Source organism: Zingiber officinale, chromosome 9B (genome assembly GCF_018446385.1).
Source record: "Zingiber officinale cultivar Zhangliang chromosome 9B, Zo_v1.1, whole genome shotgun sequence".
NCBI lineage: Eukaryota > Viridiplantae > Streptophyta > Magnoliopsida > Zingiberales > Zingiberaceae > Zingiber > Zingiber officinale.
In genome coordinates, this window is record NC_056003.1 from 4,595,453 (window position 1) to 4,738,495 (window position 143,043).

The 143,043-nt window shown below is 42.4% G+C and overlaps 8 protein-coding genes across 14 annotated transcripts; 5 read left to right on the top strand and 3 right to left on the bottom strand.

The window, feature by feature from the left end:
- Nucleotides 1-4,545: 4,545 nt before the first annotated feature.
- On the top strand, nucleotides 4,546-14,333 carry LOC122023900 (nuclear matrix constituent protein 1-like). 2 transcript variants are annotated; one of them, XM_042582321.1, is made up of 8 exons: nucleotides 4,547-5,222; nucleotides 6,725-6,934; nucleotides 8,814-9,067; nucleotides 9,175-9,445; nucleotides 9,530-9,613; nucleotides 10,560-12,688; nucleotides 13,206-13,446; nucleotides 13,742-14,333. In XM_042582321.1, the coding sequence occupies exons 1-8, from the start codon at nucleotides 4,902-4,904 to the stop codon at nucleotides 14,039-14,041; spliced, it is 3,810 nt and encodes a 1,269-aa protein (XP_042438255.1). In that variant the 5' UTR covers nucleotides 4,547-4,901; the 3' UTR covers nucleotides 14,042-14,333. The 2 variants fall into 2 exon arrangements, with proteins under 2 accessions (XP_042438256.1, XP_042438255.1); XM_042582322.1 differs by lacking the exon at nucleotides 13,742-14,333 and having other exon boundaries at nucleotides 4,546-5,222; nucleotides 13,217-13,282.
- A 1,351-nt stretch (nucleotides 14,334-15,684) lies between these two features.
- LOC122024866 (piriformospora indica-insensitive protein 2-like) lies at nucleotides 15,685-17,563 on the top strand. Its single transcript, XM_042583588.1, has 2 exons — nucleotides 15,685-16,152; nucleotides 16,216-17,563. The coding sequence occupies exons 1-2, from the start codon at nucleotides 15,952-15,954 to the stop codon at nucleotides 17,371-17,373; spliced, it is 1,359 nt and encodes a 452-aa protein (XP_042439522.1). The 5' UTR covers nucleotides 15,685-15,951; the 3' UTR covers nucleotides 17,374-17,563.
- A 1,091-nt stretch (nucleotides 17,564-18,654) lies between these two features.
- Nucleotides 18,655-54,618, bottom strand: LOC122022729 (WD repeat-containing protein 36-like). Of its 5 annotated transcripts, none has more exons than XM_042580806.1 (19): nucleotides 54,310-54,617; nucleotides 53,342-53,369; nucleotides 42,247-42,347; nucleotides 41,117-41,320; nucleotides 40,775-41,018; nucleotides 38,823-38,998; nucleotides 27,000-27,082; nucleotides 26,735-26,807; nucleotides 26,179-26,244; nucleotides 26,009-26,051; nucleotides 24,626-24,765; nucleotides 24,254-24,466; nucleotides 23,021-23,105; nucleotides 22,657-22,951; nucleotides 21,849-22,107; nucleotides 21,507-21,717; nucleotides 20,533-20,750; nucleotides 19,940-20,091; nucleotides 18,655-19,041 (listed from the first exon to the last, which is right to left on the bottom strand). In XM_042580806.1, the coding sequence occupies exons 1-18, from the start codon at nucleotides 54,433-54,435 to the stop codon at nucleotides 19,942-19,944; spliced, it is 2,715 nt and encodes a 904-aa protein (XP_042436740.1). In that variant the 5' UTR covers nucleotides 54,436-54,617; the 3' UTR covers nucleotides 18,655-19,041; nucleotides 19,940-19,941. The 5 variants fall into 5 exon arrangements, with proteins under 5 accessions (XP_042436740.1, XP_042436739.1, XP_042436738.1 ...); XM_042580805.1 differs by having other exon boundaries at nucleotides 19,935-20,091; XM_042580804.1 differs by having other exon boundaries at nucleotides 18,655-19,171; nucleotides 19,935-20,091.
- Nucleotides 54,619-55,481: 863 nt separating this feature from the next.
- Nucleotides 55,482-56,664, top strand: LOC122024020 (protein MOTHER of FT and TFL1 homolog 1-like). The gene is made up of 4 exons (XM_042582516.1): nucleotides 55,482-55,732; nucleotides 55,841-55,902; nucleotides 55,985-56,025; nucleotides 56,198-56,664. Exons 1-4 carry the CDS (start codon nucleotides 55,538-55,540, stop codon nucleotides 56,416-56,418), a joined length of 519 nt encoding a protein of 172 aa, XP_042438450.1. The 5' UTR covers nucleotides 55,482-55,537; the 3' UTR covers nucleotides 56,419-56,664.
- A 3,599-nt stretch (nucleotides 56,665-60,263) lies between these two features.
- On the top strand, nucleotides 60,264-70,352 carry LOC122022674 (heat shock 70 kDa protein 17-like). The gene is made up of 14 exons (XM_042580725.1): nucleotides 60,264-61,287; nucleotides 61,728-61,960; nucleotides 62,747-62,906; nucleotides 63,634-63,879; nucleotides 63,990-64,126; nucleotides 64,258-64,594; nucleotides 64,711-64,872; nucleotides 65,861-65,935; nucleotides 66,021-66,121; nucleotides 66,210-66,279; nucleotides 68,057-68,113; nucleotides 68,221-68,282; nucleotides 69,599-69,671; nucleotides 69,754-70,352. Exons 1-14 carry the CDS (start codon nucleotides 60,517-60,519, stop codon nucleotides 69,952-69,954), a joined length of 2,685 nt encoding a protein of 894 aa, XP_042436659.1. The 5' UTR covers nucleotides 60,264-60,516; the 3' UTR covers nucleotides 69,955-70,352.
- Nucleotides 70,353-95,322: 24,970 nt separating this feature from the next.
- On the top strand, nucleotides 95,323-98,751 carry LOC122024127 (GTP-binding protein BRASSINAZOLE INSENSITIVE PALE GREEN 2, chloroplastic-like). Of its 2 annotated transcripts, none has more exons than XM_042582677.1 (3): nucleotides 95,323-96,823; nucleotides 97,554-97,721; nucleotides 97,912-98,751. In XM_042582677.1, exons 1-3 carry the CDS (start codon nucleotides 95,402-95,404, stop codon nucleotides 98,248-98,250), a joined length of 1,929 nt encoding a protein of 642 aa, XP_042438611.1. In that variant the 5' UTR covers nucleotides 95,323-95,401; the 3' UTR covers nucleotides 98,251-98,751. The 2 variants fall into 2 exon arrangements, with proteins under 2 accessions (XP_042438611.1, XP_042438612.1); XM_042582678.1 differs by having other exon boundaries at nucleotides 97,964-98,101.
- A 690-nt stretch (nucleotides 98,752-99,441) lies between these two features.
- On the bottom strand, nucleotides 99,442-99,980 carry LOC122024695. The gene has a single exon (XM_042583368.1). The coding sequence runs from the start codon at nucleotides 99,917-99,919 to the stop codon at nucleotides 99,575-99,577; it is 345 nt and encodes a 114-aa protein (XP_042439302.1). The 5' UTR covers nucleotides 99,920-99,980; the 3' UTR covers nucleotides 99,442-99,574.
- A 37,369-nt stretch (nucleotides 99,981-137,349) lies between these two features.
- Nucleotides 137,350-139,899, bottom strand: LOC122025180 (zinc finger MYM-type protein 1-like). The gene has a single exon (XM_042583953.1). It carries the CDS (start codon nucleotides 139,897-139,899, stop codon nucleotides 137,350-137,352), a length of 2,550 nt encoding a protein of 849 aa, XP_042439887.1.
- Between the last annotated feature and the right edge of the window lie 3,144 nt (nucleotides 139,900-143,043).

Below are 143,043 nucleotides of genomic sequence, written 5' to 3' on the forward strand. Positions count from 1 at the left end.
CTAGGGGGAGCCTTGAACTATGCATTTTTCACATTTTTATCCTAATTTCAAATTTTTTAAATCCTAATTTTTCATAATATTTATATTTTTACACTTAGTAAAATTCTTTCATATTTTTCGACTTTTAAAAATGTTCAAAATTATTTTTGAAACATCTTTTTATGTTTAAATTTAAAAAAAAAAATTTAAGTTTTTTTTACAAAATTCTTATTTTTCAGACTTTTAAATTTTTTATCTTTGCAAAATTCAGGTAAAATATTTTTCTGAAAACTTTTAAGGTGTTAATATTTTCAAACATTTGAACCAAAACATTTTACTTACTTATTTGCTTTTAGAAATTCTAACTTAGTAAATTTTTGCTATTTTTCAAGTTACCTGTTTAACTTAGGAAAATTATTTTTTTCAAAATTATTTTAACTTAGTAAAAATTTTCAATTTTTTTTAGCTTTTTAACTTGGTTAAAAATATTTTTGAATATCATAATTATTTTTTTTCATTTCAAGTAATTTTTGAACACTTAGTTAAAATTGTTATACATTTCAACCCTACTGGTATGTTGGTCTTCCCCTATTTTTGATGTGTGTCAAAGGGGGAGAGATAATGAATTCAGGGGGAGTTGTTTAACTCAGGGGGAGTATTAAAAGTTAAAAGTTAAATTGCTTGACTATTTAATTGTTGATTGTTGGATATTTTTAATTTAACTTTGAACTTTGGTTGCCAAACATCAAAAAGTGGAAGATTGTTGGTACAAGTTGCACAAGAATCAAACTTAAGTTTTGATGTTGTCAAAGGTTCAAGTTAAGTCTTGTTATGATCTAACAAGTTGACTGAGTGTGCATGATGTTTACTCAACCGTGAAAGACCTAGTTGGAGGCTAGGCAGGAGAAATCTTAGCAGATCGTGGAACCCAGGTGCAAGTCCAAGTAGGTCGAGGAGACCCGAAGCTTGGCAGTGTGATCGAGAGGTCTGGAGGACCGAAGATCAAGAGAAAAGTCTTGGGGAGCCGATCAAGGCTGAGTGAAAAGTCCAAACTAGATCTGGAGGATCAAAGTTTGGCAGGTAGGTTGAGGTAAATAAACTGGAGGAGCGACAGTGAGGTCGGGTTCCCGAAGGGAACAATCTTAGGTCGCTGATCCAACTGAAGAAACCGGGAAGATTTCCAAGTTGAGATCAAGACAAGTCTACTGTCTTTCATATTACTCTTGCTTTATAATATTACTGTTCTAACATTTGTTTTGCAAGAGATGTTTTTGTCTTAATACTGTTTTGCAGGTCCGGCTGAATCGGTCGATCGAACAGTAGTATCGGTCGACCGAACCAGGCAAAATTAGAACAACATTCAGATTAGACCAGAACAGATCAGAGTCTGATCAAAGTTTGATCGGTCGACCGAACAGTAAGATCGGTCGACCGATCCATGGTGACTCAGCACTGGACAACTCATTAGTACCGATCAGCAGGAAAAGGAAAAAGCCTGATCGGTCGACCGAACCGGAGGACCGGTCGACTGATCAAATCAGCATTAAATACAGCATTAAAAGAAGATCTCAGCTAATTGTGACGAACAGGGAAAATATCCTGTTCGGTCGATCGAAAGGCATGATCGGTCGACCGAACCCTTAAAGAGCATTGATTGTCGGAGATCGAGCAAGCATCAGAATCCAGCCAGGAAGGAAGGGAGCAGGTTCGGTCGACCGAACGCCCAAGGCACCTATAAAATGAGGCTCGAAATCTGAGGCCACAACAACTCTTCTGATCATCTAAAAAGCTCTTCTTCGCGTACGAATTGTGCTACACATCTTCAATAGCTCAGCAAGTCACTCCGTTCGGAAGTATCGACCAAGCTATATCCTACGTATACGATTGTCAGTATATTTATTTTCATATTGCACTTAAATTAAAATAAGATAGTAGGAGTGTTACTATCTTATTTCATTGTACTTGTACGATCTGCTTCTTTCCGAAAATTTCGGAAATAAGGGTTTTAGTGCTTTGCCCATCGGTGCGATCGAGGACCGCGGGCCTTCGAGTAGGAGTCGAGCTAGGCTCCGAACGAAGTAAACGACTTTGTCTCTTTTCTTATTTCCGCTGCACGATTCTGATTTAAAAAGTAAAAGAAAAGTTTTAAAAGAAGCGATATTCACCCCCCTCTGTCGCTCACATCTGATCTATCAATTGGTTCATTTCCAAAGGTTGTTTTATCTTAATAGAGTTAGAAGATGTGATATTAATTCTCATTTGTTGCATCGTGGGAGTTATTGGATTAGAGTATACAAATTGCCAACGAACGTACCAGAACAGATAACTTCCCTATTTATCTTGATAACACCTTTGCTATCATAAATAGATAGAATATCCATCCTTGTATTGTTTAGAAACTGAAATCAAGTTCTTTCTAAAACTTGGTATGTAAAGACAATTTATTAAAACCAATATTTTATTTCTATAAAATCTCCCACTGCAACAGCTGTTACTTCTGTAGCATTACCCATGTAAACAGTGATTTCTCCTTTGTGTAGTTGTCGGGTTTCCTGAAACCCTGCAATGATTTGCAGACATTATCAGTGGTTATCATATCTACACGCTAGGTACCGGTAGATAACACCATTAATCATGTTCCAACTACTAGAGAATAAGATATACCTATATTGTTCTCTTCCTATGAGGACAGTCCTGCTTACAAATGTTCAGACTGCTTGCAAATGAAGCACTTGCCTTTCGGCTTCTTCATTCCTGCTTTTAGTCCAGTACATATAGATCATACAGTCTTGCCTGTCAGCCTGATTCTAGTGTCCGAAGAGTTCCTTGAGATTATACATCATGTCTTGGCTAATAGGCATGGTCTGATGCTGATGTTGCAGCACATTTGATATAAAAGTCAAATGTAACTCCGCGTCATCTCATCTGTCTTGACCCATTTCCTATGATGCTCAGTCTCCTCTTCACTAGAATCGTTATTAGGCACATTAGAGCAGACATCTAATAGTACAAACTAATAACTTTCAGCAGTTAGGACAATGACAAGATTTCTTTTCCAATCTATGTAGTTGAGACTAGTAAATTTGTTCTCTAAAAATTTTCATGGGACCGAATCAATCACCAGAGATAATAAATGAATCTACACTCTCCTTTAATTATATATAAAATACCTAATTAATTTTTATTAATAATACTTAATTAATTTTTTTTAACTAAGATAAATTCAAATTTTGATGAATCGAATTTATCGATATTTTAATCTATTAGACCAAACTGTTTCTTCTCCTTTTACTCTTTTCCCAAATAAAAAAAGACAAACAATTGTACGTGTTAATAAAAAAGAACTTTAATAAAAAAAAAAAGAAAGAAAGAAGAGCTACCCTGTGGCACGCTTCGTGCGATTTGATACGGTGTGGATCAAAATTAGTATTAGATCGATCCAGGGATCGATTTAATCCCGCTTTGTTTTTTCGCGCCCGTTGAATCGATCCACTGATCGATCCAACGGGATTCAACCCCGCTTGTTTTCTAGTGCCCATCGTGCCAGTCGCGCCCTCCCACCGCCGACGGCCTCCAGCCGCCTGCTCCCGAACTTTACTATAACCGGAGGGGAAGGTGAATCCAAGGGGTTCCGACATCCAGCGGGGCTGAAGCCCCCGCTTTGTCTTCTCACCCTTACTGGATCGATCCACTGATCGATCCAGTAAGGCTGAAGCCCCGTTTCATTTTTTTCACGCCTGCTAGATCGATCTAATGGGGATGAATCAATGGATAGATCAATCCATCGCACCGATCCGCATGAATATGTGTCGCAGGATAATATTAAACCCAAAATGAGTATTCAATAGCTAGAAATTATATTTTATTTTTCATAATCGATTATTTGATAATCGCACGCTAAAACATATGCGAGACAAAGTAACAATTACGAGCTCACCTTTCTATGCGACAATCATTTCCTTTCCTCTCACAGAAAAGAATCCTATCCACCCACGTTGCGACAGCGTGTCATTTCTTAGCGTCCGCATATTCCCTTGCCCGCAGATGACAGCAGCGCACGATACCGGTAAAATTACTAAAATCTCCTCACTCTCTTTAAATCAGCCGAGTAATTGCCATGGGTATTCTCGTCTTATCGGCCAAGATAATTATGGGTTCTCGGGCGTCTTCTTAAAATGGCCAAACCTCCTTTATCTTTTAATAAAATAAATAAATAGTTATTTATTTATTTATTTATCAACTGTAATCATGGATTTCCAGATATAAAATGCTCTTTGTCAATTTAAAGCTCAACTTAATAGCATATGATAATTTTTATTTAATCATAATTATTCAATTTTCAAATTCCAAACAAACGTACGTATTTTACATATAAGTAAACTATACGATCGTGTGCAGGAAAATGTTGAATGCTTTACTAGAAATTATGGTCAGAAAAATGTTCCCAGAAAGGGAAAGAATTTCACGTCAAGATAAAAAAAAATATTACGGAGGGGCAATTTCGTCAACAACGAAAAGAGGACGCACTAAGTCCCCGGAGAGAAAATAATTGGAAAAGATAATCGAAATTGGTCCACTCGATCCCTCTGTTTCCAATTCTAGGGTTTTCTCCGTGCCTCCCTTTTTCGTCCGTTCCCTCCCTGCAATTTCCTCCACTAATTGTTGTTGTTCACCTTCAATTCAGGGCTCCGAAGTTCCTTTCGCGATCCAGTTCGTCTCCCTCGTTCGCTCGAGTGAGGAATTCCTCTTCGCCTGAAGGTTCCGCAGTTACTCTTTGCCTTCTGGGCGTCAGAAGCCGTTTTTGTTTTCCCTTCTTGTGTTCAGTTTGTGGATTAGGGCTTTTGGTTCCCACTCCTGGGGGGAACTGAAGACCCTTCTAGGGTTTAGGCTCGGGAAGCTTTGATGAAGAAAGAGTATTCGTGATGTTCACTCCACAGAAGAAAGGGTGGTCGCTATCACCTAGTATTCGAGACTTCAATGAAAATGGATTGGACTCGCCGTCCAACCCTCAGGGGCGCGTCGGTGGCCCATCGTCCCTGAAAGGGAAGGGGAAGAGCGTGGTAGAGGAGCCACGGCCACCTCAGGCTTTGCTGGTTGAGAATGGAGGGGATACCATCGGAGGATGGGGTGCGGAGGTGGAAGCTTGGCGGCATTTTAGGGATGCAGGGTTGCTGGATGAGTCGGTGCTGCAGAGGAAGGACAGGGAAGCTCTTATTCAGAGGATTAACGAGCTAGAAAAGGAGGTTATTGATGCCATTTATTTATTTTTTCTCTAGTTAGAATTTTGATTTCACCATGATTGGTAGTTCTAGTTATGCTTACCTGGCGTTGCAGACATGCACAGTCTTATTCTGACTAAGTAAAGCATGATTTAGAATTAGATTACTCAAGTGGCCTTCAATCTACTGATATATATTTTTTCATGTTAATGTAGAGCAAAGATATTAGCATAGAAGCAAACCCAATCCAACCAAAATAGCTGGTCACTAGAGCGGGCAGCCACTGCCCACTTTAACAATTTGGCGATGTGAACAAAGTTGCTTCAATTATCCACCTTCCATTGTAACCTATTTAGGATAAATTCCAGGACACTCGCCTAATAAAACTTGAAACGACCACACACTTATAGTGAGCTAGGACAACTAAACTTCCTTTGATACTGTGTTAAGGCTTGAGAGAGACCTACTTCACCCAAAATAGGTAGCCATTTAAGATTTTCTCTTAAAGAAGCAGAACAATCAAACACACAAATTAGCAGTGTGGATCTAAGTAATCTCAACAGTGTCAGTAAAATGTAGTTACTTCTGAAGGGCAAACTGTTTAAAACATACAATTAGTAAAGAAATGCAATCTACACTTTCAGGATATCATGCTGTCTGAATCTGCAGAATATTACTTGTTTGGATTTTAAGTTTCAGGTTTAGTCATTGTCTATGAACATGGGCGACCTATGGTTCCATGTTTATCTTTGACATTATGCTGAGAAATTGTGTTATTATCTTGGTTCATCTGCAGGCACTGCTTTCAAGCTTACGATCATATACAATAAGACATATTGCCTAGTTTTGTCCAAAGTGTTGACAACCTTCTTAATGTTTGCATAGATGCCAATTGGAAATATATGCTTTAGTCTTATGCAGTGTCAAGTGAAAGATTATTTTTTTCTTCTTCCAAATGATCATCTTCTGGCCTACCTTATTTGAATTAAACAAGCCAAAATGAATCATCCTTTAAGAGGAATGTTTAGGAGTCTGTGTCATTTCCTCTTTCATTCATATGTCAGTTCCTCCAACTTTCTGTCTCTTTTACTGTTACCTTGGTCTTGCACACAAAGGAGAAGCACACTGAATATATGTTGATCCAGAGTAGAGTCTTGGATTGATAACCAATTGTAAGATAGATTTGTCATATTTATATCAAGAGCTAACTATTCCTTTCAATATTATATTATAAATTGAGGTTTTTGTATCTGGAGATTTTCTTTTGGATTCACATATCTTCACTAGTTATTAATATTTCTGCCGTACTGGGATTATAGTTGTTTTCTTGCCATATTATTCTGAATAAAATTAGAAATGAACTACTGTTCAGAAATTTTTCTTTTGCATATTATTCATTATCTGATTGATTTCCCTTTTCTTTTGTCAAATATGGAAAGTCCCATATTTCTTAGATACAATGTTGTCCCTGTTTATATGTCATCAGTACTAATTAACTACTTTGTCGTATGATGTTTTTTATGCAGCTTCACGAGTATCAGTATAATCTTGGTCTTTTACTAATCGAGAAGAAAGATTCGATCGCTAAATATGAAGAAGTTAGGCAGGCTTTGGCAGAAGCTGGGGAGATTCTAAAGAGGGAAAAAGCTGCCCATTTGATTGTGGTCTCTGAATATGAAAAGCGGGAAGAGAAGTGGCAGAAGGACTTGGGGATTGAGAAGCAGAAAGTTGCAGTTGTATGAGAGTAACTTTAACTTTTTTCTTTATAAATGATTTAGGTTAAATTATTTTGTTCGACATCAAGTTTTAAGGTAAACATGCCAAGTAACTAAACCCATTTGTAAATGCGGTTCTTATGTCTTTTTTGGAAAGCTACTATTTCTTGTTTATATTCATCAACAATTATGTTCCATGTGCTGTCATGCATAATGTTCACCTTGAACCAATTAGATCAATTAAGAGTTAGGCTGCAATTCGTCAAATTACAATGCAAATTCATCTTGATGTCTGGCTTTTGTCATTTCCCCCCTCCAGAATAGGCACATCACAACCAACAACAACAACCACCAAGCCTTTTCCCACTAGGTGGGGAGAATAGGCACATGAACCACTTTAAATATTTAAAAGACACTTTAAATTGGTGACACGGAGAAAATAAGATGCTTCTTATAATGCTCTTGTTGTATGTAATCTTTCATTCATTTTCATCCAAAATTTGGAATCCAAGACACCAATTGAAATATTTAGAAAGCTTCTTAAAAAAGCCTTTTCTTCTGTCATACTCTCTGCTTATATGTCTTTCTAGTTTCTATGGAAGTTTCAATGCTAGGTGCTTGAAAGACAACACTTGAATCTGTCTAATGTGCAAACACACTTCTCTTCTAATGTGGTACTCCTAGTTCACTAGTTGCAAAAGTGCTACTTGATTGGATTCATCTTAGTTTTGAATTACTAAGGAACTTTGTTTCTTGGTAACTAATTATATGGTCTTTGGTTATCTTATTATTCTATGCTTGGGAAATTTCTTCCTAATACCATGATGTTTGCCATGGTCTTGTAATTTAATATATCTCTGACTATATATTAAATTATCTGTTTTTCTGTGCTTGCATTACAGAGTTTGAACTCATTAGATGCAACTTGATTCCTTCTAGAGCTCCAAAATCAAGATTGATTCATGTCTTCTTAGGTGGCTGTGAAATTTATAGGGAAGGATGCATTGAGTTTTAGAGGTTGAAACCAATGATTAATGAGCTTGAGTCAAGGATCAAGAGGAGAAGCAGGAGGTCCCATATATAGTGCATACTGTAGAGTGATGATTTTGCTGGCCAGGCAGTAGAGCAGCTGGTTCTTGGAGATTTTGGAAGGACGGTAGTGGCTGTTGTCTTGAGGAGACATGGTAGGTACCAGTCAAGGATCAAGAGCAGTATGAGGAATAGTGTATACTGTATAATGATGCCTTTGCTTGTCAGGTAGTAGAGCAGCTAGTTGTTGAAGAATGTAAGAGTTGTCTTGAGGGGACATAGCAGGCGTATGAGCTTCTTGTATTCCAAAAATTTTCAGTGAGGTCGATGGGTGAAGGCAGGTGATTGAGTCGCTGTATCGACTTATCTTAGAGTGAGAAACCAAGTGAAATTAGATATTTGCTTAAAAAAGAAAATGATCGGTTTAGGTTGTATATCATGGGTTGAGCTGCCTGATTGTTTTCATGTATGGCTTGTGTTCGATATAGGCATGTTGTTACCTTGCATTCTAGATTATCAACTAAATGAGCAGCAGCAGATTATGATGGTTGTGTGGGACACTGTGCTCTTATAGATACATTGATAATCATGTCTGATTTTTCCTAACAATTTTGTCATATTTATCTCACATTCCTTTGGATCTTGGATATGTGTCTGATATCTAAGTTCACTTCATTTCTGAATTCAATTTGATGAATGTTTATTCAATCTTTAAAGTCAGGCCACTTTGTCATCCGCATGCCATATCCCTTTTTCTCTGTTCTATTTTATCCATGTAATTGTGATAGTTTAAACAAATAAAATACAGAAAACTTTTACAGTTTGCATCTTGTTCTTTTCTTTTTTGACAATTGAATGGTTTTGTATGTAGCTCGAAAAGGATTTGCGAGATGTAGGTTCTGAAATTGCAGAAGTCAAGTTTACATCTGAGAAAAAGTTAGCTGAGGCTCAAGCCTTAGAGGCTGGTTTGGAGGAAAAATACCTGGAAATTGAAGCGAAGGCTCATGCTGCTGATGCTAAGCTAGCAGAAGCAAGCCGCAGAAGTTCTGAGTTAGATAGAAAATTGGATGATCTCCAGTCTCAAAAGAGAAAACTTGAGAAGGAGTATCTATCTTTAACATCCGAGTAAGTCTATCCCTTTTTTATCCCATTCTTATTCTGATTTAGTTGACCATACCTTGAGTTTGTAAGTTTATCTAAGTACAAGTTCTTATTCTTTCATTATCTTCTAGGCAAAAGGCACATGAGAAGGACCTAACAAAACAAAGGGAAGATTTTTTTATTTGGGAGAGAAAGCTGCAAGATAGTCAGAAGCGGCTTGTTGATGGGCAGAGACTTCTGAATGAAAGAGAGGATAAGGCAAGTGAGTTAGATAAAATGCTTAAAAGGAAACAAAGAGAGATTGAAGATGCAGAAAAAGTGATTGAGGCATCAAAAAAATCCTTGAAATTGGAAGAAGATGATATTAGTATAAGACTCAGTGCTTTGGCTTCTAAGGAGAAGGTATATGATTCTTTAGCATTACTTTTGGTTTACTTCGTATATCATGTACTTGAATGATTCTAATTTTCAATTTTTTTATTGCAGGAAGCAGAGATCAAGTTTGAGAGTGTAGAGAAGAAGGAGCGGGAATTATTTTTGAGAGAAGAAAAGCTAAATGCTAGGGAAAAGGTGATTTTTAAATTATTGGGTTAATCTTGGAATGTTATTCATGCATATTTAGTTTTCTTGTCTATTATATTTAGGCTAAGATATTTTACCCGAAAGCATTGTCTTAAGAATTTTACCCAAGATTGAAAGTTCATAGAAAATTATGATATTGTGGATTTGCTTTTGAATAGTTTAGCTAAATAATCTCCAAATGAAACAAGTGCTTGCAGACTGTTATTGATCATAATTAAATTTATTGCTCAGTGTCTTTGCTGTTTATGTAATTGCACTTCCATTTCACGTTGACATGTGATTACCCAATCATTAGTTTCTTAGTTAAGTCAAACTACCTGAATTTATGAGTTTTTCAGCATGATTGGAACCTAAATAGTAATAATCCTTGGCCCTCTGCTTCTCAGATTTTAGTACATTTTATGTGCAATATTTTTGCATGCCATTAAATCCTGTAAACATGCTGTTTTTTACTGGTTTGTCCGAGGATCAATGGAGGACTATATTGCTCAACATGATTCAACATACCCCATATCTTTTTATAAATATAATAATTACAAAGTTGGATGGTCTAGGTGTACTGGTCACTATGGATTATTTGTATATTGCTCTTGTGATGTTGGTTGTGCTTGGCATCTCTCCAATTGATTTTAAGTTGAAATTTTGTCTTCCTCCTGCCATCTTAATTGTTTTGTGTCAGATTTTTTTTTTTTTTATAAACGGCATTTGCATATTGCAGAATATTTTTCATGCATGATACACTGCCTACTCTGGGGGTTATTCCATTGTATTGACATCTGTCAAAATTGGCTTATATGTGCCAGTTTAACAGCTACTTTGTACTTGTTGGAATATTCATCCTTCGTTTATGATGAATTATTGAAGTGAAAGTTCCATCTCTTCTTTTAATAGGATCTCATTACCCTCTTTACAATTCTCATTTCTGTTTATGCAGGTGGAGATTCAGAAGCTTCTTGATGATCACAATGCTTTGTTGGATTCCGAGAGACAGAAATTTGAGTTAGAAATGGAGAAAAGAAGAAAAGCTTTTGATGAAGAGACAAAAATCAAGGTAATCGAATTGGAAGAAAAGAATAAGGAAATTGGCCACAAAGAGGAGAAAATTACAGAAAGAGAGAACCTCTTGGAAGTTAGAGCGCTGAAACTACAGGAAATGGAAAAAGATATTGACTCCAAATCACAAGTTCTGAAAAAGTGGGAGGAATCTATTAAGGCTGCCGAGATAAAATTGGAGAAAGAAAACCACCAGCTAAAGAGTGATAGGCAGGAACTGCTCAAGTCTGTATCTGAAGTTGAATCCATGAAGATGGCAATAGAAGCTGAGAAGGTGCAAATTATCAAAGAGGAGGAGCATCTTAAACTTACCAGACAAGAAAGAGAAGAACATAACCTGTTTCAGTTGAAACTGAAGCAAGAGTTTGAAAATTACAAGATAATGAAGGATTCATTAGATAGACAAAAAGAGGATTTAAGACACCAAAGAGAGAAATTTGAAAAAGAATGGGAGTTGTTGGATGACAAACAATTAGCACTAGAATTTGACGTAAAGAAGGTTGATGAAGATAGAGAAAAGTTTGAAAAATGGCGAATTGATGAGGAGGAAAGGATTACGAATGAGGCACAGGAAGAGAGAATTAGCATGGAGGATAAATGGGAAGACTTCAGGATGAAGAAAGAAATTTTTGAAAAAACAATGGAACGTGAGAAGTTGGATGTGCATGAAATGCTAGAGTGTGAACGTGCTGCTATGAGTCGGGATCTTGAGCTTCGCAAACTTGAATTTGAAAATGAAATGGATAAAACGAAGGAGGCTATGGAGAAGGATTTGCAAGATAGAGAGAGCGAATTTCAGAGAAAGAAGGCTAGTGAGTTAAATGAAGTAAAATCTCTCAGTAGTGCTAATGAATTAAAATCTAGAATCTTGAAAGTGGACCAAGAACAATTGGAAAAGGAGAAAGACTATCTGTCTGCTTGCAGAAAGAAATTTGAAAATGACCAACTTGATATTCAGAAGGACATCGATGCTCTTCATTCACTCAACATGGAAATGAAGGAACAAAGGGAGCACTTTGTCAAGGAGAGGGAGAATTTTCTAGCTATGGCTCAACAATGTAAGATATGCAAAAATTGTGGTTTTCAAATTCATGACGTGGATCTTCTCTGCCTGCAAGATACTGGTGTTATTCAATTACCAAGATTGATTTCTGAAGATAACTTGAAACACAAGAATTCTGAAACTACACCGCAAGCGATGTCTCCATCAATGACACCACGAGGTGGTTTATCATGGCTGCAAAAATGTTCTAGATTGTTTAATTTCTCCCCTACAAGAAAAATTGAAAATGTGGAAGATCAGGGAAAGAGTTCTTTGTCACTCGGTTCAAGACTTGATAATGAAGTTTTGAAGGGCGGAACTAATGATGAATCTGCACCACCACAAGGAATTGCTACCCATCCTTTCATCAGCCATAGATCTGAAGCATGTAGCGAAATCAAGCTGAATGAAGAGTCAAAAGGGTTAGATGGATCTGTAGATGAGGCAGAACCTCCAGTTGTAGTTGTGGATAGCTCAGCTGATATTGATGGTATCCAAACAGATATTTTTGATAAGGAGGTGGTTGCTGGGCAGGCTGTTCAGACTGAAACTCAATATGATAAAGAAAAAATATCTGTATTTTTGGGAAATGATTCCCAGCCCAAAGCAGCAGAAATCACAACATCTCAAAGTACCCAGAGTAAACCTAAAAAGATACGGAGAACACGGACAGTGAAAAGAGTTGTTGAAGAAGCAAAAGATTTCCTCGGGAAAACTTCTAACAAGAAGAATGAGTTGACAAATGGGCAAAGTCTTTCTTCAGATTTCCAGGAGGTTAATGATCATAATTTAGTTAATGTGGGGAAAAAGCGTAGTATTTCTCATGTGTCCATTCCTAGTGAACAAGATGTGGACAGTGAAACTCCTGAGATCAGTTCACTTGGAGTACATCGTAAAAGGAGACAAATAGCTGCTCCTCAAACTCAGGCAGTCGGAGAAAAGCGATATAATTTCAGACGCTCCACCATGTAAGTTGATTTTTTAAGGACCTATTTGTTATCCCAAAGCGTAACTGAACTAGAACATAGTGTTATGGCATTAAATGGTTGGGTTGCTGTTATAGATTAATTCCTAGCTTTAACACGCTTACAAGCTAAGGGGGTATAAGTGAGGTTTCTGTAATTATCTTGACGAATTTTTTTGGTTTCCAACTTTGCTCATTCTTCAAGGATCTAGCATCCAAGTTCATTTACTATTTGGGCTGGAGGAAACTTTAAGGAGAAACTTCATATTCTATTTTCAGTTAGTGTCATTTCTGTAGGCACAAACAAAGTCATATTCCTTCGAGATGCTGAGGCTTCTTGACTTCTTTTGCCCAGATTTTTACCCTTGGGACATCATTTCTCCCATTTGCCATTGTTATGGTTTCCTTTCGTACATATAATCTCTCCTTTCTATTGGGAACTTGACAAGCTGTCTTTTATATTAACATAAAAGTATTAACCGCATGATAAAAGCCAGGTTGAGTGATCTTTTACTTTTCAGTGCTACTGCAGCTTCAGCAGCTCAACCAGTAGCTGATCAAACCAAAGGGCGTGCGATTGGAAGCTACCAAGTCTCAGGAAATGAAAAGCTGAAGAGCAATGGAGATGGAGAAGGAACTTCCAAACTAAGGCTAGAAACTGGGCCTGAATCAAGTTTAGTTGAGGGTGCAAAGTCAATAGAAGTGCAGAAGACAGCTGCACAAAATATTGCGGAAGTTCAGATCTCCCAGAAACTTGTTCGGGTAAGTCTCTCTCTCTCTCTCTCTCTCGGGATGTTGATACGCATGAATATTTAATTCACTACACAAAATTCTTGTAGTTCTGATTTCAGAAAGGGTATGCACCTGTACCTGAAGGCTACTACTTTTGGTCATCCTAACAATGGCAAGCATTAATGTCTGCCTAAAAAAGTCTGCTTGAATCCGTTAAAAAACATCTTGTTTCGAGTTGTTTTAATGGGATAGCATTAATGATTTAGTACATTTTTGATTGTGTGATTGAGATATTTACTTGGACAAATACTGTACTCCTTGACAGCAAGAGATGGAGATCCATGATGCTGATACTGAGAAATTTGTTGAAACAAGTGAGCAGACTGATGAAGATAGAGGGCGAGAGATGGAGATCCATGATGATGATGAAGAGAAATCTATTGAACCAAGTGAGCAAAATGGTGAAGATAGGGTAATGGCACATGAAGCAGCAGCATTAGTTACAGAACCAAATACCCCTGTTGGCGGATGGAGTGAAGATGGGGACAGTGACGAGGATGAAGAAGATTCAGAAAAACTCAATGCTTCAATTGGTAAAAAGCTCTGGACATTCTTCACGTCATGAAGTTGCTACTTTTCTTCTATTAACCCCAAGATTTCAAGACTTCATGTGGGTTTTTAGTATGTGTCTGCGTAAATTCATCTTTCGTTTAGTTGTGTTGATGTGCATTAGTAATGTAAGTCTCGTGTATCATTATTTTTTTTCCCACTTTAGTCTCAGTAGTTATTGGTGATGCTCAATAACAGTTCAGAATGATGTATGGATCTTTCATGCTTTGGACTGGAAAACATGATCTAAGTCTAGTCGATTCCTGGAACAAAGGAATGCTGTTCGTGGCACCTTGTACCATTCATTACTTTTTCCTTATTGTGCGTAACAAGTGGGACTCAATTGCTATAACATCCTTGTTGACCGATCTTTTACCTTATCAATTGTTGAGTTATTGCAACACATCAAAGGCACCTTATAGATATGAGAAGCTGCCAAAAATGTTAGAGGTTGCACGGCAGTGCTTGGCAGTGTCTTGCTGGCTCTTTCAAATGACGGTGTGTGTTGTGTTTGTGTTAGGTTGATATAGGTGGTCCTTGCTCTGTTACCTTCTCCCGTAGCCATGGATGCCCACAGGGAAAATTTCGGCAGTGTGCACACACAAACCACTTCTTTCTATTAAATTGGAAACGACTTTAAGACTGGTCGCTCTGCTCAGTAGTTGCTACTTCCTTTATAGAATATTGTCCAGTAGCTTCGATGGAAAACCCCATGTCCCCATGGCATGATTTAAGATCCCAAGAGAACTGGTGAGACCTTCTTGCTACTTGCTCTATGGCAACCACTTAAATTAAAAGCGTGAAGTAGGATTAGGCTACAGCAGACAGTAGATGCGAGGGCCGATAAAGTCCTCAGTCATTCATTATGGCCGTCCTACGGCTGGAAACATCGCTTTCTGTACCTTTGTCATCACCAGACCTCTCTCGTAGCAACAGAACCCGAGGGCGGTTGGGAACGGGAACACGCTGCTGCTTAACTGCTTTCCTCTCCATTCCTGCTGCTGCTTCTTGGCATTGTTTAAGCTTTTTCAGCTCGATTCCAGTCTGAGCTTTTCAGGCTGGAGAGCAAAATCAGTTCCACTACGACTCAATGATCTCCATTAGCTCTTCGCATTGCCTAAAGGTCATTTGGATCAAATTGAGACCAAAATATGGCATTATAAATACAAGGGAGAAAAGAAGCACGAACAGTACTGGAATGCGGAAGCAGCATAGCATAGGGACTGTCATACTGGAATCCAGCATTATTGATAGATGTGAGAAAAGAAGAGCCAAATGGATAGGATAGGCTTCCTTCTGCATGCATAACAAGCACGCAGACGCAGCAGGAAGATGCACGTAAAGAACATGGTCCCTCCATTTAGTTTTCTTTGATTTTTGTGAATCGAATCTCACCGATCGTATCGCTCAGTAAAGTCCAATTTATTCATAGAAAAAGAAAAAGAGCTCGTGACGATCGAGTTTAGCCGAGCCTTAATACTTCCAATAGGTTTTTCCACTTTCCACAGTGCTCTCTCTCCACCATGGAAAAGGCTGAGCTATCTGAACTAGCAACAGATCGAAGTACAATTCTCACAGGATCTTCCTTCGTTATATTTTACGGCCATGCAAGACGCACCCATCCTTTCTCTCTTTTTCCCTTTTGCTCCCATTTCCCATCATTACACAAAATTAACAAGCTCCAATTAATGCCATCCTTGGATATTGTTTGTCCTCGGCCAGGAACCTTGTCCTCTTTCATAATTTCTGCTCGGCAAAAGCTTTCGACAGACACCGCCATCTTCTCACATTTTTTTTCTTAGTTCATCGAATTCTGTCGTTGCCACTTCGCCTCCGAAACAGGGGAGTTCGGAGTTGTCATCCAGGGGCGCCAGCAGGATTCTCACACTGCAAAATTTCCAAGATTTCTGTAGAGGAGTAGTGGGGATGCGGAAGATCACTTCTTTATCGTTTCTTCTCCTCGTAAATCTCCTTCTCCAGCGTGCGTCGGCCGAAACAGAGAGCTCCGTCGCTCCAATGGACAAGGCGGAGAAGGAAGCACTGTACTCGGTGATCCAAGACTTGGTGGGCGTACGGTGGAACGGCTCGGATCTTTACCCTGATCCCTGTGGATGGACTCAGATACAGGTTCGTCAAATCGTCGGATGCCCTTAGCTTTTTAAAGATCTCAAATCTCGATTTTAAGTGCAGGGAGTTTCATGCGACCTGTTTGATGGGCTGTGGTACGTCACTTCCTTGAACGTCGGGCCAATTCTCGACAATTCCCTCGAGTGTTCGTCCGATGCCAAGTTCAATCCAAAGCTGTTCCATCTCCAGCATCTCAAGAGCCTCTCCGTCTCTGACTGCTTCTCCTCTCGCCGCCGACCGCTCACCATTCCATCAAGCAACTGGGAGAGACTAGCTCCGACCTTGGAGAGCCTAGAGCTCCGGTCGAATCGCGGACTCGCCGGCCAAATTCCGGCCAATTTGGGTCAGCTCGGCAACCTCAACTCCCTAGTTCTGGCGGATAACGCATTGACCGGCGAGCTGCCGGTGGCACTCGCCGGCTTGGTTCATCTGAAGAGGCTGATGCTCTCCCTGAATAAGTTCTCAGGCCGAGTTCCTGCTCCTCTGTTCGCCGGCATGGCGCAGCTCTTGATCTTGGACCTCAGCGGCAATTACTTGACAGGTCCTCTGCCTTCCTCCCTCGCCAATCTCAGTTCCCTCCTGAAGCTTGACCTCAGCAACAACCAGTTCCAGGGAAGCCTTCCACCGGAGCTTCGAAAGTTGACGCGCCTCTCCCTACTAGACCTCAGGAACAACTCCTTATCCGGCGAACTGCCGAGATTAGAGTCGCTTCAGGATTTGCTCCTGGCTTACAATCCGTGGGGAGGAAACCTCTTGGAATTCGAGTGGGCGAACTTGCAGAACCTCTCCACTTTGTATCTATCTCACATGGGCTTGCGCGGCGCAATCCCAGACGCCATTACAAGCCTGAAGAGATTGAGGTACCTCGCGCTGGACGGGAACCAGCTCAGTGGCGGCGTCTCTGCTAAATTCTCACATCTGCCTTATCTCACTGCGCTGTACCTCAACGGCAACAACTTGAGCGGGCAGCTGGAGTTCCCCGGAGGATTCTACGAGAGGATGGGGAAGAGATTCGCCTCCTGGAACAATCCAAACCTGTGTTACAGTACGGCTTTGGCCATCGCCTCAGGGATCAATGCACCTTGCGGCGTGCCACGATGCGAGCGAGATCAACAACACTCAACTGAAGAGTTCAAATCCAATCAAGTGACAGAGAATGGCAGTCCGGAGGAGCATTCTGCGTTATGGCGGGGAATCATCATTTTGGTCGTGTTGTTGTAGAATTGTGAAGAAGCAGGGTGGTGGATTAGTCATATGGGTTTAGCTAATTTTTCTGGGGAAAACTGATGAGTCTGATAAATCTGTTGGAAGATTTGTTTGATATATAGCCTTTTTTTTTTTTACCTTGTGTCAGAAGTGTTGATTAACAGAAGATGCTAGCTATCAGAAGCCTATAGCTGCTGTCAATTAACTAGGGACAGGCAACGACAGAAGGTGCAGAAGGCTCTCTATTTGAGGTGGATGTTCGCTTCTTTAAATTGTCTTTAAAGAGATGCATTGTAGTTAGTTGCCCGTCTATAAGTAGCCTTGTGACGGGTAAAACTTACTGGAAGATAATCTTCTTGCATAGTTACATTAAGGAAGATGAGCAATCGTCTTGTAGATGTAAGATCAGTCAGTGACAATGATTGGATGAAGCCAACTCTAAGGTATAGACGGTGGTAAAAAGATGAATACGCTCGCCTTCAAAGTCCCTGTCAATCTGTCCTAGAGTCAATATGGAGGAGGTAAATCATGGACGACTACTAACCTTGGAAATAATGACTAGCACATAAGAAAGACATTTACTTCGACTATATTAGAGATATATATCAAATGTTGGATGATTGATATGCGTTTAATATTATCTAGCATCAGTTGTCTAACTTGTATTCATGATCAGAGTATTTTCTTTTCTTGCGAGAGGCAAAATACTTTCTTGTAATGCTGAAATGGTAGGTTGATCAAACATCTTGTTTGAGCAACTTTCTTCTGAAATGTAATTCCAAAAGGGTAGCCTATATATTGAAAAATACCTAGTCAAATTAACCATCTTTACATCTTGTAATGCTGAAGTTGAAAGTTTGACAAGAGCAACAATAGGCAACATGTTTTAGTTGATTAGGCAAGCTTAGGTTAGTTTTTAGTGATTTATTCTTTTCTAAATGACATTTTGGACATGGGAAGCACAATAGAGATATTTTGAATAATCTTTGTATGTTGGTTTTATTAACATTCATAAATTATTGGTAGATATAAGTGGTAGAGAAGATCTATATTGATAATATAGTATTCAAAGCGATTAAATAATAATTTCATCTATAACTATATCTTATAAATACTTAAGAATTAGTAATTGTTTTCCAAAGAATTTCCAAAAGGCCCCCAAAATAAGATCGAATGCTTCTATCACTACTAATTAGCAATATCAAAAATGATGATGGTCGTTTCCAAAATAAAAAATAGTGACAATTACTTCATTATAGATTGATATGTTGAACAAAAAATGTTACAACAAGTGCAAAACTAGGAATCAGTCTTGACAAATCATATAAAGTACTCAGCTAATTTTACAACTTAATAATACACAATTCCCAACGACACAAGGGGAAAAGGAAACAAGTTAAATCCTAAAACCACTAACGTTTGGAATAATTTAACTTGCTACAAGATGAGACAAACCGGTGAGACAACCTGGAAGATCATGCAGATGATCCTCTGAATCGAGTGTCGTATGCCACCATTTGAATCATACAAGAACGTCCCCGTTCTATAAAAAAAATTTGGAGGGGAAAGAAGAGTCTCTGCATGAAAAAAGGTGGCAATATTTGAGAAAATTGCCAAGTAGTTCAACCAGTGAGCTTCTGCATGAAAATTGCCAAGGTGACCCTCCAGATGTATTTGAGCAATCTGTAATTTATGGCAAAAGAATGCCAGATAAAACTTAGTTTCCTTGGAGAATACACGGATAACTTGGTGATCTTTGATGTAGATTACATATAAACAAGGAATGAATTTGGCGACGGATTGCATATCTAAGCTGCAATAACAAATACTTCATAAAAAAGTATGTAAGCAGTAAGTGCTCTGAGCAAATAAGAAGCCAACCTGACCTTTACTTCTAAAAACAATTAAATGAGCAAACAAATAATGAGAACATTTTAGGACAGGTGAGCCCATTTTTTGTTTGACGCTACATGAAGCATGCCTATCGATAAAGAACCATTCACTTGAGGCAAGTTAAATGACAATTATATTAGGCCTATTTTGTTTTTGAAAATAGAGTGCACCAAATGCTACAAAAGGTAAACAATAAAAAAAATAGATGTAGCTGAAAATAACTTTCCCTGGTCAAATATAAACAACACACTGAGAACTACAGGCTGTTTTCATGTTTCTTTATTTTATTTCCCTGTTACCTCTTTGTTAGTCGTGCCGCTTTTAATTTGAAACCAGAACAATTTCATGTATGCATATTCCCTTCTCTTCAACAAACAATTAACAACAAAACAGATTCTTTTTATAAATTTCATGAATGAACATCCCTTTCGCTTCAATAAACAATTAACAATAAAACAAATTAGTAAAAAGATGAGAATCAGAATAATCTGCATACAACACATGAGCATTAGTTCAAAAGAAAAGAAAATTTGAAGCAAGTCATTATGGCTTAAGCATAATGTCATATCATTGGGCTTTAACAATTAAGCTACTTCTACTAGACAATGTTTGGGCATGGATAATTTGATCAAACTAAATTTATCAGCAAAAAGAATCAGAATCAGCATAAGAAGACAAGGAACCTGACAATCAGAACTGCGAATTGCTCAGAAATGTAACCATGCATCTAGCACTCTGAAACATTTTGTCTATCCTCTGCCAGACTGTGCTTTGAACTTCAAGAAGCCTTTTTGCTTTTTCTTGAAGCAGTGAATGATGCCGCAGTGTTTCACCATGAATCTGGTTGGCAGAATCAAATATCATTTCTATAAATACATAATATATAAATTTGCCAGAAGTTAAGATTAAATCATCAACCCACATTGGCTGTTAAAATGATAATTAAGAAGATTTTGTTTATTAAAAAAACAGAATTATCATTGTTCCAGCATGTGGAGAACGCATGCCTATTCTCCCTTAAATATAAATGAAAAAATCACGTAGGACTTGAAAGGATAGTGAATAGTTATCTTATTACACCAGAAAATGTTTGTAAAATCTACATTAATGCGCATACATACACAAGTGGAAATAGTGTGGCTGATGATTTGAATTATGAAGTTTTAGCATCAAAAATCATGTCTGACGCTTCCGATTCTTTAAGACAAAACGTTTCAGTAAAATACCATTTTCACAATTAGTCCTAAAATGTAAAAAGTCATGGCTCAGATAAATGTGTACCTTCAAAAACAATTTTATAACAGCTTGAATCAACTCAAAGTTATTCCTGGAAGAAAGCTCATGAATTAAATAGTCAAGTAGTATTCCAATAGACTGAAGTTCTGGTTGTCGCTGATCTAGTTTTTCCAAATTATCCTCATCTACAATCTGCAAAATACGGAGTTCCAAATCCAAATCTGATGGAGATAAACCTTTAATGTAATCTGTGAATGCTGAAACTGTAACAGGAGAGAATTGAAAAGCTCAAGGATACATTCAAATATCGAGATATATAGATCACAATGAAAAAAAAAATCAATGATTAATACTAGTGTCAAGAAATAATGTTTTGGTAAGAGATGGGAGCTGGAGTTCTAAAAAGCTTGGAGAAAATTTGATACTTATACACATTCATTTTTTCCAACCAACTTTTGATTTCTTACCTGTCATTTTCATATGAGCATATTCTGAAAATAAAAATGACTATCTAATTCAAAAAAATCTCAAATGATGAATCAAAAAGAACAAAAACAATATCAGCATGAAGAATTTGTATATAAGTGTATTACATAGACACAAAGTAGCACTCTAGATGAAAATGATGTTATCAGAGCTCATTAAAGCAAAAGCATCCATGTCAATAGATATGATATAGCCACTAGAGTGAAATTTTAGTAAACACGAGGAAGGAATAGCCTCTGCCAAATGAAAATAGATAAGGTATATACAGAATCAGAAGTAAATGGTAAGTCCATAACTATAGTCTAAAGATCCGAGTTATGTGAGAAGCAAGAATAGGTTTCAAGAAATGAAATGGCCTTGAGATAGCCATTTACTTGAACCAATGCACAAGTATGGTAAATCTTGCCACAGTAAACTACACAAACAAAAACAAACAAAACATTAAACTTGATAGTTTTGGGTTCAGGTGCCATTTTGGAGAAAAGTGATTTTAATTAAAAACATCATTAGTGCATATAAATGGAAGAGCTTACAATTTTTTGTCTCCGCACAAGAATTCAGTAAAAGGATAAAGTGTGAAGATAGGGGCATCCCCTTCTTGTTTTTCATGTTTTCTTTATCTTTTCCTGCGGTGCCTTCACTGTTGGGCTCAAATAATATCTGTCCAGAGAGAGTAGGAACTGAGGGTAAAAAGAAAGGGGCTTTTTCTGGTTTTTTTGGTGGCTCGATTGGCTTGTTGCGAACCTGAAGTTAAGAGAGACATTCATTATTCTGACAACAAACATTAAACCAGCCACAGGTTACGACAATGAGACATTGGATAGATAAACAAGGCAATCCAATTCAAAGAAAATCAATATAAAGAGCATACTGACCTTAATAATATCCAGATTAGTCAGACTTTGCCATTGACTTCTAGGGAGCAATGAAAGAGTAATGAGATTAGGCATCTGTTTATCCAGTTGAGGAATAGTATAGGCATTATGAATTGCATCAACATTTTCAGCACTAAGAGTTTCTTCTTTGTTGGCACCTCCATTTGAGGCAACAGTTGGCATTTCAACACTCCTTACTTGACTTCCAAGTGCATAAGAATCCATCTTTGACACTCCAGAGAACATAGCTTGATTAACCCTGATAGATCAAAGGCATGTTAAGACTATAAGAAAAAAAAAGTTTCAACCAGTAGCTTACTGCAGAAACAGTTCCACTAATATTTATCTTTTTTTTTCTGGGAAACTTGTAGGAAAACAAGAATAACCAGGAGTTATTCTTGAAAACCAAATAATAACGCAGACTAACACGAAGAGTCTCTTTGAAGATGTCTGATTTATAAATAAAAAACTAAAAAGAAAGAGAACATGCTGCATGATACACATGTAAGAGTCAGCATTAAAACTCAACATTAAAGGAACAAAAAGAATGCAGGTGTGGCATCTCTCCATTCAAAATGGATATGGTAAAGCAGCAGCAAAATTTTCGGAATTGTAAAACTAAACAAGTTTAGTGCAGTTCAAGGTGACAACAAATCTGAATTTTGCTGAACATAACTAGCTCAAATTAAACATACAAGAAATTAAAGTACAAAGGAGCAACTTTTTCATTCTCATTCGAAGTTTGAAGTGGCAGGCCTAATTTTTTTACATATTCATGTGAGTAAACATAGACCAACTGATAACTTACCAAAGGTATATTCCATTCTGATCAACATGAGAAGTAACCAAAACATCCATTAAAGGAGACAGAGACAATGCTGTTATTGGAATACCAACAGATATTGCATCTATTTGTTTTGCTAATATGACATCCCAAACTCGTAGAGTTCCATCCATGCTCGAAGATAACAGCCATTTTCCATCGTCACTAAAGCACAAATCAGTTATGCGATCATTATGACCTTCAAACTTCCGAACCATCCTCAATGCCACAACATCATATAGCCGGATAACCATATCCTCCGCTACAGTTGCCAAAAGACCTAAAAGCGAAATCAAGAATTACATCAGCTCATACCCTGCAGCACTAACAGAATATAACAGAGTATTACCATTTGTTCGGTGGTACACCAACTTAATTATATGTTTTCCAACATTCCAACTGGATTGTAGCTCACGCCCTTTGAAATCCCATACCTATGGAACATAGAAGATCTTTAAAAAGTCAAGCATACAATTTAAAATTCAAAGTATACACTATAAAAAGAAGCTAAGGCACAGAGCTTTTTGACATTGTTCACCTGAAGCAGGTTTGGGATTCAACATTCCAAGAATTTCAGGCATTAGATTAGTGTATCCTTATGTTATGAACAAATTAAGGAATGCACGCCAGAAAGCACTACCATATTGCATGAAATCTGTTATAATGTGTTAGTCATGTCTTAGGAATCTTTTTAAGATGCACCAACGAATGCCTAGGGTACTTTTAACCTGGACCAATTGGTATGCAATTATACAATATGAACTGGATAGAGAAAAAAAAAAAGTGGTGTATTCTTCCATTACCAAATATATCATTCTCCTTCTTTAAAGCAGGTTTAAAAAAAGAAAGAAAAAGAAAACTTCAAGAGGGATGTTAATGTGTTGAGGCCAAAAATAATACAGCATCTTGGTCTTACAGCTCTGTAAATGCAAATGCAGCTAGAAACATCTAAGACAAGGATTAACTCAAATAGGAAACTAGTGGTATACACCTGAAAAATGCACCAAGGAAGTTTTACTGTGTGGTCATATGTAGATGTGCGGAAAACTTAATACTTGCCCAAACACTTCTTGCACAAATATTGAGTAAAAGACCACATGCCACTAAAATCTCTCTTTTTATTGGATTTTTTAGAACTGTGAAACATGCAGATCCCTAGCAGATATCCAACAGAAGCATTATTTATACCAATTCAGGTCAAGTATGACTGGTTACCAAAAAAAAAAAGATCATGTAGTAAAAAATAGTACTTGTCCAGTATTGTTTTGAATATTATGGTTTGTTCTCATAGGAAGTCTCAATCACATTGCATCATAATGCCAAATAACATCAACCAAATCACATTAATATTAGGTCCATCAAAGAAGAGATGGTTGATGGAGTCTGCTGTATGATAATTTCAAGTTTGAAAATGGTAATTTCATTGGTGGATGGTGCAAAACAGTTCAAAATATAATATCTAGTGTTTATTGTACCCAAAAAAGATATTCTCAACTCTCATATACTAGACTTTTGACCGAAATACAAACACACTAAACTCTTGGATCAAAATACATGCACACTAGACTCTTTCAATATATACCTTGATGTCACCATTATATCCTGCACTGATCATTGAGCTGTTAGTAGCATCACAAGCAATTCCAACCACTTCTCCATCATGTGCATACTGTCTTGATTCTGAAATATCAACATAAGTGCCTCGGCTGATGCCTGATTGGAGGTTAAACCGTTCAATCCAGCCACCATTAGTGCCCAAGATCGCAAAATTACCACATGCACTTATTGCACAAGCCTGCTAGATAAGAAAGATATAATTAGATGACTTATCAGAAACACCACAAATTTCTATAGAGAGATATTACTGGAACCAGTTAGGAGGAAAATGTATCATCAATATTTAAAATTACAAAGTGAATAAAGCAAAGTAATTGACACGCTTCAAAGAATATGCCTTAATCGGAGTTTGGATATCTGCTGACGGTGATAGAATATGTTCGCCGATGACAAAGTTCTGAAGCCGCCAAACATAAGCCTGTGGTGTATCCATATGACAAGTAACAACATTGCACCAATCACGTTCACGAATCTCAGCTGAAATATGCAGAAATGAATGTAATTAAAATATAATAAAAATAAAATGCATACATAAGAGGCTTGCAAGATGTAAATACACTTGGTCACCATTATTATTAGATATTTAGATGTGAAATGTAGTGACTATTTGTGGACAAATCAATAGCAGAAAAGAAAGCTATTAGTTAGCCAAATCATCAGAAACGAAGGATTCACTATATTTTGTTGTAGAGTTCTTTATAATTTCTCTCCTTTCTCTACTGTTCACTTGACCTGATGGCCGAATAAATTCCTGTCTAAAAGTTCACATTTTTCTTACTCATGTTGAAAATCATCATGTGAGCATAAATAAGCTTCCAAGAATATTTAACGTGCCAGCTATGAGATATGCTCATTAAGTCAACTTGTTATAATAATATTCTTCAAGTATCATTCAAGTTATATCTGAAATCACAATCACAAAATCTGATGACAGCATTCAAAAATGCTTATAATGGAATAAATTTTCTAACCTAAATATATGGTTTGAAACAATTAAATATGTTGATCAACAGAATAAGTTTCTAAGAGTTGATTGCGCAGATAAAGTAAAAAAATCCGAATATTTTGTGTTCCCAATCTTGCCAGTGGATAGTTTTCTAGGTCAGAAATATTATTGCTTAACTTGGTCAATATTAATGATGCTACCTAAATGGAAGCATAAGAATCAACGAGGGCCAAGATATATGAAAAAGACAGCTGATATAGTTTCATTATGAATCCACTAACCAGACTTTTAGTACCTATCTATGTTTTCACCAACAGAAGAAAAAAAATTAATTAAGGACTAAGGTCTTGTGGCTGATCAAAAATCAGAAAAAAAGTAGTAGTGCAAGACATTTATAGAACATGGCTCGAATACATGAGAATCCTTGTTTTTTTTTTCATGAATAAGATCTACATCAAGAATAGGGTCTCTATCAAGCAGGACTAAGAGCAAACTTTGTCAATCTATATAATGTCTTTAGTAGAAATAACAATAAAAGGAAAATTTTCTTTTAAAAAAAGGGTCAAATATTTCCAAAAGAAATCTATGGCCAACGGCCGTGAGTAATTAAAATATCCAGCATTCTAAGTAAAAAACGATTCGATGTCAGATCAAGATGAATTGTTTCCCATAAGAGACTCAAGGAAACACACTTTAGTCAGACATCCACATGGATATTATGAGGAAAATATAGTCCGAACTCATGGAACTCATATGTTGAGAAATGATTCATACCAAAGTCGAATGTGATAACAGGCTTCAATTTGATTTCTTCCTCCTGATAAATAGAAAGATGTAAGGGTAAAGGGATTGGTAGGTACACGTTCATGCTCATTACAAGTTTAAAAATGCAAAACTTCGATATACAATATGTTTGACATTAGATGCAAGATTATTAACAGTACCCGTGTCCTTAACTTCTTAGCTCTTTTAGTTACATGACGTTGAGAAAGCTCCCTACTTTGTTGCTCCTGTTAAACAAATAAGGCATATTTATTAAATAGAATATAGTAAACTATAAAACCTTGTCGTCAAATTCCTCAAGAAGCAGGACTAACAGAACATATGCTCTTCTTTAAAAAGGAATAACTTATTCTATAAAAAACAGTTAATCTAGAAAGATACGGTTTTCAATAATGTTCAAGGAAATCACAGCAGGAAGATACCTAGCAATAGAAAACTCCATTTAATATAAATACCAACTCATAGGGACGATTCAGAAAGCAACAACTTTGTCACTCAAAAATATACAAACAGATGGAATCAAGAAGGGAGAACAGGGAAAGTTGTAAACATGAACAAAGTCATGAATAATTAGTCAATTCATTGAATATTAATAGAAATTAAATGGCGAAAACTGACATAAGGTTACACTCTTATAGATCAAGCCCAAAGATATAGCTGCGTGTAGAATGATGGGAAAATAAAAAACCTAAAACTAGGTGAAAGAAGGCAACAAACCTGAATAATTGAGAAAAGACGGAAAGCCCGATCTTGACCTGCAGATAAGATATACCTCCCATTTCCATAAAATCTGTCAAAGTTAGAAACTTCTTAGATTGTTCGAGTCAACCATAATTGAAAGCCAGATGATACAATCTATTCCATCATTTCACATCTACGTAACCTAACATTCTGAAGGAAATTAATCAATGTCAACAAGACAGTAAAAGAATAGATTAGAATGTAGACAAAACAGAGGATGTTTTGAAAATTTTATGTTCACCTTATACATAAAGGTGGAGCACTATGACCACTCCGAAAGCGTAAGAGACGAGCATCTCCATCAGTTGTATCAAAAATCCACATCTATCAAGAACAGTACAGAAGTTATATTAATTAAATGAAGGTACCTAAATACTTCTAAAGCATTCAAGGTAAAACTATGATATTAAAGAAACTCAGCAAGATAATGATGAATTTGATTCTACAACAATAAGATTCTTATATGTAAATCTAAAATGAGATAGAGTCAATGGTATAAATAATAATTTATCAATGATGAAACATAACCTAACAGCTCGGAAGACAAAAAAATCATATCAAAGTTGAATATCAAATGCAAGAAAATGCAAGGTAACAAGAGATCAAAACTTTAAACAAGTGATAATCAGTATGATCAGAGAAAAGCATGACTCAAGAGTAAAAAAAATTGAGCTATTGGAAGGTATAAATTTAGTTTCAGCAAATAATTTTAAGCAAAAAATTGCACAAAACCAACAAATGACTGAAAGCCAACATTTGGAGCCCCTTTGAATCCAACATGAATTTTCAAGTATGCTTCAAATAAGGCTCAGCTGGAAGGAAATACATGCAATAGAAACAATGGAGATAATAAAATACAACCCAACTTAGATTCAGCTCCTTATTGAAATATAAACTGCAGATTTCATTACATCATCAATCTGATTCAGACAAAGGGAAACAGAATGACATGAGGTTAAAGACAACCAAAACTGGCAGAGACCACCAGCTAAACGAAACTATAACTTCATCATGGTCCACCAACTATATTGGCCATTTGCAGTCCTTTCAATTTCTGATCCGAATCTGTAACTAATCACTATATTGAACAACAGGATGTGCAAAACATTGCTTAGATTTGGACAGTCACTAGAGTGGGAACAGAAGATGTAATGAGAAATCAATAAAATAGACTGAGTTCTTTGGAGAAATGAGGAGGAAGAGGAGAAAGAGAAATGCATTGATTTTCTTGTTGCCTCTGGGTTCATCTCATTTTATCATCAGACAATCTAAGCCTGTATCTGCCTTTACATCATAAGTGAACCAGCTTGTACATGATTTCAGATGAAACATGCTTTTGACTGTGAGCAGCAATCAAGAAAAGAAAGCAGACTATAGGCACTACAATATAAAGTTGACATATAACATAAGGTTCCTAAAAGAAAAAGAAGAAGATACTGAAAAGAGCATCTCTTGTATCAAACAAAGGTAGTGTAAGAAGTATTGAGAGAATATATTTTTCATTAAGCAAGAATAATAATACAAGCTGTATTTATATACATCGTAAAGAGATAGAAATAAAAAGGAAACATATACATAAAAATATACAAAAGATTTATGCATAATATATTCCAAGATATCCTAATAGGCCCCCTCAAGATGATGGGTTCCTAAAGACACCAATCTTGGAACAGAGTGTTGGAGCAGCAGGGCCGGCAAGAGGGGGATGAATTGCCTGCAATCAAAGAGTATACCCTCCTCAAAGAACTTTAACTCAAAATAAAAGCAACAAGAGTATTTAAATTAAGTAACAGAAACAAAAAGAGAGACGACTCAGCTATTTGACTTGGCTACAACCGAGACGGTTGTTAATCCAAGGTGATTGGAAAACGCACTAGAAATGTCTCCTTCTCTGAAGGCGGAGAAGCCTTTTACACTTTGAGAGCACAGAAGTTGCTAAGAATGAAAGTACAGAGTTTCTTTTCGTTGATCCTGAATAGTTGTTCGAGACCCCTTTATATAGGGGTTCCAAGACTTATCCAGTTCACCTGATCTTCAGGATCAGGATTTGACTCGAGAGGGATCGGTCGATCGATCCCCAGGTTCGGTTGACCGAACCTGCGTACTTGACCAGCCTTCCGTCTAGATGCAGTCTGTGTGGATCGAGCCTGCGTTCGGTCGACCGATCCCATTGTTCGGTCGACCGATCAACCAACGGTCTCTACTCGATCTAACCCGATCAAATTGCTTGACCAAGTCTCTGATTATCTTCGGTGATCAGAAGGTTCGGTTGACCGATCACTTCACCAGCGGCTGACTGCTTGTCGTGGCTTCTGACGTGTCACCAATAGTTGGCCTTCTGATGGTAGGAGTTCGGTCGACCGATAAGAGCGTTCGGTCGACCGATAAGAGCGTTCGGTCGACCGATAAGAGCGTTCGGTCGACCGAACACTTGCCAAGTCAACGTCCCGGTTGACTTGCTCTGGTTCTGCTCACTTGGGTGATTGCGGCCAACTGGAATAGGGCTCACCCGAACCCAATTCCCGACCTTCTCCTCGAGCAGTCTTTCGTCCCGGCTTTACGTCCCTCGAACGCCGCGCACGTTCTTCTCGTCCACCGGTGTACTCTTCCGTAGCTCTCTCGTCCTTCGGACGCACCGAGCCCGTCGGCTCACTTCCCGTACCGTCCTTCTCGCTAGCTGCGTCTTCCGCTCGACTTCCTACGCTCCTAAGCTCCTGCACACTTAGACACAGGGATCAGACAAACAGGACCTAACCTAAACTTGGTTGATCACATCAAACAACCACGGGGTCCAACAATCTCCCCTTTTTTGATGTGCATCAACCCAAGTTTAAGTTAGGGTAAAAACAAATAAATAGTAATTTTAAGAAAATTACTAAATTAACATTTTAAGCACAAAAATTACAAAAAAAATATAAATAAAAAATTTAATTTTCCTAACTCTCCCTAAACTTGTTACTTAACTCTCCCCCTTTAATCACAGCAAAAACGGGAAAAAAAATTTCTAAGTCAAACAATGATTTTCCAAGGAAATGTTTAAAAACTTTTCAAAGTATTATATAATTTAAATTTTAATTCTTTTATCAGAAAGTTAATTAAACATTTTATTTCGATATTTCGGCTTCCAAGTCGTGGCGAGGCACTAGACCTTCTTGGTTATTGGAGCAACAACCACTTCCTTAGATAAAGCTTCATAAAGAAATTTTAAACATTTAATCTCTTTTCTGACAGCCTTAATAACAATTTTAATTTAGCACAGATTTTGGAACCCAATAGAGGTTCCTTCCTACATGATTAATCAAAAATCTGAGGGGGTACATAAGTTTTAGGAATTTTCCTAAGTTGACCTTGATGCTTTTTAATATACCAGTTTAATTTACCAAAAATTCTTAATTTAGATTTTTGAAGGACATTTGAACATGCAGCAGATTTCAACTTTTCAATTTGCATTTTTAAATGATCATTTTCTGATTTTAAATTATCTAGCAATTTACTTAAATCAGCGTTCTCATTTTCTAAGTTAAGTAAATCTTTAGAAAGAGATTTAATAAACTTAAAGGACTCCTTGAGAGTTAGATTACGTACCTCACTTACCTGTATATCCGTAGCTCCCCCTTCATCACAGCTTTCTTCTTCTGATGTTCCTCCCCCTTCATCTATGCTCATTTTTGAGCTCGACTCTTCTTCCAGCTGATGGTTAGCCATTAGCGCTAGCCCCGAGAATTCTTCGACGTCTGATTCGGAGGATGAGTCTGACCATGTGGCCTTCAGGTTCTTCTGTTTGAAGGAAGATTGTCGTTTTTCCTTTCCTTTTTCCTTTTTCTTCAATTTTGGGCAATCATCTTTGATGTGCCCTTCTTCGTTGCAATTGTAGCAACGAATCGTCCTTTTATTTCGCTGAAGCCTCTTTGTCTGCGATCTAAATTTATTAGCGTTAAAAAATTTATTGAAACGTCTTACCAATAGAGCCGCTTCGGATTCGTCGATCGAGGCTTCGGAGTCAGAACCGTTTATTCTTGTCTTTAAGGCAATGTTCTGACTATTCTTCTCTACTCCATTGGGCTCTGCAACTCGAGATTCGTAAAGTTCAAAAGTAGAAAACAAATTTTCTAAAGTACTTACCTCGAAGTCGAGAAGGCGTTGAGTGCGTACCGGATCGAGTCCCGGTTCATTACTTCTTCTCCAAGGTTGCTTAGTTGAGTTATTAGCTCCTTAATCCTTGCTTGGAGTTGCGCTACCTTCTCGCTATTGTTCATCCGGAGGTTCGTAAACTGAGTCCGAAGGATGTCGCGTCTTGCAAGCTTCGCTTCAGAGGTACCTTCGTGAAGCTCCAGGAATTTTTCCCAGAGGTCTTTCGCGGAGTCGTAGCTTCCGATCTGACTTACCTCCTAAGGCGGCAGAACGCTGAGCAGATGGAACTCAGCTTTTCCGTTGGCGACGAAGTCTGCTTGTTCCTTCTTCGTCCAGTTGTACTCTTCTTTGTCTTTTGACGCTTCATAGCCATATTTCATTAAGAGTATATCAAATTCAGTTTTAAAAAATACCTCCATTTTTCGCTTCCATGTAGCGAAGTCTCCGTTGAACTTTGAGGGATGAATGTTCGCACCGGCCATTGTCCTTATCTTTGTGCTTCAGACGGCGGTTAGTCCTTCTGAGGCTGTTGGGCTCTGATACCACTTGTTGGAGTAGCGGGCCCGACAAGAGGGGGGTGAATTGCCTGCAATCAAAGAGTATACCCTCCTCAAAGAACTTTTACTCAAAATAAAAGTAGCCAGAGTATTTAAATTAAGTAACAGAAACAAAAAGAGAGACGACTTAGCTATTTGACTTGGTTACAACCGAGACGGTTGTTAATCCAAGGCGATTGGAAAGCGCACTAGAAACGTCTCCTTTTCTGAAGGCGGAGAATCCTTTTACATTCTGAGAGCACAGAAGTTGCTAAGAATGAAAGTACAGAGTTTCTTTTCGTTAATCCTGAATAGTTGTTCGAGACCCCTTTATATAAGGGTTCCAAGACTTATCCAGTTCACCTGATCTTCGGGATCAGGATTTGACTCGAGAGGGATCGGTCGACCGATCCCCAGGTTCGGTCGACCGAACCTGCGTACTTGACCAGCCTTCCGTCCAGATGCAGTCTGTGTGGATCGAGTCTGCGTTCGGTCAATCGATCCCATTGTTCGATCGACCGATCAACCAACGGTCTCAACTTGATATGACCCGATCAAATCGCTCGACCAAGTCTCTAATTATCTTCGGTTCGGTCGACCGATCAGAAAGTTCGGTCGACCGATCACTTCACCAACGGCTGGCGGCTTGCCGTGGCTTCTGACGTGTCACCAACAACTGGCTTTCTGATGGTAGGGGTTCGGTCGACCGATAAGAGCGTTCGGTCGACCGAACACTTGCCAAGTCAACGTCCCGGTTGACTTGCTCTGGTTCTGCTCACTTGAGTGATTGCGACCAACCGGAATAGGGCTCACCCGAACCCAATTCCCGACCTTCTCCTCGAGCAGTCTTCCGTCCCGGCTTTACGTCCCTCGAACGCCGCGCACGTTCTTTTCATCCACCGGTGTACTCTTCCGCAGCTCTCTCGTCCTTCGGACGCACCAAGCCCATCGGCTCCCTTCCCGTACCGTCCTTCTCACTAGCTGCGTCTTCCGCTCGACTTCCTGCGCTCCTAAGCTCGTGCACACTTAGACACAGGGATCAGACAAACAGGACCTAACCTAAACTTGGTTGATCACATCAAAACAACCACAGGGTCCAACACAGAGAAGACGAAGTAGAGCACTAGGAAGTGATTTCGTCAAAGCATCAGCTAATTGGTCAAACGACGAGACATGAGAGACACAGACTTTATTACTCTAAACTAGTTCACGAACAATATGATAATACAAAGAAATGTGCTTAATGCGTGAGTGAAACACAGGATTTGCGCAGAGATAAGTAGCTCCAATGTTATCACAATAGATAGAAGTTGTAGAGGTCACAGTGTCCACATCCAATTCATCAAAAAGAGATCGAACCCATTGAAGTTCCACAGCAGTAAAGGTAATGACACGATATTCAGCCTCAGTAAACGAGCAAGCAACAAAACCCTGCTTTTTGGAGCTCCGAAAAATTGGGTTAGGACCTAGAAACACAATATAAGCACCATTGGACGTGCGATCATCAATGTCACCAGCCCAATCTGCATCACAGTAGGCTTGCAAAGAGGGAGAGGAGTGTCGTCGGAGAATCAGACTATAAGAACGTGTACCATTAAGATAGCGCAGCAGACACTTAACAGCCTCAGTGGAGGGACGAGGGAGCATGCATAAACTGAGACAGTTTGTTAACAACAAAGGCAATATCCGGTCGAGTAAAAGAAAGAAGACTACCAACCGTTTGGCGATACAAAGTAGCGTCCACATGAGGCGAGCCATTGAAAAGGTGCAGAGATGCGGACGTGGCAACAGGCGTTTGAACAGTTTCAAGTCCGCCATATTGGTTTTGGTAAGAATATCAAGAAGATATTTTTTTAAGAGAGACAAAGGCCCTCGGAGAGGAAACAACTTTAACACCTAGAAAATAAGATAAGATTCCTAGATCTTTGATAGAGAAATGAGCATTGATGAATCCCTGAAGGGCACCAGCATTATTCTCTATAAGAATTAGATCATCAACATAGACAAGTAGATACATAGTGATACCTCTAGAGTGGAAAATAAATAACGATGTATCAGAAAGAAAGGCCATGAAACCAACACTGATTAAAAAAATGAAGTGTAGGTGCGTGGTGCCTGCTTAAGACCATAAATTACTTTGTTCAATTTACAGACATAAGATGGAAAATCAGAGTCAACAAACCCGGGCCATATACACACAGCCATCGACCCTGAAGAAATGCATTATTCATATCCATTTGACAAAGAGACCGCCCTTTGAAAACGACAAGGGACAAGAGAAGGAGGACAGTAGTAGGCTTTGCCACGGGATTGAAAGTGGCAGTGCAGTTAAAACCTGGACGCTGGTGAAATCCCTTAGCGACTAGACGAGTCAACAGAGTCATCGGGCTTTCACTTAAGTCGAAACAGCCACTTGCAACCAACGACATTCTAAGAGGTATCAGACAGGACAAGATCAAGTGTCATTACAGAGAAGAGCATCGAATTCTTCAAACATGGTTGCACGCCAACGAGGATCCTTGAGAGCCATAGTATGTGTTGTAGGTTCAGACGGAGTAGTGTCAATGATAGCGGTGAGACCAAAGCAAGGATTAGGCTGGAAGACATTGTTTTTGGTATGGGTCATCATAGGATGGGTGTTGGTGCCAGAAGCTGGCTAAACTGGAGGAGCAAGTGGGGGTAGAGCTACTGCTGGGGCTGGCATGACAGGCAAAGGCTCGGTAGGAGATGTTCGACAGGTGGAGGCTAGGGCTGGCTGGTTAGTAACCGGTGGTACGGGACACGGGTTAAGGAACAAATAGGCGAAGAATCAACAGCATGAGAATCCTCCAGAGACATACTAGGCAGTGCTCTAGGAAAGGTCTAGCACTAGAACCACCACTAGCAAAAGGAAACTCATACTCAACAAAAACAACATAACAAGAGACAAAGATTTTTCTAGAAAAGGACTCATAGCTCTGTGTAAGAAAGTAACCAATAACGTCAGAGAGTAACCAAGGAAAACACAGGGTGAAGATCAATGTGCAAGTTTATGAGAAGCATAGGGATGAAGCCAGGGATAGCAAAGACAACCAAAAATGCAAAGTTTGGAGAGATTTGACAAGGAGGCAAAGAGACACACAAAGGAAGATTTGTAAGAAAGATTGCGTTTGGGTAGTCGATTAATAAGATAGGTGGTAATGGCAAAGGGCTAGAACTAGGTCGGAATAGACGCGTGATGAAGAAGCGCAAGATCAGTTTTGACAATATGGCGATGATGGCTGATATGGAATGTAACGAGCGGACCCAGGATATGATATGGCGGTCAAAGTCAAGATAACAAGGCAGTCAAACTCAAAGTCAAAGTCAAAGTCAAGGGTAGAGGACATTCTCCACCTGGCTTGGTTGCTCAATGAGCGCTAAGGCTCTTAGATCCAGCCCGATCGGATTACAAGCTGTTCGGGAAAAGGTCGACGACCCTTAAGCCGGTTAAACATAGGGGGTTTAATGCTTTATTCCTGAAATGGAAAGATAGTATATCCAATCATTCAATAACCGATCGAGTTTAAGGACTAGTCTTATGGGTCGACCGGAGGTACTGACCCACTTTACAGTCGACTAGTCATAGATTTAGTCGCGGGAAAAGTCAAACTCCTTACTCTGTACGAGTCTTCCTGCATATGCCTGGCTGACCTTATTACTAATCGTCTCTATGAGTTTCCACATGACAATATGCATGTGTATCCGTTCGGTCATAGAATCGAACGGATTTATATGCATGGCCGAACAAAAGGAGCCTAAAGTACTCAGCTTCATATTGTTTCCCAAAGTAGATTTCCAATACACACGGTTTATCATATGGCTTCTCGAAAGGATTTCCAATATACCTAATGAATCATATTATGCTCCGAATGGATTTCTAATAGCATTCAATACATAACAAAGCAGCTTAATGCAAGGACAGATATAAAGACGACCGGCCTTATAGGCCAGCCGGGTTACACTCAGCTAACAACATGAACAGACTGTGAAACATAACTGAGCAGCTTAATGCATGGACAAGCATAAAAATGACCAGCCTTATTGGACGGTCGAGATATACGCAGTCGACAACATGAAGAGAGAATCCTAACAACCCGTCAGAATAACAACCACATGTCAGAAAATATTATTCTGAAACCTTTTTCAAGGATAGTCGTGTTTCCCATAGCAAACCACTTATGACAGCATATTTCTTCAACAACCTTAGCAATGACATGAGCTATAAATGACAAAAGAGGTCTACGTGTGGGTAAATGAAAGATTCCTCGGATAATTATTGCACATTGCCTAAGTTGTACACTTTTCTTTACCTAACAACCTCTAGCACACTTCGCCACCTCATAATTGCGGAGGTTATGAGAGGTGGTATATAAAGGAGTCTTCTTCGTTGGCAAGGTACGTTCTCTGAACATCTGAAACTCACTCTCATGCACATTCTTTACTGTTCTTCATTCACCCGTCCGGGATTGTACTGACTTTAGCGTCGGAGGGTCTTCGCCAGGACGTTGATTTCTAGGCACTAACGTTTTGTTGGCTCATTTTAAAGTGCGTAGGATCGAAAAGAAGTCTCCGTGTGGCTTAAATAGTCTTCTCTAAGTCAACAACCAATCCACCGTTCTAGCGCGTCATCTCTGTAGTTTACAGACAGGATTAACGACGTTCAGAGAAATTATTATGTTCAAGAGTATGAAGAGGAGTGGTCAGCTAAGAAATTCCATGCAAACTAAGAAATTCTTTTAGTGCAAGAAATCCACCACTATGGTCAGTATATATATGGTGAGAATAAGACAATTAAATCGTTTCTCGTCAAGAGACTTAAAGCATAGAAATACAGAAAGGACATCCGATTTGCGTTTTAAGGGATATAGCCAAATATATTTACTGTGATGATAAACAAATATAACATAATATTTATAGTCATCACATGAGAGAACTAGAGAAGTCCAAACATCAGAAAATATGATATCAAGGGAAAATTGTGAAAAGAGTGACGAGTCATAAAAAGATATTTATGACTTTTATTCAATTGACAAGAATTACAATGAAAATGACGAACTGAAGAAGCAAGGCAAGATAATGTGACTAATTGACGTAAGACTCGAGCAAACGGATGACCCAGACGACTATGCCAGATAGGGAGAGAAATGACGGAAGAAGAAAGTACCAGTGGTGGAGAAGGAGTGGACGCAAACCAAGAGTAGACATAGCCTTTAAGTAGACCTTGATGGAGAATAGCCCTTGTGTGAGGATTCTTCACCTAGAAAGCAAAGGAAGAGAAAATAACAATGACATCATTAGTTTTATAGAATTGGGAGATGGACAAAAGGTTCTTATTGATTGATGGAACACAAAGGGCATTGGGAAACTTCAAAGAAGAAGAGGTAGAGGGTGGTAAGAGATAACTTGTGTGAATAATGGGAAGTCCAGTGCCATCACTGACAACAACACCATCAAAACCAACATATGGAGCATGCAGAAAGAGATTAGAGAGGTCAGAAGTCACATGATGGGTGCCGCTAGAGTCAAGGATCCAACCAGATGAAGAGAGCGATGCCATAGTGTAGGCAACAACCGACGGAGGTGGCGGCCCATAAGCAACACGAGACGAGCGAGTGGGAGGCGTGGGAGTAGGAGCGAGCTGATACAAAAAATCAGGGTAGCACAGAGCAGAGTGACCTTGATGACTGCAGAACTGACAATGTCCAAGATACGGGCGTCAGACACGCTAGCCCTGCGCCGGAGAGTGTCGCTGCTGATGCGGCCGAGAGGGCCATGGACCAGTGGGATGAGCACTGACGGGTGGATGAGCCACGATAGGTGGATAAGATGATCGGAGTGAGAAGGCAACGGATTGGAAGGTGGCGTGGGTCGTGGCCGGAAGAGTGATTTGCGTATCCCTACGAGTGGCAAGATGGGCTTCATAATTAAGGAGCTTCTCATGGAGTTCCCTAAACGAGATTGCAGTGTCCCGGGCCTGAATGCATGGGTGAGTTCCTTATAGTCATCATCAAGACCATGAAGGACTTTGATGGTGAGGTATTCAATGTCAAGAGAGGCATTCATGAGTGCCAGTTCATCATACTTGGATTTGATAAACTGCATAAATTCAGCGATAGATTAAAAGCCTTTGACTGGATTGCGAAATTGTATTTTGAGTTATGTAATGTGACCACGAGAGGGCATGCCATAAGTGAGAACAAGAGGGTTCCAGACATCACAAGATGTGCGAGCAACAGTAATGAACGAAATTAAGGATGGAGAAAGAGATCTAATAATAACATTCAATATAAGTTGATCCTGGCTGATCCCGACAGAATATGCAAGATTAGGAGTCTGAGTATGTAATTTGTCTGGACAGGGGTGAGAACCATCAACAAAGCCAAGCAGATCATGACCAATGAGGAGGGTCATGAACTGTAGACGCCATGAGAGATAGTTGGAGGAAGGAAGCTTCAAGGGTGCATAAGCACCAACATTGAAAGAGATCGGGGTGGTCGCAGAGGCAGCCATAGAGCGGCCGGAAAAAAAAAAAAATTTGAGATAGAGGGTGCACGGTGACGACATGGCTAGAGTTAGGGTTTGTGGCGTAGGCCAAAGGTTCTGATACCATTAAGAGTGAGCAAAAATTCGGTAAAACCGAATTAACCAAACCAACCGAATTTAGAAATTCGGTTCGGTTAATTCAGTTTTCGTTTTTTTTTAATTTTGTTCATTTTTTGGTTAATTCAGTTTTTTTGTTTGGATTTTAAATTTTATTAATTGGTTAAACCGAATAAACTAAATAAGAATATTAATTTAATTATTTTTTATTTAAAAATATAATTAAATAAATAAAATTTTGGTTTTTTTTAGTTAAAACCAAATAAGGTTTTAAAATTTCAGTTAATTCGGCTGGAAACTGAATTAACCGATATTGTATCGGTTCGGCTTTCGTAGAGAAATTCGATCGATTCGGTTGGTTCAAAAAAAATTTGATTTGTTCGGTTTTTGGTATATTTGGTTCGGTCGGTTCGATTTTGACCGAATACTCAACCCTAGATACCATGTAAGAAGTATTGAGAGAATATATTTTTCATTAATCAAGAATAATAATACAAGTTGTATTTACATACATCGTAAAGAGATAAAGATAAAAAGGAAACATATACATAAAAATATACAAAAGATTTATGCACAATATATTCCAAGATATCCTAATAGGTAGAACATGAGGTACATATATCATGTGTAACAAGGCAACTTAATATACCAATAGGACAACTTTCTAGCTCCAAGGTTCTAGTATCACCAAATTCCAGAATTTGATTGGAAAATTAAAAGTTTGTAATATCTAAGTTAACAAGGATCAAGTATGATTGAGGAACACAAATAGCTACCTTAATTGAATTATCTGCTGATGAACTCATTAGAACAGGCTCATTGGCAAAAAAATGAAGTGAAATAATCGTTCCATCATGAGCTTCCCTAATGACAGATTGAAGTCTCCTCTTCTCCAGATTCCATATGCTTATAACGCCAGATGAACCACCAGATGCAAGAAAAGGTTGCCCATCTATCATAATAAAGAAGTATATAAGTTGCAACGACAATGCAGTCAAGCTAAGGAACTACCGAAAGTATTATCTTACTAAGTATACAATTTGTCATAATATCAAATAAGATTTCTACAAGAAAATGTGATTTCCCAATTATTTATGGCGAGCTATAAAGATCCATAATCTTTTGCTGTCACTGATCTCAAAGGAAGGAAATTTCCTTATCAAACAAACATATGCAATTATTTTTCCCCTTGTTTCCTACAAAGGCAAAGGCTTTTAGAACCCTTCCACCATTCTTGAAACCTTAAATCATGATTGCCTACTCTGTCATCTCACCAGGGTTCATTGTTATATTACAAAAAAAACAAATATCATAAATTGAAAATATTTGTAATCTATTAAAAGACAACATAACATTTGGGATAAACTAATTAAATCATCAGAGTGATTGATTGTATTTGGGTGTTAATTTTAAGGATAATAAAACTTGAGTTAAGCCTGTTTATTTTTTAAGATTGTGATCAAGTTAGATTAGGAATGATTTTTAACTGAGTCGGACTTTAGGTTTTATCTTAAGTGAGAAGACACACTAGTTTAGTTACAAATAGTAAATGCAGACAACGTTGTCAAACCAAGATCCATATCTTGAATTGGTGAATTATTGAATCGTGGATTGTATCAACTATGAATCAAAGGATTTGATAAAAATCTATAGAATATGTTAAAAAAAATAATTCTACTTTATTTAGAATAATTTTGGTATAATATAAAAATAATATAATGTTTCATTTGATAGCAAAATAATAGATGTTCATTTTGATTCATAACAACATATATAAGTTTATACCTTCTACTAGTGGAAATGTACAGATTATTATTTATTTCATTTCATTAAAAATTTAAATGAGAGGGCAATAGGAACCTTCCTTGTCAAATGTTTTTAACATAGAAAAATCAATGTCATCAAATGGAACACAATTAAGGTATGGGTATTTTTACCCTTATTGGCATTCACTGGATCAATATGAAAACATTTATTCTTCAAACTCATGGTTAGATGCCAAGTTCACATTGGCTATAGTTGACTTTGTATCTCCACTTAACAAGATTTTTCTTCTATGTTGGTAGCTTTAAAATTTAACTCTATTGACCATTAGACTTCTATTGTACAACATAAAATACTTCAATTATTTCTCAGTTTAATTTCTAGCATACTGCGTTAAATTTTTTTTTAATGAGATAGATTGACTTTTAGTTGGTTAGACTTTAACTTTTTTAATAAGTTTTCTTTTTTATTTTTATAGAGTTTATTAAACTCTCTGAACAGGATCAATCCTGCTTATCAAGAATTCTTGTTCTCATGCACAATACCACTCAAACATCATGCCTCATCCTCTACTATACAAAGTGTCATTCATGCATGCCAAAGAGACCACAAATGCCATGAAATCCTCTTTACTCAATAAAAGTTTGCATTTTTGGTTTAAATTTAGAAGGGAATGGGCAATGCTACTGGCATTCATAGTTGCAACATTAAGATTAATTGACAAGGAAAGAATGGTTGGCATAATTCAGATTGGTAGCAAAAGATATTAGATGTTGTGAAGAGCATTTAAAAAATAATAAAAAAAATAAGATTATTCAGTAAAACTAAGGAAATGTTTTCCATACTGCAAAAGAACATAATCCTCATGTAAAAATAAAATAATGCAAACAAGGCACAAAGTAAAGTTGCCCTAACAATGGGCATCATGTCATCCAACAAGGATACTTCAGCTAGAACCAAATACCTGTTCTGAATGATAAGGCCGTCACAGCACCACGCATAGAATGAGTAAAAGACACTATTTCTTCATCATAGCGCACATTGTGGACATGGATAGTTCCATCAGAGCAGCCAATGGCAACAACATCCAATGCAGGTGAGGCAACACAACAACATACAGATGAATTCCACCCTTTAAAGTCAAAAAGTTTTTTCTTTGTGTTGACATTCCATAACTGCAACTGGCCTTCTTGACTACCAATAATGATCTGATGAAGAACAGCTTTTAAACTCCCCATAATCATATTACTCTAGAAAACAAAGCTCTTTTGACTAGGAAACCATAGAATGGATAGTTAGTAGGAACCTTGTTGAGATAAGTATCTGGATGCATAATACAACTTGGGGTGAATTTGTCATCTAACAGAATATGGCCAACCGGTTCAAGGTTCAGTTCATCTCCTCTTAAGGACCATATAAACAAATTGCCTTTGATATCAACACTCAAGACATGGTCTCCAAACACAAGCAACAGATTAACTTTGTCCTGGTGTCTGCTCCATGTAGCTACCTGAAGTAAACTCAATATAAAGTTAAATATGCAGAAAAAAAAGATAGTAATCAAATCTACAAGATATAATTCAAAATTGCACATGATTGAAGAATCAATCAATCTCTCTGTGCAATACAAATACAGAAAATTGTTCAGAAATATCATAATGAAGGAACATAGGAATTTGTCGCTATGTATTTTACCAAATTAGATCTCATCCAGTTCCTCTAGACCTTTCACTAAAATACCCCTAACAGGTTGGCAAAGCCAACTGCACTCGCCTCCAGCACCCCCGCCAACCCATCCCAGGGCCAACACGGAGGAGAAAAATATCCCTAACAGGGATAGCACTAAACGGGGAGAGAGGCTTTTCCATGAGATGTGAAATGAAAAGTATTAGCCCCAGATGAGGTAGAAGAGCATATTTACAAGTACTTATAAATCTTTATGGAATTCTCTACGAATATGAAAAGCAAGTAGGTTTTGGTTTTCTGCATATGTCATTATTGCTTAATCATCACCGCCCAAAAACTTTTCAAAGAAACTCTTCCTTAGAAAATGACAATAATAGAAGCATCAAGAAATCTCTGTATGTAACAGAAGAGCATGTGTTGATGTAACTATAATCTTTATGAGATTCTCTAGAGATTTGAAAATCAAATAGGTTATGGTAAACAAATATACAAAAGCATAATTAATTATTCACTATTATACACTGAGTTCCTGCAAAAGATCATAACATACTTTCTTAACAATTCAAGCACTAATTTGAAGGGATGTACAGAATAGCAGTGTTACACACATACTATTGAACCATCATAAATGTTAATTCCTGTGTATACGAAGTTCCATTATAATACACGTTCTATGGTAAAACACAGTTTAAAATAGACTCATCTATGTGTAACAGTGCAATAAGCAAAGGAAATGATTCTTCTACAAACCTGATGAGCACGTTTAAAGATGCCAATATCATTTCCATAGGCAGCAATAGTAAAATCCTTACAAGATGCAAGAGCTCTGATCTTTTTCGGTAATTGAGGACCTACAATAATATTTTTTGGATAAATGTCATTCAGAAAAAAAAAGAAATAAATTTCTCTCTACCACGCATATGCTCAAAGAGTAACAATTGACAGGCATAATAGAAGGCACTACCATTGGTTATTTTCAGTTAAACATCATTCACTCATTTCATCATTCAGTAAATATATATATATATATATATATATATAGCGGATCGCCCTTTGCTTTGGTTAAACATCATTCACTCAGATGAAGCTTAATAGGCAGTGAAGCATTGAGGCATCGGGAAATTGTTAACACAAGACTTGTGACTACTATTTTCATTTTTGTTCCATTGCACAGTATATTTTATTATAATGTATATATATTCCCTTGTTATTATTTTACATTTTCATTTCCTTGCACTGTATTTTTTATTATAATGTAAATATATTCCCTTAGTCGACATTTTTCTCTTGGTTCCGTAAAAGATAACTACAATATGAACCCTTAACTTTCATAGGTTAAAAACAAGACAAGTAAGATCCTTTGAGGAAATGTTTTACTAGTCAATAGGCCACACTTTGATCATGATGGCTAGTCATACCAATGGCATGATCTTCATTGCATGAAAGATCCTAATTTATTCATTTGAAATATTATATGGCAGATCCAAATTTTCATTTTATGGATTGAACAGGATAATGATTTCGATAATAGAAGAATATGGATGTAAACAAATATTTTATCATACTTAGTGTTTTGTACCTGATCCTGTCCGAACCAGAAGTCAGCAGACGCTGGGCACGTGACGCTCCAAGGCTCGCTGATGTAGGTCTCCAACTAGTGTCGAGATGCTCCGGCTATCCTGCACAGGAGTCGAGCCGGGAAGGGGATTCCCAGCGACGACCCTCCGACGCTCAAGTCAGGTAAATCACGATGAACAAGGTGGCTCCAGAAGTCTCAGAGTACATACCAGACTCCCTTGTCGATGAAACCTGAGGTTCTTTATATAGAGCTGTGAAAGGTTTGGGCACGCGTACCAAGGTGCATAAGTGTCCCCTGTCCTATCCTAGGTATGCGGCTGTCAGAAAGCTTACCTGTCTTTTCCTAGGTACGCGGCTGTCAGAAAGTTTACCTGACCCATATCGCTACAGTCAAAGCATGCCCTCGATGGGACAGCAGAATCCCCTGTCACAAGATTTGGAGCATGACACACACGTGAAACCTACAGGTTGTTGGAGAAAGAAATCCTCTGGCCCTTTCCTTGCTCCAAATTTGTAGTTCGAGCGGAAAGATACCTAAACATCCGACCGGACATCCGTAGTGGTTTACTTGTGCTTTGTGGAGACTAACAAACAGGGGTGCTTTATGACTATGATCGGTCAAAAGGTCAGCTCGGTCCATGACCTTTTTAACTGAGCGTCGGAACCCCGATTTGACAGGGTGCCTCCCAACTATAAGTGCAAACCGGCCGGACCCTTCCGGGTACTCGATTCCATCGGCCGACCGGCAGTCTAGTCGGACCGGCCATCTATGGTTGTCCGTCCGGTCGGACCACACTCTCCTCTTGGTGGGCGGCCGTTCCGGTGACTTCCACTTGGCGTTGACTTTGCAAGAAAAAGGGGGGGGGCCCGCCTACCGGATCACTTGCCTTCAGTCTAGTCGAAGGAGGCGCATAGTCCGACTGACTGGACTGTGAGTCTAGCCGAACGGCTCTTCCATGCTAATCTTCTCCGCCCGGTCAGCGGCAGAGGTATCCTTGAATGAATCAATGATGGCTTTCGCCGGATCTCCTTGCGTTCTGCGCCAATCTTCGTCATCAATGTCGATCATACCTTCATTAAATGCTCCGAATGATTGACTGCCACGTGGAGCAATGCCATCAGAGTATGGAGGCGGTTGCATGATATTTTGATGTGACCGAAGCAATTCGAAATAAACGGCTAGATGTATGCATTGATTCCTGTGACCTGGATCCGACGGTGGAGGCCGCCCGGCCCTCACCCTATAAAATCTTCATTTCTTCCTCACCTTCACACGCCTCCATCACCTCTATTGTTACTTTCTGCGCTCCGGAGCTCCGACGATCTCGCTTCTGCCCTTTGACGCTATCCGGCGCCTTTCTTGCTCCCTCTTCCAGGTCCTACAGAGTTCCACATATTTTAGTCATTTCAGTTAAGAAACTTTGATTTGAGTACCCTCTTCTCATCCCAAGAACATCTTTAGACCAGTTAGGTACAGATATATGCTCGTGTACAAGTACAGGTGGTATCTAAAAAACCAGATATCGAACCCGCTATCATCGCCTACCTGTGCGCATCTTTTACCAATTCATCACCGGTCTGCGGTTCCCCGTACATCCTTTTATAGTAGACGTCTGTAACTATTTTAGCGTGCCGCTCGGCAGTTTAGTACCAAATACCTTTCGTCTGCTCTGTGGTGTTGTCGTTTTGTTCAAGATTCACAACATCCCCCTCCGACCGGAGGTCTTCTTTTACTTTTATTATCCTAAACAAGCCGAGCCGGGCACCTTTATGTTCCAAGCTCGGCCCGGTCTGGTCTTCTTCAATAAACTACCTACTTCCAATAAACATTGGAAGGACTATTATTTCTACCTCCGCATGCCCAGTCAGCCAAACTTTCCGACCCAGTGGCAAGTCAGTCTACCTCCCCCTCCCGAACTGAAGAAATTCAAGACCCGACCGGACTATCTTCACGCCGCAAATGTACTAGCCGGTCTACGACTTGACATCAACAAGCTTCTTCACGAGGGAGTGATGTACATTTTTGGGCTGAGTCCTATACGGACCCCACTTCCGACCGGCTTCGGTAAGCTGACTGGACTGTGAGTCTAGCCGAAGAAATGAAGGCGCTGGGTATTCAGCCGGTCGGTTCTCACGAAGGAGAAAGCGGCACCCAGGCTGAATCGGCCGCTCAGGCCTCTCAACAGCATGTGGACAGCGGCGCTACCCCCTCCAGGGAACCAACGGCCCCCGAGGAAGGGTCCGTTCGGGAGGAGGATCAGCCGCTGCAAAAGAGACGCCGAGTGGAGACCCCGCTACGCTCGGCAACCTCCGCGGTCCAACCCTCTGACCGGGCCGCCACGACTGCGAAAGGGAAAGCGCCGGTGCCCGAGACCATTTCATCTGACCGGACGCCTTCTGACTGGGACGAGCTGACCGCTCCGGTCGAGGCTATTCCGGTTGAAGCCACTCCGGTCGACACTCTCCCCCCCGCTCGCCGTTCAGTCCAACGTTCGACCATCCATTCGCGGTCTTCTGCGCCAGCTTCTGATCCCGGTCGATGCCGTCGTCTCGATCTCTTCTTCATCTTCCGATCAAGAGTCGCGGTGTTCCGACGGACGTGCCCGAGCACACCGTTACTTTGAAAGGGCCCTCGCCGAGATGTGGCCGACGCCTCAGAAGATCGATCCCTCTCGAACTTAGCCAATGACCACGCAAGCTGCCACGGGTAAGTTCTTCGCTTTTTGTTTTTGTTTTAAATATTCCGCCGGCTCCTAACAATGCGCCTTCTCGCTTTAGAGGTGGGTGGAAGAGATAGCTTCAACCGTCTGCTATGACGAGGAGATAAGGCAATCAAGCAGTGGTCCGAAGGCTCCAAGGACCTTCCTACTCTGCAAAAGAGTCAAGAAAACTCAAACTCGCTGGCACGAGCGTAAGAAAACAGTGATCGGTGCCCACGCCTAGCCGAGTCCGAGCGACAGGTCAAGTCGCTCGCAAGATAAACTCGCCACCACTCGGAAGAACACGGCCATCTCCGATCCGGAGAAGAAAACGTGGAGGCGCCTGGAGTTTAAGATAAAGGAGCCGACGGAGCGGCTGGACCGGAGAAGGCAGCCGCCTACCGACGCGAGAAGATTGAGCGTCTGAATGAGGCCCCGACAAGCTCCCTGTGCAACCTTGAAGGAATACCAGGACGCCGAGCCGAGCCGAGTCGCCGCTCTCCGACAAAGTTACATCCGATCGCCCGAGTTCTCGGAAAAATTTGCGAGCGGATGTACTCGGCTTTCGACCTGGCAATTACGGCCACTATGACCTATCTGAAGTCGAAGGGCCTTCTTCCGGAGTCCACCAATATTCCGGCCGGCGATCAAGTGGAGCTCCTGAGCAACAGTGCGAGGGACCTCTACGACTACATCGAGTCGCTCGGCTGAACATGAACCTTTTTGTACTTAGGCCACTCGACCTAAGGTTCTAATTTTAATGAAATGCTTTCCTTTCGTGTACTCTATCTTTTTGCACTGTTCCCTGGCTAACACTTGTACGGTCCGCTCGTCTTCTATCACATCATACCTTGGGCATTCGAGGTGCATTCTTCCAGAATGAAGTGTTTTCCCCAGCTCTCCCGTCCGGCCGAATATCACTCTGGGCTGCTGGCCAGAATCGCTCGCTATAAGCCGATCCGAACCTTTTATACCTCGAGTCCGATCGGAAAATAGCTTCGGTCTGACAATCGGCAGGGAATACGAATGATCGCAGTGTCGACGATATTCCGTTCGGATTATTTATAGACGCCGGCTCGTCTCTTGATCTTTAACGACGGTGCTCGTCGGTCTTCCGCTCGGAGGGTTTATAGACGCCGGCTCGTCTCTTGATCTTTAACGACGGTGCTCGTCGGTCTTCCGCTCGGAGGGTTTATAGACGCCGGCTCGTCTCTTGATCTTTAACGACGGTGCTCGTCGGTCTTCTGCTCGGAGGGTTTATAGACGCCGGCTCGTCTCTTGATCTTTAACGACGGTGCTCGTCGGCGCGGATATTTATAGCCAGACGGCGCGGCTCTACGGTTTAACGTCTGGGCTAGACGGCCGTCAAGGCTAATTTTGACACTTCCGTTCGGAGTTGCACTTCGCCTTTCCCCCAGCTTGGATAATGCCCTCCTGGCCGCACGGCTCAGGATCTACTTCATCGAGTATTTTGGCTCGGATAATATACCTCCGTCTGAAGGGCACGGGGCCTTCGATCTTCGAGCGTTTGGCTCGACCCATTTACTTCCGGCCGAACGGCACGGGTTATTTGCTTACAAATCTTAACCACATAAACCTCCCGACCGATCGGCTCGGGGGTCTTCGCGCTACGATGATAATGCCTTATATTCGCTCCTTTGACTTTTCATCTCTGCATTTCAAGTATTTAGTCTGAAAATGAAATACACAGGGTGATTTATAGTGATACACCTTTCACCCCGCCCGGTAAGGCTGGTTCCACGGCCTATCTAGCGGCCGTCCGTCCTCATCCTCCAGATAATACGCCCGAGCGAGCTTTCGATGATTTTGAAAGGGCTCGCCACGGCGCGAGCTTGACGTCGCCGACCGGCTCGACTTTCTTCCGCACAAGATCGCCGACTTGGAACGATCCGGGAATTACGCTACGGTTGTAGTTTTGCTTCATCCACGACGGACGCCATCACCGAACGGACGCCTTGCCTCTCCTCTCTACCAAGTCCACTCCATGTTTCTTCGTTCGGTGTTGTCATCACCATAGTTACGGATCTGGTGACTCCGACTTCGACCGGTATGACGCCTCACCGCCATATACCAAATGGAACGGTGTGACTCCGGTCCCTTCTTTGGTGTCGTTCGGATAGCCCACAAGACGCTCGGCACCTCGTCCGGCCAACTCCTCCCAAATGGTCGAGCCGAGTGCGCAGATTCACGGTTGGCGACTTCACTTGACCGTTGCTCTTAGGATAGGCCACGGACGTGAAATGTTGCTCAATGCCGTAGCTTTGCACCAATCCTCCAACATCTTCCCCGAATCGCCGCCATTGTTTGGACACCAATCGGCGAGGACGCCGAACCGACAAACGATGTCGCCGGATGAATTTTTAACCATTTGCTCGATGATCTTTGCCAGCGGCTCTCCACCCACTGGAGAAATAATCTACCGCCACTAGTAAAAATTTCTCTGCCCGGTCGCATCGGAAATGGACCCACAATATCCATTCCCCATCGATCGAGCGGACATGAGATGGTTGATGCCTTCATCTCTCTCACGGCCGGTGGGAGAAGTTGTGATACTCCGTACGAAGGCGTAGAATCTTGTCCGGCATCCGCTTGAAGTTGGCAAAGTATCCGGCCAAGAGGATCTTCTTGGCTAACGAGCGTCCGCCCGGATGATCCCTGATGTACTTCACGGAGGATGTAAGATGAGTCCTCCGCTTACACATTTCAGCAGAGGACGCGAGAAAGCTTTCTTGTAAAGCTGATGAGTGTAAACCGACCGGCTCTTCTTCCGAGGAGCTGCATATTCATCGGATGGTGTGGTGCCGAACGGAGGAATTCTATAATAGGTGTCCTCGCTCGGAAACGCGAGGCCTTGCATCCGGTCGACATGCGCCACCATCATCGTTTTTTCAATTGCTGAATGGCGATCGGCGTTATTGAGCTCGTGAGTTTGGCCAACTCATCGGCTGCTTGGTTCTCCGCTCGGAATCTTCCGAATAAGCACCTCTCGGAAAGTAGCTTTGAGTTTCTCAAAGGCCTCGGAGTAAGCGAACAGAGTTGATTTCAAAGGTGCCGGAAAGTTCGGCCAACCGTGAATCGAATGGAGAGTTACCCACCGCCCCACATCGTGCCGCTGTAATCCGGCTATAAGGGCCTCATACTGCCTCGTTGTTGGTGGCCTTGTAGTCCGGTAGGACGGATAGGTGCATCTTTCTTCTTGCGGTGAGATAAGTAATATCCAATCCCGCCCGAGCCGAGTGGAAGACCCATCCATATATCCTCCACAGAGCTTCGGGCTCGACCTCGGTCACAAAATCAGCCAAGGATGGGCTTTAATCGCCGAGCGGGGCTGATCTTGGATGTCAAACTCGCTTAATTCTGTCGGCCGTCCGGACGCTTCGGGTTCAATAGGACTCTTCCGAGTGGACTGTCGTCCGGACAATGATTGTGGGCCAAGAAATACGGTCGAAGGCGCCAGAGCGAAGGCCAACTTCTCGAGCCCGTGTAGCGAGCATGACTTCGAAAATACAGGCTGCTCTTCGCCGCTCGCCCTCACAAGTGCTGAGCCTACAGCATGTTCAGTTGACGACAAATACATATACAGTGACTCACCTCCGATCGGCTTGGCCATCAGGCAGGGAATTCAGATATGTTTTCAACTCTTCAATGCTCGGTCACACTCTTCGTTCCACTGGAACTTAGTAGCTCTGCGTAGGATCTTGAAGAATGGCAGGCTCGGTCGGCATTTGGAGATGAATCTAGACAAGCGGTTATCCGACCGGTCAACCGTTGCACTTCCCTTGTGTTTTGGGAGGAAGCATGTCTTGCAAAGCTTTCACCTTGTTGGGATTTGCTTGATCCCCGCTCGGTCACTATATACCCCAAGCGCCCTCCTTTAGCTCCGAGCAGGCATTTCGGGATTTAGCTTGACTCCATATTTGCGCATTGTTCGGAAGGTTTCTTCCATATCCTTGAAAAGATCGGCCGACGGATTTGATAAGAATGTCGTCCACGTAAACTTCCGAGTTCCGCCTGATCCGCCTGAATACCTTGTTCATCAACCGATAGGTGGCCGGCGATTCTTCAACCGAGCGGCATCACATCAGTAGCAATACGCGTCGGACGTTACTGAGCTCACCTTTTCTTGATCTTCGCGGGCGAGCGGTACTTGGTAGTAGTCGAGCATGCAAATTAACTCACAACCGGCCGTAGAGTCCACCATGATCTATCCGGGCAGAGGATAAAAATCTTTGGGACATGCTTTGTTTAAGTCCCGAAAATCAATGCAAACCGCCACTTGCCGCCGGCTGAGACCAATACCACGTTGGCTACTGAACCACCTCAGATGTGGCGGCCTCCAGTTTCTACTTCCGCCGGATTATGGCACGCCGCTAAAATCTCTTTTTTTTCTGCTTCACTGGCCGAGCGTCATGTTGCTAGGCTGGCGAAATTCGCAACTCGTGTGTCGACCAAACAAAGACATCGTGATTTCTTTGGAGGCGTTGGAATCGCTTCTTTCTGCTTTTCCTCTAGATCGAGGCGATGAAAGTGGTGGCCTCCGATCGGGTTGGATGGATCTGAACTTCCTCCTTTTGTCATAAATTAAAGCGGGAGGTTTCTCGGTTATGGCGTGTACCTCGATTCGGGGGACCTTCCGAGCGGAATAAGCTTCGCTCGGATCATCTTTATATAGCAACGCCGAGTCGCTAGTTGATCTCCCGCACTTCTCCAACTTTGTCCTCCACGGGAAATTTATCTTACGGTGGAAGGTTGAGACAACCGCTCGGAATTCGCCGATCGTCCCAAAATGACGTTGTAGGATGAGGAGAGTCAACCACCACAAGTTTGTTGTCCCGGTCCTCCGAGCGGCTCTTCTCCCGAGGTGGCCAACCGGATTGTCCGACCATGAACTTCATCGCCGTAAACCCGTAGAGCGGGTCGCTATCAGCTCGGCTCGATCTGCAATGATCGAACGCCTTCTGAATAGTATGTCGACCGAGCTCCCCGTGTCAACAAATACGCGATGAATGGTGTAATTTGCTATTACCGCTTTAATGAACAGAGGTCGTCGGGCACTTCTACTCCTTCCAAGTCTCCGGGCCCGAAAGTGATTTCCGTCCACTTGCCCGCTCTTGGCTACTGATCAGTATGGATCTGCGCCGAACGCCGCCTTTCTTGCTTTGGCTGAGTCTCCTCCGGCCCACCAGAATAACGCTGATTTCGCCGGAAGTATTGCTCTGTTTTCTTCCTCCCGAGTGGATGGTCGGGACCGTTCCTCGACGTCCGGCGACTCTCCGTCTTGGGATCTGCCGATCGGACGTCCGTGACGCCGCCTCTACGCGGGTCCGGCCGGCTTCGGGTCCTTTCCTCGTCTTTGAGGGGAGGAGACCGTCGTTCGGCTCTCCGGAACAGGATTGGACACAAAGGGAAGGCTTCGGCAATCCCTCGTGTTGTGCGTATCCGTTTGGTGGAATTTGCAGAACATTGGGGTCCACCTCTTCTTTGGCTTGGGCCGAGCGGCACCCACTTCTTGCACGTGCGATCCGGTGTGGGGAGATCGAATCGCTTGACCCTTGGTCCTCTAGGTGGTTTTGAGCGGAGTGTTGCTTCCGCTCGGAGTGCACGCCTTGGAGCTTCTTTTTCCGAGTAGCTCGCGCTTCTTCCACGCTTATGTATTCATTGGCCCGATGTAGCATGTGATCATAGTCTCGGGCGGCTTTCGGATGAGCACCGAAGAAGTCCCCATCAACAAGGCCTTGTGTGAAGGCGTTCATCATCGTTTCCGGTGTGGCCGTTGGGATGTCCATCGCCACTTGGTTGAATCATCGGATGTAAGCTCGGCGATTCTTTTTTCTTGCTTGATGGCGAACAAGCTAACGCTTGTTTTCCGATAACGCCGATTGCCGGCGAAGTGGTGGAGGAAGGCCGTTCGGAAGTCCTGAAGCTTGTGATGGATCCGTCCGGCACTACGGAACCACCGCTGAGCCGATCCCGAGAGCGTGGTAAGGAAGACTCGGCATTTCACTCCATCGATGTATTGGTGGAGCGTGAGGTATTATCAAACTTACCCAAATGATCATCCGGTCCGTTGTTCCATTATACTCGCCGATCGTAGGGGCACGTAGTGCTTGGGCAGAGAATGGCTTCGAAAATTGGCGGTTGGTCCGCTCGGGAGATGAGTCCGGGGAGCTTTCCCTTCCTGCATCCCGCCTGGCATTTCATCCGAGGAAGATCCTACATCTCTTGGGCTGGCGTGGCTCGGGTGCGAAATAAGGCCGGTGGAATGCGACGGTGGTGGAGGTGCTTCCGCCGCCCCGACGCGGACGTTGTTGTTGCTCCGCGCTCGGCGGATGCTTTTCTTTGCTCCACGAGTTTGGCCCTTATCTCGACAGCGCCGAGTTCCTCCTCGAAGCGCCACGTGTCCGCCGCCCACCGCCCATTGTCTCTCGCCGGATGCGCAGGAGCGTTCCCACGCACGCGATTTGATCTGTCCGAACCAAGTCTGGCACGTGACGCCCAAGGCTCGATGTAGGTCTCCAACTAGTGTCGAGATGCTCCGGCTATCCTGCACAGAAGTCGAGCCGGGAAGGGGATTCCCCGACGCTCAAGTCAGGTAAATCACGATGAACAAGGTGGCTCCGAAGTCTCGAGTACATACCAGACTCCCTTGTCGATGAAACCCGAGGTTCTTTATATAGAGTGTGAAAGGTTTGGGCACGCGTACCAAGGTGCATAAGTGTCCCCGGTCCTATCCTAGGTATGCGGCTGTCAGAAAGCTTACCTGACCCATATCGCTACAGTCAAAGCATGCCCTCGATGGGACAGCAGAATCCCCTGTCACAAGATTTGGAGCATGACACACACGTGAAACCTACAGGTTGTTGGAGAAAGAAATCCTCTGGCCCTTTCCTTGCTCCAAATTTGTAGTTCGAGCGGAAAGATACCTAAACATCCGACCGGACATCCGTAGTGGTTTACTTGTGCTTTGTGGAGACTAACAAACAGGGGTGCTTTATGACTATGATCGGTCAAAAGGTCAGCTCGGTCCATGACCTTTTTAACTGAGCGTCGGAACCCCGATTTGACAGGGTGCCTCCCAACTATAAGTGCAAACCGGCCGGACCCTTCCGGGTACTCGATTCCATCGGCCGACCGGCAGTCTAGTCGGACCGGCCATCTATGGTTGTCCGTCCGGTCGGACCACACTCTCCTCTTGGTGGGCGGCCGTTCCGGTGACTTCCACTTGGCGTTGACTTTGCAAGAAAAAAGGGGGGGGGGGCCCGCTCTTACTACCGGATCAGTACCTTTTAACAATTACAACTCTAAATAATTTAATATTTACGGCATACGCATCCACATGTCACATATGCAATATGCAATGGCTTGATCGCATACCTCTATAGACTGTGCAAACAATTGGTGAGAAAATGATATTAAGAAACTTTCAAACTAAACCCTAGGCACAAAAATGTGTATGCTATGCATTGAAAGAATCCCCCATGTCATGAATAATGTACCGAAAAGGTTCAACTGAGATGATTAGGAAGACAATTCAAGTGAAGTCTTACCTCCAAGAAACAAGGTCAATTTCGCGCACTGGAAAAGAAAACAACAAAAAATGAGTAAAAGAATGAAAACTAATAAATATTTGAGAGTATAGTCAGGAAGACAACTTTAGTTGAGCTATAAACCATAAAAAATTTCATCATGGGCGCATTGCAGATTATACATTACATTGTAACAATAGCATTTGGAAATTGAACAACAATAGACTCGAAAAGCATCCAAAGTTCACATGGATCATGTATAATCTAATTTGAATCACCAAAAGACAGAAGAAAAAAAATGTTACCTTGTGCACATTACTATTTTAGATTACATTGTGCAATGAAAAATAATTAGTTGATAAGCATCTGCAAACAATACAGACTGCAAATAGACTTAAAATTGCAAGGCAATTCTCATTAAAAAAACAAAGAACTGCAGATAGAGCTAAATTTGAAAATTTTGTCAATAAAAAATATAAGAAACTCGAACAGAAACTAAATAGCAAGTGGTTTTTCTTCAGAAAGTATTCAATAGCATTCCAGATCCAACAGGTCTACTCCCAGGCCCTGACATGGGTAACCTTTTTATAGTTTCTTTGTGACACTTACATAGTTAACTTTCCAAAGTGGTTAATAATAAAAACACTAACCTTCCAATTTCGATCTCAATCAAAATAAACAGCCATAGCACCAATACAAGGCATCTTTCCCGTCAATATCAGCACTCAACTTTTTTTTTGTGGAAAAATAATACACAACGATTCTCCGATGAGACTCTACCGACCATGGTCGTTTAGAAACAGTACGTCTTGAGTTCAAAGCACGCAAATTATTTGGTTTGTACAATATGCGGTAGCATTAGAGAAAAGAACGTCATTTGCCTATGGAAGATTTTAAGTTTTCGCGAATAAAAATATGCCGAAGGAATTTTTTTCAGGTATTAATTCAGGAGAATGTTAGATCGAGTGAGAGAGATGAATAGAACATACGTTGTAGGTGCGCCACGCCTTCCCAACGCTGACTGTGACGAAAGTCTCCGTCCCCAGTCTCTGAACCGAGAAGGGTACGTTGGTGGTTATGTATCCGATCGCTCGATAGGGCTCGAATATCCCCATTGCTATCCGCTCGCCCTTGGTTGATGGTTCGCAGTGCAAGCAGTTCGACGGAAGGAAGCAAGGAAGCTGAGTATCGAAGCGAGTAAAGTTGCTGTTCGCCGGCAAAAGCTTCTTGTGGAGCCGCGTAGGCGGTGGCGGCGTCGGCGGCGGCAGGGATGAGAGTTTTGGTAGAAGGGTTTTGATAATTAAAAAATTAAAATTTATAAAAATATGTTAAAATTTAAAAATCCCTAAATATGAAAATTCCTTTGTAAAATATTCTTAAAAAGTTTATAGACCTTTATAATTTAAAAACGAAACTAATGTATAGTTTCAAGTAATTTAAAATAATAAATGTATAATAAATGTTTTTTTAAAAAAACCTAATTCTTTGAAATATTATAAAAGAAATTTTATAAATCCCGATTAATCTCAGTTAGTCCTTGATAATTTCAATTAGTCTGATTATTTTTGGATGATCAAGTCTCATAAAAGTTTTCTATCGACACCATGACTAATTTAAAATTCAACATCTTTTAATTATATCCTTCATTTTAAGAAAACAAAAATTCTAAAGTGACAACCTAAATATAACGGCACCATAGCTCTTAAAAAACTTTGAGTACACCGATAATATATATTATCGATTTAATTTATAAACATTATCTAATATGCGAAATGAACATATACTACTTATATAGTTATAATTTGTATTTTGACTCTGATGGAATACACTCATATATCTATTTTTTAAAATCATAAAAACTATATATTTTTAAATTTCTGAAAAATTTACGTTGTTTTTGTCACTCGTATAAATCTCATTCTATGCGAACGCAGCCATCGTGCACGTCTGAGTCCCGCCAAATTCCTCCACTGGACTGCTTGTTTACAACAAATTCCCATAAGGCATAATCCACCTGTGCGGTCGACACCTGTTCCCTCCCCCCATCGCCCTCCACGTGTTCCTTCTCCCCCTTCTCCCCCTTGTCCCACACCAACCTCACCTCATCTCATCAGCTCACAAAGACACCGTCCCCCTTCTATAAATCCTCACTCATCCTTCTCCAACCTCTCTGCCTCTCCCTCCCTGCTCCAATCCACCAACCAATCAGCTCCAGCCATGGCGGGTTACGTGGACCCCCTCGTGGTGGGCAGAGTGATCGGCGACGTGGTCGACCTCTTCGTCCCTGCCTTGACCATGACCGTCCGTTTCGGGTCCAAGCACGTCAACAACGGCTGCGACGTCAAGCCCTCCCTCGCCGTCGACCCGCCCTCAGTCCAGATCGCCGGCCGCCCTTACGACCTCTTCACTCTGGTCGACCTCCCATTAATTTTTTTTTGTTCTGCTTCCGTAATTCTCCATAATCATCGAGTCAAACGGAGTTCATTAATTTTTATTTTATTCCTTTTCCTGTCTGCGTAGGTGATGACTGATCCCGACGCACCCAGTCCAAGCGACCCCACGATGAGAGAATGGCTCCATTGGTATAGTTTTAATTAACTGTCGTCTCGAAGATTTTGACTTGTTGTCATACGATCTTTGCTGATCGATCGGTCAATTACTCAGGCTGGTGGTCAACATCCCCGGCGGGACTGATCTTTCTCAAGGTAATTAGCTGTTTTATTTCGCCGTCAACGTCGTCGCTGATCACAACTGGCACGCGACACTTGTCGCGCCACGATTCTTGCACGTGGATCTCGTGGCGCGACACCTGTCGAGAAGTGCATGTTGCTGGTAGTGTTGAATTGACGTGGGTGCCGTGGTGTGATTAATTGGCAGGGGAGGAGGTTGTGGGGTACATGGGGCCGCGGCCGCCGGTGGGGATCCACAGGTACGCGCTGGTTCTGTTCCAGCAGAAGAGCAGGCTGCAGGGGGTGGCGCCGCCGCCGGCGAGGGCCAACTTCAGCACGCGGGCCTTCGCGGCGCACTGCGAGCTCGGCCTCCCGGTCGCCACCGTCTACTTCAACGCCCAGAAGGAGCCGGCCAACAGACGCCGCTGAGGTTGAGGATCGATCGATCGATCGATCGGCAGTGCATACGTTGCGTGTGGTCTATATATGAATGCATGCACCTTCAGATCGATCGATCGATCTCTCTCTTCCTTTTTCATCTATCTTTTAGATGCGTACGTTCCTTTTCTGAATAAATTAGTGTTAACGTTTGTGAATGGAGTAATAGGAAGGATCTGTAGGTGTGTTTGTGATGAACTTGGTTGAGTCTATGGTGAAATATTACAATCTTGTGTCTCTGCACTTGTTTTTCATTTTTATATATTTTTTATAATAGATATTGTTACATGAGATTAACTTCATTAATGTTGGTATGGTAGTCGATATTTTTCTCCACGACAAAAAAATAATTAATATAGTTTAAGTAGCTTAATTAATATCGACTAGTTAGGTATAGCATTACTTAAATTTTTAATTAAGTCAGTTCATAAAACAAAAGATAAAAATTAAATTAGTTTGTCAAACAAAGCTTCTAATGACAAGGTCTTTCACCATTCGGCCACTTGGATAGCGTGTATAATGGTAATCATCTCGTCAGCATCATTACTAGTTAATTATCTTTCTCCAACATGATCAGTATAACTAATTAAGGACCCATGGCCGTGGAGAATCGGACAATGTCTCTTTCTTATATATATATTCTTCAATATTGCATCGTATGAAAAACGAATAAATCCTTTTAAAAAAACTTTGATAAATTCACTGCGATGAAAGAAAAAGGAATCGAGATCGACCACGACAAACACTAAAAAAACGATAATTATATGGATTTAATGCATTTAATTTAAAGCCTCAGTGGATATTGCAACTGGTAATCCTCAGTCTACCGAAACTGTGCATAAACAATGCAAAGCTACGCCGCCTAATGAAAAGGTGTTTTTACCTAATCAAACTACTTTAACCTTTTTTTAATATCTCCTAGATTTTTCCTGTTGTGCTAGACAAACACAAGGGACAGTTTTTTATTCTAGAAGTGATTGAGGGGTGTGAAAAAGGCCATTCGCAAGATGCTTTTGTTTTTTAATTTGATCATTTCAACCTTTAATCATAAAAGGTTTTGAAACTTTTATTTATTTATTTTATTAAATTAGGTGTCTAGATTTCAGACGACTAATCTTATCCCTCTTGATTTATTTAACATACAAATCTAGAACATAAATTATGCACACTCATAAATTTACCTCGGAGATATATATTCATTTTATTCGAGATTTTAATGTTGATCCTCTTATGTTTCATTTGAGTATTTTACTACTGCATCACTTCAATTTGATTGGAGTAATTTCATCGACTGATTGATCTTATTACACGAAATTTTCATCTCTATTATTCATTTTCTGACTAAATTGCATCTTGGTTGCACACGCGTGTGTAATATAAATCACATTGACCCTTTATAATGAAATTATATTAATTAAAGTATTTTAACATTAAAATACTAAAGTAGAGTGGGTAAAGTATCTGATTTTTGAAAATCTAAATTATTTAGGTCTTTGAAAATCCGAATTGTTTGGATTTTCGAGTGTCACCCTTACGGCTTCTCTATGAAAAAAATTAATTTAATTTAATATTATATTTATTTTAGTAAAAAAAACTAAGAAGAGTATATTTTTTAACATTGTCGGCCTAAAATATTTATAGAAGCTTATTGAATCATAATGTTGTCAATTTTAAGATGTGGGACTAAAGATAACTATATTTTTTTATATGAAACAACCAGAGAAAATTAATGATGAAAAAAATTCATAATAATATGTCGCAGCTGAGTCTCGAACTCTAGATCATTGATTGTTTCGCTTGTGAAATTACTAATAAACCTTGGAATTATTTTTAGTGTGAATAGAAAAAAGGATATTAACATAAATTCATTTTAGGCTTCACCAAAATTAGTTAATAAAGGGGGAAGATTTTTAATAAAATAGTAAGATTATATTTAAAAAGGACAGTGGAGAAAATTTCCTAAATAATCCATTTAGAAGATGTTGTTTTCGAGAATATAATTTAGATTATATGTAACAATATAAAAATATTATATTTCAAAGTTATTCCAAGATTAGGTATTGTTCTTTGTTTGTCCTTTAGGTCACTTTGTCATATTCTATACCATTCAACGTAATTTGCAAATCAACTATCCTTGTCAAAACTCTAATATTATGCACGATTAAAGTGCTAAAGATGTCTCAATGGCTGCTAAGGTGAAAAGCTACACGGATATCTAATCTTTTTTTATTGGAACATCGGTTTCATTATTATTTAAGAGATCTATTTTTCCCACCTTCTGACATTTTTCTCTCTCCGATTTCACTTTAAAATGTACTCTTATACCCTTTTATCAATTTTATTTTTTTATTAGTTAGCATTAAAAAAAAGCAAAAGATTATTTTTTTTTATATTTTTTACTATATATTTGTATTTTTTAATAGTATATTATATATATGAAATTAATAAAAATAATAGAAAATTTAAAACTAAATAAAAAAAACAAAATTGATTAAAACTAATATATATATATATATATATATATTTGATAAAAAAATCATAAACAATTTGTTTTAAAAAATTAAATAAAAAAAAGAGAGGTATAAAGACCATTTGAAAGGAAGGATAGTAGGGGAGAATAATTAGAGTCGGATTCTCTGTCCTTAATTTTTTCTGTTCCCGTGTCCCACTCGTCGCCTCTAGCCCACCACCAGCGTCCTTCGGTTGTCGCTCCAATCATAACTATATCTTAGAGGAAAGGTGAACCCAGAGGGGTTACCACCGGCGCGATCGACGCTGGAATCGGGTCGAATCTGAACAGGGACTCATATCGACGACGGAGGAAAATCTGCTCAGATCCGACCGGATTTCAGCGTCGATCGTGCCGATGATGACCTCCTGCGTTCACCTTCCCCCTAGGATACAGTTTTGATCAGGATGACTGTCGAAGGCCGCTGGCAGTGAGCTGGAGCGATGAGTAAGATAAGGGATAGGTGATATTAGGGACAGTGAATTCGATTTCTTATAAATTTTTTATTTTTTTAATAGTAGATTTTAGGAGTTATTATTTATAAAAAATTTAAAAGTGTAAAGATTATAGATCAAAATAAAAAAGATAAAAGATAAAAAAATAAAAAAATTGATTAAAAAAATAAAACTAAAGAAAAAAAAGGTAAAAAAAATTAAAAAAAAGAAGTTAGAATAAAATAACTTGTTATAGGGGTAAAAACATCATTCAAAAGGGGGGGGGGGGGTTATTTAATATTTTGTTGAGTGTCAATTTAAATTACATATTAAGAGAGGAAGAGAGATAAAAATTTAGTTAGAAACCATAATTCATTCAGATGAAAAAATAATAAGGCAGCGTAATAATATAATCGAACTCATATAGTGGATAATGATTTGAGTGTTGTTGTATTTTATAGTTTATTATTTTAAGTTTTTAAGCTGTGTCTTAAGAATTTCAGATTTCCAAGCATATTATATTTGTTATAATTTGTTAAATTCTGTAATTGGACTAAAACGGGAAATTGTGAGAAATATTTGTGCCGGGATGTAAAATAAACTAGGAAGTAGGAAGATCCAAGTCCAAACCTGCCCAACAAAGATGGCATCTCTTCCGTTCATTTATCAACGGCCAAGATCAACCGATGATGCAATCATCCGTGCGCGATGCGCCGCGCATCCACGTCCATGGATTCCCCAACGCACTTCGCGTATTACCAATCGCCACGTGTACAAAAGTTGACGCGGCGAGGCACCATTGGCCTGTTCGCCCTTTTTAATGTGGCAATTCGTGGCTTTTGCATTTTGCCACGGCTACGTATGTTAAATAATTTTATAAATAAAAAGAAATAAAAAAGAAAAGAAAACTCCAGAAGTGAAGAGAAGCGAAGCTGAGAGGAAGACGAGAGATCTCCGCTTCCGCCTCCTTCCACGGAGCTCGACGCGTCGACGCCTTAACAGAGTCAACATCTCCAAACCCTAACCCTATCATCCTCCAATGGTGTGATCCTACTACGCTTCTTCTTGGTCTGGATTTTGATCTCATCTTTTGCCCGCTCAAAGCCCCTGCGTGATTCGTGGCCGTGCTCAAGATCTGCTGCAACGATGAGGACATTTGCAGCGGGAGTCTGGATCGTTTTGGTGATTATTTCAATGCTGTCCTTTTTTCCGACTCCTTCCCAATCTGCTGTTTCCAGCGTCGATCTCGGATCAGAATGGATGAAGGTGGCCGTTGTGAACTTGAAACCCGGCCAGATCCCGATCTCAATCGCAATCAACGAAATGTCGAAGCGAAAGTCCCCGGCCCTCGTGGCCTTCCACGGTGGCGACCGCCTCGTTAGCGAGGAGGCCGCTGGGATCGCCGCCCGGTACCCCGACAAAGTATACTCTTTCGTTCGTGACATGATCGGGAAACCTTACAAGTATGTGAAGGATCTAACCGAGTCGCTCTACCTTTCGTACGATCTCGTCGAGGACTCAAGAGGGGCCGCTGGTATCAGGATCGATGATGGCGTAACCGTGTATAGTGCAGAGGAGTTGCTTGCTATGGTACTTAGCTATGGAATTAGCTTAGCGGAGTCCCACGCGAGGGTCCCTGTGAAGGATGCTGTAATTTCGGTGCCACCGTTCTTTGGCCAGACGGAAAGGAGAGCATTAATTCAGGCCGCTCAACTGGCGGGGATCAATGTGCTTTCGCTGATTAATGAGCACGCAGGAGCAGCTTTGCAGTACGGCATTGATAAGGATTTCTCAAATGAGTCGCGACATGTGATATTTTACGATATGGGTTCCAGTAGTACCTACGCTGCTCTAGTTTACTTTTCGGCATACAGTGCAAAGGAGTCCGGGAGGACGGTCTCGGTAAACCAGTTTCAGGTAATTTCGATTCTAGTCTAACCTTTTTTCTTTTTCTACTCAATAATTGGTTTTGACCTTTTTTTGGAACAAATAAAACACAAAAATGGTTCAAGGTCCTATTATTTTTAGAACATAAAGTTCAGAACTACAGATGCAACCTAGGACTTCTAGTTTGAACTCCACTTATGCATTTTAGCACCTTTTCCTATCGTCATCTTACCTAAGCATTCATTATTAAAAATTAACCAGCATCAGGCGTCACTAATAATTCATTCTCAGTGTTAGCTTTCCAATCACTCTGATGGATCGCAGTTCCATGTGTGATATAACTTGTTATTTCATGAAGCAGAATATGAATGCCAAATTCCCATTGATTTTATGACACATACCCTGTGTAATAAGTAAAACCTATGGGGTTTTCATGCTCAATTGCTAACTTATTAGGTCTGATCTAACAGGTAAAAGATGTTAGATGGGATGCTAAACTTGGAGGACAAGATATGGAATTGAGGCTAGTGGAACACTTTGCTGATGAGTTCAATAAGCAACTAGGAAGTGGGGTTGATGTAAGGAAGTCTCCTAAGGCAATGGCAAAATTGAAGAAGCAAGTCAAGCGGACCAAAGAAATTTTGAGTGCTAATACAGCCGCACCAATTTCTGTTGAATCCCTCTTAGATGATATTGATTTCAGGTATAATCACCTATATGTCGACTTTGAATGATATATTACTCTGAACTGCTAAAAATCTGAAAATCTGAATTTCTGCCCTTTTAATGGCATAAATGTTTTATCTGTGTTATTGCTTATCAGTGTTTTAGTTGGACTGCTTCCCATAATCTGTTGCTTGCCTTTCCCTTCTTGTAGTTGTGCAACTTGCCCAATTATTAACAGATTGTTTAAAATCAGTTATAGATGTCTAGAATTCAATAACTAAGCAGTTAACTGACTTTTTTCAGAGGTTACTTGCAGTTAACAGATTTTTTTTTCATTATCTTTTTCTTGTTTTTTTCCCCTTTTTTCAATCACATGTTCATTGAATTTTAGTTAATGCTATTTATTAGGATTAATTGCCAAAATTATCATAACCTATACAAGCCTTATGAAACCTATCCCACCCTTTTAATTTTAACATATCATAATCCATGACAGCCTACCAAAATTATAACAGTTATTATAAATGTCATCGATTCCTCCATTACCAACTGTCCAACCTATGACGCTCAACCTATGACGCTGCCTCTAATATTGACCCGTTAAGTTATTTTGATTAAAATGATAATGATTAATTCCCATGTCGTACCTAATACCTTAATGGCTTACGATTGAAAAGTTAATGGTATGTTGTATTTTCTATAGTTTTTGTAGGTTGATAGATATGTCAAAATTATATGCTACAGAATGACTATTAATTGTGCCCTCTATTGCATATTTTTTACAGAGTGTTGGCTAAAAGTATTATCTGTCTGTGTTTTACAGAAGTACCATATCACGGGAGAAGTTTGAAGAACTTTGTTCAGACTTATGGGAGAGGGCACTTGTTCCAGTAAAAGAAGTGTTGAAACATTCTGGTATAAAGCTAAATGAAATATATGCTGTGGAGCTGATTGGCGGAGCCACTCGTGTGCCGAAGTTACAGGTAGATTAGATCAACACTTTAATTAACTTGATCCATATTGTTGGTAATTGTTGCGTTACAACAGGGACTGGAACCTGGAAACTTATGAGGAACTAAATGCGCATACTTTATGTGCCATCCAGATTTCCTATTCTTAAATGCTTTATTTCTTTGATGTTGATTTGACAGTCAGACTGAGATTGCTCACATTTTTAATTCATTTTAATTGTCCGATGTTATTTGTCAAATCCTCATCATATTATAACAACACAACACGTGTCATTATAATTTGGTGTCGGGAATAAGCTTATTTGATATTGGCAGCATACTTTATGTGCCATCCAGATTTCCTATTCTTAAATGCTTTATTTCTTTGATGTTGATTTGACAGTCAGACTGAGATTGCTCACATTTTTAATTCATTTTAATTGTCCGATGTTATTTGTCAAATCCTCATCATATTATAACAACACAACACGTGTCATTATAATTTGGTGTCGGGAATAAGCTTATTTGATATTGGCAATATCTATTTCTTACTAGTGTACTGAAATACTAAGGTCGTATTGTATGGTTATGCTGACAAAAAGGTGTATGTATTTCTTTATGTGCAAGATCTTGTTTTCTTGTCAACCTTTCTTAAATAGTTTAGCACTTCAATGCTGGAAGATTCTTGGCCAGGAGTGAAAGTAATCTAGTTTCATACTTTCATGTGATGTTAATGTATTCTTTACATTATATTATGCAGGTGAAGCTCCAAGAATTTCTAGGAAGGAGCGATCTGGACAGGCATCTTGATGCTGATGAAGCAACAGTTCTTGGTGCATCATTGCATGCTGCAAATCTGAGTGATGGAATCAAGTTGAATCGTAAATTGGGAATGATTGATGGATCTTCTTATGGCTTTTTGCTTGACCTAGATGGCCCTGAACTTCTGAAAGATGAGAATACTGATACACTACTTATTCCAAGGATGAAGAAAATGGCCATTAAGGTATTGCACTTCATTGAATCTGTTCATAAATTCATGTTTAGCTTATCTGATAAAACACCTTTCAGACTACAAGCTTCATGGTTCTCATTGTTAAGCTTTTTGTTGAACAGTTATTTAGGTCTTTCAAACATGACAAGGATTTTGAAGCTTCACTCAGCTATGACAAAGCAGGTGAACTGCCTCCGGGAGTTTCTTCATATAAATTTGCAGAATATTCAATTGTAGGTCTGTCTGAAGCCAGTGAAAAGTAAGACACCATTAACTCATACATGTGGATATATGCTTTTAGCTATTAACAGATTTTTTTAGTAAATTAGTTTTTTTTGGATGATTTATGTACTTTTTTAGTTGCTTATGCTAACAACGACTTTACCGTAGGTACTCAACTCGCAACATCTCCTCTCCCATCAAAGCCAATCTGCATTTTTCTTTCAGCAGAAGTGGAATTTTATCTCTTGATCGAGCAGATGCAGTCATTGAGATATCTGAGTGGGTAGAAGTTCCGAAGAAAAACACAACAACCGAGAATAATTCTACTACTAATTTTGACGCATCTTCTGAAACTAGCACGGACACTATTTCACAGGATAGCACAGAAACCTTGGAGGCTGCTGAGGATAACAATATTCCATCTAACTCTACCGAGTCTGAGAAAGATGCAATTATTGTTACTGAAAAAATATTGAAGAAGAAAACCTTTAGGATTCCCTTGAAGGTATAACCCGAATTATTATTCTTCATTGTTTGCTTGTAATTTGTAAATAGTTGTCATTTTTTCTTTGAAGTTTCAGAGAAGGTGCAATCAACTCAACACATATTCATATTCTGTAGGTAGTGGAAAAAACTATAGGTCCTGGATTGATTCTTCCTAAAGATTTGTTTTTGGAGGCTAAGATGAGATTAGAAGCACTTGACAAAAAAGATGCAGAAAAAAGGAGAACTGCAGAGCTTAAAAATAGCCTTGAAGAGTATATATATTCTATAAGAGAAAAGGTATGCCTTATTTCATTTCCTTGTTTCTAAGGAGAACTTCTTTGAGATAACCAACTGCTGAGTTGCTTGTAAATAGCTTGAACTCAAATACCCAATTTATTTTTTTGTATACCTAATTTCACTATATAGAATCAGTATTATGAGCTTTAAAACACAATACTTGGTTAGTCACATGCTCTACTCCACAAAAATAAAACAATTGTTTCATGTAGGATTAATTTATCACATTCTATCACTCTGTTTTAAATAGTAGTCATGAAGCTAAACACATTGGCATTTATAAGCAACAGCTAAAGTTTGTTCTGGAAACTACTTTGAAGATCAACAAACATCTTTTGGGGTAATTTTTTCTTACGAAATACATTTAAACAATTATCGATAAAAAATTCACATCATATCAATTACAAATATTGAAACACTGACTGATTTACTGAGCTGAGTTTGAGAACTACTGCAACAAGGTTGGTATTTTTTTATAGAAAAAAGCAAACAAAGCTAGTCTTGGGTCAATATTTTTAGATTGTCAAGAAGATCTAAGAAAAACTATCCTGCTTCATATGTGAGTTATGAATGCTAATAGGAAAGACCCTTGCAGAATAACTAAGTACTTAACAATAGAAGATGTGGATGCAATGGTAAATGGATAACCAGTAGCATTTCTAAATTTTTGATGGGTGCAACTGCTAGTAGGGACAATCATGGCTTTAGATAACCGAATTATGCCTTTGCCACCGCCAATTATATCCTACTGCTAGTTCAATTGTGTAGTAAATGTGGACTTGCTGTAGATCAGTAGATTTTTGCCTTTCAACAGCATGAAGACCAACAAGTCTTGGTCCACGGTGCTATAATTTAAGCTAAATATCACTCTCCACTCTGATACTTTAGACTTGCATTCAGGTAGTATAGGAACATGTTTCTTCATTAAACTAATATACATTTGCATCCAGGTCTTCTCATCTCAACTACATCTCTGATCTTATTGCAGATAGAAGACAATGTTGAAGTTGAGAAAGTTTCATCTGAAGAAGAACGCCGTTCCTTCACAGATAAACTTAGTGAAGTGAGTTTGTTTAATTCTTTTAATGAGTGTATCTGCATATCGCTATCTATGCATTGCACTTTAGTCATGTTTTCTATTATTGCAGGTCCAAGAATGGTTATACACTGACGGCGAGGATGCATCAGCGAATGAATTCAAAGAGCGTCTGGAATTACTCAAAGCCATTGGGGACCCAATATTTTTCAGGTTGGTCATAATTAACTTCAATTAAGAAAAATTGATTACAACGGTTTATTGTAACGAAGTATAACTATTGCTACATTTGTTTACTCAGATTGAATGAGTTAAATGCACGACCAGTTGCTTGTCAACATGCCCGAGTGTATCTCAGTGAGCTGCAAAAGGTATTCAATGATACTTGAAATTGATCTTGCTATCTGAATTTACATTTCATTTCTTGATTAAATAAAATCCAGACCAATCATGATGGTGAGCAGATCCTGAACACATTGAAAGTGCATCTGCTTGATCTATCTTTTTTTTTGTTTGCTTTAAATTTTGTCAAGACCCATTTTTAGGATTATATGTTAATAGACTAATAATGCTGTAAAATTGTTTTTTCATAAAACTGTTTGGTTAAATTATTTAATTAGTGGATTAGAAGATTTGAGATGTAAAATATTTAGTCACCTAAGTTGTCTTTGTTACTTATAAATGAAGTATAATTAATTTGAAACAGTTAAAGTTATTAATATTCTTTTTGAATATTTTCCATATTATTGTTTTTTGATAAGTTTTTTTTATCTATTCTTGGTAATTGAATTCACTAGTTTAAGTGATTTACTTAAATTTTGCAATTAGAGATAATTTTAATAGGTTATATAGTTTTTCCATGATTACTTAAGTTTTAATAAATAATGTTTCTTGATGTTTTTACAAAAGTATATGCCAAATTATTTAAATAATAAAATATTTCTTAAGTATGTGGTTTGATCATATCTATTTTAATGTTTAGTAGTGCAATATGTGGTCTTATCTTTGTTATTTACTGGCATAATTAAATAATTCTTTCATGATCAATCTCCGTAACAAAATTTTACGCATCGTACGATTCTCTTTGTTAATTCATATCGGGGCATATAACATGGTATTGGAGCATGCTTTTGAGGGCTTGTAGGACAATTGGTGAAATTATTCTAGTTAGAAACTGAATTATCATAGAGAATTTATGTGATATTTGTTTAGGGTAAGCATAGTGGAACTGTTATTAAGTCAATTTCTGAGGGCCTTCTTTTTTTTAAAAAAAAAATTAAGCAGGGTGGTCCAATTTGGAATTGTAAGCTAATTAAATTACAGTTGCAAAATTATTTTTTCATAAAATTGTTTTTTAGATTTGTTTAATTAGTAGATTAGAATATTTTATATGCAGAGAATATTTACTTACCTAAGTTTTCTTTGTTTATTTATGAATAAATTATAACTGATTTCGAAACAGTTAAAGAATTAATACTCTTGGAATATTTCAGAATTGTTGATTTGCGGTAAATTTTGTCTATACATGGTAATTATTGACTTGTTAAGTTAATTTACTATAAAATTTTAATTAGAGGTAATTTTAATAGTTTATATAGTTTTCTCATGATTATATAAGGGTTTGAATAAATGATTCTTTAATGATGATTTTTCAAAGATATGTTACAAATGATTTAAATAAGGAAATTTTCTTAAGTATTTGATTTGATCAAAGTTATTCAATCATTAAGATATTTTAGGGAGTTTGGCATATGGTGTTCTCATGATTAAACCCTAAATCAATACTTCATGATGGATTTTTATAAGGGTTTTGTTCCAATGATGGATTTTTATAAGAAAATTTTATGCACAACATGATTCTTTCTGTTAGACCATATCAAGAGTAATCAATTTCGACTTATCATTGTGCAACAATTCTATTTGCTAGAAATTTTGATCCTTATCCAGAGTAGTGTTAATTTGTCTCTCATTTGGTCAATATCCCTTATAATATTATGAGCAGTTAGAGTTCAAATGGAGAAAAAAGGTTTAATATTCTTTGTAATGGTTTTCCTAGGGCGGTTTAGACATGGTCTCATCACTGTTGTACATATCTTCTCATTATCTGCTGGATAATGTGTTATTTATTTGTTAATTGCATGTTAACAGATTGTAAGTAACTGGGAAACAAATAAGCCATGGATTCCTAAAGACAAAGTTGAGGAGGTATGTTATTGACAATTAATAACTTGATGAATTGGTGGGCATTACAGATTATTCTGGTATTTTGTTCTATATTTTTAATATGTTTTGCTGGGTAAAATCATTGTCAGGTATTGAGTGAAGCAGAGAAGCTAAAAAATTGGCTGGAAGAAAAGGAGGAGCTACAAAAGAAGTAAGAATTAATAATTGATGAGCTTAAATACACATTTATATGTAATTGCTTCCTTTTCTTGTGATACTAGTTTGTTCTTATTGGCCAATAGATCTTCCTCTCACGGTTTGAGATGGCCGGTCACTACTGTGAGGAAGGCACATGGAGAGTCTTAGGAATAAAATTATTAGTGAAGTGGCAAAACTTGTTCTGTACAAGGTTCTGGTGTTCCTTCTTATTGAGCGACCCATAGTTGGGTCAATATTCGTTTGCAACAAAAGAAGTAGGATTTAAGAATTAATAATTGATGAGCTTAAATACACATTTATATGTAATTGCTTCCTTTCTTGTGCTACTAGTTTGTTCTTATTGGCCAATAGATCTTCCTCTTCTGTTTGAGATGGTCGGTCACTACTGTGAGGAAGGCACATGGAGAGACAGTATTAGGAATAAAAATATTAGTGACAGTGGCAAAACTTGTTCCGTACAAGGTTCTGGTGTTCCTTCTTATTGAGCGACCCACAGTAAATATTCTGTTGCTTTCCATCTCCATCTTCCGTTCCTACTAAATGAGAGGAATGACCTTGCTTCTACAGCCTTTCCTTGTTTTCTGTCATCATAATACAATGCATAGCTGGGATGCATGCCATGGTAACGGTCTTTATTGTTGGCATTCTAATGGCATTTTATTTTTCATTTAAACATTATAAATGAGGGTGCATCTCGTTTATTGGTATTATTTCTGTTGTTTAGTTGTGCCACTGCTGCTAAAATTGACACAAATTTCTTGCACTATCTTTTTTCCATTGAGTATCGTTCGTTCTGTTAGTATTATTATTCTCAAATTTGTGGAAAACCAAATATTCAAACTTGGTTGGACTGCTCAGATCAGTTTCATTTCAATGTAAATCTTGTTTGGTAAAAGTGGTCAAATCAAGTCAAAATCTCACCCAAACCAGTTGAGCTAGATAAAACAAGATTGACTTTTTTTTATAAGTTTTTAAATTTCATTTTCTTTAATATAGTTTTTAGTCTTCATCTTGTATGTTCTTTTACATTTTAGAAGTTAGAACAAAAATATCACCGTGATCGTATCAAGATAGTACAATCACTGTAGGACTGGCCACAATTGTCATATCTGTCGAATTCCAAGTCAAAGGGTTGTTAGTGGTACGATGTACCATCTTCCATTATTAACGGCAACTTTTGTTATGTTTGATGAGTTAACATTTAGTTTGTAGTTTAATCATCTCTTTTCCTACATTGCTATTCCATACGAGATGTGGTGCCCTGGAAGTCTAAATAATGCTCATGTCAACTGTCTTTTTTTCTTCCAGGACCTCTGCTTTTCTCACTCCAATTTTCACGTCAGAAGAAGTTAACCAAAAAGTGAACAAGCTTCAGGATAAGGTACGATATCCCTTTCATGTGTGCATCAATTGAAAGTGTACTGATTTCTCTTTGTGACGACGTACAATTAATTTTTTTCCAGGTGGCCAGTGTTAACAGAATTCCAAAGCCAAAACCTAAAATTGAGAAACCTCCAAAGGAAGAAACAGTAAGCCAAGATAACAATACAAGCACCTCCGATGGCACTTCTGACGAACCAACATCTGAGACCGAGCAAACTAATGATTCTGTTGATGCATCCAATTCTAAAACTGATGAAGAAAGTGCTCATGACGAGTTATGAGCATATCAACCAGCTGCTAATTAAGCTAAATGGATAGCCGTTCAAGTTCAGGAAATTTAGAGAATCTGATGGTATATGCATCATTCAGTTGGTATACGCATCATTTAGTAAAGGCTTTTTTTTTTAATGGTAGAGCAAGGAAAGGGGCGTGCGGCATGCGATATATAGATGATGGGGGTGTCAGTTATTTTATCTAAAGGCCAAGAGCCCCATCATGAAGATCTTATTTTTGAGATGCTTTAGTCTGTTGTTTTGGATTTTAATTTTTTTCTTCACGCCTTAATGGCTGCAGAAAGGACGTCCCATTTTTCACTTTGCTAATTATTCCCACTTTGTAGAACGGTTATCGTGAACTTTAAATTATTAATCAAAAGCACAAAATCAAGAGATTTACAGCAGTGTTACTTTTTTTTTTTTGGTGTTGTTTTATACTGCACAACACATCTGTATAACCGTTATTCAGTTCAGTTTGGCTTCACTTGGTATGGTTGCTTGTAGAATCTGATGCTTCTCTTCTGTTCTTTTACCCTATGTTTGGATGGAGTTAGGGAAAGTTCATTAACGGAAGGAGAAAGGAAGAGAAGGAAGGGAAAGTGAGGGAAATTAAAATATTTAACTTCTCCTTGTTTGGGAGGGAGGAAAGGTTCATTAACGGAACATGTGTTACTTTGTTTGGGAGGAAAGGAAGAGGAATGAATGTTAAATAGATAAAGTTAAAAAAATATCCTTACTTTTAAAATTAAATATTTTTCATAATATTAATATTTATTTTATAAATATAAATTAGATATTTTTAATAATAAAATTAAAATTTTAAATTATCATTTAAATTAGTTATTTTTTTAATAAAAAAGTAATATTTTTTTACTATTCATAACAAAAACAATGAATTAACGATAATCAAATAATTAAATGAGAAATAATTAAAATAATGATTTTAGAAACTTTAAATAAAAAAAATTATGAAAGATAACACTGAGAATTCCTATTCTTTAAAAATTTATTAAATTTTGATAGAAAAATTAAAATAGTAGATATCCTCTTAAATTTTGAGGATAAAAATGGTATCTCCCTCCAATTCAGTTAGAAGACATGTCGGATCCCCTTCTCTAATAATATGGCAGCAAGCGAGCTGTGAATAAGGCGAGGAAATTGGTCTTCGACGACATAGCAAAATTAGAATTGAAACATTTCTTAAACTATTAAGAACAGAGATAAAATTGGAATAAAAAATCTTTTGTTTTCCCTTCCCCTTCCTTACACCCCAATTCGGGGTATAAGAAAATATCTCTTTTCATGGGTAATGAAGGCTAAAGCTTACCTTCCTTCCCTTTCCTCACTCCTTCCCAAACAAGGTTCAAAGTTTCCATTCCCTTTATTTCCCCTTCCTTCCCCTTTCCTCACCTCCTCCTAAACAGACCGTTAGTAAATTGTATTACTGTCTCTCATCCATGTTCTTGAAGATGTTTTTTGGGAAAATTTACATGCAGTCCTCATTAGTAAATACAACTTTGGATGCACTCCCCATTGGGAAAAATCTTTGTTTTCACTCCCTAGTCTAATATACTTACCTAATTGCTCATAATATTTTAAGTATAAAAAGTCTAAAAATGAGTATAAATCCTCTTAAATTCAGTACATTAAACTAGAATCTAGTATATTTTCTATCAAATTGAGTATGATTCTTTTTCCACTTCAATTGGATGAAAAATATACTAGATTTTCTTTAAATGATACTCAATTGGATGGAAAATATACTAATTTTTTTTTAAATGATACTCAATTGGATGAAAAATATACTAGATTTTTTTCAAATGGTATGAATTTAGGAGAAATTATATTAAATAGGAAAAAAGTCGTACTCAATTTAATAGGAAATATACTCGATTCTAGTTTAAAATGTTGAATTTAATAGGAATTATACTCATTTTAAAACTATTTATACCTAAAAAATATGAAGGACAATTTTAATAGAAAATATACTTGAATATACTAAATTTTCTTTAAATGATATTCAATTGGATAGAAAATATACTAGATTTTTCTTTTTACATGGTGCTAAATTTAGGAGGAATTATATTAAAACAGGAAAAATAAAATATGCTCAATTTAATAGAAAATATACTCGATTCTAATGTTAAGTACTGAATTTAAGATGAATTATACTCATTTTTTGACCTTTTATACCTAAAAAATCTTAGGGACAATTAGGTCACAATATTTACATGAGGGAGTTGAAGCAAATAAAACTTTACATGCAGGGAGTGGAAACAAAGTTTTTTATGAGTGGAGATTGCATGTAAAATTCAAATTGTGATTGAAGATTTTTCTCTACTTTACCGATGTTTTTTTTCAGAGAAAATATCATAATTTATTAAAGGGGGCATTCAACTTTATGAATTTATCAAATACTTTGATAATTATTAAAAGACGTATTAATTTATTTAGTTTTTCCATTCTACCTGGCCTGAGATATGTTCAATCTCAATATCCCTCTCCAGTCCCTGTCATTCTTTCCACTTGTGGAAATCAAATTTCTTTCTTGCACTTATCAAGCCTAACATGAGATTTCAGTCACTTATCAAACCTAACATGAGATTTTAGTCAATTTCGATAGAAATCTACTAATTGTATTTATTTCAAATCCTTTGGATTTCTGAAGTTGTAAGAAGTCCAAATACGCCCTCCATTGTTTATTTTGACTTCTTCGGATGTGTTAAAATGTTATTGAAAGAATCTATTGAAATTTCAGTTGAGCCTGATATGAACTCATTGCAACTTGTGAAATCCACAAGATTAAAAATGGGTGCAATGTGGAATTTCAACTGATTTCGATCAAAATTCACTAATTAACTTAAAGAGCTTAAATTGTACCCATTTCAGGTCCTATGAATTTTTGAGGTTGCAATAAGTCCAAATATGCCCTTTATTATTTATTTCGACTTCTTCGGAGGTATTAAAATATTATTAAAAGAATCGATTGAAATCACACGTTGGGTCTGATATGAGCTCATATTATGTTCAATGTGGGATTTCAACTGATTTCGGTTGAAATCCACTAATTAACCTAAAGAGCTCTGATTGTATCAATTTTAGGTTATGTGATTCTTATAAATCCATATTGTTGGCCCCGTGGTTGTTTTGATGTGATCAACCAAGTTAGTTAGGTCATGTTTATTTTTGATCACTGTGTCTTGTTAGGACCTTCGGATAGCGGCTAGAGAGGGGGGGTGTGAATAGCCGACCCCAAATTCCCGTTTCTTCCTACAATTTGAGTTAGCGCAGCGGAAATAAAGAGTAGAAACGAAAATGGAGAAGATCAAACCTCAAACGCGACGATATAACGAGGTTCGGAGATGATACTCCTACTCCTCGGCGTGTCCGTAAGGTGGACGAATCCTATCAATCCGTCGGTGGATGAGACCCCGGAGAACCGGCTAATAAAAACTCCTTCTGGGTGGAGAAACCTCGCCACAATCTCTCTTGCAACAGCAAGATCAGCGTACAAGAAATACAGCAAGAAGCCAAGAACAATATGAATGTAAAAACACTAGTTTGCTTGCCTTCTTGTCGACTGTTGATGAAGCAGCAACTTCACGGGCCAACCACAGCAGCAACTATCAGTTGGAGACCCAGCCGAGGGAAGCTCACACGAAGCTTCAGTAATGGAGAGCTCAGCAAAGCTCAGATCGCAAAGAACAAGAACCTATCTGCTCTTCCCTGTAGTGGCCCTCTTATATGAACCTGCGAAGAAGAAGACACAGAAAGAAATCTAGCCGTTGTGACTCAACGGCTAGACCTGGACCGATCAGGCTCCACCCTGATCGGTCCAGGATGGCTCTGATCGGTCAGGGGACCGATCAGGCCCTAGGCTGATCGGTCCCCAGACCGATCCCAACTCTCACAGAGAGTTGGTTGCGATCTCTGATCGGTCCCCAGACCGATCCCAACTCTCACAGAGAGTTGGTTGCCAGAGCCCTGATCGGTCTATGGACCGATCAGGCCATTCCTTCTCCCAATCTGTTTGGTTACTGATCGGTCACCAGATCGATCAGATGACCCAGTGTATCACTGGATCGGTCAGCAGACCGATCCAGATACCCATAGTATCACTGGATCGGTCAGCAGACCGATCCAATTTCCCAGCCTTAAACCTAAAGCCTTCCTGATCTAGAGAACGAGCTACCGAGCCCTCTCTGACCTAGTCCGGAGAACGAGCTACCGAGCCCTCTCCGACTTCCACGTCCGGTCCAGAGAACGAGCTACCGAGCCCTCTCTGACCTAGTCCAGAGAACGAGCTACCGAGCCCTCTCCAACTTCGTCCGGTCCAGAGAACGAGCTACCGAGCCCTCTCTGACCTAGTCCGGAGAATGAGCTACCGAGCCCTCTCTGACTCCATCCAGTCCAGAGAACGAGCTACCGAGCCCTCTCCGACCTCCCATGCCAAGCTTCCATACTTGGACTTTTCCCCGTGCCAAGCTCCCTGCTTGGACTTTTCCCATGCCAAGCTCCCTGCTTGGACTTTTCCCGTGCCAAGCTCTCTGCTTGGACCTTTCCGTGCCAAGTCTCCATACTTGGACTTTTCCCGAATCAAGTCAACTCAAGTCGGGTCAACTAGGTCAATCTTGACCAAAGGTTGCACCCACAATCCCCCAAGTTCCTATTCTTGTCAAACATCAAAATACAACTTCTCTATTCTTGTCAAACATCAAAATATACCTCGAGTCAGGTCAACTCGATTCGAGTCACCCAGGTCAACCTTGAGCTAAGGTTGCACCAACAATCTCCCCATTTTTGATGTTTGACAAAAACTATAATCAAGTTAGGTTCCACAATCCCCCAAGTTCCTATTCTTGTCAAACATCAAAATACAACTTCTCTATTCTTGTCAAACATCAAAATATACCTCGAGTCAGGTCAACTCAATTTGGGTCACCCAGGTCAACCTTGACCTAAGGTTGCACCAACAATCTCCCCCTTTTTGATGTTTGACAAAAACCATAATCAAGTTAGGTTAACCCGATAACCTAACTCAGGTTTTCCAATAGTTCTCCAATGTGTTGGTGCAACATCCCTCAGGTCAAGGTTGACCTGGTTAACCAAGCTGAGTCTTGGTTTGGGTTTAGATGTTTGACAATAAGATATTGATCGAAGAAGAGTCAAGTAGGTCAAGGTTGACCGGATACTTGACTGGGAAGTCCTAACTGGCAAGTTAGGCAGAAGGAAGTCCTAGTGAGTGAAGCTAGGCAGAAGTAAATCCTAGTGAGTGAAGCTAGGTGAAAGTCCTGGTGAGTGAAGCCAGGTGAAAGTCCTAGTGAGTGAAGCTAGGCAGATGGAAAACCCTAGTGAGTGAAGCTAGGTGAAAGTCCTGGTGAGTGAAGCCAGGCAAGGAAGGAAATCCAGATGGATCAAGGATGATCGGACATCTGGTGTTGGGAAGTCCAAGTAGGTCAAAGGATTGACTGGATACTTGGCAAGGAAGGAAATCCAGATGGATCAAGGATGATCGGACATCTGGTGTTGGGAAGTCCAAGTAGGTCAAAGGATTGACTGGATACTTGGCAAGGAAGGAAATCCAGATGGATCAAGGATGATCGGACATCTGGTGTTGGGAAGTCCAAGTAGGTCAAAGGATTGATTGGATACTTGGCAAGGAAGGAAGTCCAGATGGGTCAAGGTTGACCAGACATCTGGTGGAAGTCCAAGTAGGTCAATGGAGTGACCGGATACTTGGCACGACGAGTAAAAGTCCAAGTGGGTCAAAGGGATTGACCGGACACTTGGTGGGGAGTCCTAGCAGGTCAAGGGAGTGACCAGATGCGAGGCATGATGTACCAACAGTCAAGGTTGACGGATGTTGGTTAGGGAGGTTTGGGACTTGGTTTTGGGCAAAACCCTTGGATCGATCCGTGGATCGATTCAGATGTGGATCGATCGGTGGATCGATCCGCATTCTCCGGTGAAAGCTCGGATCGATCCGTGGATCGATCCAGAGGTCCCAATCGATCGGCCGATCGATCGGGACGATGCTGCTTCGCGCGATAAGCGCCGGATCGATCCGTGGATCGATCCAGCGATCACAGAGGCGCTCGGATCGATCCGTGGATCGATCCAGCCTCCGATCGATTCGGAACATTCGAATCGATCGGGATCCGACCGCTGCGTCGGGTTTAAAGCCGCAGGCGAGCGTGGTCTTCGGATTGCTAAACAAGCTCTTCTCAGATTCATTCCAGCTCCTCCACAGCTCTCTACAAGCACGTGATCGCCAGTTCTTGAAGGTTCTTGGAGGCTTTCCAAGTCAAGAGGCGGATCCATTGCAAGAGGAAGAAGTTAGGGTTAGGGTTTTCACTGCATTTCTTGTAAGCTTTTACTTAATCTTTACTACCCTTTCTTCTTCTTGTACTGAGAGTCTTGTAGGGCTTCTCCGCCCTCGGTAGTTACCGAAAAGGAGTGTTTCATAGTGGAGGGTGCGTGCGTGGTGTGGATCCTTGGATTAGTCACCTCCTTTGGAGGTGGATACCAAGTAAAATCCTAGTGTTAGCGTGGTTGTATTTGTTTCTGTATTTTCCGCTGCATATCCTTGAAGAAACAAGCAACGCCAAGCGACGAGCACGCGACGAGCTATTCACCCCCCCTCTAGCTACTTTTGGTCCTAACAAGTGGTATCAGAGCGAGGCCGCTCTTCACCGGAATCATCGCCGGAAGGGTCAAGCATATCAAGAAAAGCTAGAGGGTGAAGAAGTTGGAGCAAATTCTTCAAGTTCAAGACTTTATCAAGCTCAACTTTAAGATGCAATTCCAAGATGGGCTTGGATTTGACACAAGGGTGGCTCCACCATACACTTCTACGAGTTTCGATTCTTGGAAATCAAGAATCGAAAATTTTCTTATGATGGAGATAGAGCAATGGTTTGCTCTAATGGAAGGCTTCAAGGCTCCAAGAAATTCAAAGGGCAAAGTTCTTAAGAGGAGCAAGTGGAGCCAAGAGCAAGTCCAAAGGTGCGAGGCCAATGACAAAGTGACCAAGCTTTTGGTCAATTTATTGCCAAGCACCATCCTTTGTAGAATTGGAAAATTTGAAGATGCAAAGGAATTATGGAGCAAATTGGACAAGCTTCATGAAGAGATCCCCTCCACTGTACAAGATCATGAAGAATCCAGAGAGGGTGACTCTTTGGAGCAAGACCAAGAGGAGGACTCCGAGGTTGAGAGATGCTCAACCTCCGAAGAAGAGGAAATCCAAGAAGCTTCATCCTCAAGGGAATGCAACGAAGGGAACAAGGAGGGAGCATACTCCTTGTTTCATGTTCAAGATGATGAAGCCTCCACCTCTAGGATTGAGGGGGAGCAATCTTTGGTGACGCCGGATCAAGAAGAAGGAGAAGCTTCGACATCCGGGTCAAGTGAAGAAGAAGAAGGTGGTGCCACCTCCGAAATTCAAGAAATAGCAAATGGAGGAGGAAGTGCCATCCCTACACAAGAAGGTATAAACATTTCAATTAATAATAAAAATCATATCATATGTTTTGAGTGTAGGGAAAGTGGACACTACAAGAGCAAGTGTCCCAACTTGGCCAAGAAGAAGGGTCAAGTGACGCAAAAGGGCAAGGAGAAGCCCGAGGAGACCATTCCCGGAACAAAGAAGAGCAAGGAGCATATCATATGCTTCTCTTGCAATCAAAAGGGGCATTACCGGAGTCAATGCCTCAAGGGGAAGAAGATGGTCAAGGCTCAAGGAGGCATTAGTCAAGGGGGAGCCTCCAAGGTAAAGAAGAAGGTAACATTTATTGAGCCTACTCCTTTACATTATGGTAAAAAGCATGATAGTTCTAATTTTTATCATTTTAATGCGATTTACCATAAGAATAGGAAGCATGAGGGCTTTAAGGAAAAGCATGTGGCCCTACATGCCAAAACTGCTACACCTAAGGCTAGGAATGTAGGTAAAAGTCTAGGCAAGAACTCTAAGGATTGTAGCTACAAGCCTAGAAACAAAAATGCTCATGGACTTAATGGAAAACCAAAAACTAAGGACTTAGTGATGGAAAATCAAGTCTTGAGGTCAAGACTTGATAAAATAGAAAAGACCCTAAGAAGGATGGAAAATATCTTATTAGGCCAAAATGAGCATAGCCTAGGTCTAGGAGCACAAAGGTCATCCAATGGTCATAGAGGTTTGGGATACAAACCCAAAGCTAAAAAGGATGTGCCTAGTTATCATAGGGTTCCATATAGCTATGGAACAAACCCTAAGTCTAGAGGTCAAGTCCAAGATACAAGGGAAGATATCCCTAGAAGTATCTTTGCAACCAAAGTGACTAAGACTTCTAAGAAGTCTAAGAAAGTCACTAACAAGGTCACAAGAGAGGCTATCCCTAGAGTTGACCTAGAAAATGTGACCAAGGCTTCTAAGAAGCTCAACAAGGTCACTAGGAAGGTATCTAGGGAAGTTATCCCTAGTGAGTATCTAGAGCATCCAAGGAGCACCAATAGGTGTTGGGTTCCTAGGAGCATCTTCTCTACCCCATAGATGGGTTAGAGAGTGTCAACTCCGCTTAGAAGGGTAGTTAACCCAACTTTGAGGAAATTGACACTCAAGGAGCATTTTCAAGGTTTTTGTTAACCTTTGAAAATGAAATGGAACTATTATTTACTCCTTGAAAGAGTAAAATGTGCCTAGTGGTGAAAATTTGATTTTAATCTTAAAAGGCACATATTGGGAAATTCATAAGAGCTACCAAGTTGGGATTTTGGTATGTTCTTAGGAAATTTAAGGCAATCCGGGCCTTAACTTTAAAGTGCTACTCTTGTGGAAAAATGAAATATGCCAACATTTGAGGAATATGCTTAATTTCAATTGGCATAAATTAATCAAGGGAATTAGAAATGCCAATTTAGGTTTTGGCGTTTTCGTGACGCACTTAAGGGCAATCTAGGATTAAGTTGTAAGTTTAGCTAAGGTTTTAAGGATACTTAGATAGTTAATCTAGGTATATTTTATTTATGCTAAATCTTGCCATGATTGTTTGCCCATCATATGCCATGACATCATGTCTACTTTTGCATTCATGACTTATTATGAAAAATACAAAAATACCATGTCATGACATTCATACATCATGTAGTTATAGGATATTTTCTTTTGAAAATTATTTCCTGTTGATGTATGCCATAACATTATCATGCATTAAGTTTAATTCCTTGTAATTAAGGACAAAAGGCATTTAACAACACTTATTAACAAGTGACATCCTAGGTGGGTGTCTAATATATCCAAAATGCCTAGATAGATATGCATGATCCCTAGATTAGGGCAAAACCAAAATCTACATCTCACAAAGACCTATAAGATGACTTGTATGTGTTTTAGTGCACATTAGATACAAGTGAGATGTTAGGATGATGAACAAAACTCAAGATGTTGATTTAGTGCATTCTTTTGAGTTTTAGTTTCATCAAAACACATAGATATGTGTTTTCCCATCATTGGGAAAGCTAATGTACAAGTCATGTGCATTATGCCCAAGGAACATGGTGGGATATTGGTTTTGAAAAAGTCTTCAAAATGATTTTGGAAAACCTTGGTGAAGGCTATCTTTTGATAGTAATCACCATTGAATAGTTAGACACAAACTTGAAGAAAACACTAAAGTTTTTGCAAGTTTTCAAGTTTGTGTCAATCTTTGAAAAGATGATGTATTTTCATAGAAAACTATTTTTCCTTGATAATATATGCCTAAACAATGTCTACACGAAATTTCATAATTTTTGGATTTTGTAGAATTTTCTAGGGTTTCAGTTGACTGAAATGGAATTTCAGCAACTATCGAGTCTCGATCGATCCATGGATCGATTGGAGTGCTGAATCGATCCATGGATTGATTCGGAGCTGCGAACAGAAGCTCGCTGGATCGATCACCGATCGATCCAGGTTTCTAAATCGATCGGTGGATCGATTCAGAAAGGTTCAATCGATTGGAACCCAACTCAATCGATCCAATGCTGATTTTGGTGGAAAGCTCGATTTCAGCACTTTGAACCTATTTTAGTCTAGGTAACCATTCCAAACCCTTAAAATACATTTGTATACATAAAAAGGATGTTTTCGTGTTGAAAACAAGGATGGAATGGTTAAGGAAGACTTCATTGAAGTTTAGGTTGAGGTTTGTTTCAAATTTTGAACATTTGAACCTCAAAACTTCTAAATCTGGGTTTCCTAAAGGTTTAGGGATTCCAAGTCATTGTTGGTGCAATGACAGAAGTTACCACCATGTCTTTAGGGGGAGGGACTCTTTAAAGACATGAAAATTATTTTTCATAAACCTTGGAAGGTGGTTAACCTTCTGTTAAGAGAATGCTCATGGATGAGCAGTTGAACTTGAAATGGGGAGTGGATATCCTCATTATTTCAAGTGGGAACTCAAGGGGGAACTCAAGTGGTTAGAAAATGCTCAAGGTTGGGTATTTGTCTACATTGAGGGAGAATTTAAGGATAAATGAAGGGTATGGGACCTTCATTATTGTGTTGATCACAATGAGTGAAGTTGTGATCACGATGAGCAACTCTTCAGGGGGAGAGTCTTCAACAGATGAAGTTGTTGAAGTGTGCCCAAAATTGGAGCATAGGTTGATGTGTGTCCAAAGACGGGTTGATGTGTTTTATTAGTAGGGGTTGATGTGTGCCAATAGGGGGAGAATGAAAGGAAGTAAGTTAGGTTTTCATTACCTAGAGGGAGTTTGCCCTCTTAGGAGGAGAATGAAAAGCTTAACTTATGTGTTCATTACCTAGTGGCATGAAGAAGGAGGCTATAGGATTAGCCTAACTTACATGTGGGATTGTAAGTGTTATTGTGGTATTGTCAAACATCAAAAAGGGGGAGATTGTTGGTGCAAAATCCCTCAGGTCAAGGTTGACCTGGTTAACCAAGCTGAGTCTTGGTTTGGGTTTAGATGTTTGACAATAAGATATTGATCGAAGAAGAGTCAAGTAGGTCAAGGTTGACCGGATACTTGACTGGGAAGTCCTAACTGGCAAGTTAGGCAGAAGGAAGTCCTAGTGAGTGAAGCTAGGCAGAAGGAAATCCTAGTGAGTGAAGCTAGGTGAAAGTCCTGGTGAGTGAAGCCAGGTGAAAGTCCTAGTGAGTGAAGCTAGGCAGATGGAAAACCCTAGTGAGTGAAGCTAGGTGAAAGTCCTGGTGAGTGAAGCCAGGCAAGGAAGGAAATCCAGATGGATCAAGGATGATCGGACATCTGGTGTTGGGAAGTCCAAGTAGGTCAAAGGATTGACTGGATACTTGGCAAGGAAGGAAATCCAGATGGATCAAGGATGATCGGACATCTGGTGTTGGGAAGTCCAAGTAGGTCAAAGGATTGACTGGATACTTGGCAAGGAAGGAAGTCCAGATGGGTCAAGGTTGACCAGACATCTGGTGGAAGTCCAAGTAGGTCAATGGAGTGACCGGATACTTGGCACGACGAGTAAAAGTCCAAGTGGGTCAAAGGGATTGACCGGACACTTGGTGGGGAGTCCTAGCAGGTCAAGGGAGTGACCAGATGCGAGGCATGATGTACCAACAGGTCAAGGTTGACCGAATGTTGGTTAGGGAGGTTTGGGACTTGGTTTTAGGCAAAACCAGAGTCGGATCGATCCGTGGATCGATCCGCATTCTTGGAATGCACGGATCGATCCGTGGATCGATCGAGGTCCCGATCGATCGGCCGATCGATCGGGCGATCTTCGCGCGATAAGCGCCGGATCGATCCGTGGATCGATCCAGCGCTTCTCGCCCGAAGGTCGGATCGATCCGTGGATCGATCCAAAGCCTCCCCGATCGATTCGGAACATTCGAATCGATCGGGATCCGACCGTTGCGTCGGGTTTAAAGCCGCAGGCGAGCGTGGTCTTCGGATTGCTTAACAAGCTCTTCTCAGATTCATTCCAGCTCCTCCACAGCTCTCTACAAGCACGTGATCGCCAGTTCTTGAAGGTTCTTGGAGGCTTTCCAAGTCAAGAGGCGGATCCATTGCAAGAGGAAGAAGTTAGGGTTAGGGTTTTTACTGCACATCTTGTAAGCTTTTGCTTAACTTGTATTTCCCTTTCTTCTTCTTGTACTGAGAGTCTTGTAGGGCTTCTCCGCCCTCGGTAGTTACCGAAAAGGAGTGTTTCATAGTGGAGGGTGCGTGCGTGGTGTGGATCCTTGGATTAGTCACCTCCTTTGGAGGTGGATACCAAGTAAAATCCTAGTGTTAGCGTGGTTGTATTTGTTTCTGTATTTTCCGCTGCATATCCTTGAAGAAACAAGCAACGCCAAGCGACGAGCACGCGACGAGCTATTCACCCCCCCTCTAGCTACTTTTGGTCCTAACACAATGTTCTTCCTTGAACATTCTCTGAATATTCTCCCCAAACTCCAATGTTCTTCCTTGAACATTCTCTGGACATTCTCCCCCTTTTTGACACACATCAAAAAGAGTGAATCAAGGTCAAGAGTTTCTTCCTAATGAAAATCCCATACCTTTCATTGAAACCCTTAATTTCTCCCTTGATACTAAAATCTACAGTCAACTTAGTGATAATCCCATATCACTCATCCTCAGAAATCTTGACGAGTAAAAACTCCCCCTAAAGGTTAACTCCTCCTTGACCATTAGGTAAAACTCCCCCTAAAGGTCAACTCCTCCTTGACCATTAGGTAAAACTCCCCCTAAAGGTCAACTCCTCCTTGACCATTGCACCAACAATGTCTTGGAGAGTTTCAACCCTTTAGAAATCTAAAGCACCAACTTCCATAGCTGAAATTTCAGACAACAGTCGAAAATCAGCATTTTGGCACGCTCTTATCGGTCCCCAGACCGATCAGGACTTCATTGGATCGGTCACCAGACCGATCCACACTGCCCTGGACCGGTCCAGTGACCGATCCAGACTTCCCTGGACCGATCAGGATCCCCTCTGATCGGTCCACAACTCTCTGATAAGGATTTCTGATTTTTCTACCGAAATTCAGAAACCCCTAAAAAATCACAGAAAATTCCCAAAATTGTAAAATTTTGAGGATATATTCTCATGACATATATTATCATGGAAAAATAGTTTTCTATGAAAATAACTCCCATTTTTAAATCTTGATACAAAGTTCGAAAGACTTTGAAATAGCTCAAGGTTAATCCATCTTTGTATCAACTTGCTCAATGATGAATGCTATCACTAGAAAAGCTTCATCAAGGTTTTTCAAATCAATTTTGAAATGATTTTAAACCATTCAATTTAGGACCACAATCTTAGGACTAAATGTACATGACTTGTACACAAGTTTTCCCTATGATCCTCAATTTCGAATTAGGCTCATCTAGGTACAAGAACTATGCACCTTGATCCTAACTCATCATCCTAATATCTCACACACATCTAAGGTGTATCAAACACATCCAAGTCAATTTTGATGTGAGATATGGGTTTAGGTCATCTTAAGCTAAGTTCTCATGCATTTTCTAAACAACAATTTGATCTCCATATCAAATTGTGTTTCTATCCTTAAATCAAATTAAATGATCATAAATGCAAGAGATGATGACATGACATAAAATAATATCATAAGTGGAAATTGTTAGGATCCTTCGTACGGAGGCTAGAGAGGGGGGTGTGAATAGCCGACCCCAAATCGTCGTTTCTTTCTACAAAAAGTGTTAGCGCAGCGGAAAATAAACACAGAAACGAAAGGGAAGAAAAACCAAACCTTAACACAAGAATGTAACGAGGTTCGGAGATTAGGGCTCCTACTCCTCGGTGTGTCCGTAAGGTGGACGAGTCCAGTCAATCCGTCGGTGGATGAGTCCCCGGAGAACCGGCTAATACAATATACTCCTTGTGGGTGGAGAAACCTCGCCACAAACGTTTGCAACAGCAAACAAAGAGTACAAGAACAGTAAGAAAAGCAATACAATATGAATACAATAGCACTCTACCAATTGCTTGCTTTCTTGTCGACTGGAGGTGAAGCAGCAACTTCACAACCCAAACGCAGTAGCTGGTCGACGACTGGAAGCTCACGCGAAGCTTCGGAGGCGAGCTCAATCAAAGCTCAGTTGAAGCAGAAGCTTCAGCAGCAGAAGAACAGAAGTTCTAGAAAAGAAGAAGAAGTAGCACCAGCAACGAAGCCCTGTAGTTTCTTTTATACCTGCGAAGAAAAACACGAAGGAATATAGCCGTTGCGTCGCAACGGCTAGTGCCCTGATCGGTCCACAGACCGATCAGGAGTGTGCCTGATCGGTCCACAGACCGATCAGGAGTGTGCCTGATCGGTCCACAGATCGATCAGCGCTTTCTCCCGAACTCCGCTAGCTACTGATCATGCTCTGATCGGTCGTGGGGACCGATCAGGGTATGGCCTGATCGGTCTGCTGACCGATCAGGGCTTATTGAGTGCGGTTCCTCGCACTACGATATCGCCTGATCGGTCCCCAGACCGATCAGTAAGCTCACAGAATCGATGCCTGCCTTCTGTTTGTTATCTGATCGGTCACCAGATCGATCAGATACACAAACGTATCATTGGATCGGTCTGCAGACCAATCCAGAGCTTGGTTTTTACCTAAACCAAGTCCCAACCCTTCCAAACCAATATCCGGTCAACCTTGACCTATTGGTACATCATGCTTAGCATCCGGTCACTCCCTTGACCTGCTAAGACTCCCCACCAAGTGTCCGGTCAATCCCTTTGACCCACTTGGACTTTCCTCTTCGTGCCAAGTATCCGATCACTCCCTTGATCTACTTGGACTTCCCAACACCAGACGTCCGATCACCCTTGATCCATCTGGATTTTCCCTTGCCCGGCTTAACTCACCAGGACTTCCAAACTGCCTAACATCCCAGTTAGGACTTTCCCACTGCCTGGCTTCACTCACCAGGACTTTCCACACTGCCTAACATCCCAGTTAGGACTTTCCCACTGCCTGGTTTCACTCACCAGGGCTTTCCACCTGCCTAACATCCCAGTTAGGACTTTCCCTCGTGCCAAGCTCCCTGCTTGGACTTCTCCGTGCCAAGTCTCCATACTTGGACTTTCCCCGTGCCAAGTCTCCATACTTGGACTTTCCGCGTGCCAAGCTACCTGCTTGGTCTTTTCCCCGTGCCAAGTCTCCGTACTTGGACTTTTCCAGTGCCAAGTCTCCATACTCGGACTTTTCGCGTGCCAAGCTACCTGCTTGGTCTTTTCCCCGTGCCAAGTCTCCATACTCGGACTTTTCGCGTGCCAAGCTACCTGCTTGGTCTTTTCCCCGTGCCAAGTCTCCGTACTTGGACTTTCCCCGTGCCAAGTCTCCATACTTGGACTTTTCGCGTGCCAAGCTCCCTGCTTGGACTTTTCCCGAATCAGGTCAACCAGGTCAACCTTGACCTAAGGTTGCACCTACAATCTCCTAAACACCTATTCTCGTCAAACATCAAGAATACAACTCTTTTCTCGTCAAACATCGTCAAACATCAAAACACAACTCGAGTCAGGTCAACTCGAGTCAGGTCAACCAGGTCAACCTTGACCTAAGATTGCACCAACAGAAATATGTGCCAATGTCATGATGTCATGGCATAAAGTATGAAACTTAAATAAGGCATGACATATAACTAACCTAAGCATTATCATTACATTTCAAATGATAATTAGATAAATATGATGTCATGACATGGCATATGACAAACAATGTATGGCAAAAAACATATAAAGGTATAGAAAATACCTAATTCTAGCCTTAGTTGCCATTTTTGATAATTTTGATAATTTTACCATAAATTCTATATTCCTAAGTGTAATAGACCTAAAATCATATACTAAAGATTTTTAGATCACTATGTGCCAATTAGATTGACCCTAGAAAACTCCTCAAATGTGGTTGGCACATCCTAATCACCTTAGGAATAATTTTTAATTTCATTTTCAAGGATTGATTACACCTTGAAAATTCCTAAAAATGCCACCTTTTGCCATGAGTAGGTTAACTACCTATCCAATTAAGGTTAGCACACCCTAAACCATCTAGCGTGAAGGAATCACGCTCATAGGAACCCAATACCTATTTGAGCTCATTGGGTTCACTAAATATTCACTAGGGATGACTTCCCTAGCAACCCTCCTAATGATCTCCTAGGCTTTAAAGCCTTGATCATTTGGGACTCATCAAGATCAACTCTAGGGGTGACTCCCCTTGTGACCTTGGTGATGGTCTTCCTAGCCCTAGGTCTTGTTCCATAATCGAATGGAACATTATGATAAGCGGGCTTGACCACTTGAGACTTAGGTTTGTGACCCAAACCTCTCATGTCCTTGGGCTTTGATTTTTGACCCTTAGACCCTAGAGTTGACTTCTCCAAATTTTTAAGAGCCTTTTCTAAAGTGTCAAGTCTTGACCTCAAGACTTGATTTTCCTTCTTTAATACCTCAAGCTTTAATTTTCCATTTTTCTTTGAGGTATTCCTAGGCATATGTCTATTTGTTTTGGGATTCCTATCTAGGTTTTCCTTAACCTTAGATGAGTTAACTCTAGGGTTGGCATTTCTAGCATTGTCCTTATCTAGGCTAACATGTTTGGCACCTAAGCACATGTATCAGTTTCTATGGTTATCATGCTTATCATTATTGACAATTGCAATAAAACTACTAGCATGTGTCTTATTAGAATTGCAAAAATGTGCCTTAAAGGATACCTTAGGGTTTGCCTTAGCTCCCCCTATAGATGTGCTTGGTCTCTTGTCCTTGTGAGGTTGCCTCCCTTTGGACATTGACTCCTATAATGTCCCCTTTGCTTGCATTGGAAGCATACCACGTGCTCCTTGCCCTTGCGTATCGGGACTCCGGCTTCCTTGACTTTTGGTGCCGGTGGAGTCTTCCTAATCCTCTTTGGACATTTACTTTTGTAATGCCCATATTCCCTACACTCAAAGTACATTATATGTAATTTACTTGAAATTAAGTTGCTTGAGTTACCTAGGGTTGAGGATGGATATAAGCTCTCTCCTTCATCCCTTCCGGAGGTAGAGGCTTCTTCTTCTTGCCCCATTCTTGAAGAAGAACTCTCCTCCTCTTCTTCCTTAGATGTTGAGTAGCCCTCAACTTCTAATTCCATATCTCCATGATGTGAGCTACTTGGCTCACTTGACTCCTCTTCATGACTTGAATTGGAGCTCTCCTCATGGAACTTAGCCAAGTTGTTCCACAACTCCTTGGCATTGTTGTATCTACCTATCTTACACAAGATATCATTAGGTAATGAAAATTCAAAGATTTTCGTTACCTCGTCGTTGATTATGGATTGGTGGATTTGTTTCTTCGTCCACTTCTTCTTCTCGAGAGGTTCTCCTTCTTTATCCACCGGAGTAATAAAACCTACTTGTACACAATTCAAATTTACTAGGTTAGTCATAAGAAAATACTTCATTCTTACCTTCCAAAACGCGAAGTCGTCGCGATCGTAGAAGGGTGGAATCGTGACGTCTTCTTCAAGTTGATCCATTCTCTAGCTCGTGCTCCCCCGGGTGTTAATTCGACGAAGAGCGACCTCGCTCTGATACCACTTGTTAGGACCTTCGGATAGCGGCTAGAGAGGGGGGGTGTGAATAGCCGACCCCAAATTCTCGTTTATTCCTACAATTTGAGTTAACGCAGCGGAAATAAAGAGTAGAAACGAAAATGGAGAAGATCAAACCTCAAATGCGACGATATAACGAGGTTCGGAGATGATACTCCTACTCCTCGGCGTGTCCGTAAGGTGGACGAATCCTATCAATCCGTCGGTGGATGAGACCCCGGAGAACCGGCTAATAAAAACTCCTTCTGGGTGGAGAAACCTCGCCACAATCTCTCTTGCAACAGCAAGATCAACGTACAAGAAATACAGCAAGAAGCCAAGAACAATATGAATGTAAAAACACTAGTTTGCTTGCCTTCTTGTCGACTGTTGATGAAGCAGCAACTTCACGGGCCAACCACAGCAGCAACTATCAGTTGGAGACCCAGCCGAGGGAAGCTCACACGAAGCTTCAGTAATGGAGAGCTCAGCAAAGCTCAGATCGCAAAGAACAATAACCTATCCGCTCTTCCCTGTAGTGGCCCTCTTATATGAACCTGCGAAGAAGAAGACACAGAAAGAAATCTAGCCGTTGTGACTCAACGGCTAGACCTGGACCGATCAGGCTCCACCCTGATCGGTCCAGGGCTGATCGGATCAGGCCCTAGGCTGATCGGTCCCCAGACCGATCCCAACTCTCACAGAGAGTTGGTTGCGATCTCTGATCGGTCTGTGGACCGATCAGCCTAGGGCCTGATCGGTCCCCAGACCGATCCCAACTCTCACAGAGAGTTGGTTGCCAGAGCCCTGATCGGTCTATGGACCGATCAGGCCATTCCTTCTCCCAATATGTTTGGTTACTGATCGGTCACCAGATCGATCAGATGACCCAGTGTATCACTAGATCGGTCAGCAGACCGATCCAGATACCCATAGTATCACTGGATCGGTCAGCAGACCGATCCAATTTCCCAGCCTTAAACCTAAAGCCTTCCTGATCTAGAGAACGAGCTACCGAGCCCTCTCTGACCTAGTCCGGAGAACGAGCTACCGAGCCATCTCCGACTTCCGCGTCCGGTCCAGAGAACGAGCTACCGAGCCCTCTCTGACCTAGTCCAGAGAACGAGCTACCGAGCCCTCTCCAACTTCGTCCGGTCCAGAGAACGAGCTACCGAGCCCTCTCTGACCTAGTCCGGAGAACGAGATACCGAGCCCTCTCTGACTCCATCCAGTCCAGAGAACGAGCTACCGAGCCCTCTCCGACCTCCCATGCCAAGCTTCCATACTTGGACTTTTCCCCGTGCCAAGCTCCCTGCTTGGACTTTTCCCATGCCAAGCTCCCTGCTTGGACTTTTCCCGTGGCAAGCTCCCTGCTTGGACCTTTCCGTGCCAAGTCTCCATACTTGGATTTTTCCCGAATCAGGTCAACTCAAGTCGGGTCAACTAGGTCAATCTTGACCAAAGGTTGGACCCACAATCCCCCAAGTTCCTATTCTTGTCAAACATCAAAATACAACTTCTCTATTTTTGTCAAACATCAAAATATACCTCGAGTCAGGTCAACTCGATTCGGGTCACCCAGGTCAACCTTGACCTAAGGTTGCACCAACAATCTCCCCCTTTTTGATATTTGATAAAAACCATGATCAAGTTAGGTCAATAGAGAAGTTATATTTTGATGTTTGACAAGAATAGGAACTTGGGGGATTGTTATTATTGTCAAACATCAAAATACAACTTCTCTATTCTTGTCAAACATCAAAATATACCTCGAGTCAGGTCAACTCGATTCGGGTCACCCAGGTCAACCTTGACCTAAGGTTGCACCAACATGTCTAAGTGTGCAGGAGCTTAGGAGCGCAGGAAGTCGAGCGGAAGACGTAGCTAGCGAGAAGAATGGCACGGGAAGAGAGACGACGGGCTCGGTGCGTCCGAAGGACGAGAGAGCTGCGGAAGAGTACACCAATGGGAGAGAAGAACATGCGCGACGTTCGAAGGATGTAAAGCCGAGACGGAAAACTGCTTGAGGAGAATGTCGGAAATTGGGTTCGGGTGAGCCCTGTTTCGGTTGGACGGAATCACCCAAACTCATGAAGCTTCGGAAGTAAAAAAAAAAGGAGAAAGGATGCTGGAAATGCAGCTCAAGGCGCCTTCATCATATATTGGAGGCGCCTCAATCAGCATTGGAGGCGCTTCCAAACTAGAGGCGCCTTCAATCTTGTTTGAGGCGCCTCAGCCCGGGTCAATTCGATCGTTTGAGCGCGGATAGAATTTTATCCGCTTGATTTGGTTGGAGGCGCTTTGGACCTTGTTGGAGGTGCCTTGGACATTCGAGATAGGATTTCCAGGAGCTATTTAAAGGCCTCTGAAGCTAGGAAATAATCATTCATTCAAGCAATCAATTCCTAGCAACTTGTGAGCTCTTTTAAGTGTGTAAAAAGGCTTCTCCGCCTACAGTGAAGGAGACATTCTAGTAGAGCTGTTCAACCGCCTTGGATTAACAACCGTCTTGGTTATCACCAAGTTAATTTATGGTCTCCTTTTTATTTCTTCTTATTTTATTTGCTTAGTGTTGCATTTTTGTGTTGAAAGTCTTGAGGAGGGTATACTTTGATTTTTCAGGCAATTCACCCCCCTCTTACCGGCCCTGCTGCACCAACAAGTGGTATCAGAGCCCGACCGCCTCAGAAGGACTAACTGCCAACTGAAGCACAAAGATCAGGACAATGGCCGGAGCGAACATTCATCCCCCAAAGTTCGACGGAGACTTCGCTACCTGGAAACGCAAAATGGAGGTATTTTTTAAGACATAATTCGATATTCTTTTAATAATGAAATATGGATATACATCGCCAAAAGACAAAGAAGAATGCAATTGGACGAAGAAGGAGCAGGCTGATTGCGTGGCCAACGGAAAGGCAGAATTTCATCTGCTCAGTGTTCTGCCGCCCCAGGAGGTAAGTCGGATCGGAAGCTACGACTCCGCCAAAGACCTCTGGGATAAATTCCTGGAGCTCCACGAGGACACCTCAGAAGTGAAGCTAGCAAAATGCGACGTCCTTCGGACACAACCAACTAATCTCCGAATGAACAACGACAAGAAGGTTGCGCAACTTCAAGCGAGGATCAAGGAGCTGATAACGCAACTGACAAATCTCGGCGAAACGGTAACAAACTGAGATTCCATCCGGTATGCACTAAACGCCTTCGCAAGGACTCCAGAGTGGGCGTCCTTAGTAGATGCTTACTACATCTCTAAGGACTTTGAGGTAAGTAGTTTAGAAAGTTTATTTTCTACCTTCGAACTTCACGAGTCTAGACTTGCAGAGCCTAAACAAGTAGAGAAGTCGAACCTCAACATTGCCCTATAAGCCGAAAAGGACGATCCCGACTCCGAAGCATCGATCGATGAAACCGAAGCAGCACTACTGGTAAGACGTTTCAATAAATTTCTTAAAACTAATAAATTTAAATCGCAGTCGAGGAAGCATCCACGCAATAGAAGGACGGTCCGGTGCTACAATTGCAATGAAGAAGGGCACATCAAGGATGACTGCCCAAAGATAAAGCTAAAGACAAAAGACAAGGAGAAGGTAAAGTACAAGTCAAATTCCTCCAAGCACAAAATCCTGAAGGCCACTTGGGACGATTCGATGTCCTTCGAATTTGAAGTCGAAGAATTCTCAGGACTAGCGCTGATGGCCAACCATCTCTTTGAAGATGATTCGGACTCGGAGATGAGCATATATCAAGGGGAGAATTAGAAGAAAGCTGCGATGAAGGGGGAGCATCACCAAGTGAGGTAAGTAAGGTACGTGATCTCACCCCTACTCAATCTTTTCAGTTTATCAAAGTACTTACAAAAGATTTAGCAAAATTAGAAAAAGAAAACGCTGAATTAAAATTGAAACTAGAAAACTCATGCCCATTAGAATTATTTAACAATTTAAAATTAGAAAATGAGAAACTAAAAATTGAAATTGAAAAATTAAAAAATAATCTGCTTAATTAAATTTCCAAAATCAAAACTTAGAGTTTATGGAAAATTAAATTGGTATATTAAAATGCATCAGGGATAACTTAGAAAAATTCCTAGAAACTCTGTACCCCCTAAGTTCTTAATTAATCCAGTAGGAAGGAACCTTTACTGGGTTCTAAAATCATTTCTAGACTAAATTTTTCTTAAGTTAGAGCTTACAGCGAGAAAATTAAATAATGAGTTTCTTTATGAGACTTTGTCTAAGGAAGTGGTTGTTGCTCTAATAACCAAGAAGGCCTAGTGCCTCGCCACGACTTGGAAGCCAAAATATTGAAATAAAATGTTTAATTAACTTTCTGGAAAAGCATTAAAATTGAAATTAAATAATACTTTAGAAAGTTTTTTCTTTAACATTTTTTTTTCAACAAAAATATTTTTTTTTAAGTTAGAAAAATATTTCTTGCATAAAATTTTTATTTAAGAAAATTATAAAATAATATTTTTTTGCCTAAAATTTCTTCTAAAATTAGAACTAAATTAGAAATCTTTTTTACCTAAGTCTCAAAAAAGAAAATTTGTTTTAAAAAGACTTAGAATTTTCTTTAAACATGTTTTATACCCCGTTTTTGTTGTGATCAAAGGGGGAGAGTTAGGTACAAGTTTAGGGGCAGTTAAAATTATGTTGCAAATCACATTATTACAATTTTTGTGCCTAAAATTGTTAGTTTGGTAATTTCCTTAAAATTACAACTTGTCTGTTTGACTCTAACTTGAACTTAAGTTGATGCACATTAAAAAGGGGGAGATTGTTGGCCCCCGTGGTTGTTTTGATGTGATTAACCAAGTTAGTTAGGTCCTGTTTGTTTTTGATCCCTGTGTCTAAGTGTGCAGGAGCTTAGGAGCGCAGGAAGTCAAGAGGAAGATGCAGCTAGCGAGAAGGACGACACGGTAAGGGAGCCGAGGGCTCGGTGCGTCCGAAGGACGAGAGAGCTGCGGAAGAGTACACCGGTGGGCGAGAAGAACGTGCGTGACGTTCGAGGGATGCAAAGCCGGGACGAAAGACTGCTCGAGGAGAAGGCCGGACATTAGGTTCGGGTGAACCCTATTTCGGTTGGCCGGAATCACCCAAACTCATGAAACTTTGGAAGTCAAAACAAAGGAGAAAGGATGCTGGAAATACAGATCAAGGCGCCTTCATCAGATATTGGAGGCGCCTCAACATTGGAGGCGCCTCAATCAGCAATGGAGGCGCCTCTACACCGGAGGCGCCTTCAATCTTGTTTGAGGCGCCTCAGCCCGGGTCAATTCGACCGTTTGAGCACGAATAGAGTTTTATCCGCTTGACTTGGTTGGAGGCGCCTTGGACCTTCGGGATAGGATTTCCAGGAGTTATTTAAAGGCCCCTGGAGGTAGGAAATAATCATTCATTTAAGCAATCAATTCCTAGCAACTTGTGAGCTCTTTTAAGTGTGTAAAAAGGCTTCTCCGCCTACAGTGAAGGAGACATTCTAGTAGAGTTGTTCAACCGCCTTGGATTAACAACCGTCTTGGTTGTAACCAAGTTAATTTCTGGTCTCCTTTTTATTTCTGCTTATTTTATTTGCTTAGTGTTGCATTTTTGTGTTGAAAGTCTTGAGGAGGGTATACTTTGATTTTTCAGGCAATTCACTCCCCTCTTGCCGGCCCCGCTGCATCAACACATATGACCTAAAATGAGTATAATCGGATCTCTCTAGGTTAATAATGGATTTCGACCGAAATCAACTATATTGGACCTGATATGAACTCATATCAAGCTCAATGTAGGATTTTAACCGATTCTTTTAAAAATATTTTAACACTTCCGGAGAAGCCAAAATAAATAATAGATATCATATTAGAATTTCTTGCAATCTTAGAAATCTACATTACCTGAAATGAGTGCAATCGAAGTTATCTTTTTACCGCTGTTTGACCTAGAGAGCTCCGATTATACTAATTTCAGGTCCTATAGATTTCTAAGGTTGTAAGGAGGTCAAATATGTTATCCATTGTTTATTTCAACTTCTCTTGATGTGTTAAAATATTATTGAAAGAATCTGTTAAAATCCTAGGACTACGTTGGGCCTGATATGAACTCATATCATGGTCACGTTGTCAGTCCCAACGTGAGATTTCAGACAATTTCGATTAAAATCCACTAATTGACTTAGAGAGTTCTGATTGTACGCATTTCATGTTCTATGGATTTTTGAGATTGTAAGGAGTCTAAATATACTTGGAGGTGTTAATAATTGACTGAAATCTCATGTTGGACTTGATATGAGTTCATATTAGGCCAAACGTGAGATTTTAACTTATTTTGGTCAAAATCTACTAATTGACTTAGAGAGATCTGATTGCACCTATTTTGGGTCCTATTGATTTTTGAGGTTGCAAGGAGTCTAAATATGTCCTTCATTGTTTATTTTGATTTCTCTAAATGTATTAAAATGTTATTGATTTTAACACATTGAACTTGATTTTTTGCATAACATTTTAACACCTCCCGAGAAGTTGAAATATAAAAATTGAAGGCATATTTAGACTCCTTACAAATTTAGAAATTTCTTGAAATGAGTGCAATCGAATTCTCTAAGTCAATAAATAGATTTCAACCGAAATCGACTAAAATCCCATGTTAGACCTTATATGAGTTTATATCAACCCCAATGTGAGCCTGATATAAACTCATATCAGAGCCATAATGTGAGATTTCAGTTGCTTTTTTTATTAACATTTTGATACCTTCGGAGAAGTCAAAATAAATAATTGATAACATATTTGAACTCCTTGTGATCTCAAAAACTCACATGACTTGAAATGAGTGCAATCAAAACTCTCTTTTTACCGTTGTTTGACCTAGAGAGGCCATATTATATTTATTTCAAGTTTTGTAGTTTTCTTAGGTTGTAAGGAATTTAAATATGTTATCTATTATTGTTTTTGGTGTTCCATGATGGTATTTTGAAAAATGAATTTGAGTCGAATAAATGTATAGGTGAGAGAGAAATTTGCTTCCATGAGTACAGAGAGAGGGAGGGAGTGGAGAGAGGAGGAAGAGGGATATTACGATTGCATGTGGTTGGCAGGAGGGATTAAATGAGAAGACCAAATAAATTAGTGCGTCCTTTGGTTCTTAGCAAAGTATGATATATCTTATCAAAGTATGATATATTTTTTGGTCAGTTTAGAAAGCAATGCGACCTTTGGTAAATAAGATAAAATATAATGAACAAAATAAAATGAAGAATGAAAAGTAATTTTGAGTTGTAATAAAAAGTGATTACGTTCGTTCCAGATGTTATTCACAGTTTATTCCTATGTTATGTGAGATACATCACGGGATCACTTTATAGTCGATCGTCAAGTGGTTAGAGGGTGGGAGGAATTTTTTTTCGAGAATTGATTCTTGCTTTATTATAGTAAATTTGTCACCCTTAACCAATTGGGCACCTTGTGGAGACTAAAGCAATTCTAAATGAAGATAAAAGAAAAAAATATTGAATCAAGTAACATCGAATTTAGGATGATCTACTTGATCTCACAAAAACTTTCCATGACCTTTATGTTAAATCAAGAAGTTCTCCCGATGAGTAACTCAGAAGCTCAATATCATGTGATTATATGTTCCATTTGATTTTTTTTTTTATAAATATATTATAACTAAAGATTAAATAATAATTATCTAAATGATAATTTAGCGTCTTTCTACTGTATCATACTCCCGGGACAATAAAAATGTTAATATTTTATTAACTAGGCCATAATTTCAATTAATAGCATTAGGGTACTAGGGTTTAATATAATACCTCGCTTCCAGCGGCACGTTCTGCTGCATCCCCGATAGGATAACACCAGCAGAGTAGGCGAAATCCGAGCTCGACAATGGCGGGATCGATGGCTTCGGCCCTATGTATCTTCTTCAAAGTACACGGAAGCTGTCATAGAGGTCATCTCTTATTTCCCACTTCTTCTCCTTCTTCTTCATTCTCTTTGCCCTCACTTGGATTCTCCACTTGGGGAACCCACCGTTCCCCTTTCTCCGCCTCCGCTTCCACCAAACCTTTGATTCCGAAAGGCCCCGTGTTTAGCGAAGGGAGGGACGAAGATGAGCGACGCCTGGTCTGCCCCGGATGCGGTGTCTTCATGCAGGACGCCAGCCCCAATCTTCCCGGTTATTACCGCAAGAAGGTCCCTACCCTCCGAGAGGATGAGTTTGATGACCTCTCCTACGATTCAGATGAATTTGGGGAGGGAGAGATCGGAGGGTTGTCGTCAAATTTGGACCTTGAATTCGAAAGTGATGACCTTTCTGATGCGGATTTGATGGAAGGAGCGACGGAAGGTGACGAACTGGATACGGGGATCGATTGGGAGTCTGACTGGGATATGAAGTTAGACGACGAAGAGGAGAAATTTAGGAAGGAGTTGGACGGGTTCGCCCCAGCGGGCGTTGGCTACGGGAACATTACAGAGGAGACGCTGGCGAAGTTCAAAAAGGAGAAGATTTCCAAGTCGGAGAAGAAACGGAAGACTAGAGAGGCTAGAAAAGGAGAAACGGAGGAGGATTCAGTCACAGTGTGCGCTCGTTGCCACTCTTTGAGAAACTATGGCCAAGTGAAGAACGAGAAGGTGGAGAACTTGATCCCTGACTTCGATTTCGACCGACTGGTCGCGAGCCGCTTGATGAGACCTGCAACAAGTGCCCCTGTGGTGGTTATGGTGGTCGACTGTGTGGACTTTGATGGTTCCTTCCCTAAAAGGTCAGTGAAATCCTTGTTCAAAGTATTGGAAGGAAGCAAAAATGAGCACAAGATATCCAAATTGCCCAAGCTTGTGCTCGTTGCAACCAAGGTGGACCTTCTTCCTTCACAAGTATCGCCGACAAGGTTGGATAGGTGGGTTCGGAACAGGGCCAAGGCTGCAGGGGCTCCTAAGCTTAATGCAGTTTATCTGGTGAGCGCTCGAAAAGATCTTGGAGTGAGGAACTTGATATCCTACATCAAGCAACTTGCAGGACCCCGTGGGAATGTGTGGGTGATTGGGGCTCAGAATGCTGGGAAATCCACTCTGATAAATGCGTTTGCTAAGCGAGAAGGTGTGAAGACTACAAGGCTTACCGAGGCTGCTGTTCCAGGGACTACATTAGGCATTCTGAGAATTCCAAGCATCTTGCCTTCAAAAGCAAAGATGTATGATACTCCAGGTCTTTTGCACCCATACCTAATGTCAATGAGATTGACTCGGGAAGAGCAAAAGATGGTCGAGATCAGGAAGGAGCTACAGCCTCGAACCTTTAGGATGAAGGTATATTACTTATCTTATTACTGTTTTTTACATCCTTTTTTAGCAATAGAATCTAAATATGTTAGCTGGGGTTTATAAGTTTGAGATGATAGTTTCTTAGCAGCTCTCAGCAATAAATTGTATTACTTTCCTTTGGTGTTGCCTGAAGCAAAGAAGTTGTTGTTACTTAGTGATAGTTTGATAGATAATCAGGAGTGATCTTTGACTAATTTAGAATTTTAAATTTATCCCTATTATGATTCCACGGGAGTAAATCCTTCAAATCTCTGCATTTTTCCTTTGATTAGGAGACACTTGCTGGCATGAGAGGAAAACGACCAAGTTGTGAATAGGCTTGAACTATAGAGATTAACACAGATAGGAGCAGCAGACATCTACATGTAACGAGCACACAAGTTTCGTATTTGGCTGTTTGACTAGTTTTCACAGCTTTTGATTTATTTATTTCTTATTTCCAGAGTTATCTTGCTGATGTGTGAATTTTAACTTCAATATGAAATCAACACAATTTCTTCATCTCTCTGGTTACCTTTACCAGAGACTCATGTTGACAGCATGACTTTGGTTATTTATCTTATGAATTTGAAATTAGATTTTATTCATTGGTTTTTATGCACGCATCTTTGTTTCAGGAGAAACATTTTCTCCAATGGCGATTCAGTTTCAGGATTTTTATCTTCGTTGGATCTCTAAATATTAACATCAATGTTATTGTTTGTGCCCATCTCAGGTTGGACAGACTGTTCATGTTGGTGGTCTGATGAGGCTCGATTTGACCCAGGCCTCTGTGGAGACGATCTACGTTACTGTTTTGGCATCACCTAATGTCTCCCTTCATATGGGGAAGACGGAAAATGCTGATGAGCTAAGAACAAAGCATTTTGGTATAAGGCTCCAGGTGAGTTTTTCTGATATCTAGATTTTGTCACAATAAATCTTCTGTGTGCTGCTACTACTACTATGTCCTTGTGCATCCAAACATTGTCTTTCTTCAAATTTTAAATAGCAGGCAAAAACATTTTGCATCCATAGTTTACAAACTCGTCATTTAGCCATTTAAAGGTCAGTTTCTATGTTGTTGCATGTAGCCGCCTATTGGGCAGGATCGAGTGACTGAACTTGGTGAATGGCTGCCTACAGAAATGAAGGTATCAGGAACCAGTTGGGATGTGAACAGCATAGACATTGCAGCATCTGGCCTTGGATGGTATTCACTGGGGCTGAAAGGGAATGCGACTGTGGTGCTGTGGACTTTTAACGGTATCGAAGTAACGCAGAGAGAACCATTGGTTCTCGATAGAGCTCCCTTTCTGGAAAGGCCGGGATTCTTGTTACCAAAGGCAATATCTGATGCAATTGGAAACCAGAGCAAGATGCAGGCGGAGAAAAAGAAGGAAAAAGATTTTCTTCTAAATGCCAGCGTCTGACTTAATTTGTGATTGTGTTCCTGTGGCTTCCTTCATTATCTTTCAGCATTCTTCCATTATGGAAATCCTCTTACAACAATGATGGTGCACAGAAGAGAACAGTAACGTTGAACTATATCAGAGTTCTGAATTCATTGTAGATATTTGCAGAAAGTAAATGTTGAACTTGGCGCAGGCTTACTTCTGAAATCAACTTTCCAACTGTCAAAGATGTCAGTAAGAAACAAATGACAACGCCTATTTTAGAATCGATTCAAGATGAAGGCAAATCAATCTCAACTGCAACTCTGTTTCGGAGGATGGGAATTCAACTTATTGGCTCAACTTGCTCTAAATGAAGATAATTTTCAATAGGACGATAAGACTTAGTAGCAAGGCAAGTGGACCACGAATGTTCAACGTTTTGACTTTTTCCGAGTCATTCGCCATGGTCAACCTTCTTCAAGTCTAGCGTTTTATGAAACCAACAGTCAAATGTGTCAGGTTTGCATTAAAAGCGTTGAAACTAAAACAGTCAGCAAATACACGGGCTGAAGGAAAATATCGAGGAAAGGGAAAATAAAATTCAGTTAAATTGGGCCGCATGGATTCATACGTTGGAAAGCGATCAAATTGAGCAAGCTCTGAACAGGTAAACGGCGCTGCCGACCAGCCGCAATATCTATCTAAAAGTCAACGCTAATGTCAGATTGCATTGCAGACCATTGTCACTATTCTATTGGTTAGTCAAGGTTATATTGGCCCCTGCATTGAATTTCTTATTTGATTAAACATATTTGATTAAACATAAAGAAGAAAATTTCTTTTCAAAAAGATTTGAGAGGATTGAGTTATTGAAAAGTATATTTTTACTCCTTACATGCCGGTCCCTTTCAATCAAATAAACAAAATGTCTTTATTTTTAATTGTACAATTCATTGTGAATCTTGCTCTAATTTGACATTTAATGGGATGATACACGTTACTCCTGCATGCCGAATACTTTTATTGTGAAAAACTCACTCATGCAAGCATTTTCCTCCTTTTTTTAAAAAAATTCTAAATTGCATATTAAAAGGCGAAGTGAGAAGGATCACGTTTTCCTCTTCGATTGGATAGGTTTTTGATCGAGAATAGATAAATTTTTTTGTTTGTTTGTTTGTTTGTTTTATTAAAAAAAAGATAATTAAGTCCAATTTCCATCAACCCACGTATCAAAATTCAAGCCATCGATCCTTTTAATTCATTTAGATTATACACCCAAAAACAAGAAAACTCACAAGCAGGCCAACGATAAACTGACAGGAGGGGGAAAAAACAGAGGAAGGCGTGGTGACAGTGCTACTCAGTAGCCGGCGGTGACCGGAGTACTCTTCGCTGCGAAGGACGGCAACGGGCTCCGCATCGGCGAGCGCGGTGTGGGCACCTCCTGCCGTTGCCGGCCAAAGGCGTCGTAGTAGATGGCGCCTGAAAAGTCCAGCGGCTGGCACTTCTCCCCCATCAGGATCTCGCGCCGCCACACGCCTTCGTCCTCGTCCGTGTCGACCTCGTCGCAAGAAGAGGGCTTCTTGCGGCGGTCAGAGGGGGAGCCGCTGCGGCGGCGGCCCGATAGCTTCCTAGTGGCGCGCGACACGTGGCGCGACCACGATGACACGAGGGCGGCGATGGCGTCGATCAACCCGTTCGCCATACCCCCGACGCTGCTCTGCTCTGCTCTCCTCCTGCGCGAGACTGCAACGACGTTGCCTTGCGGGCGGACATTTATAGAAACCAAGCGGCGGTTCAGTGATTAGACCGGGTTTATTTGACGGTTCAAGACGGGTCAATTCCTCAAGCAGAACACAAAAGACTCCTTCAAAGGTTTATTTAGCAAGCAAAGCATTGAACTGACCATTGAGAAGGTATTTGATAAGAATAAAAAAATTATGACCCATTAAAAATCTCTGACATGAAAGAAAACTCTTCCAATAACTATTAGTTATTTGTGAATATTAATTTCCTACCAAATCTCATTAATTTTTTCTAATCAACAGAACTTCATAGTCTTGGCTAGCCCTTGTTCTGTAGGGCAATCTCTACCCACATTCACCTTCAACCTCGTAGCAATTATGAGCTGCTTAAAAAACGAGGTAAATAAACAAAATATGGAGATTGAGTGGACTTTGTCCGATCTTAGCCAGATATCCTTATCCTTTAGTCAACATGATTAAGACACTAGTGCATTAATGGGAGGTGAAAGTACTCCAAGTTCTATCTCACTATTGGACCTCCAATCCATGAAGAACTCATGGATGCCCACTAGAGATGAGTGGGAACTTTTCTGGGTTTTTTTATGAGAAAACTTAACGTTGAGATAAGAAAATTAAGCAGTAACTCAAGTATCTGTGTGGCCTGAGAAGCCCCAAATGGCAGCTCAAGTTAGTTCTTTGTCTTCCATCAAGCAAAAGCTTGTTTGTTGATTAGATAAATCAAATAGGAGACACTTGGTTGGTGATGAAGCACCTTAATGAAAAAGCCAAGAAATGAAAGTAAGAATGACTTGTTTGGTTGAAATTAGGTCATGAGAATTATTGAAGTTCACACTGCTAGGACATAAATGCATTTCGATGCTCGACTAATTAAGTCCACTTGAAATCTTCTCTTCCATCATACTTAACTCATTGATAAAGAATCTTCAATGCATTTTGGTGCTACTATTCTTTAATCTTGCAAACCATATGTGAATGACGTTATTTGCATAACATAATTTGATAGTATTGATTATTATTGTCTCTATCATTTTTTGATCGTCCTCTCTGATATTCTAATGAGAAATTAGATCTCTCATAAATGGAACTCTTTGTTATCTTAGTATACAATCCTTCTATTTAAAAAACATCAATGACTCCAGGCTTTGTCGAGTGGTTGTGTTCTTATTCCTTTTTCTACAAAAATAAATTCACCCAATCTTTCAAGAATCATTTTGACTTTGGTGTGTATCAATAATGCTTGTATTTGGTTTTTGAGGCACAAGTTTAGAAAATTAAGCCTTTTATCGTAAGTAATTATAGTAGATTTAATATTTAATCATCTTTTACTAATTCGGTTAATTCTTTGTTTATAGATACAAGTGTGTATTTTTGATATTACGATACATTAAATCACGATATTATGGGATAACTATAAGTTTCACACAAAGGTACATAAGAGTTACAGATTTTTAATCGGGAGCGAGATTTGTGCCACTCAACTTTCAAGTTTCCGGTATGATAAATCTATTAGTAAAAATAATTCGTTGCCGGAGATTTTTAGGGACTTAGTTGAATTTAAAATTATACAGAATTTAAATTCACTTAATTATTGAAATGACCTGAGCTGATAATCTCAGGCTGCCAGCAAGGGCTGGTGTTTGCCAAGTGTTGAACGCAGATTTCACAGTGGTCGACTAAGTGAAATAGGCTAAGGCCGACCGAAAGTAGAGGCTTAGGCTGATCAGCCGAAGAGGATTAGGCCGACCGAGCGAAGACGCTAAGACCGACCGGAAGTAGAGGCTTAGGTCGATCGAATGAAGAGGCCGACCAAGTGAAGAGTTCGACCGAGCGAAGAGGTAGACTGAGAGAAGCTTAAGGCCGACTGAGCGAATTGAAGGCTTCTGCCGAGCAAGTTGCTGCAAGCGAGTCGAAGGCTTCTGCTGAGCGAGTTACTGTCGAACAAGTTGCTGAGTGAACAGCAGAGCGAAGCCTAGAAAGCGGTCGAATGAGTGAACTGAGTAAACCAAGGCCTACGACGAATGCAGTTTCCTTGAAACAAATTCACCCAACCTCCGGCTGTACTTCGAGGCTTTCTTGGGTCATCTGTTTCCCAAGATACAACGGCTATCCATGATTCCACCAAGCATTGGTGGTCACGGCGAACTGAGTGGTACCCGAACTATCACGGGCACTCCATCGAGCAAAAGTTGCACGACAGAGGAGGAGGGAACATAGGTGGAGAGCTTCCACTGCTTTTCTATGTGTGTAACCTTTTGCCTGTGGTCGTAGTCTCCTTATATAGGAGCTCAGACCAATAGACAGCGTTAATGATCGTTTAATGATCATTATTTGCCAACTGTGCAACGCTAACGTTACTTACCTACATTAATCTTTCTTTAATGCATTCGTTGCACAAGCAGTAAAAAGGTTTACGTGGCAAAATGTTGATTGTTCCGCTTGGGTAAATTTTGCCCCGACTGGTCCGACATTCGGCGCAAGTAGGTCATGCCCGCACACGAGTCAACATGGTTCAGTGCAATCCGGGCCCTGGATTTGCACAACCCTCCCCTCGCACACCCACGCGTGAGAGAGAGCCTCTCCCCATACATTTGTTCACATCCTCAATGCATGTAAATCAATATAAACCAACCAACATGCCATGAAACTCCTAATATGGGACTAAAGTCCCATTCACAATGAAGCTTATTTCCTCTTCCACCTCTTCTCCTTTCACATCTCTTATATCCAACAAAATCTCATCAAGTGTTTTATGATTGTACATAATATTATTTATGGGATGATAATACATAGAACTGAATATTTTATATTAAAAGTTCTTTTGTATCTGATCCGGATGTAATTGAGGACATGAGGGGAAATAAGGAGATGTGGGAGGGCAATTGGGTCAGGGGAGAGCTTGAGGATTTGAGTGTTTTTAGGGAGCACTGCTCACAGCCGAGAGGAGGTTTTTTTGGGTGGCTTCGTGCTCGAGCCCGCTGCCAGGAGGAGGATCTCTTCCTCTCACGCTGCCGGCCAGCGCCAGGGGCGGCGCTGGCCACTCCTTTCCTCCTCCTCTCTTACACCTCCTTTCCTCTTCTCCTCAGCGTGGCCACCGGCAAGAGGGTGCTTGGTTGAGAGCCGCCACTAGGAACAGTGGGGGAAAGAGGGCTTCGATGGTCTTGGTCCACCGCCAGAAGATTCGACGAAGGAAGCTCCTTCTTACATCGCTCCTCACAGACGTCGATGGTCGTTCCCCTTCTTTATTTCTCCTCGACGCTATCTTCTCCCCTCATGGTGCTCTCCGCCCCGAGCACGTCCAGTAGAGGGCGCTACTGGCGCCGCCTCCACCGCCGACCCCTCTCGCTGCTCGCCGGTGCTGATGCTGTTGAGGAGGATCGCTGCCACCTCCCGCAGGTGTTGCCACCGGTAGCCACCGCCGCTGCCCCTTCCGACGGCCCCACAGCTAGCTCCGGCGTCCTAACAGTTCGCATCGACGGCTGTACATTTGTTGTCTCCACTGCTTTTGGCGTAGATCCAGCCCTCCGCGGTGTTTCCAGACATCCATTGTGTTTTCCGGCCATCGAGCCGTGATGTTCTGCTCTTTGTATTACTGCTATGATGGTGAGGCATTTTACCAGCCGGCCTAGGAGCCGTTAGTGTGTGCCGTAGCCCGGCCTGTGAGCCGAGGATATATTCTGACTTACATGTCGCCTGGGCTGCGACGACTTGATCAGTAGCTCGACCAGTTCATCCATCCATCCGAGGGCGCCCCCCTGGGCCAGGGTAAGTTCTCATACTCGGTATCTGTTCATTTTATTGCTATACTATTATGCGGTTACTTATATGTCTGTGGGATTCGCCTCGAGCACCGAGGTACCAGCGACCGGGGGAACCCGGTCGCTGGATACAGGTACAGTTGACCGGAGGAGGACTTCTGACGATCTGGTCAACGTAGAGGACAGCTCACCACCGGGTCAAGAGGATGCGGTCAACCCTCCAGACACGTCATACCGGCAGGTTCGTCTTCTCAGCTTCCAGACAGGAACAAATTGGCGCCGTCTGTGGGAACGCGCCTGATCTGGAACGTGAAGATGGACGATGCCGGAGAGTTCTGCCATTCTCATGACCCCGGTCAGTTTTCCCGTTATTTATTATGTCAGTTATATGATTTGCATTAGTTCCTCGGGAGAAGACCCCCGAGCCGATCGGCCGGGCGGATTATATACGAGCCACACGCTCGATGGCGAAGACCCCCGAGCCGATCGGTCGGGCGGATTATATACGAGCCACACGCTCGATGGCGAAGACCCCCGAGCCGATCGGCCGGGCGGATTATATACGAGTCACACGCTCGATGGCGAAGACCCCCAAGCCGATCGGCCGGGCGGATTATATACGAGCTACACGCTCGATGGCGAAGACCTCCGAGCCGATCGGCCGGGCGGATTATATACGAGGCACACGCTCGATGGCGAAGACCCCCGAGCCGATCGGCCGGGTTTGAATTAGCCCTCAGGGTCGTCTAGCCCAGACGTTAAACCGTAGAGTCGAACCGGCGACTATAAAAACCCCGGCTTGAAGACCGTCTAGCCCAGACGTTAAACCGTAGAGTCGAACCGGCGACTATAAAAACCCCGGCTTGAAGACCGTCTAGCCCAGACGTTAAACCGTAGAGTCGAACCGGCGACTATAAAAACCCCGGCTTGAAGACCGTCTAGCCCAGACGTTAAACCGTAGAGTCGAACCGGCGACTATAAAAACCCCGGCTTGAAGACCGTCTAGCCCAGACGTTAAACCGTAGAGTCGAACCGGCGACTATAAAAACCCCGGCTTGAAGACCGTCTAGCCCAGACGTTAAACCGTAGAGTTGAACCGGCGACTATAAAACCCCGGCTTGAAGACCGCTGCATGGACTAGTTATCAGATATTCTATCTCCCCCGTTCGGGGTCGAGCGGTTGCCACTGGTCTCGGACCAGCTTCAGATATTCTATCTCCCCCGTTCGGGGTCGAGCGATTATCACTGGCCTCGAGCCAGCTTATCAGCATATCGTATTTCTTATCTCCCCCGTTCGGGGTCGAGCGCTTCTCGCTGGTCACAGATCAGATTATAAGAGCATCTTATCTCCCCCGATCGGGGTCGAGCTATCTCCGATGGTCGCGAACAAAGAGTATCTCTACTGGTTTCAAACCAGAATATAGGTTATGCGCCCGTTCGGCTCGTGACTTTCGCCTCCACGAGCCTTCGATTCACGGTCTACACTTCTGATCGACTCACGAGTGATGCGGTCACTCGGCATCATTCCATTTAGTTCACTCGATTGCTGGGTGGCACCTTACGATCACCCGTTGACTATTCTTGAGGCTGCGAAGTCAGCACTTTCATAGCCATCCGATCGACATCATTTCGATCGCTCGCACGACAGCGTCCGTCTAGCATCTATCCATCCGATCGGCATCGCCCGCCCGGCATCTATCCGTCCGATCGACATCATTCCGATCGCACGCTCGGCATCGCCCGCCCGGCATCTATCCGTCCGATCGACATCATTCCGATCGTACGTTCAGCATCTTCGGTGTCGTATGCCCAACATCGTCATCGCTTGCAGAGATGTTTTTGTTTCACATTCGGCATCTCCACGGTCGCACACTCAGCATCGCTTGTCCGCTCGGTCTACTCGGCATCAATGTGTCGCTCGGTCGACATCAGGTCATTTGTCTTGGTATTATTTCTCGTAGCTCGCTCATAATCTTCATAGCCATCTGTTCAGTATCTCTTGGTCATTTGCTCGATCGCTCCGATCGCTTTGCTCCACGTCGCCCGAGCGTCTACTCGATATCACTCAGTCTCGCTCGGCGCTTGATCGATTTTTTGACATCCGGCGGGCACCATTTTTCACCGTTCGGTCGACACATGTTTTTTTTTTCCACTCGGCCAAGCACGTGTCATTTTGGCAACACTCGCCTCATTCATTGTTCCGCTCGGCACGATTATCATTTCATACGACACTATTACCATAGCGACCGCTCAGGAGACATTATGTGAGGGGTTCAACAATTTGACTTCGATGTGGAGGGTGATTTTGCCTCTGCATTAGACTGTCCAGTCAGTCGGACTCACACCTCCTTCGACTAGACTTGAAGGGGAGGCTTGTGATCCGGATGTAATTGAGGACATGAGGGGAAATAAGGAGATGTGGGAGGGCAATTGGGTCAGGGGAGAGCTTGAGGATTTGAGTGTTTTTAGGGAGCACTGCTCACAGCCGAGAGGAGGTTTTTTTGGGTGGCTTCGTGCTCGAGCCCGCCGCCAGGAGGAGGATCTCTTCCTCTCACGCTGCCGGCCAGCGTCAGGGGCGGCGCTGGCCACTCCTTTCCTCCTCCTCTCTTACACCTCCTTTCCTCTTCTCCTCAGCGTGGCCACCGACAAGAGGGTGCTTGGTTGAGAGGGCTTCGATGGTCTTGGGCGATCCTTAACACCGCCGCTCGGCAAACACATTAGCCATCCTTTAATCTCATTTCTGCTTCCTGCATTACAAGGACATGGGCGACTAGAATATACACAAAAATGAGTTACACTAGTGCACCTTTCATCCGGTACGATAAGGCTGGAGATGATTTGCACTCCATGGCCGATCCAGATGCCGTCCATCTTCATCCTCCAAATAGTAAGCGCCCGAGTGGAGCTTTTCGATAACCTTGAAGGGGCCCGCCCAGGGAGCTTCTAGCTTGCCGACATCGCCGACCGGCTTGACTTTCTTCCAGACAAGGTCACCGACCTGGAACGATCTGGGGATTACGCGCCTGTTGTAGTTTTGCTTCATCCGTTGGCGGTACGCCATCAGCCGGACGGACGCCTTGGCTCTCTCTTCATCAACCAAATCCAACTCCATGTTCCTCCGCTCGGCGTTTCCTTCATCGTAACTCTGGATCCGAACGGATTCGACACCGACTTCGACGGGAATCACCGCTTCGCCGCCATATACCAGATGAAAAGGCGTGACGCCCGTTCCTTCCTTTGGAGTCGTTCGGATGGCCCATAGGACGCCCGACACTTCATCCACCCAGCTTCCTCCCAAATGGTCGAGCCGAGCGCGCAGAATACGAAGAATTTCCCGATTGACTACTTTGGCTTGACCGTTGCTTTGGGGGTAGGCTACAGATGTGAAGTGTTGCTCAATGCCGAAGCTTTTGCACCAATCTTCAAGCAATTTTCCTGTGAATTGCCGCCCGTTGTCGGAAATAAGTCGACGGGGGATGCCGAACCGACAGATGATGTTCTGCCAAATAAATTTCTTGACCATCTGCTTGGTGATCTTGGCTAGCGGCTAGGCCTCCATCCATTTGGAAAAATAATCAACTGCCACAAGTAAAAATTTCTGCTGTCCGGTCGCCATAGGAAATGGACCCACAATATCCATTCCCCATTGGTCGAACGGACAAGAGACAGTAGCGGCCTTCATTTCCTCCGCCAGTCAGTGGGAGACATTGTGATACTTTTGGCAGGATAGGCACGTCGACACGGTCCGAGCGGCGTCTGCTTGTACGGTTGGCCAGAAGTATCCGGCCAGCAGGATCTTCTTAGCTAGTGATCGTCCGCCCGGATGCCCACCACATGACCCTCGATGCACTTCTTGGAGGATGTAAGTCGAGTCTTCCGAGCTCACGCATTTCAGCAGTGGGCGAGAGAAAGTCTTCTTGTAGAGTTGATCCCCAATGAGTGTGAACCGACCGGCTCTCCTCCTTAACAGCTCGGCTTCATTCCAGTCGGACGGGGTGGCGCCCAAGCGCAAAAACTCCGTGATACGTGTCCTCCAGTCCCTTGGCAACATGAGGCCCTCCATCCGGTCGACGTGCGCCACCAAAGATACTTGTTCAACTGGCTGCTGGATGACGATCGACGTTATTGAGCTTGCAAGTTTGGCTAACTCATCAGCCGCTTGGTTCTCCGCTCGGGGTATCTTCTGGATAATAACCTCTCTGAAGTCGGCTCTAAGTTTCTCGAAGGCTTGAGCGTAAAGCTTGAGCCAAGCGTTGTTGATTTCAAAAGTACCTGTGAGCTGCTGAGCGGCCAATTGGGAGTCTGAATGTAGCGTTACCCGTCCGACCCCTACATGCCAGGCGGCCTGTAAGCCAGCTATAAGGGCTTCATATTCTGCCTCGTTATTCGTAGCTCTATAATCCAGCCGAACGGATAAGTGCATCTTCTCTTCTTGGGGAGATAGCAATAAGACACCAATACCGCTCCCGAGTCGAGTGGAGGATCCGTCTACAAATACCTTCCACATGGCTTCGGGCTCTGGCCTTTGTACCTCGGTAACGAAATCCGCCAAGGACTGCGCTTTTATCGCCGACCGGGGCTGGTATTGAATGTCGAACTCGCTTAACTCGGTTGTCCATTTGATGAGCCGTCCGGACGCTTCGGGATTCAACAGCACTCTTCCCAACGGGCTATTCGTCCGGATGATGATAGTATGAGCCAAGAAATACGGACGGAGGCGCCGAGCGGCGAGGACTAAAGCGAAAGCAAGTTTCTCGAGCCCGGTGTAGCGAGATTCAGCATCTTTTAAAATATGGCTCAGAAAATACACTGGCTCTTCTCTGCTCGGCCTTACTAATGCTGAGCCGACGGCTTGTTCAGTAGAAGATAAGTAGATACAAAGTGGCTCACTCGCAGCTGGCTTAGCTAGTACCGGAAGAGAATTCAAATATGTCTTCAGCTCTTCGAACGCACGATCGCATTCTTCGTCCCATTGAAACTTGGCGGCTTTGCGCAAGATTTTGAAGAAAGGCAGGCTCCGGTCGGTGGTTTTGGAGATGAACCTAGACAGGGCAGTTATCCGACCGGTCAAACGCTGCACTTCCCTCAGATTTCTCGGAGGCGGCATGTCTTGTAGAGCTTTCACCTTGCTGGGATTTGCTTCAATACCCCGCTCGGTCACTATGTAACCTAAGAAGCGTCCTCCTTTTGCTCCGAATAGACACTTCTGGGGATTTAGTTTAACGCCATACCTCCTCAGTGTTCGGAAAGTCTCCTTCATGTCTTCCAAGAGGTCGGCCGCTCGGACGGACTTGATGAGAATATCGTCCACATACACTTCCAGATTTCGCCCGATCTGCTCTCTGAATACTTTGTTCATCAAGCGCTGATATGTGGCCCCCGCATTCTTCAATCCGAACGGCATCACATTATAGCAATAGGTACCGTCGGCCGTCACGAAGCTGACTTTTTCTTGATCTTCACGGGCGAGCGGCACTTGATGATAGCCTTGGTAAGCGTCGAGCATATATATTAATTCGCAGCCGGCCGTAGAGTCCACCAGCTGATCTATCCGGGGCAGAGGATAAAAGTCTTTCGGGCAAGCTTTGTTGAGATCTCGAAAATCTATACATACTCTCCACTTGTTGCCCGGCTTGGAGACTAATACTACGTTAGCCAGCCAGCTTGGGAACTGCACCTCACGTATATGGCTGGCCTCCAGAAGCTTCTCCACCTCCGCCCGGATGATGGCATTCTGCTAGGCGCTGAAATCCCTTTTTCTCTGCTTCACAGGCCGAGCGTCCGGTCGGACATGTAGCTCATGCTGCGCTATGCTCGGCGAAATTTCGGGCAGCTCATGCGTTGATCAGACGAAGATATCATGATTTCTTCGGAGACATTGGATCACCTCCTCTTTCTGATTCGCCTCCAGATCGGACGCGATGAAGGTCGTGGCCTCCGATCGGGTCGGGTGTATCTGCACTTCCTCTTTTTCTTCGTAAACTAAAGAGGGAGGCTTTTCAGTGATGGCGTTTACCTCGATCCGGGGCGTCTTCCGAGCGGAATTGGCTTCTGCTCGGACCATCTCGATGTAGCATCGCCGAGCGGCCAGTTGATCTCCCCGTACTTCTCCCACTTTGTCATCCACGGGGAACTTGATCTTCTGGTGGAAGGTGGAGACGACCGCTCGGAATTCGCTGAGAGCTAGTCGCCCCAATATGACGTTGTATGCCGACGGAGAGTCCACCACGACGAAGTTTGCTGTGCGCGTCCTTCTAAGCGGCTCCTCTCCCAGAGATATGGCCAGACGGATCTGTCCGACCGGCTGAACTTCATTGCCCGTAAACCCATAAAGGGGGGTTGTCATCGGCAGCAGCTCGACTCGATCAATTTGCAGTTGATCGAATGCTTTCTTGAATATGACATTGACCGAGCTCCCTGTGTCAATAAAAATGCGGTGAATAGTGTAGTTGGCTATTACCGCTTTGATGAGAAGGGCGTCGTCATGGGGGACTTCAACTCCTTCCAAGTCTCTGGGTCCGAAACTAATTTCGGGTCCGCTCGCCCGTTCCTGGCTGCAGCCGACCGTATGGATCTGGAGCTGCCGGACGCTCGCATTTCTTGCTCGGTTAGAGTCACCTCCGGTCGGCCCGCCAGCAATGATGTTGATCTCGCCTCGGGAAGTGTTACTTCTATTTTCTTCCTCCCGAGCGGACGATCGAGACCGTTCTCTAGACATTCGGTGATTCTCACGCCTTGGAGAGCGATGCCGATCGGGAGTCTGTTGTTTTTGCCTGTCAATTTGAGTCCGATCGGCTTCATGAGTTCTCTGTCGCCTATCGGATGAAGGAGATCGTCGACCGCCATTCCGGGGCACGGGCTGAGCAATCAAGGGAAGACTTTGACAATCCCTTGTGTTGTGCGTATCCGTCCGGTGGAAGGAGCAGAACATCGGGGTCCATTTCTTCTTGGGTTTGGGCCGGGCGGCAGCTACCTCTTGCACTTGGGACCTGGCATGGGGGGAGCGGATTGCTTCGGCTCTTGGTCCTCTGGGTGGATGAACAACGTGCTGCTTCCGCTCGGCGGGAGGAGCCCGCTCGGTTGGAGTTTCTTTTTTTCGGGCTGCTTGGGCTTCCTCCACGTTGATGTATTCGTTGGCCCGATGAAGCATGTGGTCGTAGTCTCGGGGCGGCTTTCGAATGAGCTATCGGAAAAAATCCCCATCCACTAGGCCTTGTGTGAAGGCATTCATCATGGTCTCCGAGGTAGCCGTTGGAATGTCCATGGCCACTTTGTTGAACCGCTGGATGTAAGCTCGGAGCGATTCACGGGCTTCTTGTTTGATGGCGAACAGGCTCACGCTCGTTTTCTGGTAGCGCCGACTGCTTGCAAAATGATGGAGGAAGGCCATTCGGAAATCCTTGAAGTTTGTGATGGACCCGTCCGGCAGCCTCCGAAACCATCGTTGAGCCGATCCAGAGAGGGTGGTTAGAAAAACTCGACACTTCACCCCATCCGTATATTGGTGAAGGGTAGCAGTGTTGTCGAATTTACCCAGATGATCATCCGGATCAGTGGTCCCATTGTATTCGCCGATCGTCGGGGGCACGTAGTGCTTTGGCAAAGGATCCTTCAAGATGACTTCTGAGAACTGGCGATTAATTTGCTCGGGCGATGTATCCGCTCGGGGAGCTTTCCCTTTTCTGTCGTCTCATCTTGGCCTTTCATCCGAAGAAGATCCCCAATCCCGATTAGTTGCTGCGGCTTCAGGAGTGCGGAATAGGGCCCGATGAAATGCAACGGTGGCCTGCGGTGCCTCCGCTCGGCCACCGGACGCGGACGTTGCTTGCTGCTCCGGCCGCTCGGCTGCTGCTTTCTGTTTTTGCTCCACAAGCTTGGCGGCCCTTAACTCGATCAGAGCGTCGAGTTCCTCCGTGGAGAGCGTCACCGTATGCTGTCGTCTAGCCTCGTCCATTGTTTCCGCTCGGATGCAAGAGCGTTCCCACAGACGGCGCCAAATTGATCCTGTCCATCGCTGAACCAACGGACGCTGGGCACGTGGCGCTCTCCTGGCAGCTGACGTAGATCCTCGGCCGGTCGGACGGCGCTCCGGCAGACCTGCACAGAAGTCGGGCCGGGAAGGGATTCCCGGCGGCGACCCTCCGACGCTCAAGTCAGGCAAGCAAGCAGTGAAAAAGTGGCTCTCCAAATATCAGAACGCGTACCTCCGGCGAAGGGTGAGGGCCTTTATATAGGGCAGCGGAGAAGCGAGTGTACACATACCGCGGTGTACACGTGTCCGCGGCCCATACCCCAGTAAGGGCTTGTCAGTGAGCTTACCTGACCCATACTGCTACAGTCCAAGCATGTCCTGCTACAGTAAGGGCTTGTCAGGGCATATTTGAACTCCTGTGACCAATGTAAACCATAGAATATGGAATGAGTTTGATCGGGCTCCTCCAGGTCTATCAATGAGTTTTGTTTGAAATTCATTGATTGACTTAAGAGTCTTGGATTTCTAAAATTTCAGTATGGAATAGAATGGACAATGACTTTCGTCATAGCAGGATCTTGATTAGTGATGATTACTGATCCGGTTGTAAGAACAGGGGCCCCCCCGTCCGGTGGGGTCAACGCCATGTGTAAGTCAAAGTGGCAGGTGGCCGGGCGGCGAGGGGAGGGTTCGACCGGCCGGGCGGCCAGCCGGTGTCTAGTTGATGGTTAAAGGCGTCTCGTCGAAAGTCAGGGTTCCGGCGCTCAGCGGACGAGATCGCAGAGCCGATCGGATTGCACGCTCGGCCAAAACGATCAGGTAGCATACTGCTAATAGTCTCCACAAAGCACGTGATTGAGAACCTCCCTAAGTAAACCACCGCATACGTCCGACCGGATGTCACGGAAGCGGGCCGTCCGGACTCTCTCCGGGGAGTAAAGGCAAAAGGACAAGTGACACATTTTTTTGACAGCGGGTATGTTCCACGTGTAGGCCATATTTCAAATCTTATGACAGGGGGTTCCGCTGTCCCATCGAGGACATGCTTGGACTGTAGCAGTATGGGTCAGGTAAGCTCACTGACAAGCCCTTACTGGGGTATGGGCCGCGGACACGTGTACACCTCGGTATGTGTACACTCGCTTCTCCGCTGCCCTATATAAAGACCCTCATCCTTCGCCGGAGGTACGCGTTCTAATATTAGGAGAGCCACTTTTTCACTGCTTGCTTGCCTGACTTGAGCGTCGGAGGGTCGTCGCAGGGAACCCCTTCCCGGCCCGACTTCTGTGCAGGTCCGCCGGAGCGCCGTCCGACCGGCCGAGGATCTACGTCAGCTGCCAGGAGAGCGCCACGTGCCCCGTGTCCGTTGGTTCAGCGATTCGGACAGGATCAATTTGGCGCCGTCTGTGGGAACGCTCCTGCATCCGAACGGAAACAATGGACGAGGCTGGACGACAACACACGGTGACGCTTTCCACGGAGGAATTCGACGCTCTAATCGAGTTGAGGGCCGCTAAGCTCGTCGAATAGAAACAGAAAGCACCAGCCGAGCGGGCAGAGCAGCAAGCAACATCAGCATTAGGAGGCCGAGCGGAAGCACCTCAGGCCACCGTTGCATTCCCTCGGGCCCTATTCCGCACTCCTGACCCCGATGTTCTGCTCCTTCCACCGGACGGATACGCACAACACAAGGGATTGTCGAAGTCTTCCCTTGATTGCTCAGCTCGTGCCCCGGAATGGCGGTCGACGATCTCCTTCATCCGATAGGCGACAGAGAACTCATGAAGCCGATCGGACTCAAATTGACAGGCGAAAACAATAGACTCCCGATCGGCATCACTCTCCAAGGCGTGAGAATCGCCGAATGTCTAGAGAACGGTCTCGACCGTCCGCTCGGCAGGAAGAAAATAGAAGTAACACTTCCCGAGGCGAGATCAACATCATTGCTGGCGGGCCGACTGGAGGTGACTCTAACCGAGCAAGAAAGGCGAGCGTCCGGCAGCTCCAGATCCATACGGTCGGCTGCAGCCAGGAACGGGCGAGCGGACCCGAAATTAGTTTCGGACCCAGAGACTTGGAAGGAGTTGAAGTCCCCCATGACGACACCCTTCTCATCAAAGCGGTAATAGCCAACTACACTATTCACCACATTTTTATTGACACAGGGAGCTCGGTCAATGTCATATTCAAGAAAGCATTCGATCAACTGCAAATTGATCGAGTCGAGCTGCTTCCCATGACAACCCCCCTTTATGGGTTTACGGGTAATGAAGTTCAGCCGGTCGGACAGATCCGTCTGGCCATATCTCTGGGAGAGGAGCCGCTTAGAAGGACGCGCACAGCAAACTTCGTCGTAGTGGACTCTCCGTCGGCATACAACGTCATATTGGGGCGACCAGCTCTCAGCGAATTCCGAGCGGCTGTCTCCACCTTCCACCAGAAGATCAAGTTCCCCGTGGATGACAAAGTGGGAGAAGTACGGGGAGATCAACTGGCCGCTCGACGATGCTACATCGAGATGGTCCGAGTAGAAGCCAATTTCGCTCGGAAGACGCCCCGGATCGAGGTAAACGCCATCACTGAAAAGCCTCCCTCTTTAGTTTACGAAGAAAAAGAGGAAGTGCAGATACACCCGACCCGCTCGGAGGCCACGACCTTCATCGTGTCCGATCTGGAGGTGAATCAGAAAGAGGAGGTGACCCAATGTCTCCGAAGAAACCATGATATCTTCGTCTGGTCGACACATGAACTGCCCGGAATTTCACCAAGTATAGCACAGCATGAGCTCCACGTCCGACCGGACGCTCGGCCCGTAAAGCAAAGAAAAAGGGACTTCAGCGCCGAGCAGAATGTCATCATCCGGGCGGACGTTGAGAAGCTTCTGGAGGCCGGCCATATACGCGAGGTGCAGTTCCCGAGCTGGTTGGCTAACGTAGTATTAGTCTCCAAGCCAGGCAACAAGTGGAGAGTGTGCATAGATTTTCGGGATCTCAACAAAGCTTGCCCGAAAGATTTTTATCCTCTGCCCCGGATAGATCAGTAGGTGGACTCTACAGCCGACTGCGAATTAATATGTATGCTTGACGCTTACCAAGGCTATCATCAAGTGCCGCTCGCTCGGGAAGATCAAGAAAAAGTTAGCTTCGTTACAGCCGACGACACCTATTGCTATAAGGTGATGCCGTTCGGATTGAAGAACGCGGGAGCCACGTATCAACGCTTGATGAACAAAGTGTTCAGAGAGCAGATCGGGCGGAATCTAGAAGTATACGTGGACGACATTCTCATCAAATCCGTCCGAGTGGCCGACCTCTTGGAAGACATGAAGGAGACTTTCCGAACACTGAGGAGGTATGACGTTAAACTAAATCCCCAGAAGTGTCTATTCGGATCAAAAGGAGGACGCTTCCTAGGTTACATAGTGACCGAGCGGAGTATTGAAGCAAATCCCAGCAAGGTGAAAGCTGTACAAGACATGCCGTCTCCAAGAAATCTGAGGGAAGTGCAGCGTTTAACCGGTCGGATAACTGCCCTGTCTAGGTTAATCTCCAAAACCGCCGACCGGAGCCTGCCTTTCTTCAAGATCTTGCGCAAAGCTGCCAAGTTTCAATGGGACGAAGAATGCGATCGGGCGTTCGAAGATCTGAAGACATATTTGAATTCTCTTCCGGTACTAGCCAAGCCAGCTGCGGGTGAGCCACTTTGTATCTACTTATCTTCTACTGAACAAGCCGTCGGCTCAGCATTAGTAAGGCTGAGCGGAGAAGATCCAGTGTATTTTCTGAGCCATATTTTAAAAGATGCTGAATCTCGCTACACCGGGCTCGAGAAACTTGCTTTCGCTTTGGTCCTCGCCGCTCGGCGCCTCCGTCCTTATTTCTTGGCTCATACTATCATCGTCCAGACGAATAGTCCGTTGGGAAGAGTGTTGTTGAATCCCGAAGCGTCCGGACGGCTTATCAAATGGACAACCGAGTTGAGCGAGTTCGACATTCAATACCAGCCCCGGCCGGCGATAAAAGCGCAGTCCTTGGCGGATTTCGTCACCGAGGTACAAAGACCAGAGCTCGAAGCCATGTGGAAGGTATTTGTAGACGGATCCTCCACTCGGCTCGGGAGCGATATTGGTGTCTTATTGCTGTCTCCCCAAGAAGAGAAGATGCACTTATCCGTCCGGCTGGATTATAGAGCTACGAATAATGAGGCAGAATATGAAGCCCTTATAGCTGGCTTACAGGCCGCTCGGGATGTAGGGGCCGGACGGGTAACGCTCCATTCAGACTCCCAATTGGCCGCTCAGCAGCTCACAGGTACTTTTGAAATCAACAACGCTCGACTCAAGCTTTACGCTCAAGCCTTCGAGAAACTTAGAGCCGACTTCAGAGAAGTTATTATCCAGAAGATACCCCGAACGGAGAACCAAGCGGCTGATGAGTTAGCCAAACTTGCAAGCTCAATAACGCCGATCGCCATCCAGCAGCCAATTGAACAAGTATCTTTGGTGGCGCACGTCGACCGGATGGAAGGCCTCACGTTGCCGAGCGACTGGAGGACACCTATCACGGAGTTTTTGCGCTTGGGCGCCACCCCGTCCGACCGGAATGAAGCCGAGCTGTTAAGGAGGAGAGCCGGTCGGTTCACACTCATTGGTGATCAGCTCTATAAGAAGGCTTTCTCTCGCCCGCTGTTGAAATGTGTGAGCTCGAAAGACTCGGCTTACATCCTCCTCCAAGAAGTGCATCAAGGATCGTGTGGTGGGCATCCGGGCGGACGATCACTAGCTAAGAAGATCCTGCTGGCCGGATACTTCTGGCCAACCTTACAAGCAGACTCCGCTCGGACCGTGTTGACGTGCCTATCCTGCCAGAAGTATCACAATGTCTCCCACCGACCGGCGGAGGAAATGAGGGCATCAACAGTCTCATGTCCGTTTGATCAGTGGGGAATGGATATTGTGGGTCCGTTCCCTATGGCAACCGGACAGCGGAAATTTTTATTGGTTGTGGTTGATTATTTTTCCAAGTGGGTGGAGGCCGAGGTGCTAGCCAAGATCACCGAGCAGATGGTCAAGAAGTTCATCTGGCAGAACATCATTTGTCGGTTCGGCATCCCTCGTCGACTTATTTCCGACAACGGGCGACAGTTCACAGGAAAATTGCTCGAAGATTGGTGCAAAAGCTTCGGCATTGAGCAACACTTCACCTCTGTAGCCTATCCCCAAAGCAACGGTCAAGCCGAAGTAGCCAATCGGGAAATTCTTCGTATTCTGCGCGCTCGGCTCGACCATTTGGGAGGAAGTTGCGTTGATGAAGTGCCGAGCGTCCTATGGGCCATCCGAACGACCCCGAAGGAAGGAACTGGCGTCACGCCCTTCCATTTGGTGTATGGCGGCGAAGCGGTGATTCCCGTCGAAGTCGGTGTCGAATCCGTCCGAATCCAGAGTTACGATGAAGGCAACACTGAGCGGAGGAACATGGAGCTGGATTTGGTTGATGAAGAGAGAGCCAAGGCGTCCGTCCGGCTGATGGCGTACCGTCAACGGATGAAGCAAAACTACAACAGGCGCGTAATCTCCAGATCGTTCTAGGTCGATGACCTTGTCTGGAACAAAGTCAAGCCGGTCGGTGACGTCAGCAAGCTGGAAGCTCCCTGGGCATGCCCCGTCAAGGTTATCGAAAAGCTCCGCTCGGGCGCTTACTATTTGGAGGATGAAGACGGACGGCAGCTGGATCGGCCATGGAGTGCAAATCATCTCCAGCCTTATCGTGCCGGATGAAAGGTGCACTGGTGTAACTCATTTTTGTGTATATTCTAGTCGCCCATGTCCTTGTAATGCAGGAAGCAGAAATGAATTAAAAGGATGGCTAGTGTGTTTGCCGAGCGGCTATGTTAAGGATTAGCCCAAGACCGTCGAGTTCCGACGTTAAAAATCGAGAGACGAGCTGGCGTCTATAAACCTTCCGAGCGGAAGGCCGTCGAGCTCCGACGTTAAATATCGAGAGACGAGCCGACGTCTATAAACTTTCCGAGCGGAAGACCGTCGAGCTCCGACGTTAAAAATCGAGAGACGAGCTGGCGTCTATAAACCTTCCGAGCGAAAGACCGTCGAGCTCTGACGTTAAATATCGAGAGACGAGTTGGCGTCTATAAACCTTCCGAGTGGAAGACCGTCGAGCTCCGACGTTAAAAATCGAGAGACGAGTCGGCGTTTATAAACCTTCCGAGCGGAAGACCGTCGAGCTCCGACGTTAAAAATCGAGAGACGAGCCGGCGTCTATAAACCTTTCGAGAGGAAGACCGTCGAACTCCGACATTAAATATCGAGAGACGAGCCGGCGTCTATAAACCTTCCGTGCGGAAGACCGTCGAGCTCCGACGTTAAATATCGAGAGACGAGCCGGCGTCTATAAACTCGCTGAGCGGAATATGCCAATTAAAAGAATGTAACTGCCCCAGAAAGTCGCCTCCAATAGTGTTAGATCATCTCTACGTTCCGCTCGGCCCAGCACCTAAAGGTACTCGACCGACGTCAAAGCGGAATATTTAGAAATATTACGTATTAAGTCGAGCGGAAGGGCAACGCCAAATACTTGGTAACCTTTCGAATACCCGAGAGGTGATAATAGGCAAGCGGGCAACATACATATTCACTAGCAAAAAGACAGTACGTGAAAGAAAAGCGTTGCATTAAGATTAAAACTTTAGGCCGAGCGGCCTAAGTACAAAAAAAGATCCATTTTTGGCCGAGCGGCCTAATTACATATAGAGAGTCTACTCAATGTAGTCATAAAGGTCCTTGGGGATACTTTCCAAGAGCACCACTTGATCGCCGGCAGGAATAGTAGTGGACTCCGGAAGAAGACCCTTAGACTTCAGATAAGTGGTGGTGGCGGTCATGGCCAAGTCGAAAGCTGTGTACATCCGCTCACAGATTTTCTCCGAGAATTCAGGCGAGCGGATGTAGCTCTGCCTTAAGGCAGCGATTCGACTCGGCTCGGCATCTTGATATTCTTTGAAAGCTGCCTGGGAGCTAGTAAGGGCCTCATTCAGATTCTGAAGCTTGTCCACGTCGGCCGAGTGGCCCGCCTTCTCCCTGTCGAGCTGCTCCATCAGCTCCTTTACCTTCAGCTCCAGGCCCCGAGCCTCCACGTTCTTTTTCTTCAGATCGGAGATGGCCGTATTTTTCCGAGTGGTGGCCAGGGTTAATTTTGTGTCAAGCGACTTGACTTGTCGCTCGGACTCGGCCAGGGCATGAGCCTGATCGGCCGCCTTCCTCTGCTCGGCCGCCAGCAGATCCTGAGCCTTCTTCAGCTCCTTCTGCAGCTCTGAGTAAGACGGGCCTTGAGAGCCGGACGGACCGCACGCCGCCTTCAGTTGCCTTAACTCCTCATCCACCAGGGCTAAACGATTGGAGACTACAATCTCCTCCACCCATCTCTGGCAAAAGAAAATTAGAGTTATTAGTGGCCGATCGGAAACAATGTGTACAAAACTTCGAAGAAAGCGGACTTACCCCCGTGGCCTCCTACATGTGGCTATTGGCCAAGTTCCGAAGGGGGATCAGCGCGACGCGCGCCCGAGCGTCGGCCCACATCTCAGCTAGGGGCCCCTTCAAGGTGATGGTATGCTTGGGCACGGTCGGGCGGTCGGCCTCTGGCAGCAGCTCTTCAGTCGGGAGATGAAGAGAGACTCGTACAGTGCGGCCATGGCCGGGGGTCGTCCGACCGGTGGTCGGAAGGGGATCAGAAGCCGGCGCAGAAAACTGAGAATGAATGGTTGAGTGCTGGACTGAGTGACGAGCGGGCAGAAGGGTGCTAACCAGAGTAGCCTCAATTGGAACAGCCGACTCGTCCCATTCGGAAGGCGTCCGGTCGGACGAAATGGCTTCGACCTCTGGCGCTTGCCCCGAGCAGTCGCAGTGACCCGCTCGGATGGTTGGACCGCGGAGGTAGCCGACCACAGGGGAGTCTCCACTCGGCGTCTCTTTGGTAGAGGTTGCTCCTCCTCCTGAGCGGAACCTTCCTCGGGGACAGTTGGTTCCCCAGTGGGGGTGGCTCCGCTAGCCACGTTTTGTTGAGAAGCTGGAGCGGCCGACTCAGCCTGAGTCCCGTTTTCCCCTTCATGGGATCCGACCGGCTGGATACCCAGCATTTCCATTTCTTTGGCCGCCGCGGCTTCGAGCACCGCCGCCTTTCTCTTCAGAATGCCGGCCATTACCGACTCCATGACGATGTCCGCTGCAAAGGAAAGGAGAGAAATCAGTTAGCAATCAAAATAAAGGACCAAGTAAAAGGCTTACCAAAGCCGCTCGGAAGGGGAGTCCGCATTGGACTCAGGCCGAAAATGTACATCACTCCTTTGTGAAGAAGCTTATTGATGTCAAGCCGCAAACCGGCTAGCATATTTGCCGCATAGAGGTAGTCCGGTCGAGTCTTGAATTTCTTCAGCTCGGGAGTGGGGGGCAAGCCGACCTGCCACTTGGTCGGGAAGTTGGCCTGATGGGGCATACGGATGTAGAAAAAATAATCCTTCCAATGTTTATTGGAAGTGGGTAGTTTGTTGAAGAAGACTAAGCCGGGCCGAGCTTGGAACATGAAGGTGCCCGGCTCGGCTTGCTTGGGGTAATAGAAATAAAAGAAGACCTCCGGTCGGAGGGGGATGTTGTGAATCTTGAACAAAACAACAACACCGCAGAGAAGACGAAAGGTGTTGGGTACCAGACTGCCGAGCGGCACACCGAAAAAATTACAAACGTCTATGATGAACGGATGTACAGGGAAACGCAGACCGGCGGTAAACTGGTCGCGGAAGACACAGAAAGCTCCGCGCGGCGGCCGGTGCGGCCGGGCGGAAGGACCAGCTAAAAGAAGTTCAAAATCTTCGGGGATTTCAAAATTATCGGTTAGAATGTCAAAGTCACGTTGATCAAATCGTGATTGCATGGTGGTGTACCAAGGACCAAGGGATTGATCTTCGGGATGGGAAGAGCTAGCCATGGGCCGATTGGAAGAAATCAAAAAAGCAAAAGGCAGGAGAAAAACAACGAGCGAAAAGAGGTTTCAAGGATTGAAACTGGGGAGACAAATACGGAGTAAACACCGGAAGCAAGAAAGAAAAGGTGTAAAGCCTTACTGCGGGGAAAAAGGATCGAGGAAGAGGCGCCGTAAAGTGTCGGAGAACAGAAACGGTATCGCCGGAGCTCCAAGCGCTGGGGGCAGGGGTTGAAATTGCGAAAGCAAGTGAGGGGAATGGGAGAGAGCGAAGATTTTATATGGCGGGGGCCGGGCGGCCTCCGCCGTTGGATCCAGGTCACGGGAGTCAAAGTGCACATCGCGCCGTCCATTTCGAACGACCTCGATCCCATCAAAGCCCCACGCCGCCTCCACCGTACGATGACGACAGTGCGCCACGTGGCATTCAGCCATTCGAGGCATTTAATGAGCGCATGCTCAGTCTTAATGTCGAGGATTGGCGCAGGTTACGAGGAGATCCGAGGAAGGTTGTGGATTGACTGACCTTACGACCGTCCCTGCGGAAAGCCGAGCGGAGCAGGAGGGCCTGAAGGTGCCGACCGGCTAGGCTAGTAGTCCAGTCAGTCGGACTAATCGCCTCCTTCGACTAGACTTGAAGGTGAGGCAAGTGATCCGGTTGTAAGAACATGACCCCCCCGTCCGGTGGGGTCAACGCCACGTGTAAGTCAAAGTGGCAGGTGGCCGGGCGGCGAGGGGAGGGTTCGACCGGCCGGGCGGCCAGCCGGTGTCTAGTTGATGGTTAAAGGCGTCTCGTCGAAAGTCAGGGTTCCGAAGCTCAACGGACGAGATCGCAGAGCCGATCGGATTGCACGCTCGGCCAAAACGATCAGGTAGCATACTGCTAATAGTCTCCACAAAGCACGTGATTGAGAACCTCCCTAAGTAAACCATCGCATACGTCCGGCCGGATATCACGGAAGCGGGCCGTCCGGACTCTTTCCGGGGAGAAAAGGCAAAAGGACAAGTGACACCTTTTTCTGACAGCGGGTATGTTCTACGTGTAGGCCATATTTCACGGAAATAGGTACATGTATATATAAAAATCGATTTGAGAGGGAAACTCTCAAACCGAATATCAAACCATACAGCATATCAAGGAGCTTATCCTCATAAGTGAGGGAACTCCCTTTTCATCACTCAAGTCACTTACATATTCCTCCTCTCTACATCATGCATGCATAAAACAAAGTCAACACTACCTCCAATCATACTCACACACCACTTTCTCACACTTGCATGCTAGTTACCAAGCATACCAAGCCTTTCATGATGTGAGCCAAATTCCAAACCGTGGACAGCAATCCAAAGTCACATATGCAAGTCAACACCAAGTGCAATCATCAAATCAATCTTCGGACAGCAATTGTATTGTGCTTCAAAATTTGTATAGCAGATGCAGAATTCGGACAGCATCTCAGAAATTCGGACAGCAGCAAACCGCAGTTTATCAAAGCATAGCTTGGATTCATCAAGATTATCACTCCACCTTATATCGTCGTCCCACTTTTAGCAAGTGGTCAGCTATCAATAGATTTATCATGTCTTTACCGCGAGCCGTTTGCTGCGGACTAGATAGGTCTTTATGGTGGACCTATGCACCCTCTTAGGCTTTTTGGCAAAGCCTCAGCCATCAACGGATTTAGTGTTGTCCTTACCGCGAGCCGTTTGCTGCGGACTAGATAGGTCTTTATGGTGGACCTATGCACCCTCCTGGACTTTTTGGCAAAGCCCCAGCCATCAACGGATTTAGTGTTGTCCTTACCGCGAGCCGTTTGCTGCGGACTAGATAGATCGTTATGGTGGATCTATTCACCCTCTCGGGCTTTTTGGCAAAGCCCCAGCCATCAACGGATTTGGTACTGTCTTTACCGCAAGCCGTTTGCTGCGGACTAGATAGATCAATTACGATGAATCTATGCACCATTTTCCCCCATACCTCACATACATAATTAAAATTCAAAGATAAAAACATGCAACATGAGCCTAGCAATCCAATTATCAATTGCCACCTATCAACCTCATGTGTCATCAACGTGTTAAGAAATGTCAAGCATACTTGCTCCCAACACCACATCAGCAAAGTCTCCACAGATTTTATAATTGCACCCTTGGTCAATGTAAGCGAATTTCCAAAGATAGCATAAATGAAATTGTACCGTGAATCTCTTTCGCCGCTTAATACCTTTCGCCGTGTTTTTCTTTCGCCGATTAATTCCTTTCGCCGTGCTTTTCTTTCACCAATTAATTCTTTTACCCGAACAAATTCATTCCCCATGTAAATTAATATCTCCTCCATTCCCTTGAATGGCAATACTTGGCGGTAAATTAATTCTTACTGTGAGACTTGTAAGAAGATTGGACATCAAAAAGAAGACTGTGGCGGTCTGAATCGTGCAGAGAGGGCAAGATCTAAATCAGCAGGACACTGGGGGAGAAGACAATCAAAACCGAGATCCAGAAGTCGGGCATGGCGATCGAGACAACAACCACAAAATATGAATCCACAGCCTGTGGCAGTTGTACGTCCTTCAGATCATGAGGAGGTGGATGCACAGGATGTACATCATGTAGAGGCGGAGAATGTAGAGGAGTTGTCTACTATACCGGAGGTTTCAAGTAGCAAGGAGGCCTCTTCTTCTTCAGCAGATCATCGGTCTCGTACATATAGTAGTGGTGCAAATCGATCCTCGGCGGCATCCTCTTCAGCACCTTCATCCTCGGCACCATCATCCATGGCTGCTTCTGTAACATTGGGATCGACTTCTTCAGCATCGTCTCAAGTTGATTCTGTGAGACATAAAGGGAAAAGTATTGCCATGTAAATTAATATCTCCTCCATTCCCTTGAAAAGGCAAAAGCATCATGATTAATTTCAACACATAATTAACCTTTATGTCTCACAGAATCAACTTGAGACGATGCTGAAGAAGTCGATCCCAATATTACAGAAGCAGCCGTGGATGATGGTGCCGAGGATGAAGGTGCTGAAGAGGATGCCGCCGAGGATCGATTTGCACCACTACTATCTGTACGAGACCGATGATCTGCTGAAAAAGAAGAGGCCTCCTTGCTACTTGAAACCTCCGGTATAGTAGACAACTCCTCTGCATTCTCCGCCTCTACATGATGTACATCCTGTGCATCCACCTCCTCATGATCTGAAGGACGTACAACTGCCACAGGCTGTGGATTAGGTACCACCACAATTGCTAAATCATTTTGTGCCACTGGAGTCTCCATATTTTGTGGTTGTTGTCTCGGTCGCCATGCCCGACTTCTGGATCTCGGTTTTGATTGTCTTCTCCCCCAGTGCCCTGCTGATTTAGATCTTGCCCTCCCTGCACGATTCGGACCGCCACAGTCTTCTTTTTGGTGTCCAATCTTCTTACAAGTCTCACAGTAGTCGGGCACCATTTCATAGAAAATTCGGAGATCAAGTTGCACTCCAGTAGGTAGTGTGATAGGAACCTCATAAATTCTGTCCCCAATGACCGGAATCTCCACCAAAAGACGAGCATACTCCATCCGCTCCCTCGATCGTGTCAAACTATCCGTGTATAAAGGCTTTCCTACCTCCGAGCCAATCATGCTCAAGACCTTCTGTGACCAACAATCCGGTGGTAAACCATGTATTTGTATCCATGCTGGAACAAGCCGACCATCCTCATGGAAGAGAAAACACCTCGGCATAAGCTTCAGAAAAATAGGAACTCCAAAAGCAAAGTAAGGCCCTCCCTGCAAGACCCTATCGCGATCCTCTTTTGTATCAAACTTGTAGACCACCCATCCACTTTTATGCATAAAGAATTTATAGTTAAGCTTCCACTTACTGGCTACCGCATAAACTCCTTTTCTCCCTGGATGTTGCCCCATGAAACAACCGACGAGACAAAAGCCCAAAGAGTCTTCAATGTCATCAATAGCATCAAAATCAAAGGATAGCCTCTCGCCTTTAGCTTCATACTGCTCCAGAGACACACCAGATGTTGGCTTTCGATTGTTTCTGAATAAACTTGCCCAAGTCTTCTTCTCTTGCGCCTCCTGAGCCTGTTGAGTAGGCGGAACAACCTTCGGCGATCCATCCTCCACTGGTTCAGCCTCTCTCGCATTGGTGGTCTCACCAGCAACTCGTTGTACCTTGTCCACCTCATCAGCATGTTGCACATTCACATTGGAGGTCTCACCAGCAACTTGTTGTTCCTTGTCTAACTCATCAGCATGTTGCACATTGATGGTTATTTCAGTAGCAACTCCCTCCACCTTGCTGCCTTTTGGATCCACCTCAGCATTGCTTTTGGTATTCGAAGCATGATCAGTAAAAGCATCCTTCATAGAATGGTCCACCTCACCCGTTGTAGAGTCCACATCATTAAAATCATTCTCCGCCAAGTTGACCGCTTCGATGTGACTGAACCGCTGCTCTTCATATGAAGCTAATTGTAAGCCACGAGCTTGACTTAATGGAGAATATTTAAGTCCCTTTTTCTTTTTTCCCATGGTGCAAAATTGACACCTAAGCACACTTGTTTTAAGCCACCGATTAATCCTTTAGCTTGCCAACAGATTCCACCGCTTAAGAATTTGGCTTCAAACAAGATCCACCGCTTAAGAATTTGGCTTCAAATCAAACCCACCAAGTAAGATCAAACAAATAATGAGGTGGCAATCAATTGCCGTCCAAGATTTGCCACACAATGGAATAATATATGGAAATTAATTAATGCAATCCACCAAGTAAGATCAAACAAATAATGAGGTGGCAATCAATTGCCGTCCAAGAGTTGCCACACAATGGAATAATATATAGAAATTAATTAATGCATTGAATGCTCATAAATGAAAATCCTTGGCATTAAACACTTTCCTTGTTTAGCATGCAAACCTTGACCGGAGGTGGTAGGAGCCGGAAATCACCGCCGGAGAAAAGATGATGTGCTATACTCGAACACCTACTTTGACCATTGGCTTGCACCGGTGATGAAGGGGGTTGGTATGTTAGTGGCGTGGAGGTGGGGAGGGGGGAGTGGGAAATGGAACGAAAACTCTCACACGGGTCACCGGAGAGGGACTCCAACAGATGGAACCTCTACCTTTCACCGGTGATGAAGGGTGGGGGCGTGATGGTGGGGAGGGGGACGTGGGAAATGGAACGAGAACACTCACACGGGTCGCCGGAGAGGGACTCCGGTAGATCGAGAGAAGGGAGAGCTTCTCTCTCTAGGAAGGGAAGGGAGGAAAGAATGACTGAGAGCTCTTTCACGTTGCAAAAGGCGGGTCCCGCCGCCCAGCGGCCCCCTCACCCCTGCCCCACGAGTATGAGAGGGAGTAAATCACGGTGAATACGGGCCCGGCGATGACATGGCGGTCGAAGGTGTTTAGCACGGACAGATATTGATGTTATCGCAATTGCTGCCGCAGACCTTCGACCTCCCGACCCATGTTGCAAGAATACCATGTCATAACCGGTTGATCCCGCCCGTGGGGGCGACTGAGAGCTCTTTCACGATTCTATGGGTGGTCGTGTAGGCCATATTTCAAATCTTATGACAGGGGGTTCCGCTGTCCCATCGAGGACATGCTTGGACTGTAGCAGTATGAGTCAGGTAAGCTCACTGACAAGCCCTTACTGGGGTATAGGCTGCGGACACGTGTACACCTCGGTATGTGTACACTCGCTTCTCCGCTGCCCTATATAAAGGCCCTCATCCTTTGCCGGAGGTACGCGTTCTAATATTAGGAGAGCCACTTTTTCACTGCTTGCTTGCCTGACTTGAGCGTCGGAGGGTCGTCGCCGGGAACCCCTTCCCGGCCCGACTTCTGTGCAGGTCCGCCGGAGCGCCGTCCGACCGGCCGAGGATCTACGTCAGCTGCCAGGAGAGCGCCACGTGCCCAGCGTTCGTTGGTTCAGCGATTCGGACAGGATCAATTACGTTTGGTACCCCATTAGGCATGACTTCTATGAATTTCTTAAGCAACCAAACAAAAGACTCAGTTTTCTTATCACTTAGAAACTCACAACCAAAAATAAATGTCTGATGATGATGATTAACTCCTACAAATGTTACGAAAATTAACCCATATTTGTTGGTATTATATGTCCTATCACATACAATTACATCACTAAATACACTATATGCCCTACTTGATATATGATATATCCAAAAATACTTACCAAATTTGTCATTTGAATCAGTATCATAATCAAAGAAAAAAACCTATTTTTTTTCTCTTTCTCAGAGGCAAATAACTTAATCAGTGTTTCGACATCAATATCCTTTTATTCATCCCGTAGCTCTTTCTCGAAGTTTCTAATATCTCTTTTTGTGTAACCTATATGCTCAGGGCCTCTATACTCTATATCCAATAGTCGTACTTGTTGACATGTTGACACATTAACCTCTGAAAACTGTTGAGTCCATGATGTAAGTGTAGCAAATGCATCTTTCTAGGAGACGAGAGTGGATGATTATGACTTTCAATAAAGTTAGTAAGAACTCAATTTGGTCAGGTTTGTTCTTTCACTAATGAAATCTTTGACTTACATCTAGTTCTAACTTTTCCACATGCTCTTGCCTGTTCGAATGAAGGAAGCTAGAAAACCGGGGATGGGATGACTACTGACGGGATGAAAACCTCAATCCTGCAAAACAAAACCAAATCAGGGAAGGGGTCCCTGGCTTTGGCCCTCCAACGCTCAAGTTAGAATCAGGAAGAGAAAATGAGTATTTGAGAAATAGATGAATCTTTTTTTTTTCCCTCATACCTGGCGTACCCTTTTATACCTTTCTTTGTGATCATTCATCTACCCTTATCTAATGATATTAATTGTCAGAGGAAGGCTTCTTTGTCTTGACTTCCATGCATTAATGATAAATTGAGTGTTCTTCTTGGTCTTGGATTTTTCATATTTAATGATGATAAAAGGAGTGTTCTCTTTTATTTTCTCGCCTCTTCCTGTGTAGTGTCATTCTTACGCCGGACAGACGGTTCGAGCGGCTAGCTTTCCTGCCGGACAGGCCATCTGAGCGGCTCATTTTTTGCCTACCGGAACAAACTATGGGTTGGCCATTTGTCCGACCGGCCCATGATGTCCATTTGCTTGACCGGCTGGGTGATCCACTCGACCACTCCTTTGTCGACCGGGATTGGCTGAGGCTCTTTCCGCAAGGCCAAGAGTTGATTGTTTTGATTTTGACCGACACAGTGTCAACTAACCCCTGACGGGTGGACCCTTATCACTGCATCACAAGCCTCTACTTCAAGTCTAGTCTAGGGGTGTAAACGAATCGAATCGAGCCGAATGTGTAGACAAATTTAAGGCTCGAATTTGGCTCGAAATAGGTATATTCGAGTTTGAACTCGATTTGAAGCTCGAAAAATTTAAAATATTTGGTTCGAGTTCGGTTCGAATTAGGGCTCGGGTTCAAGTTCGGCTCAAAATATTCGAATATGTTCGCAAACTATTCGAATTATCAAAAATAGGTTTGAAAGGCTCAAAATTTATTTATTTAATATATATATTTAACTTATATTAATAAATATTAAGGCTCGCGAGCGACTCGAACAATATAATTTGGTCTTGAGTTCGGCTCGAAAAAAAGTTCGAACATGTTCGAGTTCGGCTTGAATTCGATAAATTCGAATACGAATCAAATATTTTTTGAGCCGGCTCGAAATGCTCGCGAGCCGACTCAATTTGTTTGTAACCCTAGTATAGTCGAAGGAGACTACAAGTCCGACTGACTGGACAAGCTATGTCTTAGGTGACTCTGAAGCCCGATCGGCCCAAATGTTTGCTCGGACTATGATCGGTTAACTGATCGGCCCATGGCTTGTTTTTTGAGCCGATCGAGAAGAGGAGCGGCAACACTTGGAAAAATTTTCTTCCCCTCGAGCAAGCGCCGTCTAGGCTGACCTCATCTAAATTTTTTGAAGATCGTGCAAATCCTTGATAATTATGGCTGAGCACGTGACCATACCTTTTTAATTAAACTCATTAAATGCTCTCGATAACCGAATGACATGTGTCTACTATTGCCGCATGCCCGATGTGACAGGCGGATATTCGCCTGTCCCGAGATGTGCCTCATTTCAAAATGAACGGTTGGATCTACTTCTAAGTTTTTTACATCGCCGGATCAAACGGTTGAGGTTGATCAGTTGCGAGGTTTATAATCTTGCGTGCTTTTCCGATTTCCTCACTTGTTATCTTCGTCAGTGAGCATCGCGGCGTTACCGTGCTCTGCAGCTTCTTCGACAATCTTTAGCAATCTTCTTAGTAAGCTTCCACTTCCCTTCAATCGAATCTATTCAGTGTTTGTAGTGTTGTTTCTCCATCGAACTTCTTGATTTCCCAACGATTTTTATTTCTCATGGCAAGCTCATCTCAACCCCCCGTCGCCGTCCCTGGACTCTAGTACACCTCCATTGAGTCTAGGTTTGACGCAGGCGATGCAGAGAGTTTGAGAGATGCATATAAAATTCTACCTAACTATCAAATTGGTCTTCCCTCTGCCTTTGACCGTCCGAATGAACCGTTGCCTGGCTTCGTAACATTTTTTAGGGACCAATTTATCGCCCGATCTACGGTTCCCGATCCACGCTTTCTTTTTTGCTGTTTGTAAATATTTCTGTATTTCTCTTCACTAACTAGTGCCAAACTCCTTTCAGCTGCTGTGCAGAGTCGTCATCCTATTATGCCTGCATGGCATTCCTCTTACTCCTCGACTCTTCCATTATTTTTATTATCCCAAATTGTCCGAGCCGGAGACCTTCTTATTCCAAGCCCGAGTGGGCTTGGTCTTTTACAATAAGATGTCGTCCTCCAATAAACATTGAAGGGAATACTTTTTTTTTTTTTTTTTATCAAATTCCCCGATTAGCCCGATTTTCCTACTAGATGGAAGCTAGAGGTTGCAAATCCACCGTCACTCGGCAGGTATAAGAGTCAATCAGACTATCTTCAGGCGGCTAGTAGATTGGCTAGCCAGAAGTACGATATCCACAAGCTGTTGCTGAAGGGGGTCCTCTACGTATTCGGCCTGAGCCCGATCGGCACAAGGCTTCCGTCCATCCTAGGTACGCTCTTTCTTGGTCTAATTTTTGAATCTAACTGATTTTTCCTTCTCTTGTGTAGCCCAAGTCATGTTGCGTGCACGTCTGGCTGGCAAAGCCAAACTCGCGGACGTAGAGATCAATGTTGCAGTCGTGGCTGAGTTGGAGATCGGCGTTATGCAGCCGATCGGCCCACAAGAAGACCCACTTGGAGAGAGCGAGGGAGCACCAACCCTAGTGAGTGAAGGGAGAGCCAGCCGGATGCCTAGCGGTGGAGTGGTTGGTGCATCGGATCTTCCCTCCGCACGGCTGCCGGTGATTCCGGTAGAGAGGGTGTCAGACTCGGCCTCTTCCAAGAAACCACTGATAAGACGAAAGAGGCGCCGGACAGAGACTGCATCGCGATCCGCTTCCTCCATTGTGCGGTCTCCCATTAGAACTAGCCCGCACCATCCTTCCACCAAGCGGGTTGAAACCTCGATGCCAACTCCCACTACGGCGACCGTTCCCCCTACATCATCGGATCGGACACCATTCCTATCCGGTCTGCCATAGGGAACCATTTGCGCGCTTCTTTCTTGTAACAGCCGAAGATTCAAAAGTCTGGCATCCGGCCGACGTCAACATCTCGACCATCTAGTAGAGAGACCTCAGCCCAATCAACCCCAAGTGGCTGGCGCCACTTAATGACGGTTATCCATCTTCCGACTGAGGAATGACGTGAGTCAGATGGTGCTGAATCCCGAGCACTCGAGCACCAGATAATCATTCAGGGGCCGCTCGCCCAGATATGGGCTGATACTAGAGCCCGTGCAGCGGTCATGCCACCAGGGGCACTTGCGGACATCCATACCCAGATGTCTACTAGGATAAGTTTTTGTATGCTCTTAATTTATCTCCGATCGATTCTTATAATATTCTGATTCCTCGCAGTATTTGGTAGAGAGTCTACCCATGTGCCAATAACTTACATTTTTGGAGCAAGAAGTCAAGCAGCTGAGGGCGCCGAGAGATCAATCATCTACTTCTCAGGCGCAACTAGAGCAGATTAACGCTGAGATGGCTCAACTAAGAGCCGATCTGGCTAAGAGCGCCGAACAACTGGAGGCGGAGAAAGGAAAAAATGCCAAGAAGGCCACCCAAATAGCTCAGCTTAATAAATAGGCCAACGCCTTTGAATCCAAAATCCATTCGGCAAATACTAGGAAACTCCGGGCTATTGAAGATCTAGAGATCAAGAATAAAAAGTTTCGGATGTTGGTCCAGAACTTGAAGGAGGTTGAAGCCACACTGAAGGCCGAGAGGGATGGACTGTTGGTTGAGCAGACTACAACAAAGACCCAGCATGATGCCAAGGATGAAGAGTTGGTCCAGTTGAAGGAAGAACTCGAGGCCTCCTGAGTGGCCCTAGAGACTTTTCAGGGAGCCGAGTCGAGTCGATTTAATCTCATGAAGCAAGCCTATATCCATTCGGATGTTTTTAACAATAAGGTCGCCGATCGAGCTCTTCGTTTATTCGACCTTGCGATCGAATGGACGTTCGACCAACTTAGGGAAGGAGGCTACCTCCCTGCTGCTCTATCAAGTAAGATCATTAGTCGAGACAAGCTGACCGAGTCACTGCCTGGTGATATCTTATATTACCTGGAGTGAGCCTGTTGAGAGTTCTGGCTCTGTAAAAATTTTGAAGCTTTAATGAATGTTTGTCTATCTGGCCGACCTTTATATTCTTCTAGTATTTTAATTTTTTGATTCGTTTTTCATAAACTGTGGCCTCGTGATTCTTCCGATCGGCAACGACTTATTTACATAGCTGATCGATCCGTTTTGTTTTCAAGGCAGTAGATTGATTGTTATAGCGTCGATATAGGTTTAAGGTCGTCGCTTGACCGCTGACGAAGTCAGGGGTTTAGGGTCGCCACTCGACCGTTGATGGAGACAGGGGTTTAAGGTCACCGCTTGACTATTGATGGAGACAGGGGTTTAAGGTCGTCGCTTGACCGTTGATGGAGATAGGGATTTAAGGTCGCCGCTCAACCGTTGATGGAGACAGGGGTTTAAGGTCGCTGCTCGACCGCTGACGAAGTCAGGGGTTTAAGGTCGCCACTCGACCGTTGATGGAGATAGGGGTTTAAGGTCGTCGCTCGACCATTGATGGAGACAGGGGTTTAAGGTCGCCGCTCAACTGTTGATGAAGATAGGGGTTTAAGATCGCCGCTAGACTTTTAACTTGGCCTGGTCGACCCAAGAGTTTAGAAAGCTTTGATTTTTATTTATGTTGACCTTGCATCCAGAAGACATATACACAAGTACATTTATATTTGCTCACGCATCTCACCCAGGCCTATATGATTGAAGATGATTGACGCTCCACGACCGCTCGAGTCATCTCTCGTTTTCGTCTTTTAAGTAATGGTCTCCGAGTGGAATTTCTGTATGATCTTGTATGGTCCCACCCATGGTGCCTCGAGTTTGGTGACGTAGCCGACCGGCTTGATTTTCTTCCACACCAGATCACCAACCTGGAAGGACCTCAGGATCACCCTCTTGTTATCGTTCTGCCTCATCCGCTGTCGGTAAGCCATTAGCCAGACGACCGCTTTATCCCACGCTTCATCCACCAAGTCAACCTCTATTAACCTTCGTTCGCTGTTTCCCTCGTCATAGAGTTGCACCCGGTCGGACTCTACTTCGACCTCCACAGGATCCACTGCTTCTCTCCCGTACACCAGTTATAATGGTGTTATGTCGGTCACCTCCTTTAGAGTCGTGGGAAGTGCCCACCAGACATTTGAGAGCTCGTCGACCCAGCTATCTCCTGCGTGGTTGAGCCAAGTTCGTAAGCCTCTAAGGATCTCCCGATTTGTAACCTCCGCTTGGTCGTTGCTCTGGAGATAGGCGACTAAAGTGAAGGCCTGCTGGATGTCATAGTCTTCGCACCACTCCCTGATCTTCTAACCCGCGAACTGCCTCCCATTATTCGAGACCAGCCGGTAGGGGATGCCGAACTGACAGAGGACTCACTTATCATTGTCAAGGGTTCAGTCTCCACCCATATTTGAAAAGTAGTCTATAGCAACGAGGAGGAACCTTCGCTGACATGTCGCCATGGAAAATGACCCCACGATGTCCATGCCCCATTGGTCGAACGGGTAAGATACCGTGGATGACTTCATCTCTTCGATCGGTCGATGCAAAATATTGTGATACTTTTGGCAGGATATGCATGTGGCTGTCGTCCGAGCAGCATCCTCTTGGAGAGTTGGCCAGAAGTATCCGGCCAGGAGAATTTTTTGAGCTAGTGAACAACCGCCTGGATGGCTTCCACAAGAACATTGGTGCACTTCTTGCAAGATGTATGTTGCATCCTCTGGTCCAACATACTTGAGCAAGGGCCTAGAGAAGACTCTTTTGTACAGCTGATCGCCGACCAATGTGAATCGTCCGATCCTCTTCTTTAATAAATACGCCGCCTCCTGATCGGCCGGCGTACCACTCGATCAGAGAAATTCGATTAATGGTGTTCTCCAGTCACTCGGAATGGCAACTCCCTCCATTCGGTCAATGTGCGCCACCAGTAAAACCTATTCGATCGACTGACTGGTCACGACTATTGACAATAAACTAGCTAACTTAGTCAGTTTATCTACTGCTTGATTGTCCGATTGAGGAATCTTCTGTACGGTAACTTCTTGAAAATTTATCTTTAATTTCTCGAAGTCTTCTGCATATAACTTGAGTTGGGGGTTGCTAATGTCGAACGCCCCCACCAACTGCTGGGCGACCAACTAAGAATCCAAGTGAATGAAGACCTTTGTGGCTTCGACATGCTGCGCTGCTTGCAAGTCGGCTATCAAAGCTTCATGCTCAGCCTCATTGTTAGTGGCGCGATAATCCAACCGAACAGAAAGTTACATTCGATCTTTCCTTGGGGAAATGAGCAGGATACTGATCCCGCCACCTTGTCGGGTGGAAGAGCCATCAACATATATTCTTCAAGTTACTTCTAGATCGTCGTTCTGGATTTCTTTGACAAAATTAGCTAAGGCCTGAGTTTTTATCGTCGTTCAGGGTTGACATTGGATGCCAAACTTACTTAGTTCAGTTGTCCACTTGATCAGCCGACCAGATGTTTCTGGGTTGAGGATGACTCCTCCTAAGCTACTGTTGGTCATCACAATGATTGGATGGGAGAGGAAGTACAGGCGAAGTCTCTGAGCGGCTAGTACCAAGGTGTAAACTAATTTTTCCAGACCAGTGTAGTGGGATTCAGTGTCTTTCAATATATGACTTAAAAAATACACGGGTTGTTGCTCTTGCCCATTCTTTTTAACTAATGTCGAGCCGACCGCATTATTGGTGGATGACAGATAGATCTAGAGTGGCTCTCCTGCGCTCGGCTTAGCTAATATAGGTAAGAAGTTGAGATAATCTTTGAACTCTTCAAACGTCCGATCGCAGTCCGCATCCCACTGAAATTTTATCGCCCGACGCAGCACCTTGAAGAATGGTAGGCTCCTGTCAGACGATTTGGATATGAATCTGAACAGAGCAGTAATACATCTGGTCAGCCATTGGGCTTCCTTCAAGTTGCGTGGCGGTGGCATATCTTGCAGAGCCTTAACCTTGCTCGGATTCATCTCGATCCCTCGCTCAATGACGATGTATCCCAGGAATTGGCCGCTTTTGGTGCCGAACAGGTACTTGTTTGGATTCATCTTTATTTCATATGCCCTCAGAGTTTGGCAGGTCTCCTTGATGTCTGTGCAAAGATCAATAGTTCTTGGAGATTTTACTAATATGTCGTCGATATATACCTCTATGTTGCGGCTGATCTGCCATCGGAACACCTTATTCATGAGCCTCTGGTAGGTGGCGTCGACGGTCTTTAGTCCGAATATGACATTGTAGCATAATGTTCTGTCGGCCGTGATAAAGTTGACCTTTTCTGGATTTTCTCGGGCGAGCGACACTTGGTGGTAACCTTGATATGCGTCGAACATGCAGATTAGTTCACAGCCGGCTGTAGAGTCCACCATCTGGTCTATCCAGGGCAGCAGATAGAAATCCTTCTGACACACTTTATTCAGGTCACGGAAGTCTATACAGATCCTCCATTTATTGTCCAGTTTGGGGACCAGTACGATGTTAGCAAGCCATCTCAAAAATTGTACCTCCTGTATGTGGCCAACCTCTAGCAATTTCTCTATCTCTGCTCGGATGACCAAGTTTTGTTCCGTGCTGAAGTCCCTTTTCTTTTGTTTTATTGGCCGAGCGTCCGGTTGGACGTGTAACTCGTTCTGGGCCACCCTTGGCGAAATATCAGAAAACTCATGTGTTGACCAAGTGAACACATTGTGATTCTATCTGGGGCAGGCTACCAGCTCCATCTTTTTCTCCCCCTCTAGATCGACAGTGATGAAAGTAGTTGCTTCAGGATGGTTAGGGTGGATCATAACTTCTTCTTTTTCTTCGTAGACCAGCGTGGGAGGTTTTTCAATGATGACGTTCACGTCCAAGTGAGGTGTCTTTTGAGAGGCTCGTGCTTTCGTTTTGACCATCTCGACATAACAACGCCGAGCAACCAACTGATCTCCTTTTACTTCTCCTACTTTACCATCTACCAGGAATTTGATCTTCTGACAGTAGGTGGACACCACCACTCGGAACTCATTAAGTGTCGGTCGACCGAAAATAACGTTGTAGGCCAAGGGCGCATCTACCACTATGAAATTTGTGGTCCTTGTCCGTTTCAGGGGTTTTTCTCCGAGTGAGATGACCAACTTTATCTGGCCGATCAGCAACACTTCGTTGCCCGTGAAGCCATAGAGCGGAGTTGACATTGGCAGCAATTCACTCCAGCCAATTTGTAATTGATCGAATGCCTTCCTGTATATGATATTCACCGAACTCCCTGTATCAATAAAAGTATAATGGATCATATAATTAATAATTACCGCTCGGATGATTAATGCATCGTCGTGGGGGACCTCCACTCCCTCCAAATCCTTAGGCCCAAAGCTGATTTCGGGTCCTTTAGCTTTCTCATTAATGTAGCCAACGGTGTGGATCTCGAGCCACCGCGCATACAACTTCCTTACTCGGTTAGAATCTCCGCCGGTCGGCTCACCGACGATCATTCCTATCTCCCCCCGAGTGGCGATACTTTGATTCCCTTCTTCCCTTGCGGACGGTCTGGTCAGTTTGAAGGAGGCTCGGGCAGGGATTCGGTCCCTTTGTGGTTGGTGGTGGCGCGACTCGGTCGTCCTTTACGAGTTTCTTCGTTCTGCAGATCGGCTTCGGTGATGCCGATCCAGATGTGGCGATCGTTGGGGGTATCCGCGCGAAACTAACCTGCTAGCTGCCAGGTCGCAGCAGTCCCTGGTGTTGTGCGTCGTCGACTGGTGGAAGGTGCAAAATATCGGTGACCACCTCTTGCTTCTTAGATGAGCGACCGCCACTTGTTGTATGGCTTGTAGCCGAGTCTCCTGGTGTGGAGTGGCTCCCGACAGAGGCCCTTTAGGTGGTTGATGACTGCTCGATTGACGCCGTTCGGATGCTCTTGTGGGCTTGGCGGTCGTCTCCTTCTTCATTGCCGCCTGGACTTCTTCCACATTAATGTATTCATTAGCCTTCTTTTGGAGATGACCAAAGTCCTTCGGCGGTCGCTGAATGAGCGATCGGAAGAACTCTCCCTTAGTGAACTCTTGGCTGAAGGCGTTCACCAACACATCTGAGGAGACTGTTGGAATGACCATTGCCATCTGATTGAAGCGCTGGATATAAGCCCTCAGGGCCTCTGGGGGTCCTTGCTTCAGCGAGAACAAATTCACGCTCGTCTTCTAGTGGCGGCGACTGCTAGCAAAATGATATAGGAATGCTGCTCAGAAGTCCTTGAAACTGTGGATCGAGCTATTCGGTAATCGTTTGAATCATCGTTGTGCCGATCCAGATAAAGTGATAAGGAAGACTCGACATTTCACCCCGTCCTTATACTGGTGAAGGGTGGTCGTGTTGTCGAACTTGGCCAAATGGTCGTCGAGATCGATTGCTCCATTGTACTCCCCGATCGTCAACGGGGTATAATGATTCGGCAGAGGGTCATTTAGGATCCCTTCCGAAAATTTTTGATTGACCTGCTCAAGAGAATCATCTTCCTTCGGCGCTTTTCCCTTTCGTGCATCTCGCATGGGCGCCTCATCCGAAGAAGATTCCAGTCTCTATCAGCTCGGCTTCTTACTTTTGGGGGAGCCCATGATAGTGCTCGGTTGAAGGGGATTGGCGCAGTACGGGCATCCCCATAGGAGCTGATCGATCTCTTATTTGGCTCCCAAGCGGAAAGTTGATCCGCTTGATCAGAGCCGGTCCTAAACTCTGAAGGGTCCGGTGCAAAAAAAAAAAAAAAATGGGCCCTTTAAATTCAGATAAAAATAATAAAATCGATACTATATAATAATTCATCAACAGAACACATTAACTAAAATTCATAATAATGAAAACATTATATTCAATGTTGCTAATACTCAGTATTAGAAAATGAAAAAGAATTATTACAATTAACTATGAAAAACTGATCTTCTTGCAGTTTTATTTGCAAAGTCATCGATCAATTTTTCATAATTCAGTTTTTCTAAAAACTCACTCTCAATCGAAATCATAGCTAATGCATTCAATCTTGTTTGGGTCATGGTTGATCTCAAACAACATTTCAACAACTTCAATTTAGAAAAGCTTCTTTCTGCAGATGCGACAGTCACCGGAATAGTTAATAATATCCTGTATGCAATGAATGAATTCGGGAAACAATTCATTCTTTGCAAAAAAATTAGTATTTCACTTGCTGTTTTTGTTTCCTTTGGTAGAATATGTTGTATGATTTTCAGTTCTTGATATAAGTCATCTCCATCCAAATCTGAAACATCTTGTCTTGTACCATTTTTTCTTTGTAGTTTCCTTTCAAGATTCTTACAACGAGCTTTCAAGTCCTCATCCATCAATGAACTCAACTTTTCAGCTGTGAAAAGAAATCCAAAAAGATCTTCATATTCCTCATATTGCTCAAACCTTTTCTTCAATGACCCAATTGTTTGATCTACTATGAACAAGAAATAATGAACTCTAAAAGCTTCCTCAGCAGATTCTTGAGGTAGAGGTAGTTTCGAAGACTCATATGTAACCTCATCAAAATGCCTTTTTCTATATATTTGTCTTTTTTCAAGAAAAACGGGATCAATCTCTATTGTTGAAGTAAGTTCTTTTGCTGTATTGATAGCTTGTCCAAATCCAGATTCTCTATACTCTTCAAAAGAAGCAATTAACCCCTTAATCTTGGTCATAGCAACGTCAATAAGCATGTTTTCAGATTGTAAGTTTTTGCTAACAATATTAACCTTACCCAATATCTCATACCAAATAATCATACCCACTAAAAGCTCAAAATTTCCAAGTTCAAATGTTGCTAAAGACTTAGCTTCACTTCTTATTTTAGAGTCAGTGTCTTTTTTTTCTTCTACAACTTGAAGTAAAGCTTCTCTGATTTGTTGAGCTTGAAGTACCACTGCTTTTACACTTTCAGTACGACTTTCCCATCGAGTGATTGACAATGGCTTGAGAGTTAAACCTTTTACCGTTACATGATCTATCAAAATCTTCCATCTCTTTGTAGAATGAGAAAATATTGTATAAATCCGTTGTATTACTTCAAAAAAGTCTTTCGCTTTTTCACAGGAATTTGCAATATCACAAAGTATTAAATTCAAACAATGATAACCACATGGAGTATACAATGCTCTGGGATTTATATCCAACAATTTTTTTTGTACGCCTTGGTGCCTCCCTTTCATATTTGCCCCATTATCATATCCCTGCCCTCTCACATTATCAATATCAAGATCAAAACTCTTCAACACATTTTGCAGTTCTTCAAACAAGCCTTGTCCCGTTGTATCATCTACTTTTAAAAATCCCAAAAAGTATTCTTCTACTTTCATTGGGCTTGTAGAAACATCAACACATCTTATAACTAAAGTCATTTGCTCTTGGTTACTAACATCAGGAGTGCAATCAAGTATTATAGAAAAGAACTTAGCTTTTTTAATGATTTCAAGAATAGAACTCTTTATTTGAGAAGCTAACATGCATATCAATTCATTCTGAATTTTGTGGCTAAGATAATGATGATGTATATTTCTTTCAATATGTTCCCTCATCACTGAGTCCCACTCAGCAATCATCTCAACAGCAACCATAAAATTTCCATTGTTATCATCATAAAGTTTCTCATTACTACCACGAAATGCTATATTTTGTTTAGCCAAAAATTTCACAAGTGAAATTAATCGATGTAATACCTTCCTCCAATGCTCTTTTGCCTTCTTGATTTGATCTTGAATAGCATGATCAATTGTTGTACCCTTCATTAACCTGATACGCAACTCAGACCAACTAACATAATAATTGATATGCTCAATACTTGTCTCATGTTCTTTAAGTCTGCTACTAAGATGCCCCCAATCACAGTATCCCTCATTTGCTAGTTGACTTGGTTGAGGCCCCCTTTTGAACAACTTGCAACAAAAATAAAATGCTTTATCAAGTGCTTGTGAGTAGACCAACCAATCTCTATGGTGCTTTTGACCATTTGGCAAAATCCGAGTATAGAAATCTGAAGAGAATCGTCTATTTGATTTATCTTTGGGACCTTTCCCTGTTAATACATCTCTTATAGGGCCCTTTTCCACTAATTGATCATTCCACTTGGGATCTAAATTCTCCCAATTTTTAGGATCAAAAATGTCAAGTGGAATTGATGAACTTGGTTCTTCATTCACTTCATTAATAACATCATTATCACTTTTAGAATAATTATTTTTAAAGTCTAAGTCATCACCACTTTCATTGTCTTCAATCTCATTCACATCTCCCTCTATATCATTTTCAATGGCTAAGCCTTCATGTAATTCATTATCATTGTTTTCTTGTTTTTCTTCATTAACCAAATCTTCAAGTGATGAATTTTTCGATTCTTTGACAATAGATCTGTCAATTGCCCCTCTTTGAGACTCAATAAATTCTTCAACTCTTTTTCTTTTTTTTCCGCTTATCATGTCCTCATAGATACTTCCTAGTATCAGACATTCTAATTTTCTACAAAAAAAAAAAAATCAAAAGACATTCTAATTTTCTACAAAAAAAAAATCAACATATGAGAAGTAACTTTGTAGATAACATATCAACATTTATCATGGACATGGAAGAAAACAACATGCTAATTGCTAATTAAAACATATGAGAAGAACAAATATGATTCATATGAAGATACAATAGTCCAAATAGAGGGGAAATTGGAAGAATTGAAAATCAAAAAATTTACCTTGATTATCTTGTGAAAATTCTTAAAGTTTAGCCTAACAAGAGATGCCTCTAAAAAAATTGTAAAACTGCAATACTGCATCATCAATAAGAAGAAAGGAATTGCATAACTTTAACTTATAAGTATGCTGTAACAAAAGAAAATCAAATATTTGCATGATTATGCATGCTAATTGCATGTCATACTACAATGGAACATGTAAATAATTAGCTTTATTTAACAGGTAATATTAGTATGTGTCGAAATTAGAAAAAGGCGAACAGCAAAAGCAAAAGCAAAAGCAGAAAAATATCCGTGCATGAGCTGACTTGATTTAATTGTTGACCTTGAGCCTTCGAAGTTCGGACTTCGGCGAACAACAAAACTGCAAAAGCAGAAATTAGACAAAGGCAAACAGCAAAAGCAAAAGCAAAAGTAGAAAAATATCAGTGCATGTGCTGAGTGCTGACCTGATTTAATTGTTGACCATGTCTCTGTTGAGCCTTCGAAGTTCGGCGAACAACAAAAGTAGAAAAAGGCGGCACCTTTAGGTTTAGTTAGCGAAGATGGAGGAAGAAGTATCGTTATTTTTTTTTTGGCACTTTTACAAAAAAGCCCATAGTAGTTTATAATTTATAAGTAGGTCCTAAAATATAAAAAAAAAAATTGGGCCCTCTAAGAAATGGGGCCCTGTGCGTCAGCCCCACATTGACCGCATCAGGGCCGGTTCTGCGCTTGATCTTCTCTTTCTCTTTCAGTATGTCGACCTGCTGTAGAGGCAACATGCTCATGCGTTGGCCGATCAGCTAATGCTTGTTGCTATTGCTCCAATATATTCGTCACTCGAGCTTGTATTAGTGCATTGAGATCCTCTTGCGTCAGCGTCATTGTTGTGAGTCGTTCAACGTCTTCCATCTTCTTATTCGGATACAAGTCACGTTCCCACAGACGACTCCAAATTGATCCTGTACCCGAATGAAGGAAGCTGGAAAGCCGGCGATGGGTGACTACCGACGGGATGAAAATCTCAATCTTGCAAAACAAAACAAAACTAGGGAAGAGGTCCCTGACGTTGATTCTCTGACGCTCAAGTTAGAATCAGGAAGAAAAAATGAGTATTTGAGAAATAGATGAATCCTTTTTTTTTCCTAATACCTGGCGTACTCTTTTATACTTTTCTTTGTAATCATTTATCTGTCCTTATTTAATGATATTAATTGTCAAAGGAAGACTCCTTTGTCTTGACTTCTGTGTGTTAATGATAATTGGAGTGTTCTTCTTGATCTTAGCTTTTTCATATTTAGTGATGATTGACAAAGTGTACTCTTTTGTTTTCTCGTCTCTTCCTATGTAGTGTCATTCTTCAAGTGGCTCGCTTTCCTGTTGGACATGCTATCCGAGCGACTCATTTTTCTGCCTTCCGGAACAAACTGTGGGTTGGTCATTTGTCCGATCAGCCTATAATGTCTATTTGTCTGATCAGCCAAGTGATCCACTCGGTCAGGATCACCTGACCATTCCTTTATCGATCGGAATTGGCTAAAACTCTTTCCGCAAATGCAGATATTGACCACTTTAACTTTAATCCATACCGTGTCAACTAACCTATAACAAATAGACTTTTATCATCGTATCACGTACTATTAGTTATTCTTGCACTAAATCTGACCTCTATATATTATTTATACAGAACGAAATTACTTCCTCCAGTGATGCAAATTCAAATGTAAAATTTCTTTTTTCATGCACCATCTCTATTTTACGATCAACTCCACAAGCTTATTTGCATGCAACCCGTTCGATTTCAACGAGGTCATTTGCATGCAAGCCGCTCGGCATCAAAAGCTTCCAAGCATGCCGATCGGTTCCAAAAACTTAAATCAAGATGATCGACTTCACTGGTCATATTCCTATTTAGGGGGATAAAATTCGATCCAATACACATGGACAACTCTCAATTAAAAAACTGATCGACAAATTCCATTTGGCCATTCGGCAATGGACACTTCCGAATCGTCAAATTCGATTAGTACATTCAAAAGCTCCGGTCTGGGGCTCCCTCTTACGCTCGCCAATGAATAATTAAAATTCTCTTCATTTTTTCACATAAATGGTCCAGTCAGGTAGACTCTGGCCTCTTTTAACTAAATTTAAAGAAAAAAAATTGTGATACAATAATTTATCACGGGCTCACATGTCTACCAGATAAGTCAAGTGAGACTCAACAAAAATCATGCCAATCCTAAATTCTGCCAACCAAAAATACATTTATTCTACTCCAACAATCTGACGGCCCCAGTCCAAAACCTAAAACTACAGTAGCCATGACCTATCTCCCCTAAAAGATAAGTAATGCGTCATAAATGTATTGGAATGAGAAAACTCAGAATTTAAGAGGATATTTCATCCTTAGCAGTAAAATTAATATAAAATTAATGGGAAGAAGTAATCAAATGAGATACTTCATATTTTATGTGTAATTAATATCTCATCATCAGAATCATCTACAGCAGAAGGTATCTCCATATATCACAAAAGCAAGTGGTGTTCATCTCCATTTCAAAGTTCTCCTATTATTTCAATTCATTTTATTGTTATTGCTTCCGACTTAAGAGTCGGAGTACAAACGTCAAGTTATTTTCCGGTATTTTTATTTGCCGATATTTCTAGAAGTCGTGATTTTTTTTTTTTGACAACGATGGTCAAAATCTTGAATCAGCTCATCAGCGAGTCATCCTAAGCATTTCGGAGCAGGAACGGTTTAAAAAAAAAATATAAGGTCGTTGAACTGAAAGTCCATAATATGTTTACACAATCAATTGATCAAGTTCCTCCTGTGATCTTCTCAACGTTTGCTTATAAGGATCAATCGATTGAATTTATAGAATGTTGTCGAAAA

Excerpts from the sequence above, each read along its gene's own strand:
- LOC122022674 (XM_042580725.1), top strand. The coding sequence starts at position 60,517 with ATGAGGACATTTGCAGCGGGAGTCTGGATCGTTTTGGTGATTATTTCA. Across the intron at positions 61,288-61,727 it reads TCTCGGTAAACCAGTTTCAG|GTAAAAGATGTTAGATGGGA; the intron begins GTAATTTCGATT and ends CTGATCTAACAG. Across the intron at positions 65,936-66,020 it reads TCACAGATAAACTTAGTGAA|GTCCAAGAATGGTTATACAC; the intron begins GTGAGTTTGTTT and ends CTATTATTGCAG.
- LOC122024127 (XM_042582677.1), top strand. The coding sequence starts at position 95,402 with ATGGCGGGATCGATGGCTTCGGCCCTATGTATCTTCTTCAAAGTACAC. Across the intron at positions 96,824-97,553 it reads CTCGAACCTTTAGGATGAAG|GTTGGACAGACTGTTCATGT; the intron begins GTATATTACTTA and ends TGCCCATCTCAG. Across the intron at positions 97,722-97,911 it reads ATTTTGGTATAAGGCTCCAG|CCGCCTATTGGGCAGGATCG; the intron begins GTGAGTTTTTCT and ends TGTTGCATGTAG.
- LOC122025180 (XM_042583953.1), bottom strand. The coding sequence starts at position 139,899 with ATGATAAGCGGAAAAAAAAGAAAAAGAGTTGAAGAATTTATTGAGTCT.
- LOC122022729 (XM_042580806.1), bottom strand. The coding sequence starts at position 54,435 with ATGGGGATATTCGAGCCCTATCGAGCGATCGGATACATAACCACCAAC. Across the intron at positions 41,321-42,246 it reads TCTTTAAACGTGCTCATCAG|GTAGCTACATGGAGCAGACA; the intron begins GTTTGTAGAAGA and ends AGTTTACTTCAG. Across the intron at positions 26,052-26,178 it reads CTAAGAAGTTAAGGACACGG|GAGGAAGAAATCAAATTGAA; the intron begins GTACTGTTAATA and ends TCTATTTATCAG.
- LOC122024866 (XM_042583588.1), top strand. The coding sequence starts at position 15,952 with ATGCGGAAGATCACTTCTTTATCGTTTCTTCTCCTCGTAAATCTCCTT. Across the intron at positions 16,153-16,215 it reads GTGGATGGACTCAGATACAG|GGAGTTTCATGCGACCTGTT; the intron begins GTTCGTCAAATC and ends TTTTAAGTGCAG.
- LOC122023900 (XM_042582321.1), top strand. The coding sequence starts at position 4,902 with ATGTTCACTCCACAGAAGAAAGGGTGGTCGCTATCACCTAGTATTCGA. Across the intron at positions 9,068-9,174 it reads TATCTATCTTTAACATCCGA|GCAAAAGGCACATGAGAAGG; the intron begins GTAAGTCTATCC and ends ATTATCTTCTAG. Across the intron at positions 9,614-10,559 it reads AGCTAAATGCTAGGGAAAAG|GTGGAGATTCAGAAGCTTCT; the intron begins GTGATTTTTAAA and ends CTGTTTATGCAG.
- LOC122024695 (XM_042583368.1), bottom strand. The coding sequence starts at position 99,919 with ATGGCGAACGGGTTGATCGACGCCATCGCCGCCCTCGTGTCATCGTGG.
- LOC122024020 (XM_042582516.1), top strand. The coding sequence starts at position 55,538 with ATGGCGGGTTACGTGGACCCCCTCGTGGTGGGCAGAGTGATCGGCGAC. Across the intron at positions 55,903-55,984 it reads ATGAGAGAATGGCTCCATTG|GCTGGTGGTCAACATCCCCG; the intron begins GTATAGTTTTAA and ends TCAATTACTCAG. Across the intron at positions 56,026-56,197 it reads CGGGACTGATCTTTCTCAAG|GGGAGGAGGTTGTGGGGTAC; the intron begins GTAATTAGCTGT and ends ATTAATTGGCAG.